Source organism: Lagopus leucura, unplaced genomic scaffold (assembly GCF_019238085.1).
Source record: "Lagopus leucura isolate 7727_CA_CO unplaced genomic scaffold, USGS_WTPT01 Super-Scaffold_100002, whole genome shotgun sequence".
Taxonomy (NCBI): Eukaryota; Metazoa; Chordata; class Aves; order Galliformes; family Phasianidae; genus Lagopus; species Lagopus leucura.
Genome location: NW_024962263.1, coordinates 73,851,480 through 73,995,658, shown reverse-complemented (window position 1 = coordinate 73,995,658; position 144,179 = coordinate 73,851,480). Strand labels below are relative to the sequence as shown.

Genomic DNA, 144,179 nt, shown 5'->3' with positions numbered 1-144,179 from the left:
CCCTGGGTGATCACAACTGCTGTCAGACACGAGAAGACAGATGGTCTGTTTTGCATGATGTATCTGCATGTACACACACACTTAGATGCCTTTTGTCCATGAGATAATTATATTCATGAAAAACTTGTACATTGTTCCTATAATAGTCCCACTGCTTATTCCGCTCATAACTCTCAGCCCACTTCATTCCTTACAGAGAGGTTATTCAGTTGGGTATAGTCTTACAGAAGCCTTGACTGCACAGAAACAGATAGTTCTCACATTAGTTTCTTCATGATGAACCTTCCTAAGATTACACTCACATATACCCTGAAAGAGTTTGTGTATTTTTACAGTGTTTTAAATATGTCTGTTCTTTTAAATAATTTCTTATTCTTAAATGTAATTTGACAGAATGTCATTTCTCTTGGAAGAACACTGCAGTGCATGCATCATTTATGTAAACTACTTGAAGTAACATAAGAAATCAGCATAACCAGAGATGTTTTTAATGCTAACTGTGAATTTATTCTCTCCTTTGAGTTTATTCACTTCCCCAAGTACATATACTCATTGCAAATCCAGTGAAAACAATTCAAGGAAAAAATATTTCACTCTTCAGTTTAAACACAAAGCAGAGGTAGAGAAAGAATCCCTAAAAACAAGAATAATAATTAGGATACAGGCAGCATGGTGGGTTTACCCACGGTCGCTTTGTTATCCACTGCGCCTCTGTCAAACTGCCACATGTGAAATGACATTCATCTTTCTACTTTTACTGGGAGACATTTGGCTAAAATCCAAAACTGACTCTGGAAGTTTTAACTGCTGACCACATTTATCGCCGCAGCAATAGCGTGCGCTGTTTATTTTATTAGAGAGCTTTTAAAAGAAAGATAACAGCATAATTAAACTTTCTTAAAGTTTTTTTTGCTAAGTGTAACAAGAAACAGATAACATGTTTATCAGCTGCTACTATTACTAAACCAAAAAAAAATACCACCTCAAATCCCAAAACACCAACTCGGTGACTATCCCATTTTATGAAGAGTTCCATGAAGCAGATCATTACCCTCGTTACCCCTGCCGTGGGGGAAGTGCTGCAGCAGCATTAAACTGTCCGCCCAGGGCTGGGATTACCCACAGCAGGAAACCCCAAAGAACAGGGAGTGGGATAACCGCATAGAAGGCAAAGGAGCACAGCCTGCAATAATGGCTTACAAAGACAGAAGGTTTTTTCCAGGTGACAGACTAGCTACTTTAAGATGTAACTTTTGGACTGAAAATTCAGTTGCTATTTTCAAAATTTTAGGGGAAAAAGGAGCCATCAAAAGACAGATAAAAAAATACACTGAGAACTGAAATAATCTGTTTAATATATAAAATCAATCAACGCATCTGACAGCTTCATTTGCAATGACAAATAGGAACACTCTACAAGTGAGCCATCTTCCTATTTCATTTCTAACGTAAATCCTTCAATTGCATGGAAAGGAAGTCCTCCAAATGTGCCTGCAAACAGATTCTCTCCATGGCTGTTTTATTTCTTAACCACAGTACTCCCAAATAACATAAATCACTGTAACAACAAGATGTTAATTAAGGACAAGCTACAACTATTCCTCATCAAAGATTTCAGCTGATGTTTACCTATAACAAAAATGTCATGTAATATAATCAAGCATCAAGGGTAAAGGGGTTAGACATAATGACCAAGTTCTGAAGGTAACATTTCAGAATAAGACAAATTATACATATTTTAAATGGAGTTTATTTGCTTCTAAACTGCACATAAAATTTCTTCAAAATAACACATTTTGTTTCATATTTAAAAAAGTAGTGCTTAGAACTTCCAATTTCAATCCCTTTATCAAAATTAAAACAGCTTCTGGGCTTGAAATCTGCAGTCTCCTCGCTCTCATGCACACCTTCAGAACAGCTGGGGTAATTTAGTTTATTTACAAGGAACTCTTCTTTGAGGAAGACGCACATTCAAACAGGTGCTAACATTCAAAGGAGAATCTGGGAACTGGAAGCACAGAGTGTTTCGAACTGGCTCAGAATTTTTATAAGTATTAAAAATAGCTGGGAATTAAAACACAAGGTTGTTCTTTTTTTTTTTTTTCCTTTTTTTTTTTTTTTAAGGAAATTCATATCACTTTTTAATCACAAATAAAAATGTAACAAAAACGTTCTGAACACGCAGCCAAGAGACATACATGTAAGGCAGGTGGTTCAGTAGAAGAGATCCAGATTGTTCAGATCTGTGATCCCAAGGAGTCTTAGGATTGATTGAAAGATAAAGACCTAGAAGCAAAACAGCATTGCTTTAGCTGTATTTACAGACTACTCTCCCATCACGCTTTCTAGCTCTTCTTTAAATATCATAAAACTCTCAGATTTTTTTTTTAATAATATAAATAAAGAATGAAATTCAGTATGACTTCAGGAGTGTCTGCTTTAAGAAAATCAAGTATGAGAAGGCCTGCACTAAAATCAGATGTGGGCGATTTTGTATGCTGTAAACTTCTAATTCTTCTTCTGATTTATGCTCTAAGTCCCTGTGTGCCACAGTTTCCTCCTCAGTGAGCAGGGCCTCACGTCCAGGCAGCTCCCTGAGCATCTTGAGGAGAGTAGGGTAAGTAAAGGCACACAGCGTGTCATCTTCTGTACTTCCATCAATTTAAACAAGCTGCTTTACTGTGCTGAACCACCACCAATGCTAACAGTCACTTTGCCAGACAAAAACTGGTTACTTTTCAGAGAAAAGGTAGATTCTCACCCATACTATAGATTTACCTGGCATATTTTATACATGCAATTCATTACCTGTTTTAACATCAGTAGAACTATTTTCAACAACCCAATTTGAGATCGTTTTGAAATTTACAGAGCATAGTGAGATAGTTGTAACAATTCTGTTAAAAAAGATAGAAAAATGACATTCACATCTTACTTCCCAGCTCTTTAAAAAAGTAAGATTTTTAAGAACCAGTCTGACGCAAAAACAAACTGAATCTATTTCCACCTTACCTAAAAAAAATGACAAAAATAAGGACAAAATGTTCTGTGTTGCAACAAGATACGCAGTGACTGCACAGAACATACGATATGATATTCGCCCGATCCATTTTCCAGGGTTTAAAACAAAATATCGGAATGGTTATTGACTGATTCTGTAAATCCAGCATTCTTAATGGAAAGACATATGCCATCTTAAAGAAACACTTATACCGTAATCAGTATCATCTGGACTGAGGTACTTTACTACGTCACATTTATTAAACCACAAACCCTTCTGAGCTATTTCTTTTAAAGACAAATAATCCCCAATCTGGCACAAGTACTAATCTCCCATTTGTCATGATTCCTTTTAATTGGCATTAAGTAGACTCAAAGTGCAGTGAAGATTTGAACATTTATCAACTTCTGCATTTGATTAGTAAACCATGCCATAAGTTGTCTTTTTTAATGATTTAACAACTTAGAAAAGGTGCATTAGTCTAAGAGTCTGACACATTAAAATACTTTCCTTCAAACTGCAAATTGCAAATCAAAACAAAGGTGTAAACAATTACAGTGGAGTTAAAGGAATTACACAGACATCAAAAAATACCACATAAACTGAATACAACCACAATAACAGATATGCTGTTACCAGACTTTTTTTTTTTTTTTTTTTTTTTAAGTGAACCATGGAAGAGAGTTGCAAGTTCCATGCAGGAAAGCGATTCTGACTTGAAGCAACTATGTTATGGATAGTGTCAAAGCATAAATAGCAATATTGAGCACAGGTTTTTCACAGAGTTCTAGAGGTAAATCTAAGAAACAGTAGCCCATCATGTCTGCAACCAGCACACAGCAAATTGGTGGAAGCCATAAAGGCCGAAAAGCTCAGGCCTAGAATTGGAAAACAGGAAAAATGTTATTTATTAAAGGAGAGTAAGAACAAAGTAAAGCTTCCCAGATCTACTGGAGCTCTTCAAAGTAGTCACTAATGGCTTGGATCAATAGAGATCCATTTAAAAGTGAGCTTTGATTTCAAAAAGAATTTCAACGGGATCTCTCACACAGTTGTAGAGGAATCTGCCCTGGACTAGTAAGGAAAGTTCTTCGTGTGGTACATAAGTAGCTAAAAGATATCAAAAATAGTAAAGTCAGTTCTCCTCACAGAGAATCCCAGGGTCGTATGCTCAGCATAATTTTAAGTGATCTAGCACAGACTGGCTCAAGTTGATTGATGATAATGAGTTACTCAAGTCTAAAGAATAAAAGTCAATTGCAAAGAATAACATTCACAAGAACAACTGCTAGCAGGAATAAACAGCCCTTGAAATTTAATCCAAATGAAGGGATGCATGCATAAAGGGTGAAACAATACTAATTTAATGAACTCAGCAAAGCTTTCTGAATTTGGCCAGTCAGGAACAATGCTGGAGTTGCAACAAGCAGTTCTATAAAATGACAGTCCAGTGTTCTGAAGATGTCTTAAAACAAAACAGAAAATCTTCCCTTAAAAACCAAACCCCGATAACGCTGGAATTATCAGAAAAGAATAGAGTGCATCACTTTTCTGTTGTAGAGTTCCACAATGCTCCTGCTTTTTAATACTAATTGCAGATGTGTGCTCTCCTTTCTCATCTAAACAATAAATACAAGTAAAAAGGACACTTGGAGAGAAGCAGGATTTCAGGATACAAAATGGTAAAAAGAACTGCTAGACAGAGTAGGACTTCTCAGTTTAGAGTAATGAAAACAGCAAAAGATCCACAAAATCATGAATAAGAATGAATCAAGTCAACAGAAAACAACTGATCACAGCAGACAAAGGTAAGAAGAAAAGAAAGAAATTTGCTTCATCAGTGAATAAATGATGAAGTTTCATTGCTAAATGATACTGTAGACACATGCACAGCAAACTTACTACAAATTTAAACAAGTTCAAAAGGCAGGTAAAAAAAATATCAATGCAAAAACTTCATGAAGAGCTATAAAATATATAGTTAACACTTCTGGCACAGGAAAACCATAACATGAAGATTAATAGAAACTGGCAGAGCAGACTAGAGCATAATGTATGACTACCCAGTTCCTATACACTTCTTCCAGTATCTGCTATTGGTCACTGTCAAAACAAGACAAGCTAAATGCACTTTTGGCATAAATTCAGGATAGCTGTTCTTATGTCTTCAAATACTTTATTTCAAGGAACAAAATCTCCACAAAGGTTTAAAAAAAGTGCTAACACCCACAAAAGGAAAACATGGGAAAAATGCTGGAATGTACTCCCCTATCTCAGTGCACTACGATTAAACAAGAAGGAAAACAAGTTTTACAAAGGCAGATGACGCTCCAACTGTCAGAAGATGAAAACTTTTCTTCAGGATCCCTGTTCTGCACCCCCAGTTTAATGACCAGACCTCCTTGGGGAACTATCCAAAGCAGCAGCTGCAGCTCTTCATATCTCTCACTAACTCCATCCTGAGTCAGGCACAGTGCCAAACTTTCTTCTTCAACTCCCCTTAAACCTACCACCATACAAACCTAAACCTGGGACTAGTTGCATCTTTCCCAGCAAGACCATCAACGTCTGTAATGAAGCATACGCGTCACTTCACAAAATTCCCTCTATTAGCAGGTATTTCATTTGGTAAGCAATTTTCCCTTTTGAAACTTAAAAGCCTCCAGTAGACAAACCTGCAAGAACTTCAATGGAGGCCTCTTCAAAATAAATGCATTGTTACTGCAGGAACTGTAAAGAATTATCACTGATCACACTATAAATAAGTATTGATGTTCAGACAGAGCTCATTATTCTTACCTTGATCAATAAAGATAAGGAATTGGAAGAAAATAAGTTACCTGTATAGTCAAGGTGGTAGAAATACACAATGATTTAAAAAAAAAAAAAAATGCTAGGAAGCTATTTATGATGTCTAATTCCTGCCTTTTTACATGATACACAAAGCTAAGATTTTACTCATTTTTTTTCTAGTATCTGGACTCCAATATGTCTTCAGCCATCTCAAGATAGCTTATCTAGTAAAAGAATCTCAAAATACTACAGTGTATTAACTCATGTGATCCTATAAATATACTTGTTGATCATTCCTGGAAACAGCTGTTAGCACTCTGGGTGAAGTCATGGTCTTTCCAAGTTCTTAAGTAATTTACTGTCTCGTTCTTTAAACTCCATTTTTAATTCCTCATTCAGTGAATGTTATTTTACTAGACCATGAAGGTAACAAGATTATCCACATACCCTAAGCTAAGCAAGCATATACAGTGTCTTCTTGCATTAAAAGCTTAGTTGAAAAAGTGGCAAGAATCACTCCAATGAAGACATCAGATTTTCTGGGGATTAGAATTAAGGCAGAACTGTGTGTCTTATCTCACTTTCCCCTTTTCTTGACTAAGTGCTCTGCAATCTTATTGATGGTTGAGCTGAAGTATCAAGACAAACTACAGCTGTACTAGGATGACAGTGGAGTGGTTTAGATACCAGCACAAAACTTGGACATGTGATCTCAGTTTCATTTTCACAATTAGTCTTCTTTGCACTTCTGGACAGGTCATCTACAGAAGGGCTCAATTCATAAAAATACTTACCTATTTTATCAAAATAGATGGATGCTCATATGCAAATACTCTCCAAAAGCAGAAACCTTTGCCAGGGTACACTAATGCAAAAATGCAATCAACATAATTTGATACAGACATGTACACACGGTTTAAAAATTATATTATCATTTAAATTCCATTACAAAATTGAAATCAATGGCAAAATTGGAAAGTCATCTACTTTGAAACTGAGTCCTAAACAATTTTGCAGAGCTGTTTCCATCTGCTCTACGCATGTTAAATGGTAGTACTGTTTCCTTTCACGTGGATGCTGCAGACAAGCAAGAAATAGAAAACCACTCCAGATACTATTTTAATTTGTAAAATTCTTATGCAAAAAAAACTCATCTCAAGACATTAGGTCTTGAATATCATGTAGAAAAATATAGATATGTCAATTTTTGAGCAGATTTCCCATTACATTCTACAATAACTATCAAAAATTTAATTGCTACTGTAGTGTCAGGACCAGTAATGAAAGATGCTGAAAATACTGTGAAGACCACTGTACAGATTAAAAATAGCTAGGGATTAAATGTGCCATTAAATTTCATATTACAAAGTTATATGAAATTTTATCCTTCATTTTCTTAATCAATACAGCTCAATTGTACCTACTAACTGAAAATACTACTGGCCATTTTAAGAATTTGCATTTTCTGGCATTTTTAAGTAGCATACCTGAGCCTTCAGGTATATCCTCAGGAGATACGAAGTAAAGCTGTGTTCTCTTTAGTGAAATAACAGAACTGCAGAACTGTTTCCTTGGTATATGCCTTCATTATTACAGCCTAAACAGTTACTGACACAATTAGTACATACCAGGTACTACAGGCAATGAGACAACTTCCACCAGTAGGTCTCAAAGCTGTTTATTGACAGAAGAAAACAAGTGCTCCAAAGTAAAGTGTTACTTTTATTAAAAAAGAAAAAGAACAAAAAAGGAATAAAAAAAAAAAAAAAAAAAAAAAGAAGAAGGAAAAATCCCCAAGACTTAAGTGTTAATACAAATTGCTCTTTTCTGATCTCCCATTTACCCTTCAAACCACCTGTTGCACAATATCTGACATCTGTTAACTAACCACCTAACTTTCTTGTACCTGTCCTTCTCTCTGTGGCACTCAGGATTTCTGCTTTCTTCCCTTTTCACTCTTCCTTTGGGATGTTCTTTCTTTTCCCATACTCACCACCTGGGTGCAACTCAGAAAAGAAATGAACCTCCCTGCTTTCTGACCCTTTCCCACAACACTACAGTAATGAGGAACAATAGCTAGAAGTTGCTTTTTCTCTCCGTGGCCTGGGATAGATCATGCTCAATACATGTAGAAACTGTATTTAATAAAAAATTTCAGCAGTTTCTACTGATATCACAAAATGAACACATTCAAATACCTGTAATTTAGACAAATTTTGGTGTTTTTCCTCATAGAATAGTAAAAGTTGCATTCTACTAAGAGTTGTTTTCCTGTTAGTATCCAAGGCTTTACTCCAAAGTACAGCAGGATGAGGTCTCCCCAATAAAATAAATTAATGGCAAAAACAAACAACCAAGTCTTTTCTCCCAATCCTTATGAAAAACAACGTCCTCCTTATTTCGTTCTGAGAAACAGCGTAAGTATGCCGGTCTATAAATAACTTGGCCACTGTTTGGCATCAGTATAAAGACTTTCAATTGGATACTAAATTAAATTTTAATTAATAAAAAAAGACCTGTGATGGAAAATATTACGCAGCCTTAATGGCAGAATAATCTGCCAACTACAGCTCTAATATGCTTGTATTTCATCTGAAACGGGCAAGAAAGGAAAAGGTTGCACGGCTGATTGCATTAAAAGGCACACAAGTTGTGCTTTTCACAGAAGTCACATTTCATTCAAGGATACTAACCTCCTTAGAGAAGAGAGTGACTCCTACGCCTACAAGCTTTGGAAAATGAAACATGATTTCTGAAATGACAAAACTAACTTTGCTCCATTGTTACACAAATAAGATTTTTTAATACAGAGTGAAGTTTGATGGTTGAGAGATATTGAGAATTGAGATGGTTGAGAAATACTGAGAGATTATCATATTTTAAGAAAACTACTTTGAATTGTATTTTGAGAAATGAAATCTAACAATTAGTGTTAACTTCAATTTCAAAATTTGCAACAAAACCTCATCCAAAAGCACAAGTGCCCATTACATAATTTGATTTCAAGGCTCACTTATAATGGAGAAGCCTGTCAGGAATTTAAAATAAAGGATTTTTTCTTGAAAATGCTTCTCCCATTCTTCTCACCAGTTGAAACTGTCAGTTGATGCAATGTATGATTTTTGCATGATTTGTGTGAACAAATGTCTATGTTTCACTCACAGCACTTGCCAAACTGTTTAATATATATAACCAACTCCATGTGTCCACACATCAGAAGAAATTGTATAAAGTAAGGTGACTGCCAACACAAACTGAGCAACAGCTTCTTTTTAAAAATCTCGATTATTTTCCTACAGCAGTCACATGTGTGCATGGAAATAATTAACAGATAAAAGACACAAAGAAACTTACATATGTCAATTTCTCCAAACTTCATTTTTAATTTTCACTTTTCAAAGGCAAGACTGAGCCAACCTATCCAACAGTTATACAGCAAGAAACTTCTGCTCTGTATTTTAAACTGCTTGCTTCTAGTCTCAGATTTTCAGAAATCCAATAAGTGATGGAAGTGTAACAAAATTTACATCTTATGTTTCTAAGTATTAATGTTTTATGGATCTTAATGATTTTCTCACACAAAAAATCTAAATTAGGCATATTACTTAAACATACTACGTTGTTCTAGAAAACCATCCCACAAACACCCTACTCAGATGACATGAGCTATGTTGAGACAGCTGAAAAGCGAAACTGACAAAAATGCACTCTTCAAAGACCTGTGGTCTACAGATGTCACTGTAATATGGTGCTCCATTTTTCAAAGGCTTTAGCAGAAAGCCATAAAATGTGCACCTAAGTGACCTACTCTTGTGGCTTCACTGTAGATGGTTTCCTTCTCATTTTAACATTTGTGACTTTGAAGACTTAGTGTATTTTTGGGTTGCGCATTACTAAAATCTGTGAAAATACATGGCAATAATCTACTTATCTTATGTTCAAGCTTTTTGTCATAAACATCACAGACTTATTAAGATCACCTACATTTCTCTTGCAAACAAAGTTCAAGACAAACTAGTTTAGGGAAAGTGAAAACTAGGAGTGAAGAACTGAAATAGCTCTTTTTACCTACACATCAAAAAACTGTTCAGAATCAATGCTAAATGTCAGACTTTAGTCTATCAATGTTGTCTGAGAGATCAACTTGGTATTATTTCAAGATACATTGCCCTAAAAATAATTTGTCACCGTCCCTTTTTTGTTAATGGTTTACTTCACGTAAGTGCTTGCACTTTATATATGCCAATTAGGCTTGCTAACCCCGTAATCCATTTCAACTCCTGAATAACAGACCACATCAAATAAGACAAGTGCAGAAAGGCAGAGGTTTAAAACGTACCACTGAGAGTTTACAAGAGACTGTCAAATGTCTACAACAGCCAAAGTATTTTACCTGCACAGAAGTCTAACCAATACTGAGATCCAGTTCCTCAAAATCAAGTAACATAGACAAACATATCCTTCAAACAAGCAATTGATAACAATCATTGTTAACTGACATCAATCTAAGTCTCATTAAGGCTTACTGGAAAGGTTAACAGCTATAATCCTATGTCCTCTAAACTCAGTGTTTAAGCAAGTATTAAACCACATCATCTCTTCATCAAGAGAATCTTATTTGTTACAAAGGCAACAAGGTAACACACAGTTATAATACTAGGAAGCTAAAGGAAACAAATACAGTAATACATGACATGACAATACATGACAAACATTTTTCCACAGTGAAAACCACAAAATGTCAATTTCAAATAAACCACTGCAGTTTAGAAAAGCTTTTTAAACTTACTGTATTGGTTGCATCCTCTTGTAAAATTCTATCATATAATTGGATGGCATCATCGTATCTGTTTGAAGAAATCATTCACATTTGTTTTTGCTAAAACAGAATTCTGACTATATGACTGTTCTTGCAATAGCTAATAACACTCCTGTACTTTTTATACTGAATACAATTGTGCAAACAAAATTGTGCAGACAAAGTTAAATAAAATAAATGGCAATTCATTCATGGAATACTATTTCAGCAACTAATACATTTTACACAAACTTGTCATACTCCCTCTTTCTGTTCTTTTCTTCTGTACCCCATAGATCCAATCACCACAACCCAAATCTCTCTTCTTTCCCAAGAAGCAGAAATCCCAGAATTTGATAGGCCATTCAAAATAATGACTTTTCACTTAATTACTGCAATTTAAAACTTCTCATATATCTGTTTTGTTATGATTTTATAAATTTAAGCTGCAAACAGTAAACTACAAGGACTAGTAACACTAGAGCAACCCCAAGACTTTACCATAAGTCATGAAAGAAAACTGTTTTCCACCACCACTACATAGGTTTTATTAATTAATTCTGCTATTTCAAGTTTGCTCAAAATAAATTACTCCAGTTACTATAAACACAGTACGTCTTCTGGGAAACAGGTTCATGGTTTAGCCAGCCATGTGCAGAACCCAAACTGGACAAATTAAACGATTCAACTCAAAATACATTGGACTACACAGCTACCAGGCTATCAGCACACAACCAAGGTATGCTTTGACTCTTCACACATATTTTGACAAGCAGTTTTTCTGAGGTACTGCTGATTTTGTTGCTGCACATCCCCTTCTCACCTCAGACACCCATTACATACTCACACTGCTTTCTGAGCACTGCCACAACATTCACAGCCCAGCTTTCCAGTTACCATAAAGTAAAGCACAAACGTGAAAAGAAGCACAAAAGCAGTAACGAGTAGAAGGTGACTGCTACTGGCAAGTTGAGCAGAAATGCCATTAAACACCGTATTTACGTTTCCCATTAGCTGCTACTTTATCCTATGTATTTCACAAGGCTGAACTTAAAGCCATAACCCCCAGTTAACTAAGTCAAGTTCCAGAAGAGTATTCTCTTGATCAGCAAGTGTCTATGAGGATGTTCCTCATTATTTCCCCTTTCTGGTGAGGAATGCAGGATTTTAACAACTCTCGAAGGCACTTGGAATTTAATGAGAAGTGCACTTCTACAGAGCATGTGATCACCCCCAGACAAAGTCTCCTTAGGCTTCATTTATAGGCAGTGGAAAGAGGCAGGCCTTCCTAGGGCACAGTTCAGAACAATCATAGGTGGGCTCCTGTACACAGCGACCCACATCTGAAGCCCATTCTTCTCCTCCAGCTTCTAGAGAAAACCTGTTGACAAGTAATCTTGGTTTCTGTTATACTGCACACCTCATAGTCATGTCTCAAGGATTTAAACTGACCACAATACCACAACAATTTAAAAAAACACTATTGAAAAGCTGAAGCTCAGTCCCACTTCACTGCTGAAACAACATAGTGTTTGGGGGGTCATTAACTCCTATAGAGATCTGCCTCCATGCAGTAGCACCTTCAGTGTAGACAAAAATATCTGAACAGAATTATGATATTTTGCACTTTTGGACAGGTTTTGAGAAAAGGGGGGAAAACATGCTGCTAAGCTGCTAAGCTCTCAGTGTACTTCTACCCTACATCAAAAGGAGACTGCTAAGTTTAATGAAAATTTTTCAGGAATGTGTAGAGCATGAAATCTGGAACTTCTAGTTGCACTAAGACTGCTCCTGTGCTAATGAAATCCAGTTATCCTCCCTTTTTTTTTCAAGCAAAGGACTTTCACTCATGGATCATATCAAACTACATTTTCAGATTTAATTTTGCAAGGAAATGGATAAAAAACACCTGCTAAATATATTTTTAAAAAGTATTTAGGTATCCACTTCGAAATTCCAATTCCTTCATTAAAGATGGGCCAAAGGCTCGAAATCCCATTAACTCTGTATGGCATGAAATGAAGGTCACTCCTTTTGGAAAAGTTCTCAACTGTTCATTATTTTAATAATTCATATTAAATTTGGTATGTTATAAACATTTTATAGGATATTTTACAATGTTTCCTCTTTTACTTTCTGCCATTTTTGAACTGCTTCTATGAAGAACTCCATAGTGATTCATATTAAGTTCTACTGGACTTATAAAGACTTGGAAAACAAAGAAAAAGAGCTCCATTTTGAAGTGATCAGAAGCACAGAAGTACAATGAAGCAAAAAAAGTCTGTCAGCCATTTTCATATTCTGCTCTAGGTCTGCAAGATGAAATGTACACCTCACAGACCTTGCCAAAAAAGTGCCTCATGCTTTACTGCATGATAACTTAGACTGTCAAGTAATAGATCTTTCTTTCCAATCTATAAAGTCTGACAGAACATTGCAAAAATGTAACATTGTATAGTACAAGCAAAAACACAATAAAAAATGTCTAAACATAACATGATCATGCACACCATTATTTTCTTTGTAGAAACTGGATAGCATTGCTTTGCCACGCTTTCATTATGCCCAAATTCCTTTTTAAGAAATAGTATGCATCTTTCCACGTAGAAAATACTTTTTTTTTTTTTTTTTGAATCAAGGTTTTACCTTTCCATAGCTTCAAATCTCATTCCAGTTAATCGCTTAACTCTATGGCTCCCAGGAAACTGCCTCCTTAGTTCTTGAAGACAAAACTGTACAAATAAAATAAAAAATACTACAGTGAATACAAAAGTGGAGAAAAAAGAAGTCCTTGGCTGATGAATTCAACAGCCTGAAACGTGACCTTTGATTAAAAGTAAACACCTATTTTTGAAATAAGCAATAAAAGGTACTGATAAAGAGAAGTTCAGAAACTGAAACTTTGTCTGTCAGAAGACTAATTTTAAGAAATATTTTCCATATAGTTTTTTAGATCATTGAGGCTTCCTGGAAATAGTTATTTGCCCTGAAAAGTAAACTCATTTACTATAAGTAAACTCATTTACCGAAGTCTACTTAGTTTCCTCATAATAACACAAGACAGTTAAGAAAAATAAAGACAGTAAGAACTTACGTGATACTTCCTTAATAAATGGATACCTTATAATGGAACAAATGATGTTAATTCTGTGCTCTGTGTTTATTTTTTAAATAAAACTTTGAAATCCAAAGAAAATGTTTGTCAGTGGCTTGAACAGAGCCTGTTGGCAGAGGAGGTATAACTTCTAACTCCTGAAATCAGTGAGACATCCAGGCTGGATAAAAGGAATTCAACATAGACAGATTTCTTCAGATTAGCAAAAAAAAAAAAAAAAAAAAAAAGGCATGTTTGACAGAGGGACTGAGTCACAACTTCCCCAGAGCAAACTGACAAATCATATCATAGCTGTGGCTACACAGCAGTGCAAGGTTTGTAGCTGAATCCTTTGATGAGAAGCAGAATAGAGGTGAATCTCTTCAGAAGACAAACGGTTGAAGCTTTGTTAAAAGCTTCACATACAATGTTCCTTTTCAAAGCATTTATTTATACAAGTGAGCTTAAAAATCTGTTCTTCAAATCTAAGTTTCTGGCTAAGGTCAATCCACATAATCTGTTCCATTTCATCACATCCACTGGTCAAAGTAAGAAATACAAACAGATAAGTAAATCAGTAAAAATTAGCAAAATTAGCACAAGCGCTGTGTTGCTAGATGAAGAGCTGCTGGTGAAGTAGAAAAACCTTCACTGCTTTTCTCCTGCACTTGTTCAAAAACTGACAAAACTTGTTTGTGGTAATACTGGATCCCACAAGCTGCAGACAGACTTTCACCCAGAAAAAAAAAAGATTAACAATACAAGAAATACTGATGAAGAATGCAGAAGTACTGCGAGACTAGAACCACTCAACGTAGACCCAACTAGGTCACCATCCTGTTGAATTCAGGAGCTATGAGACGAAAATAAATTCCTTTTTTTTTTGTGAGACTGCTCTGAACAACCTGCTGTAGCACTTTTCAAAACAAACCAAAAGAAGTCCCCTGCATGATAAGCTAGGCTATGTATATCTTACATATTGCTCTCATCTCAGAAGTACAGAGAGTCATTCCCATCAAATTTAACCTGTACTCCCTATAATCATGTATTATATTTCAAATATATTTCAATCAAAGCCTTTGACACTGTTTCCCACAGTATTTTCCTACAGAATGGCTTGGACTAATGGCTATTCTCCTGTCCATGGCTTGGACGGGTACGCTCTTGGCTGGATAAAGAACTGGCTGGAAGGCTGGGCCAGAGAGTGGTGGTGAAAGGGCCAAATCCAGCTGGTGAGCTGCCACAAGTGATGTTCCCCAGGAGTTGGTGCTGGGGCCTGTCCTCTTCAATGTCTTCATTGATGACATGGATGAGGGCATTGAGTGCACCCTCAGTAAGTTTGCAGATGACACCAAGTTGGCTGGAAGTGTGGATCTGCCTGGGGGTAGCGAGGCCCCACAGAAGGATCTGGACAGGCTGGAGAGCTGGGCTGAAGCCAATGGGATGAGGTTCAATAAGACCAAATGCAGGGTTCTGCACTTTGGCCACAACAACCCCAGGCGATGCTGCAGGCTTGGGGCGCTGTGGCTGGAAGACTGCATAGAGGAAATGGACCTGGGGGTATTGACTGATGCTCGACTGAACATGAGCCAACAGTGTGCCCAGGTGGCCAAGGAGTCGAATGGCCTCCTGGCTTGCATCAGGAATGGTGTTGCCAGCAGGAGAAGGGCAGTGATTGTCCCCCTGTACTCAGCTCTGGTGAGGCCGCACCTCGAGTTCTGTGTCCAGTTTTGGGCCCCTCACTTCAAGAAAGACATTGAGGCCTTGGAGTGGGTTTAAAGAAGGGCAACAAAGCTGGTGAGGGGTCTGGAGCACAGGGCTTATGAGGAGCGGCTGAAAGAGCTGGGATTGTTCAGTCTGGAGAAGAGGAGGCTCAGGGCAGACCTCATTGCTCTCTATAACTTCCTGAAGGGAGGTTGTAGTGAGCTGGGGGTCAGCCTCTTCTCTCGTGTAACTGGTGATAGGACAAGAGGGAATGGCTTCAAGCTGCAGCAGGGGAGATTCAGGCTGGACGTTAGGAAATACTGCTTCTCTGAAAGAGTGGTCAGGAGCTGGAATGGGCTGCCCAGGGAGGTGGTGGAGTTACCAACCTTGGAGGTGTTCAAGGAACGTTTGGATTTTGTGTTGAGGGACATGGTTTAGTGAGAGCTGTTGGTAATGGGTGGATGGTTGGACTGGGTGATCTTGTAGGTCTTTTCCAACCTTGGTGATTCTGTGATTCTGAAATGCTGCATTTGTTAACAAGAGACTCTGTAAGTTCACACAGAGAGAACTGGTTCTACACAACATCAATAATCTACTTTTCAGTTTCTCCCAGAAACTCAGCAATTATATCGCAAATCTCAGTTATTTGTGAAACTTCAATTTGCAGTTAATCTGCTTTCTGATTTTTTCAGCAACATTGGCTTTTAATTTTAAAGCTATGACAAAAGGTAAAGAAATATACATCTGAACTTAAGCATTTAAACACTGGTAATGCAGGTGCTTACAGTAACAGGCACTTTCACCAAAGGAAAAAACAAACAACAAAAACACAAATCAAAAGCCAGATAAATCACAGAATGGCCTGGGTTGAAAAGGACCACAATGATCATCCAGTTTGGCTCTAACCCTTTAACCTCCTTTCTGAGCTGCATATAAAACATGCACTGCCTCACCCCGAGCAATACCTCTTAGAGGGCACAGAAACAAATTCAAAATCTTTGCCATGGTCAGTAAAAACAAATAGAGTTTCACAGCTGATATTTCAGCACTGGCTGCCTCAACAATTCCATTAAAGTCTTCCTGAAAATAAAGACCAAAATTGATTTAGATATAAATCAGAACACAGAAAGGCATTTATTTTTTTGTTTGAACAGAGAACTATACTATAGTGGCGTCTTCTTTTGAGTCACAAATAAAAGGGAAGTTCACCAGGTTCATACACAGTTCAGTGTGTTGTTCTCTATTTTCCAGTACTCCATTGTACCATATACATATGAATCTCAAGAAAAACTTGTCTGGTTCTGCCTACTTTCAAACTGCCCTTCTCCCATATACAGCCCCTAGTCTGATCCCTTGCATATCGCAGACCATTAGGTTTCACCCAAATGACACCACCTGAAGCTCAAAGATGTTACATGGTGTCTTTCTGACTGCCAGAGAACAAGGCACTGGGAAAGTAATTCCTGCGAATTACCTGAACCTTGGAAAGTGTTGTTTTTCAACTAGTGAGCAGCTGTTAGGAGTTCAAAACAGGCTCACTTAGTCTGAATTATTTTTATAATTCAAATAAATCTGCACACAAAGTTACTAAAACCAAATGACCATTAACAATATTTATATTAAGAATTATTGAATAATTTGGATCAGAAGGGGCCACCTGCATCAAATCCTCACTCATAACAAAGCCAGTTTCCAACTTAATGAGGGTGATTCAGGACCACACGGCAACATGTTTCTCAGAATCTCCAAGGAATACCACTTCTTTTCTGTACTGTGTGTCCCAAAGCGTTCACCACTGTTGCTATTAAAAACTTTTTTTCCTAATACTGGACAGTGGAATTTTCTTTGCTGCCACTTATACCTATCACACTTGTCCTTTGTTGCATCAACAAAAGTCTGTCTACACTTACTTTATAACTTTATAACACTCTACAAATCTGTATTTACAGATTTGAAGATAACAAAGATCTCTTCTTTGCCTCCTCAAGACTTAACAAACCTATATCTGAGTCTTTTAGTACACATTATGTAGCCCAGCTCCTTACTCACCTTGATGGACATCAACTGGACTTGCTCCAATGCGTCAAACACTGCCAGCAAAGACAGCATGATATACTGTATAGATATGACAGGGTACTGTATATACATGACAGGGCATTTTTACCTCAAAACATTAAAAAACCTATATATTTTGGGAATTTTTTAATAAGCAAACACTTACTGCACAATATGGCAACATCAGTATTTGTGAAATTTAGCCCATAGCAAAGTAGCTGTAAATATTTTAATGGCTCTTGGAAGAGACATGATCTACTTAAACACATTACTGAAGGTGGGTGGAGGCAGTTTCTTCACGGCAGTCTATTTCTTGATATCCTACAAGACCAAGTTATGGAGTTCAGAATATCCTACAAATGTCCAAGCAACTATCCAGAAGAGTTTCTCAGGAAGAAAACTTAAGGTTTGAGAGAAAAGTCAGCTTAAAAACTTACCAGTGCCAAATCATCTCGACTGCAGTCCAGGGCAGCAATCATCACCTGTTCGTATATTATCCAAACTGGACACAAAAGAGACATAAATTGAGGTAACTGATATCATTATTTTTATTTATTTATTTTTTTAACATAAAGGGAAACACCTACAATGAAAATAAGATCAATGAACTACATCCAGATATTTTTCCCCTGGTTCTTCTGTGGATCATTGTAATGATCCACAATGATCAATGTAGAACAACGGACATTTCACGAAACTGATGGAATCAATTAAAAATGCATTTAAGTAGTTTTATTGCTGTCAGTACTATAAAGTACTTTCTGACATTCCGAAAGGCAAAAAGCTCAAATCCTCTTGTATTCCTAACATTATAGCTGCAAACTTTTAAACAGATCCCCATTAGGACATGCCCTCTGATGAGACCTGGAGAACAGCCATAGGTTAGAATGAAAACAAATTTCCCTTAACTGTTTCCTGCCAGGAATTTACTATATTGTTTTCTTCCTGGAATGGAACAAATTTTCTAAATCAGTGACAGATTATAGTAGTTCTGTTCCAGGTCCATTAAGTTCTTGAATTTAAAGAACTTTAGAGAGCAACTATACAAGCTATAGAAAAATCATATAATGGCAGAAGAAAATATCAATACATGTATTGCAGGTACTCTAAACTTACCAGGTACACCTGATTTGATTTACATACGTTACAGAACAGAAACCGAAGCTAATGTCTTCCAAAATAGTATTCCAAAATAAAAAATGGTAAGATCTGAGAGGAACAAGCTCCTCAAGAACTCCTTACTAAAATGTAATTCTCATAAATTACCAACAACATTGTAACTTGAGAGTAAAATCAAGGTTAGTTTTCAAATGCTTTTTTTCTAAATAAGAGGGAAACACTGACAATTCTTTTGTAGGCAGCTGTACGAAGCCCATTTTTCAACCCAGGCCATTCTATGATTCTATGATTACCTTTTTCAATTTTTCAATGCTGCGGAAGAACAGAAAATCAGTCAAATGAAAACTAAATGAAATATATATATATGCTGTTTTCACATCATGGTCTAACTAATAATTAACTAATAACAAACCAACTCACTAAATTAAATATTTAGTGAATAATTTTTACATCTGTCTTCACTGAAGCCTGTATCTGGGAAAGAAATAGAGCCTGGGAATTTTGGCAACCCATTAAGACTTTAAAAAGTCCTATTTTCCCAATCAGATGCATGAAGGCAACAGAGAAATAGAAAATGTCAGAGAAGTCAAAAAGTGCAAACTAAAATCAGATAAATGAAATAAAATCTAAAAGCAATGGATATTCTGACAAACACTCCCTTACTGTCATCTCCAAGCTTAGATGCATATTCATTAATTAACTCTTCTCCAACATCCACTATCTGTTCACTGTTTCGGTAGTTTTCTTCCCTCCATTTTCTCATTTTATCACGCATATCTGAAGGGAAAAGAGAAAAGAATTGAAGAGAAAATATTCAGATTCCCAGATAGGAATGGAATTTGAACTTTATTTCTTAAAATATGCATATGAAGCAAGGTTTAGAAAGCAATAGATCTGAAAAAGTGATTTCCATTAATAGATGTGTGTATGTATGAGACCTCTGGAGCCTGAATCACTCAAGCCTTGCTCACACTGTAATATAAATAATTCAACTCCTAGCTTTGCAGGGTGCTGGTTACTCAGTAAACAATAAAATTTAATGGATGTTGCCCAGTTTTAAGAAAAACAGGCTTCAAGAGTTTTCTTTCAAGTAGTTTTACATTTGTATTTACAAAACAACATCAAAACTATTTCTGCTCCACGTGAATACATTTTCAAGTAAAGAAAGCATTAGAATAACTATGAGAACTCAACAGCAGTTCACTTTCACCAGTGTAAGAAATGGCATAAAATTCCATTCCAAAAAGGATCTGCATGCTCCTAGCAAAACAAACTACAAGACAGTCATGGAAGCAAAAGCTTTCTACCTACACCACAGAAGTGCTCAGAGGTAAAAGCAACCATTGCTTATTTAGGTAAGTCAGAATGGAAAAGGTGATTTTTTTTTTAACATTAGGATTTGTGTTTGCTTCCAATTTCAAGAGTACATTTACTACAAATGTCCAAGAGTGTAGGCAGACACAAAGTCATCTAGAAAGCACTACTCAGCACTACCTAGCTGAGGTTTTCCTCATTCTTTGGAACAGAAAACTGCTAAGAATGACTTTGTGTACATATTTACATCTGGACACATGTATGTGTCCCGTACACAAGAACACATTTTGAGGAACTAAAGGAAAATAGCTTTCACTATTAGATAGTGGTTTTACTGAAAATGAACATATCATGAAAATTGTTGCCAGTTTCTTTTTTTATTTACTTTACAGCAACTGGGAAAACAAATGCAATGGTAGATCTAATCACTGGCAGCTTCTTTTGCACTTCCAAACACACAGTTAACATGACTGACAGCTAAAAACTAAGCACCGAACTTTGTTCTATCTACCTGAAGTGATCTTGGATCACCCACAAGACTGCTTTTGTGCTACATTTTGCTTTTTGAATTTCAACCAAAACCATCACACGGTTATGTTTCATGTGCACAAGTAAAGTTAAATGGTTCTAGACACATGATGCTCCCTGGAAATTCAAAGTTAGACAGCAAGAATGTGAGAGAACACAAACATTCACAGAAACTGACAAGCTAAATGCATGCAAATAAATAAGCCAACTGACTCCCAACTATGCATTTACTTGGAAATTCTCAGTGTCTTCATTCCAGCACACTTCCAAACAGAATAGCATTTAAATTACTTGCCACAGTGTTTGTTGTTCCCTAAAGATACGCAGCAGCCTACAGGAAGCCAAAGGAAATAGTGCCTATTTTGTTTTTGTTCTTGTTAAGGTGTCAGGTAATACGGGCTGAGCAACCAGATACTATGCAATCCTTTTATAATGACTCGTATGTATTCAGCTGAACCACAGGTCTTCAGCATCTAAAAGCACCTCATGAAATGAAGGTAGTTAGCCCTGTTAGCAGAGACATACGAAGAGAAACAAACAAGACATACAAGGGAAAATGTGACACCGACACACAAAAACCAGTGCCCTAGTCAATCCCTAGCTGTTACATTCCTGGAGCTCATGTTTATATCGCCGTTCTGTTAGAGATACCAGATCTCCCACCACACCTCAGCTCAACTCTCTCCTCTTAAAATACCAAGCAAACAAACCCCCTCAGCCACATCACCGCTGGCAGAATGGGCTCACCTCCACCCGCACTGTCTGTACGGCCCTGGCTCCTGCTCCAGGCAGGTCTCCAGCCCCAGTCCTTGCTCCAGCCTGACCGGCACTCTGCACTTGCAGGAAGAGGCAAAGGAAATTCAACTGGCAGTGCTGATGCTGCCTTTGGCTGCACCAACTTTGCTTTCAAAGTGGCCTCAAATCTCAGGATCTCACCTTTGCCTGCTTTAATCACATCAATTCGTACATAAAATCCAGAGTAAACTGGTCTGTCCTTTAGTATTGGCAGAAAATAGGAATACAAAGAAGCAAACACAGAATGGAACACAACAAAAACATTTCATCACCATTTAATTGCAAACAGATGAAAATGTGAGATTGTTTTCTATTTTTGAGTCTTCCCATACATAGTAAATGTGAATTCAGCATCTAAGTCAGAGGAAGGAAGCAATTTTGTCATCTAAAGTGGATGTTCTTAATGAGTAGAGATGCTGAAGTCAGTGTTCAGCTTTACAATCCATTTGGGATTTTCTCTTTGTTGTATATAATGTTCACCAACACACATACTTGCAAAAAAAAAAAAAAAAAAAAAAAAAAAAAAAAGGCTTCATATGCACAGCCTGTTATATAAGTCTTGTTGGTAATTTCAGTAATTATACAGAATTCCTTGAAAAACTTCTCACATGAAAACATCAAACTCCTTAGTGCACAACCATGTAAGCCAAGCAGCTTAAACAACAGACAACACAAGAGCTCACTGGGCAGCCTGTTCCAAAACCTCATCACACTTCCGGAGAAGAAATGTTTATTAATATCCAACCTGAACCACTCCTGGGGCAACTTAAGGCTGTCACTTATCATTACATTATTGTTACCTGGGAGAAAAGGCTGACCTCCACTTTCCCGCAGCCTTCTTTCAGGGAGTTGCAGAGAGCAATAAGGTCTGCCCTAAGCCTTCTCTTCTCTAGACTGGACAATCCCAGTTCCTTCAACTGCTCCTCATGAGATTTGTGTTTCAGATTACTCGCATTTCTTTGCTCTGCCCTGGATACACTCCCAGACCTCAATGTCTTTTTTGTAGTGATAGGCCCAAAACTGAACACAGCGCTCAAGGCGAGACCAGTGCTGAGCACAGAGGGACAATCACCCCCCTGCTCCTGCTCACTGCACTATTTTTGATACGAGCCAGGATGTCACTGGCCTTTTCAGCTGCCTGTCAATTAACGCTCTTTTCCTCTCTGCAACTTTCCAGCCACACCTTTACAACTGTTACAGTAACTTCTCACAACATACATAAAAAGAACTTGTAAAAATAACACAACTTTACTGAACCAAATAGATAATGGCATGAGAAACAGTATAAAGCATGATAGGGAAAGATGCTTTTTCTAGCGTTTACCCAAATTTTGAATGAAAACAGCATGGAGAAGCCCACTCTAGAAGATGGCAGAAGGAGGCAGCTGGGCACAGATATCTCCAGAGACTGCTGTGCCTTCAGCAAGGACCCATCAAACTACCAACAATCTGACATCCAAGCTGTGATCTTTAGGGACTCTGGGAGAAGGACAGAGCCACGATGTGCTGCAGGCCCCGCTGAGGAGTTCCTTCCTTTACGGTTGGACTTGATAACCTTGAAGGTCTTTTCTAACGTGAGCAGTTCTGTGATTCCGTGATTCCCGGCAGGACACAGGAATGCGATATACCCACTGAATGCCACGATACTTGGCTCAGCTCATTCCGCGGGGAAACCCACCCCACGCCAGGCCGGCAGCGCGGCGGGCACGGCACGCGGCTCGCCCCTTCCCTCCGTGTTTCTGCTCTGCGGGCAGGCGGGGCCCAGCCGCGTACCGACTGGCTGCGGCAGGCCGCCGAGACGGGCCCTCCGGCGGCACAGCCCGAGCATCCGGCAAGAGCCGCCGTCACCTCGCCTCACCGCCCGGCCTGAGCACACCGGCTCCGGCCCGCTCGGGCCCGGAGCGCAGCGGAACTCCGAGCCGACCGCTTGGGCCGCACCGAGGCGCAAGGCCCTCCCGGTCCGTCCCTAGCCGGGCCGGCGGCTGTTCGCGGCGTTACCTTCCCAGGTCACGTCGTACATCTCCGAAACCTTCGCCATCTTGGCGGCCGCCCGCGTGACGCGGCGCCGTGACGGCACCGGCCGTCATTGGCCTCTGGCCGCGGGGCACCGCCTACAGTCCGCACCGCTCCGCTCCGCCCCGGCGCGGGGCTGTCGCCGGACGGCCCGAACGCGCGGGTCGCCAGCAAATGTCAGCCGTCATGTGTGCTGAACAGTCGGGATGCGAGGCAGCTGCGTTGAGTAGACTGAAGGCCAGTCTAGCCCAAATCCTGTTTCCTGCAATGTCCAAAGCTGGCGCTAAGGAAAAATACGAGACAGGGCAAACATTCACATCCTTGTCTCTAAATTGGAGAGATACAAGTGCAAAGGGTAGACTGTACAGTGGATGTGGAGTTAGTTGGAAGGTTGCAACCGAAGGGTTGTGGTAAATGGCTCTGCATCCAGATGAAGATTGGACACCAAAAGTGTAGCCCAGGAGTCTGACTTGGGAGTGCTGCCCTGTAACATCTTCACCAGTGACACAGGTGGTGGAATTGAGTGCACCCTCATCAAGCTTGTGGACAACGCCAAGCAGTGCAGTTGGTAGGACAGAAGGAAGGGAAGCCATCCAGGGAGACCTGGACGGGCTTGAAAAGTGGGCCAGTGTGAACCATGTGAGGTTCAACAAGGCCAAATGCAGATGCTATAACTGGGTTAGGGAAATTGCAAATATATTTAAAGAGTGGGAGAAGAACTCCTTGAGAGTAGCTCTGCAGAGAAGGACTTCAGTGTCCTGGTGGATGAAAGACTTAACATGAACCAGCAGTGTGCACTTGCAGCCCAGAAGACCAACAGCATCCTGAGCTGCATCACAAGAGGACAAGGAAGGAACTGTCCCCCTCTGCTCTGCCCCAGTAAGGCCTAATCTGGAATGCTGCACCCAGGTCTGGGGCCCCCAGCACAAGTGAGATGTGGAGCTGTTGAAGAGAGTACAGAGGAGGGCCACAAAGATGATCGGAGGGCTGGAGCACCTCTACTGTGAAGACAGACTGAGGCAACTGGGCTTGTTCAGTCTGGAGAGGAGAAGGCTCCAAGGAGCCTGATTGTGGCCTTCCGGTACTTAAAGGGATCTTATAAAAAGGAGGGAAATCAACTTTTCACACAGGTGGATAGTGATAGGACAAAGGAGAAGAGTTTTAAACTAAAGGAGGGAAGATATAGATGTCAGGGAGATGTTTCACAGAGTTTGTGAGGCACTGCAGCAGGTTGCATAGGTAGGTTGTTGATGCTCCATCCATAGAGCTATTCAAGGTCAGGTTGGATGGGGCAACCTGATCTACTGTCAGATTTAGTGGTTTGCAACCCTGCCCATGGCAGAGTGTTTGGAACTAGATGATCTTTGAAGTGTGGCACAAAGGTGCCTGCTTTTATATGTTCGAAGCTTACTAACCACTCTTTTGTTCTTCCAGGGCTTGTTTTGGAAAAGATGAGGAGTGGTTGATTTCTGTTAGTTTTCTCAAACCAATGGTTGTTTAATAAACTGTGAAGATGACAAATTTTGGGCACTGAGTCAAGGAGCCCTGAGTTAGGCTGAAGTGAGAGCTCTGTGGGTGACCATAGAGTCAGGCCACTTTTGTCTCCTCTGGGTCTCCTAACACCATGACTTGTTCTTGCCACAGGCATGTAGGTGGAGGGATTCATAGTAAAGAAAGCTCTCTATTTCAGTGTAAGAAATAATTGTAGCTTTCCTTACAGGGTAATATGAACTTTAAAGGTGCTCAGAAGAATGGTTACATGTTTTTAACCTCAGATACATTAAAAGAACAATTTTTTAGAAAATATCACTAGGAACTTATCTCACATTCACCTTCAGTTCTGAGAAGAGCTGTTCTGGACAGGTATCAGACTCCTTAATCAAAGTCCATTCCCATCTCCATTGATAAATGTCCTCTATATTAAATAATAATGTTTCTATATTTGTGTTGTTTACTCTGAATTAGAAAAAAAATAATAATTCTTAATAAAATCTATAGTGTAATTAAGTGTAATGCCTTTGACAGCTGAAAGATTTTAACTGGAATTCAAATGGTGGTCTAGAAAGACTGCACTTACCTTATTTCTCTTTTCTCAAATATCATTTTTAATATTCTTCTAAGTCACTTGTTTGGAAGAACTACCATTTAGTCTTTGTGCAGCAACACTCAACTTCCAGCTAATTCTACAATGCTAGCATCTGTATTACCTGAACATTTCAGAAAACCTTTATGTATTTTTTCTCATAGTATTCCTATGGAGTAGGTAAATCTTGCTCCTGCTTTATAGATAAAGGAATGAATGCAAAATGGTTAATGGTCCATAAAGGATTTAGTACACACCTGCTCCATACATTACAGTATAACACACGTATAAATGAGGTAAAATGAGAAATTTGCTTGCAGAGTGCAACGCTGCTGGATTGCTGAGCTAGCGGAGACAGACAAAACTTTATAGCACAGAAACCCCAAATTTGGATCCTTCGAAAAGCCTTGTCAGCTGTCACCTGATGCTGAATATACGGAAATTTGAGAAATGTGTGTTTGAAGTGTTTGGGAGGGGTACTGACTTTCAGTTCCCTGGACGCTGAGCTTTGTGCTTCTGTACCTGCCCAAAACTTTCTGTCTCAGCAGGACTTAGGAAATCATGCCTCACAAGCATGTGGTCCAGTTACTGTTCTCAGAGATAATTCTGATCTCTCTGTTAGTTAGATTTAGGCAGCTCTCCAGTTACTTTTGATTGCTTCCTAAGACATGCAGCACTCCACCTGCGCTATAAGAGTCTGGATCCTGAAGTGAAGCACTGTAAGTGTTGCCTACTGCCTTTTTGGATCTAGTTGTGAGCGACTTGCCTAAAATCACATATGTTGCATTCTGCTGAGCTCAAAACTGACCCTTCCATTGCATTCCTCTCTTTGTACTGTGGAAGAGAAAACCTTCCACACTCACTAAGCGCAGGGAATTATTGTTACAAATCCATTTATGCCAGATAACTGTTATAGTTGGACACAGAAATGTTTTTGGTATTAAGCTTTTTCTTCTTGGAAATGAAAGCAGTGGTTTTGAAAACTGTTTTGTAGTGCCAGTGAGCTCCATCATTTAATTCAAAGTTGAAAGTGTTTTGCTAATAAAACTTATAAGGCTCTAAAAAGGCAATAGTCATGTGAAATCTGTTTTCTGAATCTGTCATGTTTTGCTCTTGTGCCGCTTCTGCAGGAACCAACAGGAAAGGTAGCGATCCAGATTCTACTTAATAGTGTCAACTGCAAAGTTTTTTGAGGGGAATGTTTAAAAAATGTAGAAAAATCACTCTAAGCCTTTTGTAGATGTCACGGCTGATTTTACATATGAAAATTAAAAAAAAAATCAACAAATACATTTTTTTGCTCAGTTTCTAATGAAAAAAAAAATCTTTCTGTTTTATTATGAAACCTATCACCCAATTCAATGATAATTCATTAAGAATTACAGTTCAGAGAAGTGATACAGATTGAGGAGAAAGAAGATGGTAATTTAATATACAGCTTATAAATAGAATAAAAAGCATGGAAATCTTTGTCGAGTGTATATATCCAGAGATACAAGGCATACAGAGATACTTGGGCTCATCATCTAATACAGTCTAGAAGCTATTTTAGTTTAGTAATGTTGAGGGTACTTAGTAATGTAAGAAGGGTGGCATCCCTGAGGCAGATGCCAGGCAAGCAAAATCAACTCTGAGATATCTGTGTTGCAAGAATGAATGTAACATGTGTAGGATCTATTGCAAGCTGGGAATTAATACAATACATATTCTGCTTTCTCTTTTGTGTCAACCAAATTATTCATGTGCTTGTTCAGATGCATTTCTTGAAAAGTAATTTGAGATTATTGACACATTTCTCAAACAGAGAATTTGTAGATATTATTAACTTGTGTAGTGATGGTAAATATGAGTCCCAGAAGATAAATTAGTGAATGAAAAATACAAGAAATTCAAGATACTTGAATTATATGAATTAAGGACTCAGTATTTTAATGTAGCTGCCTTTGAACTCAACCCTACCGGACACTCATGTGTTAAATTTGAAACTTTACAAACTGCCATACATCTAGTTATGAATGTTCTAACGCAAAAGGAAAATAAGTAAGAAAATAAATTAGTAAACTTCACAGAATCACAGAATGGCCAGGGTTGGAAGGGACCTCAAGGATCATGAATCTCCAACCCCCCTGCCACATGCAGGGCCACCAACCTCCATGTTAAATGGTAAACCAGGCTGCCCAGAGCCCCATCCAACCTGGCCTTGAATACCTCCAAGGACGGGGCATCCACAATCTCTCTGGGCAGCCTGTTCCAGCACCCCACCACTCTCTGGGTAAAGAATTTCTCCCTGATGTCCGACCTAAATCTCCCTCAACTCAAAACCATTTCCCCTCGTCCTACACATATCAACCCTTTCAAAGAGTTGATTCCCCTCCCCTCTGTAGGATCCCTTTAGGTATTGCAAGGCTGCAATGATGTCACCCTGCATCCTTCTTTTCTCTAGGCTGAACAAGCCCAGCTCCCTCAGCCTGTCCTCATAGGGGAGGTGCTCCAGTCCCCTGATCATTCTAGTGGCCCTCCTCTGTAGCCTCTCCAACAGCTCCCTGTCTTTTTTGTACTGCAGTCTCCACACCTGGACGCAGTACTCCAGATGGGGCCTCACAAGAGCAGAGTAGAGGGGGACAATCACCTCCCTGTCCCTGCTGGCCACCCCTCTTTTGATGGACCCCAGGATACCATCTGCTACCACTTGCAGCAAGTTTACTAGGGCAATGTAGAGAGAAGAGCATTTTAACTTGCTTTTGTGTTTTACCACAGCATCACCACAAATGAGAAGTTTGAGTAAAATTTATGTAAGTCATCTTGGAAAATTTTGCATCCTTTTCTTGTTTTGACCAGCGTAAACAATTCTATATTTGGAAAACAGCAAAACTGTAACATTTTGACTTTCTATTCAGCACTTGTATTTATAGTCAATTTGAAATTAGTTCTTTCTAACTCCTAAGGTAAAAGACAGGAGGAGGTAATAGCCGCAGGAGGTTTTATACAGAAGGGATAAATCTTCCTAGCTATTGACACTCACAAATAGAGAACACTCCCAGAATTACATCATTCAGCATGCCAGGAAAAAAGGCAAAGAGGAGGCAGCTTAGGAACACTAGGGAAAACAAGAAATATATATCAACTTGATGAATTGACAGCACTAACAATTCTAAGCATGCCAAACAGCATTTCCTCCACAATGTGATACTCTAAAAGATATTCTGAAAGCCTCCTGAGACCAATTTTAAAATGGCAGTGGATGTTACAGATCCAAGTTTCTGTGTTGAGATGATAAGGCAGTACATGTTTAAATCTTAGCATTTGCTAGCTCAATGTACACAAGCTTAAATAGCTGTCCTGAAGACTGCTCTCTCCATGCTTAATTAAAAATTTTTGTACAGTCTTAACTAGATCCTGTGGGCATTAATTAAGTATAAGAATCCATTAATAATAATAAGTTGAGGAAGTTTAAATTAGATTGGGCAGTGTTGGGAGCTGTGATTTCCTCTAACTAGAATTAACAAAGTTTTGCAGCAATGAATGGCTGCTGGAGGGGAGCTCTCTGGAAGGCAGGCCTGGTGCCCACACCCCATGGGGCAGCTGCCCTAGTTTTGGTCCTAACAAACACATGGAATGGGGCCAGCCCAACTGGGAGATGGCAGAGCCACCCTGAGCTTCCCTATGAAAGATGCTGGGAGGAGTGGTGCACTGCAGTTACAAGAGGACCTAATGCCATCATAGTGGCAAAAGACACATGTTAGACTTTCCTTATCTGCTTCAGGAGAGTGCTCCTCCTGGGACAGGGAATATTTCAGCTCTCCAGGGCTGCTGGCTGTGGTTGAAGCAGGTGGGGAAGAACCCAGAGGTGCTTGTTTTGGGGATCTGCAGCTGCGTGGGTCCCAGGGACATTGTCCAGCCCGGTGGGGCCTTCAGCAGCTGTATGCCTGTAGGCCTGTGGCTGCAGAGAGTCATTTGGTCCCTCCCGCATTCGTCTCTCCAGCTCCCAGCCCAGTTACTCATCTCCTCATAGCTGCAATAGTGTGTCATGTACATTTGGAGTTTTCTGTGTCTGACTTGAAATAAATTGTACTGAAGTTAAGGGAATTACAGCGCTCTCCCCATGCTGAAGTATGCTTCAGAATGTTTTTTTAACACCCTCCTGACATCCTGACCGTTTAAAACATCGTCTCATTTCTGAACCTTGTGTCTGTCTAACAAGGAATTCTCCTGTGCTTTTCCCCCAATCCTTAGTTATTAATTCTATTCCTTCTTCCAAGTTTTCTCCTTGTGTTCAGCTATGTCTCATTATTTCTGCAATGTTTCTGAGACACTGTTGTCAGGACAATCATTGGCCTTGGAGGGGAAATGATCTCTTTGTAGGGCAGCATGTTTTATTCATGGATACACTGGTTTCTATTTCTACCCTTAAAAAGAGAAGTAACACAGAGTGGAAAGAAGGTCTGGCTATCACGTGCCTAGACAAATGATGGTGAGAACTAATCTAGTCTGACTTCAGCAGAAGGAGTAATGACACCCATGCCATGCCATAAGAAAGGTACCTCCTCACACTGAGAAATTAAATTTCTCTGTGTGTTTCAGAACACCCCAGAAAGGTGTATTATGTACAGAGATGAGAAAATCAAAACACAGGGAATTGCTGTCGTTTGCCTAAAATCATAAAGTGTAATGAAGAACGCACGTCTCGTTCATGCACAAACCATCTAGCTGTCCCATTTGGGAACTCTAATTTCTGTTTCTAGCCACACCACTATAAAGGCTGTTCAGTATTCAGACACATCTGTGTTAAGTTCAGCTCAGTGTCAGGTGCTGCTGCTAGTAGTGTAGGTTTGTGAGGTGAAAAATGTCAATGTTATTTTTTCTAGATGCTCCAACCTTTCTCCTCCCTTTACTTCTTAGAAGTTTAGTGGCACCATGTATCTTGTTATCCATCTTTTAACTTCTCATTTTCCTAACAAACCATTCTGGCCTGCTTGGCCCAATTTATGAATTTCTATACCACCACTGCTTTACCAGCACATCTACTTGCTGTCACACTGAGTCGGTAGTTAGAAGTATGGGGTACCTGAAGCACAGGGAGTGCTGGAGGAGTATGTTGACCACCAGCGTTGCAGTCAAAACAGCAGTAACACACTGTAGTATTTGCAGCAGCCTCCCCTGCTGCGTTTTTATTCTACCAAGCTGAAGAGCCATGACTGCACCAAACACATGAAATAACTCCACAGGAAATTAAAGGGAATTCATTCAAGGGCCAAGAACGCCTTGACTACATACTCTGCTACAAAGAGCTGTGTTAGATACTTGCCAGTCCTCTGAATGCTAACCTGCTGATTGCTTCATCCAGTCCTTCTTCAGCTTAAGGCTTCTTTTTGGAGATGGAAACAGTGTTGAAGAACAATATTAGAACATGGAGACTGCACTGGCAGAGCACCGTGGCTCTCATGTGCACGGAGTGCCTGCTCTGCAACAGCTGCATTAGTTGGTTCTGTACAAATCCTTCCAGCACTGCAGCCTCAGCTGCATCCTTGGCTACAGAGCCAGCTCATTTTCTGCCCTCTTTGATTTTGGAAGAAAAATATCTGGAAGTTTTCTCATGAACTGATAATGAAAAAAAAAAAAAAAAAGTTAAGGAGGATTCTGGTTTTCATGGGGTGTCACTAGCTTTGATTTGGGATAGAAACTTCCATAAATGATTTACACATCTTTCCCACTGCCCTAACATCTCCCCCGCTTTGCCACATCCTTGGCAGTATGGCAGCCAAATGAGAGAAATAGCAGTTTAAAAGCACAAGCCAGGCAGAAAATGTCTCGTAATAATGAAAACTGTGATTCTCATTACCATGACATTGTTACACACTGGAGCTGTTATATAAGATTTTAAAAAGAATATACAATACATCATTACAATCTGCATGAGTGAGTGTTAATAGACTGCAGCTTCAGAAAAAAATAATCAAAACAGGGCTGTAATTTTGCCTGCAAATTAAGTGCGTTCTTTTATGGAAAAAATTCACATTAAAAGTCAGCAGCAGTAGAATTCATCTCACTTCACTTTATATACATACAATGTAGGTGTCTATATGTAAGCTATTTATCTTAGGGTCCACCTAACCACTAGCGGAGCAAATTACGCATTTGTGGGGAGCATCTCATCCTAAAGTACGTATGCAAAGCCTAAGCTAAATCAGCCTAAAATAAACTTTCTTTCCATTAACTATAAAGGGAATAGAGAGGCCTAGCGAAATGCAGATGTCTTCATTGTAAATGCCTATCCTTAGTTAGATGAATTCTCTCTAGAGGAGTATCTCTTTTCCTTGCTTGAGCCTTGCTACAGCCATTGAAAATAAGAAAGACAAAACAGTGCTATTAGCATCTCTCTCTCTCAGGGAATGAGTCATTAAAGTTCTTAACACAAAGTTCCTGTGAGTTTTCTCTCTTCTCCATTGGTGATGGTCTTCCTTTCTTTCACCACTGTTAAGAGGTGACATTTGCAAGCTTTTATATAATAAAATATATCTAATTTGTGAGTTACAGCAATAATTATAGAATCAGAGTATGATTTGGATTGGAAGGGATTATCTAATATCAACCCTCCTGCCACGGGCATGGACTCCTCCCACTAGGCCAGGTTGCTCAGAGCCCCTACAATTCTTCCAGGGTTGGGAAATCTGCAGTTTCTCTGGGCAGAACAATCCGATCATTCCCCATTCTTCATGTATATATTTTGCAGTCACTGGAATTGCAAAAGGATGTCTTTGAATGAAGTTCTTCACTGGCATAAAGTGGCACTGTGCTTTTTCAGCCAGAATGTCCATGAAATATTTACATTCCTAGCAAGGGAATCAGCTTGAAAGGGAGCAGTGAAGCTCTGTCTACTCAAACAGACCTTTCATGTCAAACATTACCACGTCCCATTTACAGAAAAACTACTTTCCACCAAGATGGGACACTGAGTTACTGGTAATGATAATTAAGTGCAGCAATAGACTGCTTGGGAGGACTGTTGAGTGTGCCACTGAAGAGGATGAAGAACAGACAAAATAGGAATGATTACTTTAGGAGTTGGATTTTGTTTCTGAGAGTTTGGATTCTGTCTGTATGAAAAACAAGAATCTGATCTAATTGCAGTTGCTTTGCCTTCCAGTGTTCATCCCTGAAATCATCTGTCACAGATATGTGTAGACATGATAAAACTATAAAACGCAAGCAGTGGATTTGTAATGTTAAAGATGGGATGTAAGAGAAAAGGAGGAGAAATATATGCAATAATTATAAAAATAAAATCAAAACATGGGATGGGGTATTTTTCTTTTCCACAGAAGCATCTGGTGTTTTGTGGAGTGAGCCACCTGCTGATCAACATGAACATGCCATTGCTGCTGCAGATGACCAGAGGATTAATCTTGGTGCTCATTGCTTGGGACTTGAATCTCAGCAGCTATAAGACTAAGGCTGTCTTTTCTTCTTCTGCAATTGTTTGCTGCAGAAATTTTGGGAAGGGAAAGTAGAAAGCAAAGGGGAACTACAGTACAGGGCATCATTTCAAGGGGAGCATATTCATGCCATGTGCAAGACTAGGCTGCAAGGCTGATGTAGGTAGTTGCCTGTCTACATCCAGATCTGTTGACTCATCCCTGAGAACACAGCCTCACTTCAGTTATGCTGGCGCAACTGTCTGCTGGTTCTCAAGCAGTTACTGCAGTCAGATGAAAAATAACCCAACAAGTGCTTTAAAAGAGAAGGATCTTTTGGTCTGGTTCAGGACAAAGTGTTCTGATCTATCTGATATATCAAACACATTGAAAGAGCAACGCACTGTGGACAAAGATAGGAAAAAATGACTAAGGATCTCCTTAATCGTGAAATGATGAATCCATTCTGTTTTGGAAATATAGTCTGATGGTGTGACCATTCTCCCCTTGAGCTTTAATTTTATACACACTTTAGTTTTGGAATTATTCTGCGTTTTAGCTGTGCTGAATCTCATTTGCACATTATTTTAGCATTTAAAAGCAAACACTTGTTTGCTTTTGGCACAGCTGACTATGGGCTTGTTCAGCTTTCTTTATCGTGCGTATTTGCCAGTTTAATAAAATTCAGTGTTTGTTGAACTATTTATTGCTGCAAATGCATTTGCAATGAAACAGAAAGCCTCAAGACATTACTGAAATATTACAAACCACCAAGCAATACATACAAGCCTCAGAAATCATGTTTCGTGATCTCAAAATTGCAGGCAGAAAGCTGCAATTAAATGAATATTCAATTCAGCAGAAGAATCAATGTTTTATGTACTTAGAGACTTAGAACTTCTCTGAGATAACATCTGCCCTGCAGATCAGTATCTTTTTCAGTACAGCACTGCCATGGTAGGAGTACTTAGAATCTGTGGAATAGCACTGAAGTTACCAGGTGACTTCTTGAAAGCATAACTATGTGTGGCATGAATGTGAACACATACATACTCAGAATGCCATATGGGCTATATTTATTTGGTGTATATATGCAGAAGAGAAAGAACTGCATGTGTTACATTTCATGTAATAAAGCAGGTGTTGCTTTTTGTACAACACTTTTTGTCCTTCTCATGCTTTTCTGTGAAGGCAGAAAAAGTAAGCAGAAAAAAAAAAAAAAAAGAAAAAAAGTAAAGAATTTCAATAACAAACGTGCTATAAAAATGCTATTGACCATGAAGTGATCCTGAAAAGTTTGTAATCATTATACACTAATAAATTTCTAGCGTGACTTTCCTAATTTCCCTAGTCTGCTGAACTTGGACCTGCATTACTTTGGGGAGCCCTTTCCAGATTTTCAGATCGGCTAATGAGTTCATCAGTATCCAGGTATTATTCCAATAAAAAATTACCTCCACTTTCCCATATGTTGCAACAGATAAAGCAAGTCACCATTGTATAGAGTGTTTGTAAAACTGGCATCCAAATGACTCCGGAGACCATGCCTTCTTGCCTCCAGACTTCCCCATAAATAATCCACCACCATCCAGCAGCTGTTACAGGCTGCAATGCTATGCAGCGGGTAGATGCACTTCGTGTATATTTGGATTCTTAAGTCCTGGCAGGGGAAACTTGATGAAAATCCTCAAAATAACAGGAGGCACCTGTACCCTACTGTGAATGTTATCAGGGGGAGAGAAAAAAGATCTCAGCTTGCCCAAAGGTCTGTGTGTCTTATCTTTAAACACATATGTGTATCTTGCCAGTGCTCATAAGCTTGATCCATGCTCCTCAGGGCTCTTAGGGAACCTCTTACATTCACTTATTCACTGCTTACTTTGTTCAGCTTCTCTGACCATCTGCCTGCCTCACAGACATTTGGTCCACACTGGGAGTTTCTTCTGATGGATCTATGGATGTTTGCTTCATACCACATGACTGTTTTTTTTTCTTTTGATTTACAGCACTTCTGTGAACTTTTTATTTAAGGTGATAAGAGTCATTTAACATCTATTCTAGCAGGAACTGTGCCATGGCACTTAACCACAAGTGAAGAATGGATTTCGGACTCCTTCTGGTCCCATGGAAATACTATTGCTTGCTGACCTATTTTTTCCAGGCTTGAAATTAACACTATGTTTACATGTTAATCATACTCCTCTGTTCTTTTCCATTGCACATATCATTATCTACAACAAACAAGGGCTACTCTGTAAAACAGTCCTGCTTTTCCTCAATGTGGATCTTAAGTTGCATTTTTTCTATTCTCCCAGCTTTCTGATATCATACTACCTTTTGTTCTTTTGGTGATCTCCTAAATATCATCATCATTCCCCATTAAGCTGTTGCCATTGACTATCTCCACCATAGTTATTCTCTTTTTCTTAAGCCAGATTCTGCTTTCTGTTTCATCTTTTGTCTCACCTTTTCAAACTATCATAAGGCAAACATGCTAATAATTCTTTTCTTCTCTGTTGTCCCCATGGCTATATGATGCATAACTGTTCCCATTCAGATACCAGTTTTTCGTTTCTTCTTATCACTATGTGTCTGCAAGTCTTATTTTTTTCTTCTCCTCTTTTCTGTTACTTCCCTCCCTGAACTTCACAGTACACTGCAGACATTTCTGGACCCTCTCTTCCCTGGGGCCTAGCGCATGTCCCAAGGCAGCACAGACTCCTGGTGAATATTCAAGGATAACATTCAACCCACAACTGCTGCATGCAGATGTTATTATTATCTGCCATCTTTCAGATTCCCTCCATGTTTTTAGCAGTTGTTGTCTTCTTTTCCCTGTCTTACTTTTCCCAGAAAAACAATAGCAAAAACAGAGCCCTTCACCTTTCCTTCTTTCTGCTATCTAACTGTTGTTCTCCCAGTCGAAGGATTCTCACCAAATTTAAGTTTCTTGTGAAACTTTCAAAATAAATGCGTTATTTTGGAAATTAAACATTTGACATTTGGCAGCTCTAAAGTCTCAGAACTTTTATTCCCAGGAGAACACAGACAGTGGTAATCATACCATTGATTATGAAAATGGATCGCAAAATCTGAATTCCCTGCCTCTTCTACAAGGAGGCCCTGCCATTACAATGAAGCAATTTCCTGTCATTTCCAATGAAGCATTTTCTAATTTCTACCAAGGTCCATTCAAGTATCCAATAGAGTTTCCCTGCATTAATCCCAAGTGCAGCTGATGAATTACCTATGCGCTTGTGGAGGAGATCATATATGCTTCCCATATGTGGAGTGATTAACCTCTGCACAGCTTACCTTGTGTGCACAGTCAGAAACTAGGGGGGCATCTGCCCTTTGCACCTTTCTCACGAGGCTATAAGTGGCCCCAGCTTTGTAACAGCTTACTTGCAAATATTAGCAAATTGTGTGGGCTGCTGATACAGTGCACTTTAGTATATGCTTCTTTGCAATCCACTGTACAAATGGATGTACGCCTCTTTCATTTTCCATTTAGAAACTGATAAGAATGAGGAAGTATTTCCCAGGTTCCCTAATAAGCTACTTTTTATTTTGAAATGTATCTGAAGAGGCTTCTTGTGTTCTCTGTCTCTTGCTAGCTTCCTGGCAAAGGCCAGTAGCACAAAGTTAAAGGGAATTTTGTGCCGCTCAAAAACTGTATACACTTGCAATCAAGTTTCTCAGAAATTCAAGGGCATATATTTTCACACACTTTTTTTTGTTGTTGTTTGTTTGTTTGTTTGATTTTTAATCCTAAATTAAAAAAAAAAATTAGGTTAATACTACTGGGAGAAGATCATGCAAGTACACAATCAAAACATCCTTCTGCTTTAATGACATAGTGCTGTAAGTATAAATTAAAAATGCATTTATTTTCCTTTAAGTTCAGTGATAAATTCTGTTGTCTTTTTTTAATTAAATAGTTCCTCTTTACTTATTTTTTATCACTCATTTGCTGTTCCTTGAAACTGCAAGTTTTGGAAAAGGCAACAGTGAATGTAAAAATGCATGGTGTGTCCTTAGAGGTGGATAATAAATACAACTCTCGTGTAAGATCTGTAAAAATTAACATATTTGAGGGACGCAAATATGAATTGCATATGGTCACTTTTTTAGTTTCTCATTTTCTCATATTCAGATCTTGAAGCTTAAAATCTCCAGATGATTGTCAGTGGCTACCAGCTTAATAGAGAATCCAAACACTTCTACAGCCACATAAATGATCAACTGTCTTTTTTTCTAACTACAACTTTTCTCAAAGGACCAAAGTATAAGGGAAGTTATAATCTCAAGCTGCACACCAGACCTGCCTCAGACACAGCTTTGACGTCAACAGCCCTTCCTTGCAACACAACTGCTTGTCTTCCAGCTCCTGAAAGTAAGTTGCAGATGGAAACTTTGACCAGAGAGGAACACGGATTACGTGCTGAAATTGCTTACTGTGGAAACTGAAGGAAACTGTGCATATGTCTTTAGCATAGTTTTGCAGGCAAGAAAAAAATCACTGAATATACACATTCTAACAGTCCCTGTCAAGTGGAAGAAACTACTCTGTATTGACATTTCCTGTGTTTCTCACAGCATCCTTCTTGACAAAATGTCCGGCAATAGCTAGACAAAAACATAACAACATGAGTGAAAAATTGGCCAGTAGTTGGACTCACAGGGTTATAGCAAATGGGGTTACATCAAACTGGCAGCCAGTCACTAGCAGAGTTCCATTTTAGGGCCAGTTCTCTTCAATATTTTCATCAATGACTCAGACACAGAACTTGAAGGTATACTAAGGTTGTGGGCGACACTGAATTGGGAGATGTTACTTCTCTTGAGGATAGAGAGGCCTTGCAGAGAAATCTTGACAAAACACCAAGTGATGTGTTAGTGTTCAACAAGACTTCATGAAGTTGAACAAGAACAAGAGCTGAATTCTGCCCCAGAATGGGACAAACTTGGATAAATGCACAGGTAGGGGGATGAGAGGCTGGGAGTAGCCTTGTGGAAAGGAATTGGTTGACAGCAAGTTAAACATGAGTCAAAAGCATCTGACAAAAGAGCCAGCCGAAGTCTGGGGAGCATCAGGCCTAGCACTGCCACTGGGTGAGGGAGGGGATTGTCCCACCCTGCTCTGTGCTGGTATGGCCTCACCTTGAGTATTGTGCAAAGTTTTGGACACCACAATATAGAAAGGACATAAAACTATTAGAGAGCATTCAAAGGAGGGCTACAAAGAAGGGGAAGGGTCTAGAGGGCAAGATGCATGAGGAGCAGCTGAAGTCATTTGGTTTGTTTGTGAAGTCCAGAGGAGCTGAGGGGAGGCCTGATAGTGGCTGCAGCTCCTCGTAGGGAGCGGAGGGGCAGCACTGAACTCTGCTCTCTGGTGACAGCAACACGATCCAATGGAACGGCATGGAATTGCATCAAGGTAGGGTTGGGTTTGGTGTTAGGAAGATTTTCTTCAACAGGGGGTTGTCAGGCACTGGAACTGGCTCCTCAGGGCAGTGGTTGCAGCACCAAGCCTGACAGAGTTCAAGAAGCATCTGAATAGTGCTCTCAGAAATACTGAGTGTTGGGTGGTCCTGTGTGTAGAGCTGGACTGAATGATCCTCGTTAGTTCCTTCTACATCAAGATATTCTGTGATTCTATTATTTACGATCTGAATACCTTTTAAAGAAATGGCATCACAGTGACTGAAGTGAGAGGTAATGTCTGCATAACCCCCAGATATAATACCAACCATCAGGACACCGGGAGAGAAAAATCTTCATTATACTTCTGGAGTGGAGTTTCTGCTAGTGAATGAATACTGAGTAACTCAAACCCATTTGTGATGGCGTGAAAGCTTCTTGGTTGAAGACTCCTTGTAGTGAGAACTTAGAGGGTTATATGTACATCCTTGGTAATGTAAAACAAGCTCATGCATGTGGGTACTGCCGTTCAGATGCTCACTTTCTTAGAATAGATTTTTACTCTGTGACAATCCTACGTATTATTGCCAGAGTGATTACATGTATACTCAATGGGTAGGAAAGTACTCATTTCTAGAAAAACAGAAAAACTTGGCCTTCAGTGTTTGGGGAATGAATTGGCTATGCTTGTAGTCTCAGTTGAAGAGGTATCAAGGAGAGCTTTGATTGCAAAAGACAAGCAGAATCTGGATCAGTACATGTGCAACAAATTATTTAGTCATCAGCACTTTCCTTTGCAAATAGATGACTGCTAAAATAATAGTTGTTACTGTCTTTCCCTCAATTGCACAGTAGTTCTACAATGAGTACCAGAGATGGATTAGTAAAGCAACTGCAAATTTCAACCACAACATTCCTCTCAAAGGTATCACTGGTAAAAACCCAAGGGTCATTATGTGGAAAAGAACAAAAGCTTATTCCATTATTTCTGAAATAAAGATGTGCAAAAGTTGTCAAAAAAGTAGCTACTGAGAACCTCACCATATATAAAGCATCGTAACGGGATCACTTCTTTTCTGAGTAGTTCATAATTTACTAATATTTTACTTCTGAAAATCAGAATGAAGGAAAAAGTTTCTACTGAAGAACAGAATTTATCATTAGCTTCAGTATCGTCTTTCATTTTAGTCAGCTTAGTATTTATTTTGGTTTATACTTACTGACAGCTCAGTTAAAATATTTTGCTATCAAATGACAAACAAGAAAGTATGACCTCATGAAATAGTTGATATTCACTGCTGTAGTGAAGAAATCACAACTTCCTGCTAGTAGGCAAGAAACTTTTCAGAACTTTAAAATGAAGGAATCTTTAAATTCCTTAAAAATTTACAGCTTAGGCTGCTTGAGGTGGTAAATGAAACATATGTAGCTCTTGTTTTGCAATGCTTCTGGATTTCCTGCTTGTGTTTTCATGTATGGTTAATGGTAGGAACTCTTAGCAACTTAACTGAAACTTAACATTTTGTACTAAAAGTTTAGTAATCTAGATTGTATGCGTCATATCCCATTAATATCTTCTTACTCTTCTCATTTTTCATCTTTTTTCAGTAGTATGAATGCCTTTTGTTTCTGAACGAGAGGAATCTGCGATGCCAAAAGAAGTTATATACCTAAATTCCTGCGGTAATTCTAGGCAAAGATCTTAGGATCTATGCTGTACTCAAATATGAATGTTATCTTCATCTTACATTCTTCAGACTATCAAAACTTCTCGAGTTTTTTTCCTTCTCATGTGGCAACGTAGCTTTTGCATTTTCTGAAGGCAAAAAAAAAAAAATTGCGTTGGAGTAATTCTAAGCAGAGAAAAAGAGCTGTTATGTCCCTTCATGCAGTTCTAACTGAACTTGTTTAGTCACAGCTATGGGGAAACTTGGCTGAAGTTTGAAAACTGAGATGCCACTGCTAAATTGACTAGACAGCTGTAACGGCTACATTTGACTGAAAAATCCCTTCTGAAAATACTTGCTGGACATCTGTCAAAAAGCACCTCCTCACTCATCATCTCACATAGGAAACGGGAAGGGCATACATTATTTATCTGCTGAGATGGATAAAGCTGAAACTGAAAAAGCAATTGTATCAAAAATAATGCGAAAGTCTTATTACAATGCTCAAAACAAGTTGATCTGAAAAATTGGCTACTTTTTCTTATGGGAGAGGGTCTAAGTGCACACAGGGAGCGTTTTGAGAGGTGGTTCTGTGCAGCCAAGGCACAGCATGGTTACAGCATCACCCTATCCTCTTCATTCTGCACGTGCATTCCAGGAGAGCAACACGTTCGAAATCTATGACGCTGCACGGGAAGTGTGTGGCAGGTGGTTTAATGTTGTTTTCCACATGTACAATGCACTTTTGCAATATTTCACTTTTAGGGAAATAATGGGAAACTCACGATTTTTCATTGTGTGACATTTCTCTGTGACAGCCGTTTTGGTTGGGTTTTGCCTTTACTTCACTGCTTATACATCTTTGAACTCTATGAGCCAGTAATTCACTACAGAAATTAATCATGGCAATTACTCTATACATTTAGGAATCCTTGTTTCCAAAATTAACTTGCCAGCAATACAACCATTAAGACCCAGTCAAAGAAGCCACTGTCACAGTTACAATCCAACTAGGTGCTGTAAGCTTTAGATTCCTAGGTTTGAAAATCTCTACCAATCTGTTTTATAAAGATGGGGTTTGTAAAACCACGTGGTCCAAAAGCTAAAATTGCAGGCACATCTTGTTTTCAGTGGGAATTGTTCTGAACTTGTGATTGCAATGTATGTGCTGTGCGTGTACTTGGCTGAACACTGTGTGCTACCAAAGGAAAGAAATCACTTGTAGCCACCGATAGCTTTTACCATCATCTAGAAATAGGCTAAGCTCTGTTGTGGGAAAACCTTAAGGGTAATCCTCCCTGCCTTCCATAGCTGCTGTTCTGAAGGAAATGAGTGCATCTTGTGGGTACTACGAATTATAAAGATAAACTTGGAAAACCACCAAAAATCATTAAAAATTAAATGCAGCCTGACTCCTGTTTCATTTTCCTCTTGGAGGTGCACAGCTCATTGTCTGTGTTGGTGTTACCTAACCACAAGCAGCTTTCTCATCTTCTGCGAGCTCCATTTCTGTCAAATGATAGTGATGACCCAGACCCTCTGTCTAAAGATGTCAGGAGAGGAGAAAAACCAGACTGCTGTAAGTGACACAGTGAATACTCCTTTCCTGTTACAAATTCCATATTAAATCTAAGTAATTACTTGGCTGCAGTGATACTCAGTCTACAGGACAATACGTTTACAGACATTTAGAAACAGCAGTTTACAATAATGCTTGCATATGGGTTTGATATCTCATGTTGTTAAAACAAATCAGCAAGTCTAGACTGTAATTTGCTGAAGCAATTTATGGTTATTTCATGCTTCTTTTCTCTAAGCAGAGGTGAATACATTTGACTGTCTTAAGAGGAAGGATGGCACATTCTTTTCATTTTAACTGGCAGGCTGATTTGAAGCAGAAGCATTAACATGCTCGTTTTCATACCACAGGAAAACTGCCCCAGACTATTAGTGCTTTATTCCACTATGATGTTTGAATATTTTACCAACTGCTGCTTAATCCTGCAAACAGCAGTGCAAGGTGGTCAACACAGCTGCAGCCATTTCTTCATAAATTAATAAATTGAGAATGTCAGTACTCATTGACAATACTCAAACTCAGTAGCAGAGCAGGGGAAAAGGCCCATCTGGGAACCTCAGCTGCCTTATATTTGTGCTGAAATCACAGAAGCAGAGCAGCCTGCAGGAGTTGAGGATTCTTCTTAGTCCCTCTCTTGTAGGCTCCTGTTTCAGTAGCAAGGTGAAACAAATGCTGTTGTATTTAGGGGAACGTTGTTTTCCAGCAAACTTGCTGATACTTTCCTTCTGGGTGAACATTTGCAGATAATTGTGTCACCTTATTTTTCCAATCCATCCCACACAGCATCAAGGTCTGCAAAACCCCGAAAGAGACCATTCTAATTCTGCTTATATGTGATTGTATTTCTGAAGAATGTACACGATATACAACTATACAAAAACAGAGCCCTCAGAACTATGGAATACTTTCCCAGTGAGGGTTTCCTTCGCGCCATTCAGCCAGGAAGATGCTCCCATTCCCATGGCTGGTACCCAGCACCCCAGTGCTGAGCCCTCACATGGGTGAAGCTACAGATGCAGAGGGCCCTGGGATTTGCAGCACACCTTCATAGGGACTTTTCCCATGTAGGAGCTGCCTGTCCTCCACAGAGCAGCCTTCTAGAATAAGGTTGGCTGTAGCTTCAGGGTACTCCCCAGCAAAGGAGTATACAGGTAGAATAGAAATTGGCTTTATACGAACTAGTCTATTAATCAGAAGAATATTCAGGCTGTATGTTTCTATTAAAATTTTACAACAAAAAATGCAAAAACTTAGCCTATGGAGACCTCCACATCTGCATGGACTGCAGTGTTTTCTGGAGCTGATCACTTATTATAATGAAGATCCTCCTGGATTTCATGGAGCTTTGTACTCTTCCACATTCCTTTTTTCTTTATTTCCCTATTTCCCATGGAGATACATATGCATTACATTCTCAGTAATAACCTGATCAAGTGCTTTGTGTACTGTGGTTGTCATGCTACTGACAGAAAGACTTTGGAAAAACAAATCACAGAATGCATTTATTATTCCTGGCAGTGGTCAGATTTAGAATTCACAAGGAAGTGTGTCATTTTAGTAAAAAGATCAAATGGGCATCCTCCTCTATTGTCAAGGGGAAGCTCTTTACAGAGAGAGTGGTGAGTTGCTGGAACAGGCTGCCCAAAGAGGTTGTGGATGCCCCGTCCCTGGATTTGTTCAATGCCAGGTTGGATGGGGCCCTGGGCAGCCTGGTCTAGTATTAAATGGGGAGGTTGATGGCCCTGCATGTGGAGGAGGAGTTGGATCTTCATGAACCTTGAGGTCCTTTCCAACCCAGGCCATTCTGTGATTCTGTGGTATTGGTACAAAGTGGTGCAACTCTGCTAACGGTGCAGTACTTTCTTTTCATTGAAAATCAAAATCTTTATGAAATACACAACTATATACTCATTGCAACTTATACGCAAGCTCGTAAGTGGCCATCTTAGGTTTGACACTGGTTACTCATTTTCATTTTCAGATATATCATTTTGTGATGACAAATGAGATAATCCTGCCACTTTCAGAGCACTATGTGAGGAACTCACAGCACTGTACAAACTGTAACCAATTGAGCCTTTGAACTTCCAGGGCTGAGGAAAAGGAGTTCTTTTCCAAACAGACTGCAGTTTGTAACAAGCCACCTCATTTCAAATTATTGCTCTTCTGATATTATTACAGTTTGGGCTGTGTTTGGCTTCGCTTACTTTGCATAGCACATATGGACGGCAGTTTTTCTGTAACTTAATCCTAATAACATCAGTTCTGAGAAATGATCCTCCTTCAGGTAAAGAGACGAGTGTGTTTATCAAGGTATCAAGAAACAGTCTAGCACTCAGAATTGTCTGACCAGGTCAAAAAAAGCCTGCTTTGGTGGCCTAAGAAAGCTGTAGTAAGACATGAAACTACACGATAGTATTGGCGTGATCTACAAGTAATAGCTGAGTACTTATCTCTAATAGCTCCAAGAGGTGTGCCAGGTTATTAAATCAGTGATCGGAAGAGAGAAATGTCCGAGAGCTCACAGTGGTGTCTGTAGAGAGCTTCAGTCCATGTCTGATGTTTTTGCAATTTCAGTGTGACATTCCAGGATATGTGTCATGGCCTCTTCTGAGAAGAGTGAAGTCACTTGGCCTTTGGCCTTGTGACTTCCAGCACACCCCAGGAAAGGAATAACTCCATCAGCATCCACAGTCTAATTGTCCTCGTCTGCAGTTACCGCCTTGGCTGCGCCAAATTGCATTAACCCTTATGTAGTGGCACGTGTTGCTGCACTCCCTGAGATGCCTGCGCTTAGGCAGCTCTTAAAAAGGCGTCCTGCAATGCCTTTACCTGTTACAAGAGCTGATTCCAGCATGAGTGAATGAAGTCTGTCCAGTTCCATAGGGTCTGATTTATTCTTTTACTTTTCAACATCCTTCAACTCACACATAGTTTTCAGTCTGCTATGACTTCTGTGAATAGTTCACTGTTGTGTGCAAGATGATGACACTGAATGTGACCGTGACACCACAACGACCAGAAGTGTCATCAGACCAGAGCCATCACAGGCAAGGTCACTCTGAGTATGGCACAGACATACACTTAATCTTTCTGTCACCTGTGCCACTTGGTAGACGTACTTGTTCTGTGCCATCTTCCCAGCATCCTCTAAGCAAGCAGCCATGTTTGTGTGTATGTGACAGTCACCGTATCAGGCAAGAACATTGCGATTAATTGTTTCTAACTGGACTCATGTCACCTACTGCTTTATAAAGGAGCTAAAACTTTAAGATAAGTAGCTAAAATTTATTTTTGTGTTCAAGCTAATCCTCTACCTGGTGTTTTTCCATAGCTCTGAAGAACGTTTCTGACAGCACCTTTCACGATCTCAAGTCCAAATGTTGTTTCACACTGCCTGCCAGCAAGAAAGAGAGAAGAGGTCCAGGTGTTATCCTTTGTCATTTCCCTGCAGTCCATGTAGAAGATCAGATGGAATTTATTTTCTAAACATTAGAAAAGCTTGCTAGCATGAAAACAGAAATATTGATTAATGAAATGTCCCCCACGGGCTTCCCTTATTTCACGTTAGCTAATTAGCATGCAAAATTAATTTTGTCCTGATTATCAATGACACAAAAACATGACTGGTTTGGCCTTTTCACCAGAATCCTCACCTTTCATCTGGCAATTCAGCCATTGTTCTGGATGAAATGAAGTTTGACTAATAACAGGAAACAAGTGTTAGAAAATGGCATGTAACATACCATGTACAATATACATAGCAGTCAATCAAGACTAAGGCATTATGGCAACTGAGCCATTTATCACTGTTTAAAATATATGTAAAGCTCTTCTCAGGGGAAAAAAAAAGGATAAAGAAGTGCAAATTTTTCACAGTAGGCCTATCTAAGAAAACAGTTCATTACAGAATTGTATGCAATGTGCAGAAACATACACATTACAGAAAGTGTTTTAAAGCACTTTTCTCAGTGTATGCTCATTTTGTCTGCTGCTACTCCCCATTCTTATTCTGATTTTTAGGGAATAAAGCATTTTTTGGCCCATGGCCTGAAATGGCCCTCCCTCTGTTCTCAGGAACTCTGTCAAAAATCCATCAGCTGCAGCAGAACTATCTTAGGCATTCATCTTCTTAAGATATTTTTTCAAAGTGAATACAACCAGCAATCATAAAATAACAACTCCCACTGGCAGCTATAACAGAGCATTTTTATATATTGGATCCTAAAATAAAGTATTTGATGGGATAGAATCAGACTGTGTTGGGCAATGCAGCCACGTCGGGTTATATTGGGCCATAAACTTGTCTATCCTGTTCAAAAATTATATTAAAGAATGTTGGAAACTGGTCAGTAGATTATTCTGAACCTGTTGCTGCTTCCTTCAGGAGAATATTGCTGGAGAAGGGTACATCTAGTAAGAAAGCTGGCAATTGCCATACAGGACATCTTCAACACTTGTTTATGAGTATGCTTTTCTAGCCATTCTTAAAGTTGTCTTGAATCCCCTCGTAAGGACGCACTTGATCCCTCTATTGAGAATAGCATTTTTCTTGTTTCTAAGTGTTTCACTGGGAAGCAATTCTTCAAACTCTCTGCTCTCTGTGGCCACAGTGAACACGTCAGAACCATAAGCAGATTTTGCACCTCTGGTGTGAGGCTTGGCTCTCTGTACAGTGATCTCAAGAGCTCTCATAGATAGCTTTGCCAAAATGCAGATCCTGGCCTCAGTTTCTGCCTCCCAGAGCATTCAGCCTAAGGAAAGTACATTGAAATGGTGTTGCACAGAACCATGCAAACTTTACCTGTTATGCTGTGCACATAGAGAAGATTCAACAGGGGTAAGCCACCGAAGAGGTGTGGTAGGCTGTGCCATGTCTTACAGGCTTTGTAGATAAGAAGTATCAACTCTAGTACATGAAGGAGAAGATTTTTTTCTATTGCTTTCTGTGGCTGTAAAATAAGTCTTTGAATTCTTAAGCAGAATTAAGACCAGAAAAAGGGAGCCCCTTGGCCTCTTGCATAACCATGTTACTCTGCTACCTGCCAAAGTAACCAATCTGAAGGAGAATGGGGCAGCTGACTGGCTTCTGATTGCCATTGAAAGAGCAGTGAGGGGGAGAGGAACAATAGACTGAAACCAGACTACCCACAGCACGTAAGAAGTACAAAGCAGGAGACTAATACCAAGGAGAGCTGTATGAGTGGCTGCTCTCTGCAGGACTTCAAGCGCCATCACGTTCATCACCAGACATTTGGTTCATGTTTCCACAACCTGAGCCTACAAAATAATTTTCAATTCACACGGCACAGGACTTGCAGGATATTCAGCAAGGCATCAGAGGACCCCTCTATATAGGTGAGACATAACCTATACAGACAAAACAAAACAAAAACTGTCTAGGAAGAAAGCTTGGCACATCCACTCTGTTTTGGACAAGAAAGTCAATACCCATATGCCTAACAGAAATGAATTTTAGTACGAGGACAGACTCTGCTCTTGAGGAACTACACAAAGAATGAACACAGGAACACAGCAAATGCACCCCAAAGGAGCTCCTTAAGTAACCTCACTGAAGGTAACTCCTGCTCAGCAGCAAGGCATTTTGTAGACCTGATACAGTTGTTTGTTTCTACTTCGGCTGGAAGGATGTTCTGGAACTGCACACCTTGGGTGGTAAATGTCTCCATCCTGCTGTGTAACAACTGAGCTAGGTTATCTCAGTGTGACTATTCTAAACAACGTGGTAGGTTTCTGGGAAGGCAGAAAGAAGCTGATTTCAGTAGATGATTGAAGAAATAACTCCACCCTGGATACAATTTCTGCAAGTGGAATTGAAAGAATAAACATAATCTGATACCAGACCTGAGAGGAAAGTATTCTATAACAATGCCAAAATTATGAGAGGGGGGAAATACATTTGTGGGGGGAGACAATACTGCACGTAAGTACTTCAGTTGAGTTGGTAAATAGAAAAGAGTGCCACTCAAGATGCCTGTGATCTGGTTTATTCTTCCACCAATCCACCAGATATTTTTGGAGCACTGTCTGCCATTATCCCTTCGATTTGATGTTGCCACTTGTATGTCATGTGAAATACAATTTCCATGCCAGGGCATGAAGATTCTCGCACACGCTGCTGACAGCTGTTTTGAAACTAAGAATCTGACGGATGCTACATCTGGTGGTGCTGGAGTACAGACAGTGGAAAAGTACAAATTCTCTGTTGGGATGGCTGGGAAGGGCTTACAGTATCTAAGTCCCTTATTCAGGATAAGGTACCACGTAATGACCTGCCCTGAGAGATAACCTTGTGAAATCAGAGCCAAAGACTGAGCTGAGTATGTCTGCCATGCTGGTTCACTCTTTGTAATCAGGGAAAATGACACAGCACATGAAAGATGAAAGGAGTTTAAATGTGTGAATAAGTTAAGTAAGTGAATCAATAAATGATCTAAAAATACTTTTTCATTAATTTTCATGACACAGATGTGACTACACCAAGCCAGGCATCACGTGTACTCAAACTTAATAAAGCCTAATGCCAATGACTCAGTGGCAGAAATGGCAGCTGGCTCCCTGGAAGCTACAGTGAAGGGATTAATTAGGGGATTGTTAGTTTTGGGTCTACACTGTAGACAGTATCGAGTAAAAGAGAGTAAAACCAACAGTGCTTTAAAATGTTTGGAGTGGAACAGCCAGGTGAACAGCTTTCTCTCTGCTAGCTCCAGTTGTATTTCTTACAACTGATTTTGGTGTGTGTAAGTTTGTAAATACTGGTGATCTGAGCGTCTGTACTGATCCGCTCTCCTTCTACCCACTGTTTTTACAAAAGAAAAGTTATCACCAGACAGAAAGACTCAAGCAGCATCAGGAGAGAGTCTAAGAGAGGATAAGTTTCCTTTTTCTTTTTTTTACAGAGACAGAGGTGTTACGCTGTGGTGTACGAACGTCAGGCATAGTGGAGGCATTCTTGGTTCCTGAACTGATTCAGGATGATCAGTCAAGTATGGGAACTTCAAAACAGGTGATTGCTCAGCACTTGCAAGACAGCGCCTTCAGTACTAAAGTGAGTCTGAGTTGACTGACAAATCATGATGTTATCTGTTCAATCTGACATAAATTTTCCTTTAAATTAACGTTAAAATGGTAGATGTTTGACAAGCTTTGTAACCGCTTGACTTAATTTTGGTAAGGGCCATTACAGCTTCTGAGAGAGGTGAATATACTTCAAACAAGAGAACTAAGGAATTTTCTTTTCAATTGTGCTCCAGTTATTTGGTTTCATGAGTAAAGGGAAAGGAGCATATCCACACAGAAAAGAATTATCCAAGTAACACAAAATACAAAAAATTTAGTTACTTTGTGGGTATGTAGGAGGTTTATGATGAATAGTTCTGAAAGAATAGAATTGATAGAAAGAATAGGTAGATAGAAAGAATAGTTCTGAAGCTGTCTGATTGCCACAAATAAGTGTACATGTGAGCGCACAAAGTATAAATGATTAAAAATGTACAGAACTATATATTAAATGACAAGGAAATTATAATTCAGGCTTTCATCATATTATTTTATCATACTAAAGATAACTCTTTTGATTCCTGAATAATATATAATAATGATTTAGCATTCAGAATAAAAAGATGAGATTCAAATCCAACCACAGAGGCTCTAGAAACAATCTATCGTCTGGGTGCTGAATAGACTTCAGGCCACCCAACTGTCACTTGGCCATCGGTTCTTCAAGTAAAACCTCTCTGGCTTCTAGAAGTCTGAAGGGCTCTTAGTCTTTCTATCATGAGAGAAAGCAGAAAATGAACATTTCATAAGGGTAAAACAGTAGTTAGGAAACTTCCATGACATTTCTGATTTTAAGAAGCAACAGTTCTTAAAAATAACATGCCAGGAATACAGTGGGTTCCCATATAATGCATAATATCAAATTTATGATAAACAAGGTTTTTCTACTTAAGATGTGCTGTGAGTGAAGCTGACTGAGCAGCTTTGAGATTTTCTCGATTTTCTTTTCCTACCAGCAGCTCCACTAAATGTAAAATCACTCTGTGGCTGATACTCAAATCCTTTAAATATGCAATTTTAAAATACACAAAACTAAACTCAAGTTCTTCCTTTGCCATTTCTTTAATATGGATTGATTAGACGGAGTGTCAGAACCCAATTAAAACCATATGAAGATGGAGCTTGCCTGGGGAAAGTGAGTACATCGACAGCAATCCTAGTATTTCATTTCAAATGGAGAAAGTCTTTCTGTTGAGGTTGCACGTTCCTCTGGACTGGAACGATTTGGATAGAATTTTGCCCAGAAAATACAAACACATTTTGTACTTCTATGAGTTATAGGGTCTTCAACAAAGGGCTGCAGTGTTGTAAGATTGTCTTAGGTTCTGAATGTTTTGAAACACAACCAGAGTGGAAGTTTATGTGGATGACTACCTTATTCTCAGTTGACTGATTTTGGGAAAGATTTCTGAATCTCCAATGCCAGTGACATCAAATGAAAATATAGACTTGAAACTGGAAGTGAACAACAAGCATGAGGCAATGCTTGAACTGGAATCTGATCAGGTACAGCTACAGAATGAAGCAGTTAGTAGCAATCATCATTTGAAGTACCGGACTTAAGACAAGTCTGGGTTTCTATATTAACCATCACCATAGCATCCAAGAGCATCCCAAGAAGGTCTGCAATTGGCTTTGCCAAGTCATAAAGTCGTTAAGGTTGGAAAAACCCTTCCATATCACCAAGTCACCAAGAGGGGTGGCCAGCAGGAATACTGAGGTGATTGCCCCTCTCTACTTTGCCCTTGTGAGGCCCCATCTGGAGTACTGCACCCAGGTCTGGGGCCCCCAGTTTCTTGTACAGGGAGTTGTTGGAGAGAGTCCAGAGGAGAGCCACAAAGATGATCAGAGGGCTGGGCTCCTACCCTACGAACACAGGCTGAGGGAGCTGGGCTTGTTCAGCCTGGAGAAGAGAAGACTGCGGGGTGACCTCATTGCAGCCTTGCAGTGCCTAAAGGGAGCCTACAAACAGGAGGCAAATCAACTCTTTGAAAGGATAGATAATAGCAGGACAAGGGGAAATGGTTTTAGGTTGAAGGAGGTAAGATTTAGGTTGGATATTGGGGGGAAGTTCTTTACCAAGAGAATGGTGAGGTGCTGGAACAGGCTGCCCAGAGAAGTTATGGATGCCTCCCTGGAGGTGTCCAAGGCAAGGTTGGATGGGGCCCTGGGCAGCCTGGTCTAGTATTAAATGGGGAGGTTGGTGGCCCTGTCTGCAGTGGGGGGTTGAGGTTGATGATCCTCGAGGACCAGGTTCCAACCTGGGCCATTCTGTGATTCTATGATTCTCTGAAGTCCAACCACCAACCTGACCTGCTGACTCTCACCACAATGCTGAGTCCTTTCACAAACGTTCTGATCTCACTTCCAGAACCTTCACTGTTTCAGGCACTGATGCTTGGGTGTTGGAGAGAAACAGCACATCTCAGTGCCTTGCCAGCTCCTTCACAGCAAAAGAGAGTGGAACTGGGCTGAGGTTGGGAATGCTCCTTCCAGCCCCAAGTAACACTTTTAAGTCAAGCTTCTGTTAAGTGATACAACACATCCTTGGAGAGGGATAAGTGTGGAAAGAGGAGATCCTGTGCTGCTCACTGGCTGCAGCCTTTCTTCAGCGATGTGTTCAGGACTCCTAGCTGGTGCTCAGTTCACTGGAAACACCATCCAGAAGGATGAAAATACTTGCAGAGCCTTAGAAAAAAATCAAGAAAATTCCAGTGATCAAGCTAGTGATCTTTCCAGCCAGTGAAATAAAGCAAAAACAACTGTATTTTTGTATGGCACTTCATTATAAAGAATTGGTAAGTCCATAAAATTAAAGCTTTCTTGTAACTATAAGGACATACTGGTTTTAGGTGATACGAATGTTTGAAGTAATAGCGTTTAACTGGAGAGGACAGTAAATCATTAATAAAGGATCATCATTATCCCAGATGAAAAATCTTAATGGATCAAGTTTAAAAAAAAACCAACTCTTCACTTCCATGTTCCTTCTTTAAGACAGACCTCATCTTAATTAAGGAGGCTTGAATTTATTGAGATTAATGTTATTACAATTTTAGCAAATCTCCAGACATCCATAAAGTCTGCTATGAATTTGGGATCCAATTTCACAAAGAAATACAGTAATTAAACAAAAACATATTTTAAAAATCAGAAGAAAAATTGAACAGGAAATGTGTACCTTTTGGCTCCCATTTGAGAATAGCATAGGCAATTTCCATGAGTCCTCTAACTGAATATTTAGCTTGTTTTTACTTAACTTATTTTGTAGTATCCCAAAATGTGCCATAGAATGTTTGGCTTTGATTTTGCAAAGGCATCTGCCTGAGTAGATCCTTATGGAGTCCCCTTCCTGAATAGTATAGCTTAGATATAGTAAATCTATCCCAGTCATCCCAAAAGAGAAATTGGACTTTTCCACTGTCTGAACTCAAACCTCAGCACCTCCAGATGCAGCACGCATCAAGTCTTCGCTTCAGAACAGCTGTCAAGTTTGTGCTGCAGACTTTCAACTGTCATGCCATAGAGACAGGATTCCATACGACATAGAAATGGCAAAATAAAGTGAAATAATTGTACATGATATGAGAAGAAAAATCCAAAATGGTAGCAGTCATTCTCTTAAAAAATTCAGAGTTTCTCTGGAGTGAGTATAATCTGATACAGCCCTGAAAATGATGATGCTAAGTTGTAGCATGATTTACTGGGAGAATAACTCTACCTGCCTAACATATATGAAAAGAGGTCTTCTGGAATTTATCCGGTCTATTAACTTCTTTAAAATTGTTAAACTTGGAACAGATCCAGAGGAGGGCCACTAAGATGATTAGAGGGCTGGAGCACCTCTCCTATGAGGAAAGGCTGAGGGAGCTGGGCTTGTTTAGCTTGAAGAAGAGAAGGCTCCAGGGAGACCTAAATTGTGGTCTTCCAGTAGTTGAAGAGAGCTTATAAACAGGAGGGGGAACGGCTGTTTACAAGGGTGGATAGTGATAGGACAAGGGGGGATGGTTTTAAACTGAAACAGGGAGGTTTAGGCTAGGCATTAGGAGGAAATTTTTCCACACAGAGGGTGGTGACACACTGGAACAGGTTGCCCAAGGAGGTTGTGGATGCCCCATCCCTGGAGGCATTCAAGGCCAGGCTGGATGTGGCTCTGGGCAGCCTGGTCTGGTGGTTGGCGACCCTGCACACAGCAGGGGGTTGAAACTGGGTGATCATTGTGACCCTTTTCAACCCAGGCCATTCTATGATTCTATGACTCTATGAAAATACCCACTATTTTTAACTTAGCTATTATTTGCAGTATATAAAGTTCTACGCATGAGCAATGAAGCAGAGTTTGTAACTTGCAACCTTCACATCATGGTGTAAAAAAAATCCCTGAAACTGTTTTTATATATAATTTGGAATGATTTTGCCAATTACCAACACGCTTCCTACATATAAGTAGAATTTTAGTAAGTAATGTATTTGATGAGGCAGACTAAGCTGACAACTTTAATTAGTCAGACATACAACCATTGTAAAAATTTTCCAAACCAGAAGGTTAGTCTTCAGAAATTAGACACTGATGTTGGCAGGTTCTGAGATACTTTTTCAGCTTTATAAAACAGTACATCTGTGCCATTACAAATGACTCAGAAAGTAATATACTGGAGCATATACTGATGGCCTGACGCTGAAAGATGCCAAAAAAATAAGGGAAATTTAGATGGCCCTGTTCAAGTGGTTTTATTCCTATATATGTCAGATGTTACAACAACAGCAGCAGACAACTTGAGCTGAAATTCAGATAAATACTAGGAATTAAGTTTTTAATTGGTCTTTCAAATAAACGTCATCAAAAAGGCTATTCAAGAGGTATATTCTGAAAATTGTTTAATACTCTGTTTGACAAATTATTTCATTTTGTGTAATAGCATTGTAGTTTATTAGTTATACAGTATCAAATAAATTGAGGAAGAGCCCTCTCAGAGGACTCACTATACATTGCTTTTATACAAGATCAAGTCAGGCCAGATGATCTAATAGTCTCTTGTGACAATAACACTTATAAATCTATGAAAAAGTTTAATAAAATGTTTAGACCAAAGATGCTCTTGTGTTTCTCAGTCCTTTGAGCTTTAGCTATTTTTTCCCCTTTTGTGTTTATCTTAAACCAATTCAGTTTTTTATTTCAGATTTTCTTGTGTATTTAAGCACACTGGTTACACGGCTTTTCCACTTTTCTCTTTTTATTCTTGAATTCAGAACCTACCAGTCACAATTTCTATGTTTTTATCTAAGCATTTAAGCTTCTTGTACACTGTTTGCATATTCAAATAGAAAGTTGAGAACAAAAATATATTTGATAACCCAAATTCATCAAAATTGTGTTACAAATGAATCCTCTACAGACTTTTACTACATCCTTATTGTAAAACCTGTTATTTATCTTAAAAAATTATTCATTGTTCTTAAATAAGAACCTGTCAGACATAAATCTTCATTGCCATAATGCTCTGTAAGGTTAGCTCTAAGTAATGACATAATCTGATTATTGTAGCATTTTAGGAAAGTTAAAGAACCACAGAATGGCTTGGGTTGGATGAGACTTTAAAGATCATCCATTTCCAACCCCCCTGCCACGGGCAGCATCGCCACCACCAGATCAGATTCAACCTGGCCTTGATTTCCTCCAGTAATGGAGCATCCACAGCTTCCCTGGGTAATTTAGGTCAGTGCCTCACCACTCTCTGAGTAAAGAATTTTCTCCTAATATCTAACTTAAATCTACCTTCTTTAATCTGAAACCTGAAAGATATAGAAGATGTGTTTCAGCCTTCTGAGCATTACTGTGCCCTTGTCTGGACACACTCCACAGCTCAGTATTCATCCTCTGCTTGGATGACCTGGATGCAGTACTCCAGATTGCACCTTACAAGGACAGAGCAGAGGGGCACAATCACCTCTCTTGACCACTCTTTTGGAGCAGCCCAAGATACTTTTGGGCTTCTGGGCTGCAAGTGCAGATTGCTGACACATGGTCCAGCTTTTTGTCTACCAGAAACCCCAAATCCTTCTCCATATGGCTGCTCTCAAGAGTTCTCCCAGTCTGTACACATATTTGGGATTGCCCCAACCCAGATGCAACACCTTACACTTGGCCTTGTTGAACCTCATTAAGTTCACATGGGCCAACTTCTCAAGCTCACCCAGGTCCCTTTGGATGGCTTCTCTTCCTTTTGTCGTATCAACTGCACCATTCAGCTTGATATTGTCTGCAAACTTGCTGAGAGTGCACTTGATTCCACTGCCTATGTTATTGCTAAAGATATTGGAGAGCACACATCCCAAGATGGACCCCTGACGGACACCACTCATCACCTTCAATGAGTATAAATTTTGAGACCACAACTCATTAGTTGTTAACAGTTCATATAGCCTGTCCTTTTGTTTCTGTCCAACAGCACTTACCTAGTTGTTTAGTGAGAACTTCCCACGTGCTAGCTATTTTGCAAGTGTTACTCAAGAAATACTGCAGTATTTCAACTTTTCTTGAGCATCAATCATGTTGGTCAAAGAGTATTGCTATATCATAACGACTTTTTTATAGAATGTCATCTACAACATCATACAGAATCATACAGAATCATACAGAATCATACAGAATGGCTGAGGTTGGAAGAGACCTCTGGAGGTCGTCTGATCCAAGTCCTGCTCAAGCAGAGCCATCATTGAGATCATCATGTAGGATAAGTTACGTGCAATGATTTTGCAATACTGATTTTATAAAAATGGGTATTTATTTCATTAGTAGTATTAATTCAGAAAATATTTTGCAATAATAAGAATCAAGTACTACTAATGAATATCTGCTTAAGAATCTGAGTAAAAAGATGGACTAAATTAGTTCTTATTTGATTTTTACTCATTAAAGAAGCATCGGAAAGCATTCAAAATCCCTTGTACTTGCTTCAATTTTTTTGTATACCAGCTTCACAGACCCAAAGAATTATGTTTAAGTGAGCTACCAAACCTGGGTTTCTCAGTCAGCCTGAGTGCTCTCAGCTTATCAACAGCTTATGCACTGCTGCTATTCTAATATCCACATCCTTGCTGTACAAGTGCTTTTCCTTAAGAAGCAGATTTCAGAGTCACTGAAGCATATCCACACTTACCAAGGTGTGAGGTGTGAGCCTTGGTTAAAATACCCGGAAAAGCCTGTAGCCTACAGCACACTCTGGTAGTTACCTGAGCTTCTACCTGTGTTTATGATTTCCAGGATGTGTTGGAATCACTAACTTTTTACAGGCATTTGTATCCAAGCTGACAGCATGCACTGCAGCCTAACACTATCCCAATTGTTTTCCAGCAGAATTCGTGGCAGTGGGCACAGGCTGGACCTGATTTGGAGGATGGAGATGGAAATAGGGATTGTAAAAAACACCCCATTATCATACGGTCTGGTAGTTGGCTACAGTGCTGGTTTCCTGACATGATTTGGTACAGATGTTTCATTTAAACTCTAGGTTTATAAAGGTACACGTTTTTTTGGTTTACTCTGATTATAACCACAGTCTACTCCTCCCCAGTAATCAACTGCAAGAATTTGTCAAATGTTGTCATTTAATATGTGGGTCACTTCCAGTGCTGTGTTTGTTGCATGGAATGCTCCACTTCCATAGAAACAGATGTTTCAACTTAACAGCAAAAAGAGCTAAACAAGTGCATGTGAAGGCACTGTGCAAATAATGTGTTTCATTTCTGTTATTTATAGCTGTCCACAGCTATCATAATTTTTTTATTTGAAAATTATTAAATCAATTACAAGAAGTTTATCTGCAGATGCTGCCAACAATAATGCACGTTAGGAAACTGCTTCTGGGGGAAAAAGTGGCTTCTTTTTGACTGTTACAGGAGCATTTAAGTGAGGTCAATGCATATCTGAAAGACTACAGAATGAGTCTACGCACCAAGTCTCAGAGTACATGCAGAATAAAATAATTTTTTTTAGATCTCCAAATTCCACTGGCAGATACGCCTGGTGGCAAGGGCAGTGGAGCCAGGCTATAATTTCTCAGCATATTTGAACAGGTGAAGGCCAGCAGAAATGATGGAGAAAAAGAAGATGCTCAGGAGAGAGGAAAAAGGCAATTTCACTGGAATACTTCCCAACTAAACTGGGAATTATGGTTCTATGAAAAACCAGTTCTTATTTTATCTACAATGCAAGCAGAAAATGGCAAGTTTCAGGTCACTGCAGGAGTCACAATTTTATAACAAAAGTGATGTTTGAAAATGAGCCATACCACAGGTTTATGAAAACACACAGCCAGAGTCATTTTCAACAGTTCTGTAATAATGCATATAGATGGACTGACGACATAAAGAAAGAGCTGTGTGCAACCAAGGTAAGGGCTGACATTTCATGCTGCCTAATCTTTTTTCCAAACTAATCCCAGAATTTCTACACTTGAGCTGGGCTGAAAGTACAGCCCAGGCTATTCCAAAAGTTCAGTGTGTTCCTTGACGGCCCACCCAAACACCCCGGACGTGTACTCCACCCACCTAAACTGGGCTTTCTGTGCAGAAGACAGAGCCAGGCCAGATGAAAGAAGTATCTGTAGTTGGAAAGCCTCTGCAAATGTAGGACACAAAAGCAGTAAACAAATCAAACGGGATGCCAGACCAAATGTGTTCCACATTTGTGAAAATAACAAAGTTCAGTCAGGAAGAAAGGTTTATGTGTCTTCTCCTCATATAATCCTTCCCAAGGTACTTTCCTTCAATCCCTCCCAATATTAAACCCAGCACAGACAGCAGCAGTATCTGTGAAATGAGCATGAACACACGGCATCACCAAATGCCTCACAAAGCCACCATCAGCTCCACATGGCTTGGCACTGACCGGTGAGCAGATGTTTCCTTCCAGGCCTTCCCCTGGGCCTGCCCTGAGCAGCAGCACACTTGGCAGGGCTAGGAAGAATAAACGTGCATACTTCCCTCACCTGCCACCTGTAGCAAGTAGTTGCTCAGGATCCAGGCTGGCAACCCCCTCCTACAGAACTGTCAGATCTATCCCCAGGCCTATGAATTCCTGCATGGGAAAATCTTACCATTCTCCCTAGCTGTGAGAAGGAGCTAAAGAAGCCTGCCTCCATTGGTGGCAGTTCCTGAAGGCTTTTTCATACTTCCTTCTAAGGAAATCATGAAGTGATGTGATCCAGCACAGCTCTCCTGAACAGATCCCTCAGCATCAGACATCTCCACTGTTTAGTGTCCAGTAGCTAAACTACTGCTACAGAACTGCTGTTCAATATCAAATTTACATTAAATGTTAAATATAAAAAGCATAAATTACTGAAAAGTTTGTCAGAAGGTTCCTATTAATCCATTTTTCCGTATAAATCTTGATGTGACAGAAAAATCATTTGGAGCCATTCATTAAAGATGTGCCTTTGCTTATCCATCATGAAAGATTGATTCAGGTTGGATATTGAGTAAAATTTATTCTCCAAAAGAGTGGTCAGGCTCTGCAACAGGCTACCCAGGAAGGTGGTGGAATCACCATCCCTGGAGGTGTTCAAGAAACGTTTAGATGTGGTACCGAGGGACACAATTTAGTGGGGAAATATTGGTGGTATGGGATTGGTGGATGGTTGGATCTTGGAGGTGTTTTCCAACCTTGGTGATTCAATGTTTCCATGGGAATTTTGGAAGGTTGGGAAATCCGGGAAGCACTTACAGATCTCTTTAGTGCATTTAAACTGAATATTTCATGACCCTATATAGTAAATAAGCATAGTCCCACCCAAGTCCACAATAAATAAAATTAATTTTTGTTGAAATTTTAAAATCCTACTGTTTATTCAAAAGTAAGTCTATATTAATTTATTGAATATTAAGGTATAAGGTTATATTATTTATTCAATAAACTCAGACTTCTCACTGATTGCAAGTTTTCTACAGAATAAGTGCCATAAGTTTGTTTCAAATTCATTTTTGTCTAAAAAAAGTTAATATTTCAGTACAATTTACATGCATGAGACTATGCATTCATTATTTCAAATGCAGAATTTAATTGTTCATAGGATTCAACTCTCATTTTCAATTTTTGCTGAATGGACTTAACCTTTATAGAGTGGGCAGAAGGGCTTCATGAATTAACTGGGACCTTCATTCATGTAGAAGTGTGAGTAAAGAAGGAATGTGTATTAGAACTGGATAACCAGATACTAGGACATCACATATTTTTCTCAATTTCTTTACTAATAAAATCAATATTTGCCTATGTGCACGGTCATATAGATTTAATACATGCTCTCTGGCCAAATGAACCAGAAAAACATTACAGTAAGACACAACTGATTTAGCAGACCTCAAAATTCCAAATTCTTTTTACGCATCAGATACGCACAGCTTTGCCTGTGTATTATAGTCACATCCATCTTTCTTCTCTTTATACTTACTTGTCATAGAGCCAAAATCTGGAACAAAGATTTGGGAATCCACCTTCACATTTCAATGAGAAAAGAAGTCTTACTCTGAACATTAGGTGCGGCCTTTTCTTGCTTTTTCTTCTGTTTTCTGTTCACTAGCTAAATTACATTCTCAACTCTGTTCTACCAGCTACTCACAGCATTGTAGTGAATACATGCTTCGTGCAGGTTTTCTTCAAGATTTCCCCTCATATGTACATTAAGATGCATTACTAATGCACGATGCATTGTCACAGCTCACAACCAACAACTTCTAAACTTCAGTTCAATGGTTTTTCCAGTATGTATGATCTCCTCTGGTCATATACTTCTGTCCGCTGTCAGGAGGGCTACGTTGACCTGCAGCCACAGGAATCATCTGGTGTATGGTCAGCCTCTGATTGCAAAAGTCAAGCAAACAATGAACAACTTCTCATATATGTAGGTAAAGCTGAGGCAAAGCTAAATCCAGGAAGGCAAATATCTCTCTACCCTGTTCTGTCTCCAACGAGCATCATTGAGCTTTGGTACTCTTCTTTGAAATCAATTCCCTGAACAAATGGCTCCTGTCCCATAGATCTTCTGTATTTTTCCTCCCTGAGAAAAGAATTTATTTGTACCAGGAGCTTGCATATTCTCTGAGCTTCCTTTGCAACTGCACTCATGGGGGCATGAACATTACCTAGCAAACAGTTTCTTCACAAGAAGTTTGCTATCAATCTCCTGTTTGACTACTCCAAACATTCTCTGGAATTAAATAACTGAAGGAACTAACATGAAAACTGGATAGTACTGAATTTCTCAGACTGTTTTCTAGCTGTTCATTTATGCCATGATTCAGTTTTAATTAAAATCTTGCAAAGTTCTTGGACTCTTTATTTTTCCCCCTGGGTAATGCGCAATTTCATACCATACCATACCCAACATTTTATACCAAAAAGAGTAATTTCAACAAAGATAAGTAGTTTATTTTATCAACACATCACACCATACTGAGAAACAAAGGCTTAAATAAAAATGGATGAAAGATGAAAAGAGATGAAGTGCCCAGGGATGCAGCATGCACCACGAACAATTGTTCTGAAATAAAGCTAAAAGGAAACCAGTCAAATTCTTCTGAGCTTAATAAACTTTAGATTAGATCAAATTAGGTATGAGTCAGAACTTCTCCATGCTTACTGTGTAACTGATTTCTACTTTCCTTTTTCCCAGGATGAAAAACATTGGAATTGATTTATCTTTGCAGACTCACAAGATATCTACTTGAATTGAGTTTTCTGAGTGCAAGGAGACAGTCAGTCTGCAAGACAAGAGGACTGCAGCACACCTGACAACAGCAGAGGCAAAGGGAATGGTGAAAAAAAATCATGATGATGGAAGCAGAAAGACTTGCCACAATCTCACCTCGTTGATACTCAAAAAACTCCACCTTCTCTACCTCTGAAAAATAAAAGGATGGACCAGCAGTTTCCGCAGTTATAGTGATCTGTAAACTTGGAATTTGGGCTGGTTAGGCATACCAACTTCATAATTTTTCTCAATTCCTGTGCAAAAATAAAGCATGTGTGCTTGAAATAACTGTGAAGCTGCAGACAAAGGCAATTCTGAACAAGTTTGTTCAAACGTTTCATTCTCTTTTTTACCTGCTTTGGGGGACTCAGTCTATTGGTCAGTGGCCCCTGCTCCTGTGCAGTGTTTTGTTTCCCTTAGTAGTTTGTGGTGCACAGAGCTTTGTTCAGTTCTGTGGCAGCTTTGGACCTCTCAGAGAACTCAGCTGGGGAAAGTCATTTTTCCTGCCAGCAGGCCAATGCCAGCTGTGCACTACATTTAATGGCCTTTTATAAAATTTGGTAGCTGTCTCAAGAGTTCAGAAGAAATATAAGGATTTCATTTAATGAAGTAATTTTATTACATAGAAATCAATCTCTTGCTAGGATTTTCTAACTGCAACAAGATTTTCTACTACATTTTACAGAACCTCTACCTAAATCAATCCATTAACTTAGGTAGAAGAAGACAGCATCTATGGGATCTTCATTAAAACACCAATATGAAACATTTCAAACTGTGTTTGCAGCCCCTTCCTTGTTTAATATGGAGCCCTAAATCATAATTATCATCAGCAGGAAAAGAAAAAGCAGAAACTTCTCATGCTGGCAACTGCTCCTGAGTCATATTTTTCTTGAAGAGTACTCTAAATCTGTATATTACAACTACATTAAAGCTTATATGTTTGAGGTCTTAACGAATCTGAATGTTGACATGGGATGGTTTTAATCTCCAATTTGTTTATTGCAAGTGTGCTTCCTGAATATTTTGCTTTTGCTTCTTGCATGCTGGAATCCATGTTTTTTGTTTGTGTCTATGTTATAAAGGAAAAATCCTTGTACGTTTATAAGTTCTCTTTCTTTAAGATGTTGTTATTTGGTAGGGAAGAGGATAATTTTAAAAATGAGACAATGAAGACAATACAAAAGCACAATTTCCTTTCATGATACTTGTCTTTCTCCTTCTATTCCTAATTCTGCATCTAAATTCCCTCTTCTCTTTCACATCTCAGAACAAATATTTGCAAGGGTTTCCCTTGGATGCAGAGTCAGCCCAAGACCTGGAATCTGTACATAGATTTTATGCACAGATGGATCAGTTTCATGGGAAGTAAATGGCAAGAGGAAACTTGACTGCGTGTACTCATATGTACACCAGTGACTTGTCTCAGTCAAGTAGATGGAAGCACATATTTTTAGATTCTGATCTGTAGTTCAGCCATAAATAAAAAATTTGCAAAATACGCCTTCTATGTAATACTTGCTTTGTTCATTCTTTTCCATTTAAGCTAAATAAAAACCTGTTCTATAACACACTGATGGGGGAAAGGTGCATTCTCAATGAGAAATAGTATTTCTCAGTAAGATCTTACATTCCAATATTTTTTGTGGTCTAAGCACAAAATGTTAATTTCCCTGGAGAGTCAAAGGTTATCATATTCAGGCCCAGGCTCATGAGTTGAATTTCAGTGGTGTTTTCTTCAGTCTTGCCATGAATAATGAGCCTCCCATGCAAGGGCTGAGAAGGCACAACATGCTGAACTGCTGCAAGCTGGGCATCAACAGAGAGCAGCTTGCAGCAGTGCTGCTGGGGAGCTGATCACATGTTCTTTTGAGCATGGTGCATAATTACGTTGTTTTTTGTAAAATTATGAACTATTAAATCTGCGTGACATGTAGATGAGAGAAGAAAAGTTCAAAATCCCACTGTAATTTATGAACATGTGGTGAACAGATGTTCTGTGAGATTTTTCTTCCCCTCACTTTAAAAAATTTGGATTATGTTTTCTCTGTTTTCTCTCCTTTTCTCTCACTCATGTTCAGACTCTGTACTTGATGCTTTATTACATGTCTCAGCAGGGTAAATGCATGATTAATAATTGTCGATGACAGAAATTTGGTTTCTATAAGCTATGGAATGAAAGATAAATATGACGGGAACAGTTCTACCTAAGTATATATGTTTATGACAACTAAGCCTCTTTAAGACTGTCTGTGTTAGGGTTACTCATGATTTATGGGGATGTCACCACTGACCCTAGATCTGGAAAATCTCTTGCAATTTCTCTTATTGTAATCATCACTTTTTCTTCAGATACCTGGGGAAAAAAAACATCCCCCAAAGAAAGAAAGGAAAGTTAACATTTTCAGGGTCAGAAAATATTCTATAAGCCCTTCAACTTCTAATACTAAGGCAGTACAAACTTTCTTTATAACAATGCACTGTTGTGTGCTACCATCTCTCAATTTACCTGTGACAACAGATGGTCAGAATGAGAGCATTCTTCACGTGTGCTGGCATTCTGAACTGAAGCACCAGTCCAAGGCAGACTCTAGTCACAACTTCACTGTTTTACTGTGAAGAAATAAAGAACATTTTGACCCCCTCCTGAACGGAGATGATCTTGATCTTGTAGTGCTATCCACCAAGACAGGGTTTCTCTTCAAGACCATTTATTTTCTAATGAGAAGTAGCAGGTCACAACAAATTAAATCAAATTTTCAGGCTGTTAAATTAAAGGAAAATGTATGATAAGATAGGTAGATAGGCAGTAGTAAGTCAAGCAATTGACAAGCTAATACAATAGTCTTTCTTAATTTTGAAGTCTATCACACTTGAAAATACAACGTTGTAATTTGATTCTTTCTGTTTCTTCAGTTTATTGGAGAAATACCAAAAACAAACAAACAAAAAAATTTTCTTGGCCATATTTTCCATCTTCTTTAGGCCTAGACAGTATAAGTTTCCTAAAAACAGTTAAAAAAATGTTGCCACTGTGATATTAAATTACTTCTCATATCAGCTACTGATAATTGGAGACTCCTGAAAGGAATCACAACACGTATGTGCAAGGAAGTGTACCGTCTAGGAGCAGAGATGAAGGAGAAGAATATTTGAAACATTATCAAGGAAAGTCAACTGTAACAGCTGGGGGGGAGGACAGGACTGTGTTATGAGCACTTCACAACTATACTAGCAATTCCCATGAGCTAAACAAAACTATAGGCCATTTACTTATCATTATTTAAAAAGACAAAGCTCCCTTTTGATACGTAAGCAACTACTGAAGATACTTTTCTCACTCAAAGTTTCTGTTCTGCAGAAAAAGATGTTTTCTGGGAAAAAAAAAACCTACTGCAGATATGGAGAGCTGAGCAGTCAACAGCCACATGAAATTCAACAAGAACAAGTGCTGGATTCTGCACCTGGAATGGGGCAAACCTGCAAAAAGGTACGGAATACAGGACAAGAGGCTGCAGAGCAGCCAAATGGAAAGGGAGCTGGGGGTTCTGGATGACAGCAAGTTGAATGTGAGTCAGCAGCAGGCTCTGGCAGCCAAAATGGCCAAGTGTGGGGAACATCAGGCCCAGCACTGCCACTGGGCGAGGGAAGGGGTTGTTCTGCTCTGCTCTGCGCTGTGCAGCCTCACCTCAAGCACTGGGTGCAGTCTGGGGCACCACAGTATAAAAAGGGTATGGATTAATATTAGAGAGCGTTATAGATCACTGTCAGAGAGCATCTACAAGAGCACAACCAAGAAGGGGCAGGGTCTGGAGGGCGAGATGTGCGGGCAGCGCTGAGGCCCCTGGCTGTGCTCAGCTCAGAGCACAGGAGCTGAGGGGAGGCCCGATGGCGGCTGCAGCTGCTCACTGGGAGCGGAGGGGCAGCGCTGAGCTCTGCTCCGTGTGACAGCGACAGGGCCCGAGGGAACGGCATGGAGCTGCGTCAGGGGAGGGGGGTCAGGGACAGGGGCTGCACCAGGGGGCGGTGGGCACGGAACGGGCTGCACGGGGCTGTGGTCCGAGCCTGTCGGAGCCGAAGAAGCATTTGTGCAACGCTCTCAGACCTAGGGTTTGATTTTTGTGTGGTCCAGCCAGGAGCTGGACTCCATGATCCCTGTGGGTCCCTCCCAGTTTGATATACGATTTTGTGAAATTAGTCAGACGCTTGCTGTTACAGCATTGTGTTCCACTGGGTCGGCAGGAGGATGGAAACTCTCTGCTTTTCTGCATCTCTTCTCTCTCGTCTCCATGACATTTCACCAGGTAAGTTCGCATCTAAAAATGAGAAATACACCTTCAGGCAATATGTAACAGGCTTGGGAAATGTACCATCTGTTTTGGGATAGAACATTATGCATGTATATAATGCATACATAAAGACTTTCCTGCTTGAGAACCATTGTTGAACAAATTATATAAATTATTCTTTCTTATTACCAATAATGCATACTGATAGAAACCTTACCTAATTTACGTTCCAAGAGAGTATGAAGACTGGTGAAGAGTTTTCAAATATGATACAAAGCCCGCTTTCTGTCATGCTAAGGTTTGGACTCTATCTTTGCTTTGAGTTCAAACCCACATATATCTAAAAGTGTAAAACAAAAATAACTGACATAAGTTATTCTGAAAAGACAGGAAGGGTCTGTACTGTATTCTGCACTGGCTGCCTCCTCCTCTGAGGCTCTTAGAAAAAAAAAGAAAAAAAAAAAAGAAAGCAGATTTATTTTCTCCTATCTGCAGCTTTGATCTGAGCTGCTGGCAAAACGTTCCTCCTCAATATGAATTACCAAAACCAATGGAAGACTCCCAGTAATTTATTTGGCTCTGGAACAGCTTGTTCTAAACATTGCTTGTCCCATAGCTTTGAATTGGACCACAATTTTACCATGGACAGAAGAGGTAGAAAAGTCAGAAATAAGGAACCTGTGCCAAATGTTCCTATCAACCTCCAGAATTGGTTTCATTGTGAAACTTCATTACATAATGCTGAAGCAAAGCAATAGTTCTTAATTGCTTTAGAGGACAGAATTGTCTGAAGTGCAGCTCCACTCCACTCCACTCCACTGGCTCCATGTTTGCCAGGCAGCATTTCAGGGTTACCGAAAACTGTGGGTTCTCAGTAGAAACTGAGAAAAACAAATAAGAAAACAGAATAACATTGCTTGTTTTAAAACATGATTTCACTTAATGCTAAGGCTCCTAAAAGCCCTCAGTTCCCATGGCTGTGAAACCCAATGTGCAGCCCTTGTAAATCACACGTGGCAGTGGAGGGTCCTGTCCTGTCCCTTTCCACCAGCTGGAGCAGCTCCTTCTCAGCCTCTCCTAAAAGTTCATTCATCATGCTGAAGCCACCATCTAAGAGTCAAGGGTGAACCAGGGTCTCCAGAGCTAAAACCACCATTTCATCCATGCAGGATATTTTGTTCACCTCTCGGCATTTTAGAACAAGTTCCATTATATAAACTATTTATCTTTGTGAGTGAGAATTACTGTGTTTTAATTCAGAGATTTTTCTCTTCAGGGCAAAGCTTTCATTTGACAGTACAAAGCAGAATGCTTCACTACATGCTTCCATGCCAAAGGACTGGCTCACCCAGATGGTTCTCCAGGGGTTTCAAGCTGTTAGAGCACTTGGTTTTAGCTTGAACAGTCTGGGTGGGGCTGCAGCTGGTAAAATTTCATGCCACCCGCAAGTCTAGGCTGAGATGGACATTCACATTAATTCTAGGTCAGTGAGGTTAATGATAATGAATAAGTAGATTGGGTAGGTTGGGAGTCTTAGCAACTGTGGAGGCTCCACTGACAGGCTTGAATTGCACTATCTTACAGTCTGGTGTTGTCTAGAGGTTGATCATTGTGGTCCTTCTCAACCCAGTCCATTCTATGATTCTGTGATCTTTTTTATTTATTTACTTATCTAATTTATTTTTTATGGAAATAAATAGGAAGCATTAGTGTTGGAGTGACATTCATTACTTTTGGAGTGACCTTATGCATATATATATATGCAGGAACACATTTCTTCTGTTTCATGCCTTTCATCTGTAAAACCCATCTCTGAGAGTTGACTGATGTCAGTCCATATTTAAGTGCCACATGCCAGTATTACAAATACTGATATCTTACATAAAAACAAAACTAATTTTTCTCCCTGGTCATCTCACTTATTCATTTCTGAGACAGTGTACTTCTTCCAGATGGACTGACTATAGGTAGATTTTTTCAGAGATGGAAAGATAGACAGAGACAAAGATGGTTAGCATAAAACTGTAATATATGTTAATTTCACCCATTTTTGACAATTAATGATAAAGACTGCTGATCCTTTCAGATATTTCTGACAATCTCACAGTTCCCACCAATGATGCAGAAGAAACCCTAAGAAGAATGGATAAAAGAAAAGTTAGCAACATTGGGTATGTTAGTACTTTGGAATCTGGTATAGCATGATGCTGCAGACAGAAGGTCTGTCCAGCTGCAGAATAACATGTGTTCTTATGTTTGATATCCTGGACAGAGATATTCAGGAAGGTCTGAAGTATTGTCAAACTTAGGTGCAAATCCCACTCTCAGCTTCTGCTTTAGATTGCCTCCAGAATCCTCATGTTAGCAACTAAGCAAAGAGTGTAAAAGAAAGGAAAACATGCATTTTATTAGTGTTGAGAATAAACTCAGAATTTATTTCTATCTTCGAAGGGCTCTTACATAAATTTCAAATATTTTTGCTGTTTGATATATTTCAGACATGCTGCCCTGTACTAATGAGAAGGAAAAAGAGGATATGCTTCCTCTTTTTCCTGCTCTCCAGTTGGTCTGAGCTTAGTGCAAACATAAGGCTTTGAAAACTCTAACTGGTTCCAGCTGAATCCTACAGAGCCTACAAAGACCAAGTTCCTCTTAGGCAGATTGAGGAAACATAAACTCCTCTTCTGACATAGCGGTGTGAAGCACTAAAAGCCCCAGCCACTGGGAGAAGTTCTGCACAGCTACGCAAAAGCTTGTCGGAGACAGAACTGAGTATGCTCTTAAGTAAAAGTAATAATAATAAAAAAATTAAAACACATGAACATGAGACTGCAATAACCAGATATACACAAGAATGGACCTCATCAAGAAAGTATAGAGAATTATATCCCATGAGTTATTTAAAACTGGACTGGGCAAAATAATGCAAAATACACTGTACTGAACGATCTTTCATTAGGAGAAAGAAAGATACAGTGAACTATCAGGTCATTTTTCTTATTAGTAATGTCTTCTATTGCTTTTGAAAATAAACTTGCTTGCCAGACAGATCCTTGCTGAGGGACAGAAAAGCCTCACATTTATAATGACAGGATACAAAGAATGAGTCAATGGGGAACCCGTTGCAAAATGCATTTTTGACAACATTTTGCAAGTTGAAACATTGCTCTTTAGGTTATTGTTCATAAGGAAGTACAAATCCAAAAGGTAAATTTTAATGGCAGGCATTGTGCATAACTGGAACAGTTTTCTTGTAAATTTGTCAACGTATTCAAACAAATGAACCAAGGCAGAATTAGGGCAGTGAAAGACAAAGATGAAAATCAATATAATTCTGAGTAAAGCTGGTGCTCTTGCAGTATACTCCTACTGGGATTTAGTTTAAAAGTTTTTTCCAATACCCTAGTATTTATTTCTTTCCCAGCTGTTGATAGCAGATATCATATGCTTGCGCTGATGTCAAAAATGGCAAATATTTGTTTTTATGGAATGTCTCATTTTAGCTGTATGCAAACAAACACTATATTGTAATGCTGAACTGGAAGCCTTTCACTGACATGAAAACATGGAAGAAATTTAATTGCTTCCGTAATTCTTCATTTGAGTTAAATAAATCTACTCAGATATGTAACCTGAAAAGACTGCAGACGCTATGAAGTGAAACCTTTTGTGCTTCCTTCAATAGAAAATGTGAACTGAGAGTGTTTATACAAACATACAAGATAGAAAATAGCACACTTCTAATTTAACTCTAATAACAGCTTCCAAATATCATCTGTAAATATTTAAGCAGGGACAAAAGGTACTCCTTTTTTACAGCATTTCATTAAAGACAAAAGCAATGATCTAGTATATTCAATTACAATATCGTGCTGGCAATTGACTGCTGCTCCATCCAGTATTTTCTCATAATGTCTGCTATTTGCTCCCATTTTGTGATTGCTCTCAATTTCTCCTTTTATCAGAAACAGGCCTGAGTAAGTTCATTTTATTTCTTTCTGTAGATCAAGAAAGAAAAGGTAGTATAATTTCCATTAGACCTTGGAATACGCTTTCCTTTGTACCAGCAAGTGTTTTCTTTTTCTAAAAATACAACATTTATCCATCACTGAAGCCTGTTATAAAATAGAAACTGAATTGGCAACACTGAGTAAAACCACATATCCAAACCAATTCTTTTACATCTGCTTTTATTTTTTGGACTTCTTTAACCTTGCTCAGATTTCAGCTCCATGTATCAACTAAGCAAGAATTTTGCATGGGATAAAGCCATCAACCTGGAGGAAAATGCAGAGCTCACAGGGAAGGTTCTGAGGATTCCGAGGGGTCAGCATGGATGGTGTGAGACTCCCTGAGTACATGGGTGTGCCAGGCATTGCAATGAGAAATGTGGGCTCATGCTAGCAGAACACATACATCGTGCCACTCTGTGAACACAATTACAGAGTAATACAAATTGTTTACTTCTAGAGTTACTTGATTAGTTCTGCTATTAGCTAGGGTCTTGCAAACATTGTCACAATATCACAGAGAAATAAATGGCATTAAGGATGGTCCCCAGATGAACTTTTCTCATGTCTGAGTAAAGAGCTATTGTTAGAAAAGTGTCTTAGTTTCATTCGGGACAGAATTGTTTTCTTCAGAGTGTCTGGTATGATGTGGGAAAGCGTTGGAGGTAGAAGGCTGTTGTATGGATTTCTGCATGACGAGTTGCAGAAGCTACTGAAGGAAAGGATGAATTGAGCCAGTTTGCAGAAGTAAAGGCCATCCAGCTGGCTTTAGGCATTGCTGAACAAGAGATGTAGCCAGTGCTCTACCTCTACACTGACCCCTGGATGGTGGCAAATGCCCTCTGGGGTGGTTACAGCAATGGAAGCACAGCTGGCAGTGCAGGGGCAAACTCATCTGGGCTGCTGGATGTGGAAAGATACTGCTGCTGATAGAGAACATGGGTGTAAACATACTTCACATACCCAAGAGTTGTGCCACTGAAGAACACCGAAACAACCAGCAGGTGGATCAGTCCTCTAGGATTGAAGTGGCTCAGATAGATCTGGACTGGCAAGAGAAGGATGAACTATTTCTAGGTCGATGTGGCCATGACACTTCAGGCCATCAAGGAAGAGACGCAACCGATAGATGAGCTCAGGACCGGGGGGTGGACTTGACTGTGGATGCTATTGCACAGGTTGTCCATGACTGTGAAATGTACCATAATTAAGCAAGCCAAGCGAATAAAGCCCCTTTGGTATGGAAGACAGTGGCTGAAATACATATATATAGGGAGAGCTGGCAAGTAGATCATATCACATTCCCACAGACTCACCATGGCAAATGCCATGTGCTTACAGTGGTGGAAGTAAACACTGAAAGGATGGAAATATATCCTGTGTGCCATGCCACCACTCAAAATGCTATCTTGGGTCTTCAAAAGCAAGTCTTGTGGCAACATGTCACCCCAGAGAGACTTGAGTCGGACAATGGGATTCATTTCTGAAACAATCTCATAATCACCTGGGCAGAACAGCATGGCACTGAATGGGTCCAGCACATCCCCTATCATGTACCAGCCTCTGGGAAAATGGAACGATACAGTTAAAGACTGCGTGGAGAGCAATGGGTGCTGTGATATTCAAACACTGGGACACAGGCTAAAGCCACCTGGTTAGTCAACACTCAGGGATGTGCAAATGGAACTGGTCCTCCCCAGTCAAACCTCCTGCATATAGTAGAAGAGAATAAAGTCCTGGTGGTGCATATAAAGAACGTTATGAGCATGACAGCCTGAATTATTCCTGCCTCAGGTAAAGGCAAGTCTATTGGTCAGACTGCTTTTACTCAAGGACCTGAGTGGTGGGTAATGCGGAAGGATCGGGATGTCCACTGTGTACTTCAGGGTGATTTGATGCTGGGTGAGAACAGCATAATTTAAACTACATGTAGCTAAACTGTTACATAATACCAAATAATCATTATTATGATTATTATGTGTCAAAAGTAGTACAGTAAGAATTACTCAAGTTAAAAAAGAACAATCTCTGAAGGAACCAGAACTAGCTTCTGCATGCAGTAACCCAACACTGAATCATCCCTCCCTGAATGATTGCTAATGACAGATAGAGTCCAAAGTTATGAACTAAATTAATAACATGGACAATTTACATGGATGGCCCATAGACTATAGGAATAATATGTGTGCGTGTATCTACCAAAAAGCAAGATAGATGATGGTGATTAGCTGCGACATGTAGAAATGGTAGGACCAGAGCATGATGTAAATGGTATGGAATAAGGGGTGGATATTGTCTTAGTTTCAGCTGGGATAGAGCTGTTTTCTTTGGAGTGTCTGATACCATGCTGTGTTTTGGTTTTAGGAGAAAAACAGTGTTGATAACACACCAATGTTTATAGTTGCTTGCTAAGCAGTGCTGTACAGAGGCAAGGTCATTTTCAGTAAAGGGCCCAAGTAGCTGGGAGGGAGCAGAATTAAGACAGCTGACTTAAACTGTCCAAAGGGATATTCTGTATTGTATGACATCACATAGGAGGAGTTTTGAATAGAGTGGGAATTCATCTTTCTCTCTTCTGCTGCTCAAGGCATGGGATGGTGAACAATCATTTGTGCATTTGTTATATACATTAACGTATATATTATAATTAGTGTCGTAACTATTATCTTTTTCCTTTTCTGTATCTTACTAAATTGTTTTATCTCAATCCGTGAGTTCTACTTTGTTTTTTCCTGATTCTTTCCCCAGTCCCTTTGGGAAGGCAAAGGAGTGGGTGAATGACTGTGTGGTGCTCAGCCACCTGCTGGGTTAAACCACAAGAGAGAAAATTTAATTAAAAAAATGACTTAGTAACCTGAAGCCACCAGAACAAGGTGCCCCATCTTCAGAGGTAGCTGTGACTCACCTTCATTGAAGTTGACATTGAAGTGGTGGGAATATTTAGTTCTGATATAATTCCTCCTTAAGCCAGTAATGCATATACTCATCACACCTGACATATCTCAATATAGCCTTTAGCCATCTAATTGGAAATGAGAAAATAATTTTCAAAGTAACTGCATTTCAGTTATTAACTTTAGAGTCTTGCTATTCTGCTTTGTGTTCCAGTAGTCAGTTAGCCAAGGAGATACAGAAGAGCCAGAGAAAAATATGAGTTGTTGAAAAAGAAAGCACTGTCATGATTTAAAAGAGGTTGCTGGCATTTACAAATTTCTGTGTATTCAGATTCAGTATTTTCAAATATGAAGATCATCATTTAATATTAATATTGAAACTCTGTGCTGGTTAGGGCCCTTCTTCCAAATCTGGAGATACAAAGACACATTCAGTCCCTGCCCAGAGGTGCTTGGAAATAATATCCTGTCTGTATAACTTGAAATAGAAAGGTGTTTATTTTTACAACAGCAAGTGCTTAATAAGCAGTATCTAAACCAAAACTATTATTTCAAAAGTATTTAGAATAATATTTTAATTATCCCAATGTTTATAGAATTGAAAAAGCAGGAACTTTTAGCTACTAATAATGGCAGTCTCCAATACTTGTAATTTTTTTAAAAATCCGGAGACCAGTATAATGGTTGAGGCTTGTTAAAAAAGAAAACAGTTGGACAGAGCAGCTCTTCCACTGCAGAATTTAGCTTAGAGAACTGTAAACAAACCAACATTCTCTTCAGGGCAATTTACACCTATCAGCCTTCAGAAATTTGTACTGTTAAAGAATTTTGGGGAGTTTTACTATGCCAAGTCAGAAAACACTGGAAGTTATTTATACGACCAGCAAAAAGACAGTAACCACATGAAAGAGAATGCAATACTTCGTTCAGGTTATGTGGGAATACAGAACGTCAAAAGTAGCAAGGATAAAAGGTAAGTGTCTGGACCCAGGAAATAAAACGGCCTCTTCAGATAATTCTTATCACCACAAACACTGAGAAGCATCCAGCCTTTATCATCAGTCAACCTCACTGTCATCTGATTCTTGAGAAATGCATCATTCAAGGAGTATCTGTGATACTCACAGCATGCCTGTGAATGAAGACCTAACGATTCTTTGACTACTGCACAGCTCTTCTGGGCTCCGCATTTTAAAAAGAAAGTTAAGATCTGCAAAAGCATTCAGCATTGGCAACAAACTGCTAACTGGGCAGGAAGGTGTGCCCTGTGAGGAGAGGCTGAGGACACTGGGCTGTCAGCCTGGATAAGGCCGAGACGTGACCTCACTGCTCTCTGCAACTTCGTGGGAAGGGGAAGCAGAGGGAGATGTGGGGCTGTGCTCGACAGGATGTGTGGGAAGGGCACAAAGCTGTGCCAGGAGAGGATCAGACTTGACATCAGGAAAAATTTCTTTACCACAAAGGTGGCCAAACCCTGGGACAGGCCTCCCTGAGAGGCATTGCTGCCCCGTGCTGTCAGCCTTCTAGAGGATTAGGGCAATGCCCTCATTAATCTGCTTTATCTTGTGGTTAGCCTTGAAGAGGTAATTGGACTAAATGCTCTTCGAAGACTCCTTCCAACTGAACTCTTCTATTCTACTGTGTAACCAACACGTATGTGAGACACCAAAGAAGAGATTCACAAGTAGCGCAAGTGAAAAATAAAAAAGCCCTGTTAGGATAATGCTACAATATGGACAGCAGAGAACAGCTAGCGTGACACCAGCACTGAGTGGAGACAGGACTCGGCATTGTACTGCCATCCACGCTCCACGCACAGTGCTGCTGCACAGCCAGCAGCTGTCCCCAGGCGCTCCCTCTCCTTGCTGTGCTCCTTGGCTGCTGAGTGGAACAGGAGTCTCATGTGCAGGGAATCTACTCCCCTGTTTGTCGTCTGGGCCCTTGCACGATCCAGTCCCACAGAGCAGCTCCCGCACAGCCAGTATGAAAAAGCTAAAAGACGAAAATACGCAAGAGAGTACAGAGAGGAGAGGAAATCCCTGTTTTAATATACACCACATGCACAACATGTCTGTGCTGCAGCCCTTGGGAGTCATAATTTTGAATGTCCTGACTTTTGTGTGTTTAAAATCTCAACTGCAGCATTACGACTTTTTTTTCATTTATTTTTTTTTCTTAAGGAAAGAAGAAAGTATGCTTTACTATAAAGTCAAAAAGACTAACAGATTAACAGTCAAATAAATATCATCCACACATTTATGTGCATGATTAAGCCATTGGACACTCAAGAAAATAGAACTGAGTGCATTTATTTGAATAACCTCAAAGGTATTAGGTGGTACATAAAGAAAAAAGTGACAGCAAGACATAGACCTTTTCATTGTTTAAAACAGTGCAACTCTAGTAACTCCTCTGAAACGAATAAAAAATGAATGAAAGAACAAGTGACACACATCTGAAACACTTTCTGCTTTCCCCATTCTCTCTCTACACAAAAAAGCTGCTGATTTTAATTCTTGGTGATGTACAAGATACATTACAAATATGTGTCTAGACAAAGTTCAGTGCCTTAGTGGTTTGCTAGATATCCAACACAAGATGGCACAGTGCCCACACATCCTTGTTCCATTAGGAGATCATGAAGCAAAACTACTTTTCAAATAGATAAAGAAGAAACAAAGACAAATGGTTCTTCTGTTGTGTTGTTCTTTTCCTTAAAAGCATTTAGTATTGCACTGTGCACTGTGGCTTCCACATTAACAAAAGAGCAAGAGGACAGAATTGGTAGAGCAGATCATTTCGTATGGAAGGGTTTTGTTGTTTGTCTTGTTTTTGAAAGGACTTCTGGAGGAGCTCTGGACAAGCCCCATATGCTGAATGCCCTACTTGTAGCTGGCAAGTATTAGGTATGTTCTAGGAGTCCATCCTCCAGTTTAGTTTAACCCAAATGAATGTAGTCCATATACTCCAAGACAATGAGAAACAGAGCACAGTCAAGATGGACAGCTGGAAGTTTTGTTTCAAAAGTGCACTCCTAATTTGCCCTACAGTGTTAACATGGGCATGCAGTGTGAAGGGTGGAAAGATGACTTGGGTTGATGAATGATGCCTTCTACATTTTTCTCAGTGAAAAAGAATAAACTGTAGAAAAAGCACCTAATTTTTACTTCTTCCGTGTGTGGACACATTAATGAACCTATTATTAGAAAAGCTTCATGAAATGATTGTGATGATTCTTCCAAGGAAGCACGTATGAATTCAGACATTAGTCCTCTGTGACTCAGAGCCGGTATGATGCTTAGTCATTACTCCTGTGCTAGTGATGACAGAAAACAGTATCCAGAAGCATCCAAATACCCAATGGATCTTATTTTCACTATCTGAAACAATAGTTTCATTTAGCAATGGTGAGAGAACTGAAATGAGTTAAGGCCTTTCTGTACAATATTACAAAATCACAGAAATGGCAAAAGGGGTTCTAAAATGATGATCATAAACAAAGAGATGATTAAAAAAGAAAAAAAAAAAAGTTCTGTCAAGATAAAGAAAATGTCTTAAGCCATGCAGTATTTTCCTTATGGTTAGACTCATGACCAAGACCATAAAAATAGTAAAGGCTGTAACTTCCAGACGTGCTGAAATTTGATAATTTATAAATGGAAGCAATAACCACTCCTGAAAACTGCCCCGGGAGCTGGGAGCTGGGTATTGTCCTTTTTGTCATGCAGTACCATAGTATGACATCATATCATCCAGTAGATTGTATCACATGGGAACTGGTCCATACAGCTCTCCCAGGTCACCTGATGATCAACAATGAATAAATGATAACTTACTCTCCAGCCTTCATTTGGACAAAAACAGTTTGTTAACCTCAAATCAAAACATGTGTCCCTCTGTGCATAAATGCACTGTTCATTGCTCCTAGAGGACTGCATGGACACTCATGGGGTTTGCTTAATGCAGTCTTTCACCCCTATTCCACATTGCTCTCTGTCATATCCCAGAGCCTGCATCCATGCCTTAAGATTTATTTAATGAAACCACCATTCTTGTGGACTGCTGTTCAACCTGCACACTGCACTTAATGAGAAAAACTACAGAAAATCCAGCAACGTATAGGACAGCCAGAGCACCATATGAGGCACCATACAAAGCTCAGAAAAATCAAACACTAGATATAACTAGTCTGTTTCAGAGTGCAGCAGTCCTGAGAATCCTGGGTAAGTCTACTCTTCACTTGATAGTCTGTGAGCTAGACATTATGTCTACAGTGCATACAGCTAACAGCATAAATGTATTAAGAACATCTTAGTTTCTTTAAAGGGAACTCTTCCATGTTCTCTTAATAGGAAACTCCTGGGTATCTGAGAAGAAAGACAAAGCCATTCTTGGATCTGTAATTGCAAAGGAAAATAGTGAAGGGAATTCCATGATTGTGTCACCTGGCACACCAGTGCAAAGAAGGAACACTTGAACCAGTTCTGTTCAGCTGTTCTTTGGGAAGAAGCAATAGGTGAGTGTGCAGTGGGCTACTTACGTAGCCTCTAGAACCTGAGCTACACATTCAGCACAAACTTGGAAAACTTAGGAGAGAGCAGTGTCTTGAGACACAGTTTGACCTTCCAGGAAGGTAGGCAGAGTGCAAACAGCTTCTTCCACCTCTTCATGCTCATTATCCCCATGGCATCTTTATCTGCATTGCCCGTTCCAGCCAACACAGGTAGCTCCAGACCTCCTATATAGGGGAGTATGAGCTGCATGATGAAGTGTCAAGTTCTAGGAAATCAAGCTACAAGGCCAGTGTAGTGCCAGATGGCTGTAAATTGTTTTCTCTGGCAACAAAGTACTGGTCTGAAAGCCTGTGAATACGTTATTATGAATTCTGCTTTCCTACAGCAGGTTGGGAACACATATCAGTCAGGTTTATTGGCACCATTCAGGTGACTGCTAGTCACAGAGCAAATGGTTTAATAAGGAGATTTGTTCAAACATTTATGTCCCCATTCCCTGAGGACTAATTGAGATTAAAAGCTGTTATTAGTCATAATAAATATTAACTGCCTGAATAAAGATGGACTCCAAGCTACACTACAATGCTCTTTTACAGATAAAACCAGTCGATGCTATGAAAATAAGAGCACTCTTTGGCAAGAAATGAAATTAAAGCATGTTGAAAATATTTAAAGCAATATAAATTACAATAATAGAAATCCTTAATTATCCTAACATATTACTGGGAGGGATTTCATTAACTCCTTCTGAAACAAATCATTTCAGTTATCCAATAAAAATTTTAATGAGCAATCTAAACTGGAAGTGAACTAAACCATAACTTCTGCAGATTTTTCATAACTAATCACAGAATGTGACCTGCCAGTTATCTCTGAACTGCAAGCTTAACATATAGGATACTGCTTCGAAAGCATCTGAAATTCATCAGCCACCTATTTCGGTGCAGTTTTAGAACTCCAGCTTTAGAATTTCCAGCTCCAGTTTTAGAAATTCCAGCTTCTTGCTGAAAATGCAAGAAATTCAGTTGCCACAAAGCCAAATGGGAGTCGAATACAAGAATATAAAAATCCTTTCTGCAAAAACTTTAAAAAGAAAGAACGGCAAATGATAACAACAAATACCACACCAAACACCACTGTTCACTGAAAGATTGAGATAGCCAGTACTTAAGTTTAACTTTACAATTGAGAACTTGCAATCAGTTATGCAGATTTCCCCTGGCAAGCCATAACTGAACTTCACTCACTGGGGCACTAACTTGAGTCTCTCTCCTTTAGCATCAATTTTCATGAAATGCATAAGACCTTAATAGTTCTGAGACCTCTAATCCTCAGTCAAATTTAGTTAAAATTGACTACCAGGTTCAGAAATTACTTATAAGACTGTTAAACAAGCAGATGGAGGAACAAAAGAGCAGTGCAATCAATAATTTGCTTTTCCTTATAAAAACAGTTTAAAAAAAAAACAGGCAGATAGAAAGTAGGACATGAGTCAAGGAAAAAGTTCTACCTGATGTTCCTATTTGATTATCAGGAGTCTTCAGAAGAAGGTGCTGGAAATGGCATCCCTTGAAACATTTCAGACTTTACTTAACAAAGCATCTGTGAATATATTATAATAAATAACCCTTCAGTCATCGTATTCTTATAGTGAATAATAAAGCACTTTCAGTAGAATTGGTCAGCTTTAAACAGAGATGATTCCTTGCCATTTCTCTCAGGAGAGCAAATGTATATGCATACATATAAAATTTTATTGAGATATGAAACAATTCCTAAATGAAAATCTCCTTCAATAATTTTTTTAGGAGATGAAAAAATACATCACTATATCAGAATGGTAATATATAAGGCTTAAAAAGAAAATTTCTATGTTAAACAAAAATTTGTCCATGTTGGATGCCATACTCTATCACCAATGCAAATAATTGGTTTTAGTTAACATTTATAACCAAATGAGTCATCCTGTTTATATGTCCTTTGTCATTAACCATGCTCAAAACAATCTTAATCATCTCCAAAAGGTACGTATACATACATCTTTATTGACAAGAATGCACCATGTCAGTTAATAGAAACCTCTTGGTTTGTATGGCTGCTACCTGCTAACGCTGTGTTCCTCTAAAAAAAAAGGGAAATTTTCTTTGCTTAGTCTGTTACTGTAAAACAAACTAATTTTTTAGTTCAAATCATATTCTCCTTAGGAACTTTATCCTTAAATATCACCTTTGCAGAAATTCCTTAACACTTGGAGCTGTGTTTCATTTTCTTTTGCTGATCCAACTACAGCAGTCTGCAATTGCTCTGAATCCTGCAGTGTACACAATGGCAATAACATTTGGTCCTGTAAATGCAACACGCATTGCAGGTCATCACCTAGCAGGTGGTGTGAAGCTTCTGAAATCACAGAACCTAAATGCATGGTCACGTGGTACGTTACAAAAAGCCCCAAAAACATTCATTGGCACATGCAGCCTGGCAGTTGTAATATCATAGAATGGCTTGGGTTGGAAGTCATAATAATACAGGTTGCATCAAACAAGTACTGTCTCCCTTTAAAAACAAAACTCTCCGATGTCACATTTGTACATTGATTCTGATTTTTCGCTAAGTTCTATTTTTGTATTAATCTTTTGCTTATCAGCAATGGCAAAGAGAGAAAGCAGGCAATAATACAGCACACAAAAGAAAATCCCAGCTGGTTCTGGTAAGCAACAGAAAACATGCCCTTTCAGGACATTTTTAGATGACTCTACAATGCTTTTGAATTTTGATGTGCTCACCTTGAGAACAGTAGGGGTTATAAGGCACCTCCAGAGATCACCGAGTCCAACCCCCTGCAAAGCAGGCTCCCTACAACAGGCTGCACAGGTAGGCATCCAGGTGGGTCTTGAACATCTCCAGAGGAGAATCCACAGCCTCCCTGGGCAGCCTGTTCCAGTGCTCTGTCACCCTCACTGTGAAGAAGTTCCTTTGTATATTGGTGCAGAACTTCCTATGCTCATGTTTATAGCCATTTCCCCCTGTCCTGTCGTCACAGCTAGCTGAAAAGAAGTTGGCCGTGTCCCTTTCACTCTCACACTTAAGGTATTTATAAACATTAACAAGATCACCTCTGAGTCTTCTTTTCTCAAGGCTGAACAGACCCAGTTTGCTCAGCCTTTCCTCATAAGGGAGATGCTCCAGGCTGTTTATCATCTTTGTGGCCCACCACTGGACTCTCTCTATGAGATCCCTGTCTGTTTTGTACCAGGGAGCCCAGAACTGGGTACAGTACTCCAGGTGATGCCTGACCAGCTCAGAGTAGAGGGGGAAAGATCATCGCCCTTGACTTGCTGGCCACACTCCTCTGAATGCATCCCAGGATCCCCTTGGCCTTCTTGGCCACCAGGGCACACTGCTGGCTCATGGCCAACCTGTCACCCACCAGGACTCCCAGGTGCTTCACAGAGCTCCTCTCCAGCAGGTCACATCCCAATCTGTACTCATACTTGTGTTTTTTCCTTCCCAGGTGCAAGACTCTACACTTGCTTTTATTAAACCCCATTTGGTTTCCTACTGCCCAGCTCTCCTGCCTGTCCAGGTCTTGTGGAATGGCAGCACAGCTTTCAGCCACTCCTCTCAGCTTTTTGTTGTCGGCACACTTGCTGAGGGTGGACACTATCCCCTCATCAAGGTTGTTGATGAAGATATTGAACAAGACCAGACCCAGTACTGACTCCTTGGGAGCACTGCTAGTCACAGGTCTCCAATCAGACTCCGCACCACTAATCACCTCCCTCTGAGCTCAACCAGTCAGCCAGTTCTCAATCCACCTCACTGTCCACTCATCTGTCCCACACTTTCTCAGCTTCGTTCTCAGGATGTTATGGGAGACAGTATTAAAAGCTTTGCTGAAGTCAAGGTAGAAAGCATCCACTGCCCACCTACCCAGCCGGTAATGCCATCACAGAAGGCTATGACTCTTGTCAAGCATGAGTTTCCCTCGGTGAATCCATGCTGACTACTCCTGATAGCCTTCTTTTCTACCAATTGCTTGGAGATGGCATCCAGAAAAAGCTTTTCCATCACCTTTTCAGAGTCAGAAGTGAGGCTGACTGGCCTGGTAGTTTCCCAGATCCTGCTTCTTGCCCTTTTTGAACACTGGAGTGACACTGGCTATGTTCCAGTCTTCAGGCACCTCTTCTGTTCTCCAAGACCTGTCGAAGATGATAGAAAGTGGTTCAGCAATCACCTCTGCCAGCTTCCTCAGCACACGTGGATGCATCCCATCAGGGCCCATGAATTTGGGCACATTGATGCCATCTAGATGCTCCTGGACCACCCCTTCCTCAACCAAGTCTATTACATACTGTAAACCAAAGTCTTAAAAGGGGAAACTCCACTCCTGCTCAAGTCTCTGGTGTCTTCCTGCCTTCAAACCTTTCCATCAACTCCAACAGAAGCAAGGTTTTATCAGCAGATTTTACAAAAGAGGTTGCACATATTACTGGAGCTGTGTCAGTACCAGCTGAGTCAGTTCTTGCTTCAAGTATCAGTTTAATTTCAAGGCCTGACAGAAAGCTGTGTGGAAATGCAGAGCCACAAGAGGAGGCACAAGGAAGCTCCCCATCTCAACCTACTGAGTGACAGCCCTGTGCCAGGGCCAGTGCACTTTCACACGACTGCAAACAATTTCCTCCACTCCTGGCATTAGATCATAAGGGCCAGCAACTGCTGAGCAGATAACAGAAAGAATCCTGCCTGTGAACTACACCAGAGTTCTGACAACAACATTGAACCACCTATGCAAAGGAGAGGAACAGCTCAGAAAACACAAAGTTAGTTGTGTATTTCTATGAATCTTCCAGCCCATCATGCCTACAGGAACAATATTATATTTTTCTTTCAGTGCAGCTGATGAAAATTGACTGATATTTGGCAGCCAAATAACTGTTTTGTGAAACTTGCAGACTGAAAGTCCAGAACGCTGCTTGGTTTTGCCAATACCTCTTCATGACAGCCCTCAGCACAATCACAGCCTTTTCTCTTTCTGATCAGAATGCTGCACCAACACCAGGAACTTGTCAAATAACCAGGACATGCAGCCCCAACCCACAGAGAACACAAGACAGCAGAATAACTGAAAACCATAGTGACGCCTCCTTGGAATGGTACAGTGTGAGATGAAATGTCATTTAAAACAAAGTGGAAAATGATGTTATTTCAATGCAAAGTGAACTGAAAGGTGCCACTTTGTCCAGCTATCCTATATGTCTGTCAATTGCCTCTAACTTACTGAATAACAATGACAAAAAAAAGTTTCCTCCATTCCCTGCACTTCAGTAAATTAAATCACTCAAGCAACTGTTTACCAGATAAGCAGAACCTACAACTGCCTCTCATAAACTCAGTGTAACTAATGTAAATAGGAAAATATACAGTGTTATCAGTGAAATCTGAAATACAAAGACATTGAATTGGATTCCAAGGTAAATTATACTCTATAAAAGGAAATAAATGGAGAAGTGAATTTTATTTCAATGAGCTGAAGTGGTTGTTTCCAAGGCAGTGTGTTGAATCATCCCTTACTTTCAAGCCTTCAGCTTTAGGAGTAGCCCAACCATGCATTTACTAACCATTGATGTTAATTCAATTTAATTTCTGGTAGCAAAGTATGCTTACAAGTATGCTAAAATAAGAAGGAATGAGACAGCTAGTAATATGCATGCAAACATGAAAATATTCTATCAGAGAGTCTACTATTGCTCTGAAACTTTTGCAAATTAAGTTGTACTGTAAACTCTGGGGAGCTAGTATCTGCAAGAAGTTCTGCTTTTGGCTATTTCATACCAGCTTCTGGTATCAAGACAAGCAGATCATCACCCTAATGGCTTCATTACAAAAAACAGATAGTGCCTTTATTCATGCCAACATTGTTTAAATTATCTTTAACATTTTCATAAAGGGATATCATTAAAATTTGCACCTTCATACCTGAACTGAAAAGGGCAAAGCCCTCAGGGTTTTCAGACAGCTCTGCACTCACCTTTCCCTTCAATCACAGCACTTACTCAACACCATTGTTAAAGTATTAGATCTTTACTTCATCACTGTGGGAAAAGAAATATGAACAAGTTCATTTCTACTTTTGTATTTCTCAGGATTTCAGCAATTCCTAAAGTCTGATACACAGAAAGGTCTTGTTAGAGACTGCTTGTAGGCTGGTTGCCAAAGGGATCAAATGAAATTTCTTCAAGCTTCATCGATCACATGGATGCACCTTTTCTTTTTTAGAGGATGTATTTTTTCTTGATGGGTTTCCAGTGTTTTAAAACTCTCCTATATTAAGGCAAATTTGTAATCATTTCAGACAAAATTAGGATAACTACAAGACTCAGCACAGAAGCCCACAAAACACACAGCAACTGCCCAGAAGCGCTTTGATGATGAATTTCTTTACCTTGTATGATGGTATTTTCAACTGCAGATATACGAGGTAACATTTTATTAATGGAGTTCATAGTACTAGAGTTTAAGGTTTGTTGCACACAATCAGGTGCAATGAAATACCTATTCTTAAAGCTGAGTTTCTGTTTTTTCACTTGTCATAGCTGAACTGTAGCATCAACAGATCCTTGCGCACTCACACTGTAGCAACAGTCAGACCCACACACTCTTTTTGCTATTATATCTTCCAGTTCTCCTTATCTATGAGGGCTGCTCTGAAAGTAATGCCTCCTGTTTCATTATGTCAGCCACAACATCAGAGGGGGATGTTGGTGGTATGGCAGTAGAGGTTGTACCTTCCCACCAGTATTCCTTTACGTTTTCTTGTTATGTAACAGATGGCAGCAGAGGGGCACACTGACAAAATGGCATCTGATATGGAAGTGCCTATGAAGCAAAGGTGTGGAATTGAATTCACCCATACACAAAATATTGCACCCACTGACATTCATCAACACTTGCTGAATGCTGATAAAGACCAACCAGTGGATTTGAGCACAGTGAGGTGGTAGGTGATGCATGTCAGGAGTGGTGACAGTGACAGTGGGTCACCTCTGCTGCTGCAGGTATTTACAAGCATGGCATGCAGGCTCTTGTTCAACACTGGCAAAAATGCCAGGCTAATTGTGGTGACTACATTGAAAAATAGCATTTTGTAGCTAAGAACTTACTCTATCATAGTGCTATTGTGATCTTTGTACCTGATGTTGTTTCCATGGAAATCAATAGGAGGCACTGCTTCGAGAGTCACCTGCATACTTTTATTTGGTTTCTGTAGAAAAAGAGATATTCAATACCCTTCAGGCAGACACATACCTGATGGGCTGCCTAACATGTAAATGTTGATCTACTTGACTTTCAGCTGCATTTCCTGGCATCTAGCTTTCTCATTGTCTGGTAGATGAACAAACACTTTTATGGGCAGCATTCAGTCCCAGGAACCACTGTGGAAGTTTTTCCTTCTGATATTTCTACTCTACTTTCCAGGTTGCCTGAACTGGCCTGCAGGTTGAGCTATTACAGAGAGACTAACAGAACTACCTGCATGCCTGCAAACACCTTACTTCTCAGCAAGCTTAAGCTAACTAAGTCTGATCTCAGGAGTAAACTACACGTGAAGCAATGGCTGTTGAATATAAGAATAACTATTCACAGGAACAATTTAACTAAGGCTTTGCAGGATCACTCATAGGCAAATGGTTAACACAATCTTTTGCTTCTTAACTAGCTATCTCCCAGCTTCCTCTATTTTCAACTCGTTTAAAGCCACTGAAGCCTAATGTAAAGGTATGTGGGACTTCAAATCTTTGGCAAAGAAGAACCTCATACACTTGAAAATCTTCCTTGAAGTGTTCCCTATCGATACCTGAAGGAAGAATGAGAGGGAGAGAAAAGAAGGTTTATCCAATTATGTAGCATTACTGAAATTTTAAAGTCAACATTTTCTCCTAAAATAGGAAATCATGTATGGAAAATGTTTCAAGTTTCAGGCAGAAAAGTAGCAAACTAAAAATCAACAATATAATGCATATCAAACAATAAGAAGCTCTTAAAAGAAGACTTAGAGGCATTATAATATTCACCAAAATTAATTTTTCAAATTGTGTGGGTTTATGAATGTAAAAAAGTGGAAACAGAAGATACCAGTGCTACAGAATCTAGAGTATAATCTCCCAGAAGTCTGCAATGTAAGCAGCAATTTCTTGTGAAACCCATGTTGTACTTAAGCTTACGTGCCTTGAAATTTGGTCTGTAATTTCAGACCTGCAGCTTCTATTATTTCACAGCAATCTCATTCCCAGTCTTCTTATCCCTTAACAATGCTGTCATTATCTCAAAGGCACCAATCCCTGAAATGTCTCCCTGTGATTTCCAAGAAAGCTGGATATAGTTCCATATGAACTATATTTCTCTTGTACACTGCCATGCATTTTATGCCCAAGTTAAATACCAAAATCCCTAACAGACACCAAAATTCCTAGAAACCACTTTTTGCTCTGACTTTATTCCTGAAAAGCAATCCTGAATAGAAGCAAGCAAATCTAATAAAACAGTTTTTGGCAAATTTTGCCCATTAATAAAAGATAATAAACGTTTAACTAAAGTAGAACAAGTGTGCTCAGTGAAAACTGAAGCTTGGAAAACCAGATGGGAAGCTAGATACTAAACGGTATGCTACAGAAACAGGACCAGAAAAAGCAAATCCATATCAAATGGGAAAGAGAAAATGTCCTGTTAATATTCACAATTAATGTGGACAAGTCTAAACAGCTGCTATATCATAAAAACTGCTGATTTATCTGCAAACTTTTCTTGGAGGAACACAGGGGACAGAATGTTATGCTTTAGTAGAAGTGTGAGCAAGACATAGGGCTAACTCCCTAGGGCCTCAGCAGTGCAGTCTCCCCCCATTAGCAAGATGTGATGCAGCACATGCACTTCAGGAATTGCCATACGTTCACACAGCCTCCCCCATCCCGCCTGCTGCTGCATTTGGCAGCTAGACAAACCAGAAGGTGTTGGCAAAAGCAGAAAAGTTCAAGAGGAAACCACAGTTTCTCCAAAGAGCAGAGATAGCAGCCCCACAAAACAAGTGCATGTGCACAGGGCACCCAGAACAATAAATGTATGGTGTACAGCATGTACATATCCAGCGGGTGCAAACCTCCCGCGTATCAATGTGATTTACAGAAAATCTTCCCAATGCTTGTGCCACTTGTACTGTTTTGTTCAGGAAGCTCATCTTTCTCTTAGCAAAGCAACTTCAATTTAAAGTGCTAATTTCATGTGATCGTAAGAGTTTATTGTTAAGCATAATTCTTGTACACAGGGAAAAAAACACAACCTAGATTAATTACAAGAAAACTGTGAACATAATTTGCTCAAGCTTTGCATGCATGCATAAGAAGATCTTTAACATATACACACCTGTGACAATTACATTGTATTTGAAGCATATGAAATTATCTTCAGATTTAGATGGGATCACAGTATTAGAAATATTATGTAAATATATTATTGCTAAAGTCATGCTGTGCCTCCTGACCAAATTTCTTTAAGGTTTGATGCAAAGATTGAGAAGACTTCACCACACCCAGGAACACTCTGAACTGTCTTGGGAATGCACTGCCCCAAGCAATAGCTCTTTTCAATACCTACGTGCAAGAATATGTTTGAGTTTTCACTATCCTCTGGATTTGTTCCCAGAATAATTTCAGAAAATTTCCAGACCTTTCTGCATAATTAAGCTTTTCTAAAATGCCCTTTAGGAATATACTGTAGAAGCAGAGGGATCACAAACACTGGACCACAGCACGAAACAGATTATTAGCTAAGTCAGCAATTAAACACACACTTGTACTTCCCCAGAACTTTTCTTTTTTGTTAGGAAGCAATGAGTGAATGGATGAAGAACTAACATCACTTGTTTTGGTCTTCTGAATAGTTTTAGTTCCTTCTATTGCATCTAACTGTATTTGTCTGATATCTCCGTCCTGCTTTCATCCATGATGTTTGCCAAGTCCATGCTAGCGATACAATGGTCTGCCTTACTTGATTAAGTAATTAATTAGTTTTCACAGCACCTTCTTTTTGATGCACAAACAGAAGTATGCTTCCTAAAACAGCTCTTTGGCCTTTTTTAAAGGAGCAGCCATTAGGGATTTAGTGAGCAAATGGGCTATTCCGAACAATAAGGTGACAAAAGAGAGAAGTCAGTGTTCAAATCAACGCCTATTAATTCTATTTCCCTTAGGAATTCTACTAGTTCTGTTTTCCTTGACATTACAGAAGATAGATAAGTGTGAATTATACTCTACCCAAGCTGAATATGGAAATATGTTAAAAAGCAATACCTCTGCAATTGGATTTCCCAGGTCCTGCTCTCTCAATCAGCTTCTCTTCTATCTCACATATAATTTTAATCAAAACTTTTCAGCACTGAAAAGGGTGAAATATATTTATGAATCAAAGACCTGTTCCCAGTATTGGCCACTTGATTTTCCTGTGAGTTTCTAAAATGCTGTAACAGAAATTGATTTTTAGAAGTATTTAATGTAAAAAAGTACTTATTTACTGTATTGAACTAATTTTCTCACTACAGTAATTTTATATTTGTATCTGCATAACTATGGATCAAAATTTACTTAGAATATTTTCATATGAAAGTTTAAATATTGATAGAGGAGAATGTTTGTAAGTAAGTGCAGTTATATTCAAGCAAATGTTTCTAAGACAGAACATTGATGTGCAGTTAAATAGCTTGGCAGTCAAGAGAGACAGTATTTCAACAATTCTTCAACTTATTGTTATCTCAGCACAAAAAGGCTGATACTCCCTTTATGGAAAACACTTCTTAAGTCCCCAGTGTATATCAAACATACAGCAGCATTTTTGGCTCGTTAAAAATCTCATGAGATTAATGTCTGTTTTTGACGTTAAAGACAGTTAACTCTACTAAGACTTCTAGGTAAGTTTCTGATCTACCCAAGAACTCCATAAAAAGTTATCTTTCAGTGAAATGCACATATGATGGGAAAAATACACATAGTACATAACAATTATGTAATACAGACTAGTTTTTGCTAATTTTATTCATGATTTCATTCTAAATGAGCACTCTTAATAAACAGATTTTATTTTAGGATACAATCATCTAGCTTAATTCAATATTAGAAGGAGATAAAGCATTAATAAACACATGCATTTTTTACTGTTTTGTAAATGAATATTGAATAGAATACTGCCACCTTTTGGCTATGATCTGGACTTAAAATATGACTTCTTTGTAGAACTTTTAAAAACATTTGACATAACAATTATTCTAAAGCATTCAGTATGTCAACAGGCTAATGTTATGCTCATCATTAGCATATTGTTGATGTAAGCATGAAAAGTCTTATTCTTAACTGCTCCGTATTATCCCATTATTTCTCGATAATGAGCAAGCACTTTCACAAGAGCTTTTGTCTTTAACAGAAAAGAAGCAGGCAGAGTTTTGACATCAAACTAATGGAACTACTACTTTATAGTCATGGCAGTTCCCTTCTGCTTAGAGTAACAGGACAATGCCTTCATGTAACTCTAAGAGCTTTATTGACACTGATTGACTGATTCTCAGGAAATTCTTATTGGAGAATTCTTCAGTATAATATTAACGTAAAAGCACTTAAAAACACAGGTGAAAGATGCATAAGTCTTTCAGTAGCCCTCCAAAAGAAAGGCTCTAAGGTTTCTTACTGTGAACAAATGATGCCACTAGAAAAGGCAGTGCAGAAGAATATGGGGCCTGGGATTTGGGGATAATCTCCAGCAAGTGTCCCAAGTCATTGCAGAGAGATTCTCCCAACTGTGAGCTAATCAGGTTTCAATTTAATTCATTTATGTTGAATAAATTAAAAAAGAGGATTTGATCCATCTTTTGGGATGAGATTCCTGATTAAAAAGTTTAGGAAAACAAGCACTCCCCTTTTTTGTTTCGGTATTTGTTTTACTAATTGGTGTAACTGCCTATAAAGCTATGTGGAAGGGCTATTGCCTAACTAAAGGGTATTTTAATTAAATCAAACCCTGTAAGCCTACAGCATTCTTACTGCAAACTCAGCTACCTAAACTCTGTAAATAAAAAATGTAACTTGATGAAAAATACAAAGAAAACTCTGAATTCTTCAAAAGAAGAAAGGTTGTTACACAACTCCCTACAGATTGCCAATGCTGCAGTTAAGTGGAATATGCTTTTCAATAATAAGCATTTTCATACAATTATGCAACCCCTACAATTCTGTGATTCTGTGATAAAGTATGTTAAAAAGCAATAACCACAAATCCTTTTGCTACTGCAAAGACACAGTTAATGTATCAGTCCTTTATCTTAGCATTCCAAATAGCTTCTGTAACTGTGATATAGTTTATTAAAGTTTTTAAGCAGGGGGAATTTGCTAGACTGGAAACTTCCATTTCCATCTACAAGTATAACCATTTGAAATGCATACTGAGGACATTTTGGAATTGCAAACCATCATTCGCATTTACAGGAGATCAAATGGCAGAATACACAATTCATTTTAACTAATAATACATTAGGTTTCCTTCTTACACAGATCCTATTTAAAACATCTTCACTGTTTTGAGTATTGGCGATTGGCATACGGAGTTTCTCTTTCAATACAGAATGGCCATCCTATTTTTCTTAAACTGTGCGGTCTTCTCTGTGCTGGCTCTGTTTTCTGTATTTACACAGAAAACCATTTCTTCATAATTAAGCAAACGAGTAAACAATTTCAGCTTAGACACTTTTTTCCATCTGCCCTATCCAAAACCATTTAAAAAAAAAAAGCAACTAAATAATCTGAAAACAACAACTAATAGTATTTTCAAGCTACTCATTTTAGAAACAACAGCTGAATTATTTAACTTTGACAAATAGCCTTCACTAACCTTTACAAATTTGCCTCTGGGGTTAAAATGACAAATGACTCTCACAATGGGACTTATTAAGCTCCTAGAATATTGTTCCAACATGGCCCTTCAGGAAATACTATTTCAAATTATATCAGCACTTCCATTTTTCAAGGGCTAACAACTCAGCTTAGAAAAAAAAAGGAAATAATAAGTTCCCACACCTTTCTTGTGGGCTTAAAGATAATGTAACATCACAAACGAAGGCTGTTTCCACGACTTAAAACACCGGACTTCCACAGTTTCATAACCGCCCTATGCCCATATGCATCAAGTGCTGCATGAATTTTCTCAAATGCAATATTGTAAAAGATCAGCATGAGTAATTGATATGTTTTCAGTATTTTGGGAAGGGAAAGGAAAAATGGACTTCTTTTATTTCCTTAGACATCTTAAGGTAATTAAACACAGCATGGGAAATGCTATGCTGTTGCAGGCAATAATGTTATCTGTCAGGCTAATTCTCTGGTCAAAATCTCCTTTCTGTTTCTGATCTTTCAAAATCCAGTGAAATCAACAGATTCATTCCACCACCTTCAACAGCCTTTGCATAAAACTCCCTAATATTGTATCATGACACAGAGACTTTTCCACAGGATTTCCAGACGTTCAGATGTAGCAGCCTTGTTAGGACAGGATAGAATTATTATTGCAACCAAAGACATTGCATTTCATTGACTGGAAAGTTCTGTAGATCAGTAACATACTATGTATACAGCAGTGAGAAAGGAAAGACAGCTCTCCCTTCTCCCTGCTTTCTGAGGCTGCATTTAGAATGGTGATTCTGAGACAGTTCGTCCCACCGGAGGCACTTACAACACTGCAGTCAGCAGCTAATCTCCCTTTATTTTCAAAGGAGAGAGAAGTCCACAACCACAGGGTGATTTCATTAATCTGAACATTAATCTGAACAGGAACACTGCTTGTTCCTGTTGCAAAGCATCCAACTGGGTCTTCATTTCTTACAGCATCTGCTAAAACACCAAGTGGTGTTCTTGGTAGGTGCCTGTTAACAAAAAGTATCTTGACCTTATTGAATCCTTTAATTATAACAACAGTTTATCTGGTTCCATCTTCACTTTTTTATCCATTTCTCTGTTGTTTTTTTTTTTGTTACAAAATCTTCCAAAGTGTTCTTGAAGCTAAATTCAAACTGCCAAGAAGAACAGCACAACTGACTCACAGTAAGAAAAGAAGAGCTGGGAAATGTGAGAATACTCGGCTCTCAAAATACCTTAGTAAAAAGCTGGGAACTGATTTTACTAAGGCTAAAAGAAAAAAGAAGGAAAATTCTTTGCCTGCTTGTTACCATACACATATCCCATACCCTTTAGGAATGACCTCCTATCTACCTGTGCTCTGCTTCCCATGCTCTGAATGAATCTAACTCAAGAAAGCAGAGGTCTCTCCTGCATTGTATCTCAGCACCTCTGCAGCTGCATCCAGGCTGTTCTGCAAGCTCTGCTGCATGCCTGCTGGTCCCAACCTCTCCAACAGCCAAACCCTGCCCACACATCTGGACTTCTCAGCCAAGGGAAAACAGTGCACTTAGTTCTTGTTTTAGTATGAAAGAAAGAGATGAGGTGCACAAGGAGTGCAGGACTTTTCATAACCATGAAGAATTGGTTTCCTTTTCTGTCTGTCACCCATTTTCTGTACTTTTTCTGCCTTACCTGTCTGTAACAATTCATGCCCTGTTATGTGATCTGTTGGAGGGACAGCTGTATTTCGTTTCCCACCCATTTTTAGCCTGGTTTGGATCTGCTGTCCCCATTCCATTTTTGCACCCCACTAAATTTGTCCTTAGCTTATTTCTTTGAGCTGTCTTTGCATAATTTATTATCTCCATATGATCTTCTAGTAATAGTCTTACACAACTTTATCTCATGTATCAATCATCCATCCTACATATTGTCCCATAATTATCACAATGAATGTAGGCTACTGCAGCTGTGGAGGAACAATGCCTTCAAAGACAACTCTTGAACAAAAGAAAAGGAATGAACATCTTCACCACAACCCCCCGCGCCGTGAGAAACTCTGCCTTTCCACTGTCTTAGACTCATTACCGACTGGAGGCCCCTACAACAATTAAGTACTGCTAGAGACCAGACTGAGGTCAGATCTTTCCCTCTTTCCTAGCTTCTGCTACCAGTCTATTGTGTTAGCTCTGAGTAAGTCTTTATCATCACCCTGCTTCAATTTTCCTCCTCATCAACTGTGCAGACAATATTATCCCTCCTGGAGAAGCTGATTTGAGATGAGTACAGGGAGAACTTTAAGGCTGGACTGTTTTTGTCACAGTCAGCATGGTGACTCAGCCCACTTCTCATGGACAAAAAACGAGAGCAGCCAGCTTCATTTTGTATTTTCAGGCATCTCTGGTGCATTAATTATCGTAAACAAAATAAAAAGGTAAGTACAAAAAAAATATTTACTGAGCAACTGATAACTGTGTCTACACATGTGTTCAAAACTGAAGTTTTAAACTCTTGGAGAACTGCTACTGATAAACAGGGTCTGCAGAATGGCACCTACCAAATCCTCCAGTTCATAGCCAAACCCTCTGTGAGAAGGCTCATCACTTAGGTTGGGAAAATTAGAGGTGAAGCACCTCAGAGAAGGGTTCCCCCAAAAGATAAGGCTTTGGAAAGAAGAAAGGGACATGAAAAGGTGATGGTGAAAATCCCAGCTGAAGTAGAAATCCTGGAAGTTGGGAGATTCTGGGGATCAAGGATCAATATGTGGAAACAACTGCCAAGGGTGATCAGGGACCGTTTGCTCATTTTTAGTTTAGATTGAGAAACATTTACAACTTATCTGCCACACTTGCCCTGTCCACGTACACAGCAGACAACAGGAGACCACAGTTCCTGGTCTCCTTGACCCCATCTTTCTCGCAGGAAAAACGAGCTATTTGGCAGCACAGTGGATGGGCTTATGAAAAACATTATAGGTGGTAAAGTGAGAAGCGGAGGAGCTCCAGCTCCCTTCCACTCAGTTCTGACTCTGAACTGTTTTGCTGATGACTTTAAGTTTCTGTCTGGGCCGCTACTACTGATAGTAGTTGTATAGCAATGGACTTTAAATCTAAAAAAGAAGGAATATATGTCGAGCATCTTCCCCCATCCTATGATTTTCCCCTTAAGCTTGCTTGACCATTAATTTACTGAGTTGTTCTTTCTGTTTTTGCTCTAGTTAGGAGGGCTTAACACAGTTGTTCACACGGAGCTTCAGACCTCTGAATCAGAGCTTACTGGCTCCTAATGAACATGTGGAGCAAGCATGGTAAGCACAGCATTTATATCAGTACTGCTTCTTTCAGTTATTTTAAAACTCTGTATTTAAGAGTCACTCAGAGGTTGTGAGTGTTACTCATTTGCAGCCCTTATTACAGCAATATGGTACCTACAACATGCCACAATTACTGAAAGGAAGATGACCAGTTCCTTCACAATCTTACTTAATTAGTGCAGTAACTAAAAAAGCGGGAACAAAGTATTTGCACTATTCTAAAATAAAAAAATGCAACAAAAATGAACTCCTCACAAGTTGGGAAACTTCTACAGGTATTACTCCTGACCTACATGAATGTGATTTTACCTTTTTTTTCTTTTTAATTAGAAAAAAAAAAAAGAAGTCTAGTCAATCTTCATTTTTAAGCAATATGCCTATGTGCTACATAATGCTTGAAGTCTGCAGCCTCTATGCTGAAGTCCTTGAGAAAATTAAGCATTCTCTCCATTAAGAAGTTTTAAAAAACACTTTAAAATACTACGAAAACCTTAAGATAAAATAGTTTCAAGTCCTGTTTGCTTTAAAGCTACAAAGAGAAAATATATCTGAGACTATATAACAGTGGTCATTAAACTCCTGGCTGAAAGCAGATTCATATCAAATTCAGATATTTTTCAACTCAAGAAGCATGGTCCTATAAATATTTGCAACACCTTCAACTCAGATTTTCATGTACTATCATTCTACAATTGTTTATTTTTTTTACCTGAATCTAAAACTGAAATAAAAGATAGAAAAGCAAAACAGTAAGAGTCTGTCAGCATGAAGAGTTGGGGAACGTTTCTATATTAACCTATTATTCTATCCCCAATGCTTCCAGAAGATAAAATGATTCAAAATAATTGCCCTTTGCAATTTTATTTTCCCTCTCTCCTTGATAAAAGGAATAAATTTTCCTAATGATCTTTTAGCTACTCAACAAAAGATTCATTAATTTACATATGATATTGACTTATAATGTTATACTGTTATTTTGAAAAATAATTTTACCACATGAATATTTTGAAAAACCTCATTTCTTCCTCTGATCCTGAGTTGGAGTACCTTGAACTTTGTTTTCTCTCCAAATCTGCCTGCTAACAACTTGGGACTAGAAAACAAAACTGGTTTCTTTCAAGCTTACCCATCATCACCAATAATAAAGCTTTGAGACTGAATTATGCCCTTACTCACTGATTCCAGAATGTTGGGATAAAAAGCTTTACTTACAATTTCCTTTGTCTTGTTTTGTATATTTAAAGCATATTATGTCATACTTACAGAGCCAAATTCACTTATTTTTAAGCAATCCAACTAAGCTCAGTGAAGTGTTCTGTAAATTCCAGTTCTAGTTCTGCCTTCTAACAGGCCTTTCAAATGTCTTGAAAGCAGAAAATTGGACAAAGCAGAAACAGCTAAATTTGTTATTTTCAAATTAAATAATGCTTTCTCTTGCCTTTTCTCGCTAGCTTTGAAAACAAAATCAAAACGGTAGCAAAAGATTGGAGGGACAGAAACTACCTGCAGATGACACCAAGCTGTGTGGTGCAGTTGCCACACGAGAGGGACAGGATGCCATTCAGAGACACCCAGACAGGCTCGAGCAGTGGGCCCAAAAGAACCTCATGAGTGCAAGGTCTTGCACCTGCGTTAGGGCAACTCTTGCTAACAGTACAAGCTGGGGGACAAGACAGACTACAGCCTTGCCAAAAAGGACTTGAGGGCAGTGATGGTTGGTAAGCTGGACATGAGCTAGCAACAGAATCAAAGAATCCTTAGTGTTGGAAGGGAACTCTGAAGGCCATCTAGTCCAGGCCCCCTGCAATGAACAGGGACACCACAGCTAGATCAAATTGCCAGGGCCTCATCCAGCCTCACCCTGAAATTCTCCAGGGACAGTGCACCAACCACATCACTAGACAACCTGTTCCAGTGCCTCATCATCCTCACTCTAAAAGATTTTTTTCCTTATATCAAACCTAAATCTACCTTCTTTAAGCTTGAAGACATTTCCCCTTGTTCTATCACCACATACCCTGCTAAAGAGTCTGTCCCCTTCTTTCCCATAGCTCCCCTTTAGATACTAAAAGGCTGCTATCAGGTCACCCTGCAGCCTTCTTTATTCCAAGCTGAAAAGCCCCAGCTCTCTCTGCCTGTCCTTGCAGGAGAGGTGGTCCATTTCATGGATCACGATCAATGTGCCCTTGCAGCCCAGAAAGCCAACCATATCCTGGGCTGCATCAAAGGAAGCATGAACAGAATGTCAAGGGAGGTGATCCTGCCTTCTTCTCTGAACTGAATCTTACCTGGAGTACTGTGTGCAGACATGGAGCCCTCAGAACAGAAGAGACTTGAATCTGTTAGAGTGTATCTAGAGGAAGGCCACAAAAATGATCCAAGGAATGGAACGCTTATCCTATACAGACAGGCTGTGAGAACTGTGGGGACCAAATAGTGATCTTTCAGTATCTAAGTAGGGGTTATAAGAAAGAAGGGGACACTGTTTCACAGGGTCTGCTGCAAGAGGACAAGGGGAAAGAAGTGTGTGGAAGTGTGCAGAAGATAACTTCCTTACACAGCTGGTAAGAGAGCCTACTGAGAAGGCGCCCCACTAAAACTGCTGTTCACAAATAGAGGACTGGTGGGAGAAGTGGAGGCCAGGAGCTGACTTGGGCAGCATGACTATACAATGGTAGAGTTCTTGATTCTTGGTGAAGTTTGGAGGGGGATCAGCAAAATCACTACCTTAGACTTCCAGAGGGTGGACTTTGAACTGTTGAGGACACTGGTAGGGAAGGTCCCTTGGAATTCAGTCCTGCACAATAAAGGAGTCCAGGAAGGCTAGTTTTGCAAGAAGGAAGTCTTAAAGACACAGGAATAGGCTGTCCCCCTGTGCTGTAAGATGAGCTGGCAGGATAGACTGGCATGGATGAATAGGAAACTTTTTCTGATTCCAGGAGAAAAAAAGACAACCTGCCTTCTGTGGAAGAAGGGAAGGACAACTAAGGGAGAGTACGAAGAAGTTGTTAAGATATGCAGGGAGAAAATTGGAAATGAAAAAGCCAAGCTTGAACTCAACTTGGCCACTATAGTACAAAAGAACGAGAAACTTTGTTACAATTATATTAACAAAAAGAGGGCTAAGGAGAATCTCCAGTCTTTACTGGATGTAGCAGGGAACGGACCACTGAGGATAACTAAACAGCCAAGGTTCTCAATGCCTTCTTTACATCCGTTTTTATAAGTCAGATCAATTATTGTCAGGACAATCAACTCCCTGACCTGGAAGTCTGGGATGGGGAGCAGAATAAATACCCCACAATTCAGGTGGAAATAGACTGTTTCTTGAACATGAAGAGACAGACCTTATAGCTCTCTACTACTTGAAAGGAGGTTGTGTCAAGGTGGAGATTGGCCTCTTCTCTCATGTTACTATCAACAGGACTAGAAGGAATGGCCTCCAGTTGCATCAGGGGAAGTTTGGGTTGGATATCAGCAAAAATTTCTTCTCCAAAAGAAACGGGCTGCACAAACGGGCTGAGTCATTGCCACTGGAAGTGTTCAAGATGTGGTACTAAAAGATGTGGTTTAGTGGAGAAATTGGTGGTAGGACAGGTTGCCCAGAGAGGTGGTAGATGCCGCATCCTTGGAGACTTTCAAGATCAGGTGGACTGGGCTCTGAGCAACCTGCTCTAGCTGTAGGTGTCCCTGTTCACTGCAGGGGAGTTGGACTAGATGAACTTTGAAGGTCCATTTCAATTCAAACAATTCTGTGACTATGAAGTGAATTCTTGTACATGTCCCATTCTTGACTTCAGGAATATTTTTGTTTCAATAAAGATAAATAAATAAAAGTAATGGAATGCAGACATTTTTTATTTTTTTTTTCAAATATTAAAAAATGCTAAAAGGCATCTTATTTCCAAATTGTAAGTACTGAAATGAAGAAATAAACAAGTTACATAAGATTTGAATCACACAATCTATCATTTGTTTCAAAGGATGTGCAAAAGGTTAAGCATCCCCTTGACAATACAAGAGGAAAAATATTTTACTATGATAATTTAATTCTAGCAACCTGAAGAATGCTGGATTTCACTGTTATGGTAACAATGAGATAAAGAAAACCAATTATGTACTTGGTATCCTTTAGACAAAAATTCTTCACTAATTAAGAACTACGGAATCACAGCCACAGTAAAAGAAACCATTATCTTGAGATATTTTCCTAGGTAATTCTAGCCAAGTGACTTTTATTTCATAAAGAAAAACAGAGATTTTAAGCACAGTAGTAAATATCTTAAGTACAGTAAAATGAATTTCCAGAAAGGAAGTGGTCTACAAGGTTAAAGCACTTTGGCTTCACGTCTGGTCTATGTCAAACGTGAAAGCTTGCCCAGTGGTTAGTAACACCTCATACTAATTCTCAGTCAGGTGTTTGTACAAGAGCTCTAAACAAATCCAAATTTCCAGTTACGCAGTTAAAACTGACTAAAACTGCTTTGCCATGAAAGTGTATTTTAGAATAATTTTCATCAAGGGCAGTGTAGCTATTTCAGTAAGTGATATTTATTCTTTTCTTCAAGCAATATTCCTCAACATAGTATATTTCACTTTGGGAATTTACAACAGATAAAAAGTTGTCCAGACAGCTTCTCTTGGCACAGCACTGTCAGAACTGTTTCCTAAAAGGCCATTCCCAGCTAGTTCTTCACACCTTTTCACTCATTACTGTACTTACTTCTCCAGATAGTCATGCATAAAATAGAAAGCAGCATTGCACAATGCCTTGGATTCTTTAGAATTTTGAATGGCTACAGGCCCTCCATCTGTGCCTTCACAGCCTGTTTTCCACTGGCAGCTCTGCAGCCTCCCACCAAAGCTACCATGGCAGTATTTTTCACCAGTAGTTCTAATACTCTTGTTCACTGTTCTTCTTGTATTCTACTGCCTTTACGTCTCTCTAGCAAAACAGGAAGCACATCACTAATGGTGACAGAATGGCTTAGTGTTATTAAATCCTTATTTCCAATTTCTCAAATACTTTTAAAATAAACCAACTCTAAAACTACTCTGTAATACAACTATATTAACTCGCTATTCAACACAAACAGCAGCTGTAGCTGCCATAGGCATAGTTTGCACCTATGATTCACTAAGCAAATTATTTATGCCTTCTCAAGGATGGAATGGGCCTTATATTCTTGTGACAAACACTGGAGTCATGCATAATTTCAAAGGATGACACAACTCATTTGGATAAATTCAACTCTATGCCATGATAAAAAGTCAGAGAACACTCTCAAGCAGTACATTCATATATCTGTTACGCACAATTTACATAAGCTAATTCATGCAGCTTATTCCAAGCTTCCAATGAGGCTGAACCTTAAAGCAGGCTGCCATGAACAAAAGTGTACTCATAGTTAATGTCTTTTTCTTCCTTTGACCTGCTAATAGTAACATGTAGATGTTTCCCATGTATTGTCAGAAACAACATGACATTTTTAAAAAACAAACAAAAGACAACAAAACTATAAACAAAGGAAATGCTTTAAAAAATTTTGTGCAACTGAAACCAACTGTATTATTAATACATAGTAACTGAGAAAGTAGTGATACATTTCCGTTCTTCAAGCAGAAACTTGCATTCTAGGTGTCCAGTGGCACTTCACCTCAGTTTGAGAAAGTTCTGATTTTGCAGGCTGCTTACCCAGTGGGTGATTCTTCTGTTAAACTCCTTTTAAAAAAGAAAACTAAAAAATGTGGTTTAATGTCAGTCACCAGCAGAAGTAAAAAAGCTGAAAGATTTGAAAATCAGATGATCCTGTTAATACAACAGGACCATTCCCTGTTCTATTAAAACCCACAGTAGGCTCACAGTAGCCAAGACCTCATGCTCAGTATCCCATTTGGCATGACTGAATTCCTTATACCTCAACAACTGAATAGGGGAGCAGGAATGTGAAGAAACAAAGCCCTGCATGCCTCTTGGCATGTTCTGGTGACATCCACTTGAAAGAGTTGTCCATCTTGTTCTTCATAGCTATCTTCCCTTACCTAACAGAAATAAAAAGCCAGCAGAACTCACAACCCCCAACTCAGACGAGAACCCTAGCCACAAAGTTACAGTTATACATCATATTTTAGATCCTTTCCACCCAAATTACTGCATACCTTTTTGACCACTGACCACTTGGAAATATGGTGCTTTTCTTTTCTTTTTTTTCTTTTTCTTTTTTTTTTTTTTTTTAAATAACACTCCACATAAATGCTTTATACACTATATTTATTTCATTCCTTATCTACATGTCTCCATTTCATTAGTACGTCAAAGAAAAAGGTTCAGCATCATATCTGGTGCTCCAGTAAATCCTAGTTTATTGTTCACAGTGTAAGAGAACAAACAAAATATAGGCTCTTCTATTATGAACACACGTTACAGATGCACATGTCGTCTTTTTCTTAAATGAAAAGATTATAACATGAGGTATGTCACACACAGCTTATAGAATAAAAAATAGTTCACTTGAAATTACAAATGCAAAAGAAAAGTTCTTTGGTGTTAAGGGCTGGAAGGTTCCCCATGATGCACCAGACTCTAGACCAGGCAGAAAAACGATCATGGAACACAGGAACAAAGGAGGCCAATTATGGAAAAATCTGAGAAAAGAGCTTGTGAAAAATCTCACTTACCTGCTTTAGCCGTTTACTACAGATTCAGCATGACCTGATAAAAGATACCAGCTTCACACTTCAGTGTGCAGTACAGCTGTGGTAGATGTCTTTACATACCCCAAGTATCTGACAGCAGCGTAGGCCACACGCATCAGAAACATATCCAGGACCAAAGTCTTAGTAAAGAAAAACTACATTTGTCATAGCAACTAACTGTACAACATCATCTCCACCACCACCACAAGTCCTTTCTGTCTCCACGTCAAAGTTATAATGAATGAATCTAAAAAGCCCACAATCAGGTAAACAAAACAAATGAACACTAAAGTAAGTACTTCTGGCAAGCTTGTTCAATGCTTGGATATAATGCATGTTAACATAGTAATAAAAGATTAGCAGAAAATATGAAGAAGGGAGTCACAAGCCAATCAAAGAACAAGCAGATAAGTTACAAAGCCAGCAGATATACTGAGTTTAATTTCTGATTGTTGGAAAATACTCATTTCTAGACAATTTAAGCCTGAAAACATTACAAGCACAAAGCACTTTCTACACCATTTAGAGTGAGTGACTTTACATCTTAGAAAATATGCTGCTCTCCTGACTCAGGCTACATGCTGTATCCACGCTGTGATGTATCCATAACATCATTGACTCCTCTGTTTCTACGGCCAAACTTAAGAAAGTATTTCCACGTTTGCCTGGATCTCTGCCACTTGCTAGCTTCTTCAGGAAGCTCACAGGCCCCACAGTCACCACTTACACTGGGGTCCTACAGCCAGCGCCCACACGGACCCCAAGCTACCTCAAGTTTGGGACTGGAAGCTCCCGGACACCAGCCCACTCATTCCTTCCACACAGAAAGCCCAAAGATCCCACCGCCCCTCGCCTGCCTCACACCAGCGAACGCTCAAACCTCCTGCGCATGCGCCCTGCAGACCATTTCCCCTCAGTCAGAGCGCAGTCGCAATCCCGCGCAGGCGCACAGCCCTTAAGAGAGGCCGTCACCGCCCGCTTCCTCGCGTGCCGGCGTTCGCCCCGCCTCTTTCTTTCCCGCACCAAGATGGCGGAGTACGACCTGACCACGAAGATCGCGCACTTCTTGGACCGACACCTGGTCTTCCCGCTGCTGGAGTTCCTCTCTGTCAAGGAGGTACGTGCGTGCTCTAAGTGCGAGGGAGCCGGCTCTGGAGCGGACGAGCGGCGAGGAACGGTGTATCGGCGCCGGTGACGGTGCCGGGTGCCGCCGGTGCCTCTGCCTCGCCGGGGCCCTGTGGGCGCGGCCCGGCCCTGCGCCGGCTCGGGGAGTGCGCTGCGTGGGGAGGAAGCGGGAGGGCGGGAGCTGTGCCTCGCGTGGCCACTCGCTCTCCGTCGCTCTGTGATGGTGCGGGCCGCCCCCCAGGTACGGCTGTCAGCGGCGCTGGGCCGTGGGGCCCTCGGTGCGGGCGGCGTTACTTACCGGCCTCTGCGATAAAACGTTGCCGCTCTGGTTTTATTTCTGCGCTCAGACCAAGCGCAGGACCCGCCGTGTCCCATCCCTCGTTGTTTTTGTGGGTGTGAAGCTGGATCCCCGTGTGAAACCTGGTTGTGCCAGAGGTGCTTCACGCTGGACTTGTGTCAATCAAAATGACTTAAAGTACTTAGTTCCAATGTCTTAAGAAGGAGACAAAACGTGCAAGGCTGCCCAAGTTTGGATATTGAAGTGCGTACTATTTTAGGTGCCATAAAAATAAGCTAGCCCAACATGCATGCATGGGACAACCTGACCTGCCGAGTTCTTCTGTCTGAGGTGTGGGTTTAGGTTGGTAACAGTCATCTCCGGGGTGTTTTTTGTGTTTTGGCATTTGTGGACCACTACAGGTTAAGCAGAGATATTATTGCAGTGTGTTATCTTGACTACTCTTCAGTTCAAAGCTGAACTTAACCTTTCAAGTTTTGTGTCTGAGAGATCATGATGCAGTGAAGTGTAACACAGCCTTCATACATGTGCATGTTTGAGTTTTTTGGTAGTTCACATCCTCACCTGAATCTTAAAGACCTAATATTCGTAATGCATAGCTCAGTTATTACCAAGACCTTTAAGAAGTAGTTAAACAAACTTAAAGAAAATGACCCAACTACAGAAGCTCAATGCAGCTTGCCTGAGGTGTAGACATATTTTAAATTAAGCTGTGCTACAACTCAAGTTTCATCTTGAGCATCTTTTGAGATTAAACTTGAGTAACTTGAGTCTACACTAGTCAGAATGCACTGTGCAAAGCATTCACTGAACTTTCCCTCAGAGCTGTGCTTCCTTAAGTTCTGGGGCCAGAACAGGTGTGTCTTTTATTTGTTGGTTGGTTTGTTTTAAGTCTTGGTCAGATTTTTCACGTTGGATTCTCTCCCCTTTCTCCATGAAGAATTCATAATTTGCTTTGGCCCACAAAGTAACTCATTTACTTTCATTAGGAATGATCATCTAAAAAGATGACTTGTCTCCTAACTATTCTTTTGAAGTTTCTGCTATTCATAAATAGCAGGAAATTAGCATTGTCTTACTGGTACTGGAAAAACAGAGACACTTTATGGTAACCCTGCCACTTGACAGAGGTATCAGACCTTGAAAAGTTGAGAGGTTGATGTTTAAAATAACTTCGTTGGACAAAATTCATAAATTGAACGGTAACAATAAAGGTAATTAGATAATTTGAATTGGTAAATGTTTAGCAGTATTCAAAGAAATCTGTTGATGATTTTTGTTTCAGATATATAATGAAAAAGAACTACTTCAAGGAAAACTGGATCTCCTTAGTGATACCAACATGGTGGATTTTGCTATGGATGTGTACAAAAATCTTTATTCTGATGAAATTCCACATGGTAAGTTGCTCAGTTGATAAAGAAATATTTTTATATTTATTTAGCTTGTAAATTAATAGCTGGTAGTACTTCTAATGTGGCACTCAAGCTTCAGTACTGTTTTCTTTTGATGTTAAGGAAAGAATGCATAATACTAGAACACTGCGTACTCCTGGTCTTAATCACTTGTATCTACAGATAAATGCTGCTTCTCTAGAAGGAGAAAGTCCAAAGTAAATCATTATAGACATACGAAAACTAATGCTTAATGTTCTATCATTAGGAAAAATATCTCCTTCTGCAAGATTTTTAAAAATTTAAGAAAATATCCATCTTCCCACATGGTAGCTTAGGGGGGAGAAAAATAAGATAACTAGCTTTTAGCTTACATTATTCGTGTTTGTTTTTCCTTTATTTCTTTCATTGTATCTTTATTGTGAGTTTTCTTATTCCTGATGCTGTTCTCTGAATAGGCATTTCACCCTGTTTATACACTTCTAGTTCATCTTATGGAGTTGTTCAATTTTTTCTAAACTGCAGTGGGTTTACAGCTTGCCTAGTCTGCAGCTTAGGAGGAAGAAATTCAGGTGTTTTTGCTTATCTGGGTACAGGTTCCAGCTGTTTTGCCTGAGTCTTGCTCATTCCAGGTTCTTTAAATTAAAGACTCACAGCCCCTTTTGAAATATGTAGAACTGTTAAGACTTACAGATGTTGGATTGAACATTTTGATCAAATATGTCATATGTTAGCATTGTCTGTTCTTTATAGGTGTATATGCAGTGCTCCATTGGGCTGATAGTGCCAGTTATGAGAAGGTTATGACAGGTTTTCACTTTTGTCATTCAAGGAGCAGTTACAATGATAGCTTCACCTTTCAGTTCCATCAGGTGATCTCAGGGCTGTTAAATTCTCAAAGCTGCAAAGTTTATTTTTCTTCTCTTGCTCCAGACTTTCTAAACTACTAGAGAAGAATGTTACAGTATCAGTAGCATGCCTTCAAAAGTAATTAGTCTCATATTTTTCATCTGATTACAGTGAAGTATTTAAGCAGGTTGTTAAGCTCTTTAGGTTTGAAAGCTCATAGCTGCACCTGAGTTGGATGAACTTGGCCATTGGGAAAACTGCCTTCATAGTGGCCAACAACTTTAATCTTGCTAATGATGTTTGGCTCTGCATGCATTTTGGAAGTATAGGACTTATCTTAGTATGATGACTTATTTTATATTGGCCTTTTTTTCTAAGAACAGGAAGTAGCAGAGCTAATGCTTTCACAAGCAATCTGAACAAATGACTCTTACGTGGAACTTTCTATGCAAAGATAGGTTACATTTAACAGAATGTATGTATGTGCCATTTCTTTTTACTTGCAGGCTTACTGACTTTGTTCAATTTTGCAGTAACTTTTTGCTAAGACCTTACTGTAGTAGAAGTTTTCTAAAGTTAGTGTACTTAGATGTCTTGCCTTCCACAATCACCTTATGATTATGCAGCCAGTCACAGGGAAAGGGAAAAACATTTGTTAGTAAGTTAACTGAATGTTTTTGTTTTTCATCTGTTTCCCATTTTAAAATCTCAAGATTCTTCTGAAGCTGGAGATAATTTCTCCTTACTGGAATACTTCCTGTCAGGCAAGTCACTTCTGGATTTAGGTTGGGTCACTATAATGGTGTTATCCACTTTGGATATCCTCTACAAAAGAAATCATGAAAGAAAAGTCTGATAGACTCACTGTAATGCTCTGTGCCCTGGTGTGTGACCCTCTCCAGTGGCTTCTGGGTTCTATTATCTCCTAAGATTTGGCCTTGGTTTGTCTTTCTTGGATCCCATATGTTTCTTGGCATGTATTTCCAGTCCTAAGGTGCTACTGTCTTTTTTTTTTTTTTTTTTTTTTTTAAGCACATGGGCTGAACTTTTAAGTATTCATTTTATTGCACATGGAAGTCTTGGATGGCCACTTTTTCTTACTAATTTCTCATAAAGAGTTCTGAGTTAGCATGTGTAATGTTGTGAAATAGTTTAAAAGTGTACTTTTAGAACCTGGTTGGTTAGAGGAAAATCTAATTAGTATCATAGCTTAGGTTTTTTACTTTTTCCCCAGGTTTATTTGGAATGAGCAAAGTTACTTAAAAAGGTGCTTCTCCTTTAGTGGAAGCCTGAACATACCTTAGCTTGAGCCAAGGCTATTTTAGGTATCTGCTCTTGGGTGGTTTGATTAGAACTGTGCACGCTATGAGAAACCATATGGTAGAGACTACTTGTTAAGCCAACGAGTTCATAGGTATCTCTGGTTTTGTGACTTCCTTGGAAGATCAAGCTAGGTAGCAATTGGAAGAAAACCTATTTAAATGTGCTGTCAGCACCATGTGATTACAGGTTAGTTTCTGCAAAGACTCAATCTGTATGTGGAATTCTTTTTTTTTTTTTTTTTTTAAGCTTTGCGTGAGAAGAGAACAACTGTTGTTGCACAGCTGAAACAGCTTCAAGCTGAAACTGAGCCTATTGTCAAGATGTTTGAGGATCCAGAAACAACAAGGCAAATGCAGTCTACTAGGTAACTTTTAATGTATTTTCCTCATGAGGGCTTGTTGGTATCTTCTTAGGTGTTGATGGTAGGGGTGCTGTCTGTATACTAATTGCAAGGAAAGGTGTTTTTACTTCAACCATTGCAAACAGTGTTTGTGATGAGGTGATTGAAGTTGCCTTAAGCAGCTTCTTGTTGCTTTTACCTGTTGTACAAAAATCTCCTCAGCTAATGTTTAGATGAATCAAGTGTGGACAAATGCCAGGTATTATTCAGTACAGCCTGGATTTTTTTGGAGTTGAAATAAGGTTTGAAAAAAATGAAATTACTTTTTCATAGCAGATCATTTATCATCTTTCCTTTATCTGCCTTCCACAGGAGGCTGTAGAATGCTGTCTTTCCATTTTGAGAGGCTTTATAGATGAACATCGTTCTGGTGTTGTAGCATATGTTTCTTTCAGGCGTGTTCTCTTACTCTCTCCATTCCCTGCCTTGGACAGGCCAACTGGATGTGAGGTTGTGCTAGGAATTGCTCTTTTTTTTAAAAGATGTGTCCGATTTCTTAATTGATTTGGAGAATAATTAAAGTAGGACGAGAGTCTACATACTGCCTGTACGGACTGTGAGTTTTATGGTTGAAGCTTAATTAATCCCTGTGAGAAAGGATTCAGCTATCACAGTTAAGAAAGTTAACTGCATGACTTTAACAGAAAGGTGGGTGGTATTTACTCAGTGGAAGTTACTGCTGGTTGTCTTTATGTTAGAGCCGTTGTTATTATGTTGTGTGTCTAACCCTTGTATGGAAAGCTCATCAGATCCTTTGTTCAGCTTTCCTACTCTAAGATTCAAGTAGCGTGCCACATTAGATGGAACATTTAAGGCTCAACTTCAATTTGTAGGTGAAGCCAGTGCTTAGATCTGTTGTCAGTGAGCTCTATGCATCTCCTGGCATGGAAGATTGTATTAATTCTGGAATTTTCTTAGGTGAATGTGAAATGCACAACCTGAAATCCTTCTGAGAAGTCTTCCCAAAGGGAACAGTTACCTGAAATAACTGAGGGAAGAACTTAACTAAGTGCAGATTACCATCCTTTTTCTCCTATTCCCATCCTCACCCAACTTGCTGAGAAGCTTAGTCACCCCTTTTGGCCCATGCAAATGAACAATGTGCATTTTCTCTACTCAGCATGTTGTTTCCAGGATTTTTAATCCGATGTAGTCTTTATCAGTGCAGAAATGGTGAGATACAATGCATTGGGTCTCAGTGCACACATGAAACAGGATTTCATTAGAAATTGGTTAGTTTTCCAGCACTTCAGGGAAAAGCTTTATTTTCTCTTCTGATAGTCAGAAAGTACTTAAGCTTTTGCTGGCAAAAGCATGTCGGGATAAGGAAACTCTTGCTGATTTCTGTGAATATGCATGTCAGAATGGTTTCTGCTACTCAGAAATACTATTTTTTTGCTGGAGGTTCTGGTCCCCATCATTGGACATCATTGATTGAAATGGGTTTGATTGGACTGAAAAGAAGTATCTGTCTAAAGAACACTATAAAATTCTGTAAAGATCAATAAGAGACATGTTTGGATTCCTTGATGTATAATCAATGAATATTAAGATGTTTCTAGAGAAATAGTCAACATCCCTTATCCTTGCAGAATCTTCCACTGGAAGAAACTGGTGATGCTCTTCCAAATGTTCTGCAAGTCATACTGAGAACTGCAATTCTTAGCTTATAAAAAAAGGACTTAGTTTTATAAAGCAAGATATGATTTAACTGTGTTCATCAAATGCCAGTTAAGAGGTTATTCAGAACTAGGCTTGAGTCCTTGTGTCTGTCCCACCCCACTGAAACGTGAGTTCTCAGAAGAAATGAAGTAGAGGGTACCTGCAGGTATGGGAGAACTAGAAGAGAGAAAATGCAACATTCTTACAGTACTTTGATAATATGAACCACCTTGTTGCAATACAGAGGATTGTTGAATACATTTCCAAATAGAAACTATGTGTATGGATTCAGTGTTGGTGCTTGTTGCCAGATAATTGCAGTACATCACCAGGTGAAAAACTGGCGTGCTAAAATTTTGTTCTAAGAGCTGATCAGGAACCTTTGCAATTACTAGACAAAAAAAAAGCTATTAATAAAATGAACTGCTCAATAATATCACATGTCTAAAATCCAGGGGTCATTAATGGAAGACTGGCTGTAGATAAACCTGTTTTTGTATAGAGGACACTTGAATTTCTCTATTGTCATAATAAGAGTGGTTGTTTTTATTATGCATGCTAAATAAAAAGAAATTCAGAAATATGGTTGTATGTAAACGTTTAGAACCTAACAAATGCACTGGTATAAACAACTGTGTCCTGCAGATGCCTCTGTCTGTGGTAGAGGTTTGCTTACTTATTTCCAAGTGTTGACATTGGGTGGAGAATTCCTTTCTAGCTGTTTGACTTGCTTTTTTCCCTCTTGTCTCTTATTAAACTCCCGACTGCTTGGGTAGAGTAATTGCTATGGAATTAGAACAGGACTGAGAAGAGCTCTAAATCAGATTTAAATTTTCATACTGAAAGCTGAGAATGCTGTCAAATAGAAAATTTACTTTTTCTTGATGGTAGTGTTTGCTGGTAGCACTCATTTTAAACTCTGTTAATTTTACCACATAAAACTTTCATAATGCTAGGAATGGTTGCTTCACTACTGTTGCAGTTACTTTTGTACAGTCTCTGGAGAAGTATTCTGAATTAACACTAGGTGATTCTAATGGTTGAAGGCTGGTGTGCAGGGTGTTGCACGGTGGCAATCAGTTTGTTTTGTGAAAACATCAGTTTTTATCTTTTTGTTTTAGGGATGGTCGTATGCTGTTTGACTACTTAGCTGAGAAGCATGGTGTAAGTGTTCTATTGCTGTATCTTTTGGAATTCAGTTCTAAACATCTCCACTCTATTTCCCCCACAGCCAACAACTGAACAGCAAAGTGCTGCTGATTTGGCTTGTCTCAATTGATTGTAGCTAGTAGAATACTTCAGTAATAGAAATTCTGCCTATTTGAATGTCTTTGAGTGCATACATTTTATACAAACAAAATACATCCTTGTAACTAGCATGTGTCTTACTTTGTAAAGCAGAACTTCAGCTGTTTTTCCCCCAGCATGATCACTAATTCAGTGATGTGGATTAAAGTAGTTTTGCATAGTACTCACTGTTCACAATAACTTTCAAAGATAGTAATGGTTGCTATTAAAGGTTTTCCAAAGCTTCTATTAAAAGGGGTGTGTAAAAACATTTTTTTTTCTTTCTAGTGAGGAAAACACTTTATTTATGTTTCTTTTCAGTTTAGACAGGAGTACCTAGATACACTCTACAGGTATGCAAAATTCCAGTATGAATGTGGCAATTACTCTGGAGCTGCAGAATACCTGTACTTCTTCAGGGTTCTGGTAAGTTCTGAATTGTTTACTCTGAGAGCGGTGAGGTACTGGAACTGTTTGCCCTGAGGATGCTCCATCCTTGGAGGCATTAAAGGCCAGTTTGGATTTGGCCCTGGGCAGCCTGGTCTGGTGGGTGGTAACCTTGCCTATGGCAGCAGAGATGGAACTGGATGGGCTTTAAGGTTGCTTTGAACCCATGTTGTTCTCATTTTGAACCCATGTGATTCCATGGAACTTATCCTAAGCTTTGTGAAATGTTGCTAGAATAAATAACAATAACTTTTAAAATTGATTGTAAACCATAAAGTAACTTTGAGATTAGATCTTAATGAAAATGGAGTTGAGAGTGACAGTGAATTGAATTATCTATCTAAATGTTGATAATAAGGCTGAACTTCTCTGTGTGATTTTGTGTTGTGTGTGTGATTCATGGGCTGAGGGAGGAAGTAAGTTAGTTACTAACGATTTGTGGGCAGATGTCCTTAATTCTCAGTGCTTTATTTCTAGGTTTAGCATTATTCTCTTATGTCAAATAATTTCAAAACAAGTACTGTTTTTATGCTGGTAATAGTTTTAATGAATATATTTTTTACTAAGTCTGAAAAGCTTTTCTTCTAAATTCTGTGTGATGACAATCTATGAAGAAGCTATTGTAACTGATCTGTGAATAGAATTGGACACAGTGACCTAGCAAAACCCAGTCCTGTATAAATCTAACACAGATTAGTCTAACACAGGACTAGCACCTCAGAACTACCCTTCTAGGACACAGGCTTGTTACTGCAAAGCTAGAGTTGGTTAAGTATGCTTTTGTTGCAGCATTAGCAGAAAGAGCTTTAGAGTAATCACATCATAAGAACTAATACCTGCTATCACAAGTTCTTTAGAAGCCTGCTTTCTAAGAGGCTTGTGCTAATGGTTTGGAAACATTTCTGCATAGTATGAAAAATCTGGAACTAGAGGCTGAGCATTAGATGACGTTTAATTATTATTTCTTAAGTTGAACTGCAGCAGCAGGGAGTCTTTCAGGATTTTCTAGTTTCTACTTCAGAAGTTTTAGTGCTGTCTTTATGTATGTAAATTGCTTTAAGAAATATATCTAAAGAGAGAATCGTGCATGTTTGACATTCTATAAGTTAAAAATATTACCAGAAGATATTTTTCTTCTCTTTTTCAGAAGTTAATAATTTAAAAAAATGAATATAACTCTGCTGTTGTTAAAATAGGTTCCAGCAACAGACAGAAATGCTCTGAGTTCACTGTGGGGGAAACTGGCATCTGAAATTCTCATGCAGAATTGGGATGCAGCCATGGAAGACCTCACAAGATTGAAGGAGACGATAGATAACAATGTAAGTACGATCTTGGTCATGTTAGTGAGGTGAGAGGTTAGAATTTATTAGTTCTCAAATTTTGATATGAATTGCTTGAAATCTCATTAAGAGCCATTTACTGTGCTTCATTAGAGACAGTTGTGCATTCCTTTGGTGGTGAGAAAGCAAAAGGATGCTGGAAAAGAAAAGGCGAAGGAATAGGGAAGCTTTCTTTTTAAATGACCTTTTCTTTTCTTTTATTGCTTTGGCAAAAAAAAAATAAAAAAGGCGAGAGCTTTTAAGGTATTTCCAGGAAACCAAACCTGCTTCAAGGATGTATATGAGAGCATTTGAGAGCATGGTTTCATTATGAGAAGCTGCTACTTAAATTTCAGGGAGTTATACTGTTCCTTTAATATAAGGAAGTAGATGTATGCATCTAAACTATACTCTGTCCTAAGGAAAACGGTATTCTTAAAAAATGAAAGTTTTTTTTTTTTATCAGAAACAGGTTTCAGTCAATTTAGCTTCCTTACCATGTGACAGTGAGAGGTGGGCACCAGGAACATGAATTGGAAGAATTGGACTGCAGTACTAATTCATAGCAGCTAACACGATTAAGAACTTATCTTCCTGTCTGCTTGTTGGGCTTCAATGGCCGTATATGAAATAACTTGATGTTCTACTATTCTAAACCAGAATCTTAATAGGAGCTTTGATATTTTTCTTCTCCTCCCAGAATTGTTCTTTATTTTGTGTGGCAGATAAGTAATGTTAATGAGTTTTTTGAAATTTTCTGATCTTTATGAACCTGTATGGCTGTTATAAACTCCAAAATTTGATTTAGTTGTTAAACTCCCATGGCTTTTTGGGTAGAATCGTAGTAGTTAGCTGTCATGATCCCATGAGTGATTATTACTTGTTATATCCATTCATTCACAACGTGTTGCTTTCCAGCTCTTTGATTTGCTGTTAACTTTGGAGCAAATCCAGCAATGTATAGACTTGAATTCTTATTTGTGCCATGTCAATTGGTTTAAATGAAGGTTATATTCCTATTCTGTGGTGCTTCATCACTGGGAAAAGTCTATGGCAAATGTTGTGATGCTTTAGAAAAGAGGATAAGCTAAAAAGGTAGAGAAGCCAAGCAGTGTTCCTTCTTCAGCTGTGGCCTGAAGAACTACAAACAATTCAGGATCAAAAAGGGATGTAGTAACTTCAAATTAGCATGGTGATCTTTTAAGAATTGAAGTCTTAGTACCTTTGTTTAAATCATTGCTGTATTTTTTTTTCTTTCAGTCAGTCAGCTCTCCACTGCAGTCTCTTCAGCAAAGAACATGGCTCATCCATTGGTCTTTATTTGTGTTTTTTAACCACCCTAAAGGGAGAGACAATATCATTGACCTCTTTCTCTATCAACCACAGTAAGTTGTGTTGTGCTGTATTGCTGGGGTTTTTGAATCACTAAAGAAAGATGATTTATGCAGTCTTGTCCAACACCTTGAGTCCACACCCTGAAGCTGTCTCAGAAGTTGTAATTATGCTTGTTTTTTATTTTCCAAGCGTGTTTTGGGGGGGGGGGGAGGAGGAGAGGGGGAAAGGGAAGGGTTGTATAACTTGTCCTTTTTCAGGGAGGCAGGTAGTAGAACAGTAAGATCTGGCACTATTTTTTTTTTTTTCTGGTGTTCTGGGGAATTGAAAAAATATTTGTTATATACCGAACTACTACTGCATGTTTTAGGGTGGTAGGGGAAGATGATGCCCTTTAGACTTACCTAGTTGGATTTGTTAAGATGTATTTGAAAAGGATTTTTGAGGAAAATCTGAGAAGAATAAAAATGCAAACTGAAATGCTACTGTTGTTTGTGAGAACTAAATTGTTGTGCCTGTATGATACCTACAACAGATTAATGCTGAGAAGTTATCAGCAGTATATGGACTGTTCTTCTGCAGTGCTAACTGCCCTTTCTTTACTACCTGGTGCACTGCTGTCTTCTCTCCCTTCCCCTGTCCCCAGCTAGAGATCATCAGAGTGTTAACAAATACAAATCATCCTTCTTTATTTGATTAAATGCACACTGCTGGCATATAGTATAAAAGATTTATGAGCTGTCTATCATAAGTGATGTTTTGATGGAGAACTGTTATCTGAACTTTTTTTTTTCTTTAGGTATCTCAATGCAATTCAGACAATGTGCCCTCATATCCTCCGATATCTCACTACTGCAGTCATAACAAATAAGGATGTTCGAAAGCGTAGACAAGTGCTGAAGGACCTTGTCAAGGTTATTCAGCAGGTAAGAACTGAAATCTCTAGTAGTTTCTGTTCCTTTTCACTGAAATCGTATAACTTGCTTCTAATGTGCTTGTTCTGGGACTGCTTACACATTCAGTGCTGTTTTTTTTCTCTTACTGAAGTCATTCCTTAAGGAGTGAAATGTGCATCAAGTTGTACTTTCCCTCTCCCTTGTAAGTGCAGAACATTCTGCAAGACACTTGAAATGGTTTTGAATCGTAGTCTATTTTTTTCAGCCATCACTGCAAGGAGTTTTTTTTATACAAAAGATACATTTCAAAAGTAGTCTTTGTATGCTGATTTACATTCAAATTTGCATGCCCTTCTTAAATGCTTCTGTTCTCACAGTTATGAGTAGTCTTAGGATCTTACTGGAGTAACAAAAGGAACAAGATGCTTGGTAGAGATCAAGGGGTTTATTGCAAAGGCTTTTGTCTGAAATCAGCATGCAGTTTGTATACAAGCAGTTAACCTTTAAACACTAATTATACCATACTAGTTGATGTGTTTAATAAAGTGATATTACTTAATATGAACCATACAGAGTAGATGAATAATATCAAATTCTGTAATGTTAAATTTTATGGATCTGAAAGTTGTTCATGCAGGATGACTTGTAACTTGTTGGGAGGGGGGGAATGAAGCATTGAATAAAGTGGCTTGTCCGGTGTTAATGGCAGGCTGGTACTAAGAGGCATGTCTGTCCATTCTCTAAACACTAAGACATGAAGATTCTGCAAGTATTGAACTGATAGTAGGCAGTTACATGTTCATCTTCATTAAACTGAAAATATTATCCAAGCTCTTTCACATAATGAGCAGTAATTACTTAAAGTACAGTGGTGTGTAAAAACTAAATGTTGAACCTAAATAATGAGGTTTATAAATACAGTTCTGGTAAGGAAAAATATTTCATCTACTACTGAAAGAGCCTTTTTAGTAACTTACTGAATCGCTGGTGGTCTTATAAGTACCAAAGCTGGTAGTAACAGATTGAATTTAGCTGTCATAAAGTGTTTGTTAGAGATATGCCAGAAGGTGTTGTATTTGCATCTTAATTTACACTCACAGGTGTGTGTATAATGTTGTTTCTGCCTTGTGATTGAGAAACTTACGTAATATCAAAATGGAGTACTTTGTATAGAAGTAGCATTATATGTGTAAGCCTTATCTTGTTGAGTATAACAAATGATGCAGGTATTTGGACTTGAAATTGAAATTTAGGAAGCATATCTGTTCTTACCATATGTTAATAAACTGAAGTGCTTGGTAGAAGATAAGTAAAAGTCATGGATGCTTTCTTAACCTGAAGGTTGCAGTCCTAAATGCTAGGACTGAAATGGCACTTGTGGTTATTTAATGAGACTATTAAAAACATTTATGTGGCTCTTATAAGAGATGTTTTTCCAGTATCTAATTGTTTGAGTAATGTACATAATATTCAAGTGAACTTGTTGCAGTGATTCCTAATAGAGCTGTGTTTTTTATTTTGACAGGAGTCCTACACATATAGGGACCCCATCACAGAATTTGTGGAATGCCTGTATGTTAACTTTGATTTTGATGGTGCACAGAAGAAGTTGAGGGAGTGTGAAACAGTAAGCTCTATAATTCTATTTTTTTCTTTGACTACAGGTCTGTATGAAATTCTCAAAAGCCAGCTAATTTACTTGAAATTTGAACTCAAATTCCATTGCCAGTGTTTTTTTTGTTAGCTTGAAGATTATATTTAGTCAGCTCCTAGAACAAAAAGTAAGTGATTGTACTTCTGGCTGAGCTTTCAGCTTCTCAGTGTTAGTTTGAAGAAAAGGTTGGCTTTACCTTCTGTTCCAAGAAGTGTTGTGCTCTGGGATGGTGACATTGAAAAACACTGTAAAATCAGGGTAGGTAAGTGTATATTCATGTAAAATGAGTATAGTTAAAGATAAGCAGTGCTTGGGTTGACTAGTGTAAAAGTTAATGCTTCTCACAGCTGAAAACTATTGTCAGTTCTTAATCTTTTTTTGACTCTTTTCACTGATATTGGTTACCTTAGTAGATAAGAAGGTTAGTAATTCACTGCTATAATAAAAGTAATAAAGGTTAGTATTCACTGCTAAGGGCTGGTGATCCTTTTATCTGAACTTAACATGCACAGTTTTACTGCTAATGAGCCTGGCTTGTGTGATAAGACAGAATGAGAAGAATCTCTTGAAGTAAGAGGAGAGTAGTTAAGTTTTGTGTGTTACTGCAGGGGTCTTCAGGTTTGAGAGACCCTGTTCTTTTTGGTAACCTCAGTTATCAGATTAGTGTGTAATGTTAATTTAGCAATCTGCAGATTCATGGGAAGTCATTTTAAATGCAGACTTTTTTTGTCCATCATGGATTATGGAGCACTGGAACAGGCTGCCCAGGGAGGTGGTGGAGTCTCCTTCTCTGGAGATGTTCAAGACCTGCCTGGATGCCTACCTGTGCGACCTGCTGTAGGGAACCTGCTTTGGCAGGGGGGTTGGACTCGATGATCTCTGGAGGTCCCTTCCAACCCCTACAATTCTGTGATTCTGTGATTATGCTGAGAACAGTTTCTAATACATTGTTCCATCAATAAATAAGATGAGTGACCAAAAAAAAATTACTCTTTCCATGTTTCCACATTTGTTTTCAGTGTTCCTCTTCTCCTTACGCTTGCAGGTGCTTGTGAATGATTTCTTCCTAGTTGCCTGCCTTGAGGACTTCATTGAGAATGCCCGTCTCTTTATATTTGAGACTTTCTGTCGCATCCATCAGTGTATCAGCATTGGGTAAGAGAGCTCTTTTATACAGCCATACAGATAAATCAGTTGCAAGTGAGATTGACAAACAGCATAAACTTTTGTACTAAAGATGTTCAATCATCAAATGTAATGATTTTTTTCATTAACTAAAACCTAATTAGGGAGTTGTCTTTCTAGATGCATAGCTCTAAAGGGATTTGTTTTAATTATAGCAGTCATATTTTAAAGCTATGTGATTTTAATGAAATTTAACACAAATTGTCTTTTCTTCTCCCTTCTCCACCCAGGCAAGCATTCATTTCTGCACACACTGATAAGGAATGATAGTATTAAGTAAATAATAGCAAATACAATAATTGTTTACCTAACCATAAGTCTGTCAATCAATTATGTCTTAACTGCACATCCCTTGAAAATGATTGTACTACTTTTTTCAATTATATCTTCATTCCTGTGCATTACTGGAATGATCCAGCCATAAGGCAATGATATTCCCATAGGCAAAGATGTCTGCTACTTCCTCAAACTAATATTCTAAAAGCAGACTTTTCCAATACCTTTGTTGTAAAAACTACGCAAAAAAAAAGGTGTTATGCATGTTTGAGATCTTGCTGCAGTTGGTGTATGCCTCCATTCTCTGTATGTCCATGTTACTCTAAAATTTTCCTGGAGAATATTGGAGAGATCCCCCGAACAGCAGAAATCAGAGCTGGTAAATCAATCAAATTCAGTGGAGTCTTGTTTTGGAGACCTACTAGACCTCTGAGGAAGCTGTTTAATGCTTCTTGATTTAAAAAAAAAAAATAGAAGAATTTGATTGAAAATTCTTCCAGAACTTTGTAAGCTTATTGAAAGGATGACTTTTTATTAACTTTTTTAGTAGGATAAGCCCCAGAAATTACTTTCATAATGTATCTGGAAAATGATTGTATTTTGTTAGGTGCTTAAAGTAAGCAAAATGCAATGCAAAGGTTGGTAGAAGGTGATTTTATTTTTTTTTTTTTTTTTGAGAACTTAACTCTGCTGCAGTGTGTTTTAAGCATGCTTAAAAGGTAGTAAACTGAACTAAACAACGTGAGCAGAGCTTTTTTTGTACTTACATCCATGTTTGTAAGGTGACTAATACTTGAATCAAAGTATTACACAAAGGGACTTTGAAATAAGAATTTTGGAATAATGTCTTTGTAAACTAAGCTCTGTAAGGGTGGAGTTTCTGGAATACACGAAACTACGTAGGGTCTTGCTATCTCCTGCAAGTGATTCTTCTGTGAAGAAGATTCTTCTGTGAAGGCGCACGTTCTTAATGAAGTTAGATGGTTAGATAGTTCTTCTTAAACTAAGGGCTAAATGTCATTCTTAGAAGTTTATTAGACCTCAGATCATAGAAGTGATAAGTAGAGAGCCTAGAAGATGCATTTTAATGCATTGCAGGTGTCTCTGCTGAAAGAAATGATTAATGATAGCAAAAATAGTGAGCTTTGTTTGATGTTTCAAGGTATGTGGCATATTATCCTCTATGGAGCATTTATTGCTTTATGGTTCATACAGTTTTGTACCACAAATGATAAAAATATTTTAGTTTGTTCTCATTGTGTGGTTTGGAAGTAGAGATAGCAGTGTCTTTATTCCATAATTGCAATGATGTGTTCTGAGGAAAGTAATTGAGTTAGGTGTGGATATTGCTGGCATAGTATCATTTCTGGTGACTTCATGTGGAATCAGTCATCGCTAAGGAGATAGTTTGCACTAGGTCATAGTGTTCCAAATGACGGACTCAAGCCTTAAACTTCTGCACAAGTTGTGACAAGCATTAGATTTGGGCTTCCATGGGGTACGTAAGTATTTCTTGGTGCATTCTAGGCTTCATTTGAAGGAACTGGCACATCAGAATGCTCTTATTGAAGTTTGGCTGAGCAGAGTTCTTGCATTTCTCTCTCCATGAGCAATTTCAACTGCTATTTCTGTATATTAAATATATTAAATTACTTATATTAATGTCCTTATTAAATACTAAATAGGAGGCTTATTTGATTTCTCTAACTACATCTGTTAGGCAGCTGATACTTTTTTCCAAAGGATGTAGTTTCCTTATCAGTTGTAATTTTAAATTTATCAGTGCTAAATCATCCTGTAATTAGTTTACTGTTTAAAATACCATGTTTAGCATGGGGTAATAGATTAAATTATTTCAGAATGTGATTTGATTAGTTTTGATATGCCTGTATTTAATTGAAGAGCTCAGTATGCTTTATTTCTCTTCTGTATCTTATCTTTCAGTGCACAGAACACAACAGGTCTATTTATATATGAGGCTGTGTGGAAGTTCAGTAACCATTCTGTTTATGCAGAGGAAAACTTTAAATAGCATTTCTTCCAGCATGAACCAAATAAGTGAGCGTCCTGTTAAGACAAAAGGGTGGAAATAATCTGGAGAGCTTTTTTTTTTTTTTTTTTTTGAACAGCATGTAACATGATACAGTAGACAGGAGTACTGAATACATGCATATTTAATAGTGCAGTAGAAGAATGGTGTTTGTAACATAGTTATAATTAGGATAAGTCTTTAGTGCATTCAGTTTGGAAGGATTGAAAATGCTTTCTGGCTGTGTTACTTTGCCAGAGGATTATCTCCTCACACTGTGCATCCAGGCACTTTAAGGTGGTGCTGGCTGCTTCAGTGTGGCCTGTGAGGGGACTCTGAGCTGGAGCCTAATTGTAGCAAATGCTGAAATTGGGTTGTTTTTTGCCTTAAAAGTTTGATTGAAGTCTTAGTATTACTACCAGCATTAAAAAGCCCTTTGTTTTACTGAAAGGTGACTGTTCTACTGCCTGTTATTTTATATTTAGAATCTTAAGTCAATTTGAATTTCAAAGTTAGAAGTTCAGGTAAGTTTCCTTATATCCTTCTCTGCCCTCTGTTACTTTCATTATGTAACTTTGAAGATTTTTAAGTGCATGTTGGAGGAAGAAAATACCTGTACAGAAGTTGTACAGAGGTGTGCTGTATGCTTGTCCATATAACTATTTTAACATACTTGCTCAGCTTCTTCAGAGGTAGGCTTATTTTGTAAAATACAGACATGGATAAAGCAATTCATAGCTCTTATTTGTCCCTTCAAGACTAATAGTACATGAGTGTAGAGAATATATATTCCTTCTCATAAGACATCTTGAGGTTTGAAGAACTTCCTAGGGCTGTGCTTATGTTGGTAAATAGTGGGTGTAAGAGGATTGGATCTACAGAGAAAAATGTGTTCCTCAGGAATTTGCTGGCATCCGTACTCCATGTGTTCTGCTTAAAACAAGTTATAATTGGAGTAAACTAGGCTTAAACCCATCATAGTAGTTAAAGTGCATCTTAACTTTCTATCTAATTAGAAGAATCTAGTTTTCAGTCTGGTTTTGATCATAGTTGGCACTGCAGTCTCCCACGATAGGAAGTAGGAATGATTGATCTAATTTCTTGTGCAAACATACATGTGATGAAGACTACTCGGTTAACAAACCTTATCTTCAGTGGCTCTTGAGAAAGGTACAACTTATCTACTGGATGATGTGAAGCAATTAATTGTTTCTGCTCTGCAGTAGCTCTTCCCTATAAGCCTATGTTGCACCTACACCCACTGCAGTGCAGAGGGGCTGTAAGTTAAGGAAAAAGTAAAATGTGGGTGCTATGGCTTAGAAGTGACCACTGGAAGTCACTTGATTCAAGTCTGTGCACCCAATTACAACTTGGTGCAGGAGCCACCTCATGTTGTGCTACCCAAATCCTTGGCTACTTGATTCTTGATTGTCTCCATAGCCAAATCACAAAGGTAGGTAACTTAATCCATGAAGTTGTGGCAGTGGCCACTTCGTGTGGTCATCAGGAAGAGTTATCAGTAGGATTCTAATAAAATATCTCAAACAGAAAAGTAGGAGAATTCCCCTAGCTTGCTCTCCCCTACTATTCTTTCAGTTTAGAGTTTCTTTGTTTAGAGTCAAGTACTTAATATCACAAATTCAAAGACTTGGGGGAAAAAAAATTGTAGTTTCTTCCTGCTGAGATTTCAGTACCCCTTGCTGCTTATATGCTGATAATTCCACAAAAATTTTACATCTGTGTCTTCTGTTCTTTTGCTTTGTCTGCCATAACTGTAGTTTTGAAGTGCTCTACTGATTAAAAGTTCAGATGAAATAGTAGCAACTATTTTTGGGTTTTAGTTACCTTTTCTTTGTAAGATTCCAGGTACCTTGTTGTGTATTTGTTGTTATTTCACTGACTGAGGTCAGTATTAAAGTTACTTTGATTTTTCTCCTTGCTTCATTTCATATTCATCTGTGACAGAAATGAAATTGGAAGAAAGTTAAGAGATAAGAGTGTGTAAAAGGAGAGACCATATAAAGAATCAATAGGCAGTCTAGCTATGTGGACTGGCTAATAATTGATAGAACAGTAATTAGTATAAAATAAAATTGCTTTTGGGTTCAGAAAAATGTTTTAGCAAGACCCTGTAAATTGGTGAGAAGTGGACCTCTTGTGCAACTCCAGCGTAACCAGCTGGGTTTTGGTGATGTCTGCAGCCCTTACCTCATGTTTGTCAACGCAGTCTGGAAGCTGATGGAAGAATGAGTGTTGCAAATAAACTCTGGGAGCCAAATGCCAGCAGGAAGCTGGAGGAGTTGGCTGCGAAGCCACAGGGAACACCATCAGAGGGAATTATTTCTGGATAAGAGTGCCTATTTCATTAAGCATTTTTCTTTCTCTGTTCTCCTCCTCTGCTAATCACCCTTGAAATTGCAGAATACTGTAGTGTATCTACATTGAATGCATGATGAATACTCAGCATATTGTGTACCAAGCTATGTACTCTTGTGGCCCTTGTTTCTGGAAGTTTAAAGTTCATTGGTAGTTGTGTGACAGTCAAACAGCTTTACTGGTCTAATTACTCTTAAAATGTGTCTGCTGTCTGGGTTTAAAGAAGAGTAAAAGGAATTCAGTTTTTTCCCTTGTCGTAACAGTTGCTGTTTTATGGAGTCTCACCACAACGTAATAGACAATTTTTCAAGGAATTCTTATGTAGGCATGCTTTAATAGGAATATAAATAAATATATAAGTTAAAGATAAGATATGCAGTAAGCACGTACTTCAAGGAATGAATTCCTTATTCAGAATATTCCAAGCAGTTACAGGATTTTTCCTTTTTAAGGAGGTGAAAAAATACAAGGGGAGGGAAACAAGGATTTTATGTTTTAAAGTTATTTCAATTGAAGGAAAGTAGGTTTCCTAATTATATAAAAACAGTGAAGAAAAGCCTTGTGCTGTGCAAAGTTTCGTGTATTGGTTTAATGCGTATTTCACAGGCTCTGAGTATATTTATCAACATGAGAGAGGCCATATTTGATCTGATAAGCCTGTTATCTTCTAGTATGTTGGCAGATAAATTAAATATGACACCTGAGGAAGCAGAAAGATGGATCGTCAATCTAATTCGAAATGCACGATTAGATGCCAAACTGGATTCAAAGCTGGTAAGACTCATGCATGGATCGAAGTGATTTCTTACCTAGAAGTAGTGTGTTCCACTTCATTTTTCTTTGCCCACAAACTATAGTAAGCTTCACTACTGTGTTTTGGCTCTGCGTGAGAGAGAACTTTTGTAGAAGCTCTGAAGGCAGAGCATTAAAATAAAGGCTTATGTACTACTGTTAAATTTCCTTATTTTTATTGCATTTTAGGGCCATGTAGTTATGGGCAACAATGCAGTGTCACCTTATCAGCAAGTGATTGAGAAGACCAAAAGCCTGTCTTTTCGTAGCCAAATGTTGGCTATGAACATTGAGAAGAAATTGAATCAGAGTGGTAGATCAGAGGTCAGTATGAGTTGTATTTTTCAGAATCTGTGTTTGTTTTTTTTTTTTTTTTTTTCTTGAACATGAATGATGTTAAAAGTGTAATTCTAGCCTGTTCCTTAGTTCCTCAGGCATGCTCAATTCTAGTTCTGGTGCCAAAAGTTAACCAACTGACCAAATTGACAAATGTTTATTTTTTTACAGCAGTTCTTGTTTTCTTCTCTTGTTTCCTCTCACTACAAAACAGAAAAAAAGAATGCCTAATTACTTGTTTCAGTCATTTGATTGTGCTTCCTTTAAATGGTCCCTTTCACCATCCAAAAACACCTTTTAAGGAGGTGACATGTATGAAAGTAGCTAATGTCTTTTCGGAGTGAATTATACTTGAATTACTCTGAATATTGAACACTGAGTTAAATCGCCCTCTCCATCACACATTGGTGCTCTTTGACAATACTGGGTTGTAAGTCAGTGTTCCTCTGACAGTGTCATTTGTGATACAAGTATTTGTGGGTAAGTATTATTGGAAGAAAAATGAACAGCGTTGCAGACTCAGGAGTAGAAAATATGTTGGTCAGCCACCAGTGGAAAAAGGGGAAGTTGGCAAGTTGATTCTGTTAGATGGAAGTTGTATGAAACTTAATAGGAGAAGAAATGAGTATTGCATATTTTTGACTGATGCTTATTTTGTTTGTTTTTAGGCACCTAACTGGGCTACTCAAGACTCTGGATTCTATTGATACAGTTCTGTAGCAGGAAAATTATCAGTTTTCATTTGAATAAAAAGCGTATGATAAGTATGTCTAACTTGGAGAAGACAATTGTTTCATCTTAAAATCATTTGAATAAAATTGGCTACTTTTAACTACCTGTGTTATCTCCAATTTGTATGGATTAGTACTATAATTATATTGTACTGGGGCTTGTTAGTATAATGGTATTCTGGAACGTTCTAGATCAGTTTGCAGGATTTTAAATGTCACTTCTATTTTTATTTGCCTCGTACCAGGGGACGTTATGGCTTTTAGAGCCATCTGAGTTTATAAGCAGGGAATTTTATATGCAGCTATTTTCTTCTGCAAAAGTTGCATTTCAAGAAAATGGAAAGCATACAGTATGAACAAATGCATCCCTAATAGCCAGATCAGAATCTTTTTTTCTGTACTTCCACTTTTGTCATAGAAGCTTGTCATTAGTAATGCATTTCTAACATACATCTCTTGGAAAAACCTAGCATAGTCCATATGTAAGCAGTTTGGATGGGCATTGTGCTTCAGAATTATAGATTGTTCCTGTTCTCTTACCTGGTTTTGGAGATTCTTTCTAGAGTGGCACTTTTTCAGCAGAAAAGCCTTTCTAAAGGTGTGGATAACGAGCTTGGTAGGTTGAAAACTTTTATTTTTGGCAGACAAAATTCTGAAGATTCATAAAGCAACCAATAAACTAAATTCTGTATTGTTTGACTATTGTAACTTTTAAAATCTGTTTTAACATGGTTTTCTTCAGCCATCATTTCAATGATTTTTGTTTTGTTTTTCTTCCTTAGCATCTCTTTTTCTGCAGAATACAGCATAACACCTCCCAGGTCAGATCCCTAGAAAGTGTCCTGGGTTTTCTGTGAAGTACAGACTGATTGGTCAGTGCAAGCATTGGAAAGGAAAAGATGGCATCTGCACAATTTTGCTTTTAAGATCAGGGGTGGGGATGTAACTCCCTTTTACTGTATCCCAGTCACATACTAACTTCTTAGCTCTTTTTGTGAAGTTCTGTGAAGTGATGTACTGACATACATGTAGCAAGTTGTTTTAACTCGCCCACTCTCTTCCTACAGTATTTTTCCAGCTAGTTTTTTTCATCTTTATTTAAACTGAAGGACTTACTAGATAGTTAGTATGATGCCAGAGCTGGCAAAAGGTGAGCTGTAGAACTATTTCATGTAAAGAAGGACCTTTGTACCTTGTGACTTGATCATAACTTCTTAGAAAATATTTAGTTCTGACTTGGAGTGTTTCTGTTGTGTTGCTCTTTGTTACAACATGTTCATCTCCTTGCATAAGAATAACTTATGAAGAGTATTAAATACCTAATTTGGCATAAAGTATCAAATAATGTGAAAGATACTGCAATAGACTAGGAGTATAGTGCTTTTAAATCAGCTTGAAGTCTAAGTTGGCTCACTTGTTTTGTTGTTTTTTTTTTTGTTTTTTTTTTTTTAAACTACTCATGCTATCAGTGATGGCTTTCTCGTTGCTTGAAGTTCTGTTTCTCAGTGCTGCTTCTAAGGAAGGATTGGCTAGTACAGCTTTTCTTGTGCAAAAAAATTTGTTTTCAAGGCGATTTTTATCTTACTTGAACACTAGTATTTTGGCACTGATAGCATACTGAGGGCATGTCTACAGAAGTGTTGAATGCTCAGTAATGTGCAAGTTTAGCCTTCATGTGACTGATTCATCAAAAATGGCATCCAGGCTGCCTCATTAATCAATTTCTATATTGCATTATGCAATGAAAAGGGAATCTGAATTGTTAGTAACAGTGAAAAGAAATTCCTTTTCTTTCCCAAACTTCTACAAATGTAATATTAACTTCTATAAGACACTTAATGTCTGTCATCTGTTATCCAAGAAACAAAGTCGTAGGAGCAGATTTTTCCATGAAAATAGCAGGTATCTCTTTAAATGTGGTTAAAGTTCAAGGCAGACATTTCTTTCCCTCTGTCTAATCACATACAGTTTGCAGTACCAACCTTGGAGGTAGGGAGCAATCCACTTGCTGGAGTGCAAGGTTGTAATTCAGAATAAGAATAGAGTGAAAGAGTGAAAGTGATAGAGAGAAATTCAGAATAAGGCTAGAGGAATTGACTGATGGGAATTGTCTGAGTTTTGGCAAAGCAAAGTGTGAAGTCCTGTGTCTGGGATGGAACAACCCTAGTATAAGGCAGATACTGATCTTGTACAAGTCCAGTGGGGGTTACCACCAAAAGAGTGAGGAGTCAAGAGCACATGATATAAAACCTCCATCTGAGGGAACTGCATGTTCCTTAAGTAAAGCAGGCAAAGAACAGATTTCATTGCTGTCTTCGTTGGTACATAATTGGAGACTTCAAGCTAGAACTTCTTTGAAAGTCCATTGATGTAGAGTGAGAAGAAACGGTTGGAAGTAAATTGTAATTGGAAAATTCCAATTAGATTTTAAAAGTAATTTTTTTTTTTTTAACTTCAAGCACAGGAACCAGTCGTCCAGAGAGACTGAGGAATGTTTACCCTTAGAAATGCTCAACTGAGTATGTGAGCATTGTGATAAAGTTACAACTTTGAGCAAGGAATTGAACTCAGTGAATCCCAGGGGTTCTTTTCACTCTAAATCATTTTGTTGTAATATGTCAGATGTATTAATATGCGTACTAATAACTCTAAAACATACTTCATCTTTAATTCAGCAGAGTATTTGTAATAGTTTCCAGTAGATGCTTAAATCTGACTTATCAGTGTATTACAGTCTCTAATCCTGTAATGTTTTGTGCTTTTTTATTAAGTATAAAGGAATAATACTGACAAATTGTCTTTCTTGATATGGTACAAGGGATGGAACACCTTCCCTATGAGAGCAGGCTGATAGAGCTGGGGCTGGTCAGCCTGGAGAAGAGAGAGCTTCAGGGAGACCTGATAGCAGATCTTCAACATGTAAAAGGGCGCTGTAAGAGGGAAGGTGACAGATTCTGTGGCAGGGCCTGTTGTTTCAGAACAAGGGGAAGTGACTTCAAACTAAAAAAGGGCAGATTTTCTGTAGATATAAGGAAAGTTTTCTACAATAATGGTGATGAGGCACTGGAAAAGGTTTTCTAGGGAGGTGGTTTGTGGATGCCCTGTCCTTAGAGACATTTAGTATGGACCAAACTCTGAGCAACCTAATCTCTGTAGATGTCCCTGTTCATTGCAAGGGAGTTAAACTAGGTGACCTTTAAAGGTCCTTTCCAACTCAAGTGATTCAATCATTCTATAATTTTGCTTTAATAAATACTGCTTATTGTTCTTACTGATGCCTCTCATCTCATGACTGTCAAAACAATTTTGCTGCCCTGATGGAAGTTAGCAGTTAATGGTGAGTTGTTTTGGTCTGTACACATGAATACAGAAAGCTGTTCTAATGCACAAGGATTTGCTTTGCTAATATATGGGATTAGTTCCCAGGATGAGAATGGGGAGGGAGGAGGGTGGGCAGAATCAGAGCTGGAGATAGTATTTGGTATTGTAGTTTCCTAGAGCTGAGCACATTCATCTATGCTGAGCTTCTTGCTGTTTCTGAAGTTTTCTCTTGAGAGTGAAACTGCAAAGTGTGAATTTGTTCCAAATTATTACAGTGCCAAGCTACTAAGTGAAGTAGCTTTAGAACAATCCAAATAGTGTAATAGCCATGTTCTGTTTGATAATGCAGTCACAGTATTGTTGTGTAATAATTAAAGAATTTTAAATGAGATAAAATTTGAATGATTTTTTTTTTTTTTTTGTGAACTGAGGGGAAATGACCCAGGTACCTCTTCACTTTTTGGCAGTAAGAATTTCTTTGAGTATAGTCATTCAGTTTTAAAATCATTGTCATGTTACAGCTTTCAATTCTTCAGGTTTTTCTGACCTTTCATCTTTCAGATATGCGTATACAAGGAGGTGTGTGCAGACTGTAGCACTGCTTAAATTCCAGAAGTATGAGCCTTTATGGGATCAACTGCTTGCTGCAGTGAGTTTCAGTAACATGTCAAACTCAGATCTTCACAAAATAGAGTTGTGACTGAAACAAACAAAACTGGGAAGCAAAACATGTTCTCAGCCGAAGGATGAAGCTGTCTGGAGCATGTGTTGCAAGAGGCTGGCAGTAGATGAAACTCATTTTAAGCATGACAATTGCAAATTCCATCATAACTTTCTTTCCATTGACTAATCTTTATAAATATTAGTAGTGATGTTTTATAAGCATCCAAGAATAGTTGCTCTCATCCTTGAGTTACATGATAATATCAACTTTGTGCATCTTTTGACTGTTTCACAAAAATATTTGTTGCAACTGTCTGAAGGAGTCCTTGAAAGGGGAAGAGATGAAGAACTTTAAAGACTTTTTTGGAAAGAGAATCGAAAGAAAAAACAGGAGGGAAGAGGGAGGAAGAATGAGGATGGAGAAGTCTTCTAGTTTTACTCCTGCAATGGCATTTTGAACAAAGTTTTTTTTTTTTTTTTTTTTACAGTAAACTTGAGCATTTGCAATGTTATGTTAAGTTCTCTGTTAGTAGAAAAGATTAAAAGATCACAGTCTTTTTAAAGATAGAAAAGTGCAAATCTGTAAAGCTGTGATTTATTTTTTTTTGAGGGCTAGGTTGTTGGTCATTTCTTAATTTTATGACCGTTTCGCAACGTGTTCTGATGGCAGATGAACACAGAAATAACTCCTACAGCATCCATTCAAGAATTCTTAAACAAATAGGGTTCTGCCTCAAATAACAAGCTCCCTGTAGCATGTGGAAGTGTAAGAATGGTATGAGGATCTCCCAGTGTACAAGTTATGTTCTTTCCCTGTCCACTAATTATCTTACTGCTAATGAGCTTTAACAAGCAAAATCAGGTGGCTATGAGCTGTGTCAGCAGCTTGGAAAGGCAGGTGTGTAGAAACATCACGAGGCTGTAGCTTTCCTGTGAATGGGAAAGGCAATTCTTCTATTTGTTGGAATAGGCAAATGGAGGGAGTTGGAAATCGTGGTTGACACACTGCTGGAAATCTGACTATGTTTACCTTGTGCCTTCTGTGGATGCCTTGCTGTACTATCTTTGTAAGTAAACACGGCAGCAGTGAAGAAATACCTGCCTCCTCATAGCAAAATGATGCAGACAGTGGGTATTGTTATGGCATGTTGCTCAGTACTGAGAACAAGTTGTGGAAAACATGCATAGGAATTGCATGTGAGCTCCCTGTGGACACATTCGTAAATCCTGTATCCTATGAAAAGAAGACAACTGGCATCAGGAGCACAGTTACAAAATATTTGTTACCAGATCTTAGCAGCAAGCTAGCAGGCTATAAAATAACTTTTTTTCTTGTGTAATGCAGTCCTGAGTGAATAAACTATACTTTTAAATAGATGGAGATGCTTCTCTGCAAGCCTCCTAATGCATATTTTCACTTCAGGAATGAGTGGTACTTCACAAAGAGCAAAAGCATCATTGAATTATAGCTGTCCAAGGATATATTAAGTTACTGAAGTAGAGGTTGGTTATGGTACTTTTGCGGTCTGAGCTAAACATTAAGCTACACCTCAGCACCTTTCTTGGTTCTACTCCACAAGCACCACCTTGGAGATAGGATGTTTGTTTCTTGTTCCGTGTCCTCAGTGTTATGGAGGCATTTTAAATTCAAATGGTATACAATTCCTTTTTCCCCTCTGTAAAAGAGTAGGTTTCATGGTGGCAGTTGAACTGGAAACAGCAAGTCCACACATCTACACTGTGCTAATGATGTGGACTAAAGTTCTTTATCCTGTGTTCCTAGACATCGTTTATGAGAGTTTGCATTCTTAAGTCACGGACTTCAGACACATTTGATCTTTAGTAGCCAGTAAAATCATGATGTGGTATAAACATGTTCTATAGCTCAAGAAGCATGAAAATATGCATTAGGTTTTAATGTTGGAGCTTGTTTTCCTGGAGATAATTAAGTACCAGCTATGGACATACTAAGACAGCTATGAAGAGAAATCTAGTGCTAACTATATGAATGTTTAAGCCTATTTAACTAAGTTGAGGTTTTAATACACTGAACATCCAGTGTCCGTAGGAGACTGGCACAAGGAAACACATGGGTGCTGGTGAGAAGGCTAGCAGTACAGGGCTAGCTGTACATGTGCGAAGAGGAGCTAGCCCTGCTGCTCAGCTCCTGCAGACTGGATCCCATGCTACAAGACTCGAGGTTTTATTCCTCTGATAATAACCATTGGCAGCATATGCAGAAGTCACTAGGTCAGAAACCTTTTTATGTCCAAGTTGGGAACATTTATTTGTTAACCCTAGTGAGCACAAGGCATGGTATTTATCTCATGCTGTACCTAAGGGCTCTTTATTGAATGCATAAGCAGGTTTTGATGTCATGGTTAATACAAGACTGGATGTAATGCGTGGCTTGTGTACCTGGCTTCAACATGGAACTTTTGTGCCTGCAATAAGGAGTTAAAGCACCTTCTTAGAGTATTGTGATGTTAACCAACTATTTCAGTGTTTTCATATCCTAGTACTCTAAAAAGGGTACAGAAATGCATGATATTATTTCTTCAGATGATACTTAATTTTTTTTGCCTATTTTCACTGCTTTAATGAGCATGTTTCAAGGATCCTTGTTTCCTCCCTTTATTACTAGATGGATATGTTTTGAGTAAATAAGAAGGTAATAATATTTACATAGTACAAGTTTATCCTACATAAAAACATAGTTCATCCTTCCATCCTACCAGAGTGTTGTGATGAGTAATTTCTTTGATGTGAAAACACTTTTCCTAAGATTTTTTTTTGGAGGAAAAAAGCTTGTTCTTAATGGAGGAAATTTTGACTGTTAAGCATACATAAAATAGAGAGTTATTTTCAAGTTATTTTCCTCTCTGTTCCATGCTTCCTGGTGCCTGAAGGATCTGAAACTTGCTGAAAGCAGTCAGCCTCCAAAGTTTGCAAAGCATTTGTTAGGAGGTATTAGTACAAAAGTTATAGTTTGTATGTTGCACAATTTGAATATAAAGACCGACCAAGAGTGGGAAATTACATAATTTCTCGTGGACTACAGGGGGTTCAAATTAAGTTAGAGGGAAAAAAAAAAAAAAGACACAACTATTTTAGCTTTCAGTGTGTTTAGGTGTTAGTTTCTTGCACAAATTCAACTGGGATTACTGTGTGGTAACTGTTGAGTCATGGCCTGAATCACTGATTGATCACCTGGGGAAAGGACCCAGTTAGTCCTGGGAGCACAGATGAAGGCAATTCAGCTGTGTGACTGAAAGGGATGGAGTCTGGCTGCACCTCTCTTAGGCATCATTTAAGGGCTGACTGCCACTGGGGAAGAATCTCTAGTTGCAGAGCCTATGCTTGTAGAGTTTCCCTTGTGAGCCTTGATCTTCAGAGATGGGTGAGCACTTTTCCTTTTGCAATACCTTCCCACTGTGCTAGTCCCTTTGTCATTACACCTCTTGAATCACCATTCCATCGCGTTGATCTCTGATCATTACAAATACATCATAGCCTTAGTTCTGAAGGCTAAAAAATTATTTGCACCATTCAAAGGTGCCAATAATTTGTGAAGCCCCCTCCCACACAGTAAACAGGATTTGCGAGACATCAAGCATTTGTGATTATCAACTTATTAACGATATGTCCAAATAAAGACCAAGAGAAACCTGATTTGGGTAGCCGTGATAATTCAAGTCTTGGTTACAGCGCTTAAAGTGCCATTGGAGTTCTTTGGATAAAGGTGCTTCCTTTAATAGTATGTTGAGGAAATACCCTTGATGTGAAGTGAGCTTTTCATTTTGACTTCATTCAATCCTAATCCTCCCAAAAAACTATCAGACAGCATCTTGTTATATAATTTGTCAGCTCTGTTTTTTTTTTTTTTTTTTAAAAAAAAAAAAAAGAGCTTGTGTTACTTAGAGGGCCTTCATGCCAGTTTCAAAATAAAAAGCACTGCACACTGCCAGTGCAGCAATTGCCTTCGGGCTTATTGGATTTCTGTCTTCACTCCCACTCACCACCAAATTCAACTCAGAAGAAAAAAATCCTCAGAAAGTCTTGTTAGAAGGCAGCAGAACTGAAAGCTGATAAAATGCGAAAACCAGAATTTCCTTGGGGGGGGGGGGGCGGGAATTGCACATTGTTTATAGCTTATCATATAAGTGCTTTACTAAAGTGTAGCACTAGAGTCAGTAGGGCTGTTTAACATGTGGGCCAAAGCTACAAAGAAGTTAATTGTGTGAGTTTATGAACACAGGTTTCAGTAGCCTAAAAGTTCTCTTTACCTTTGCTTTGTCTGCTAGATCCTGGATTTGTTTGGAGGGGATCATCACAGGACCCTCTTTTTACCCCCTTTATATGTTGACTCTGTGTTATGTGAGGAAAGCAAATAGGATATAAAAGTATATCTACCACCTGGTGTTATCCTTCCATAACAGCGTCCATCAATTTGTGCAGACTGCAGCAGGGAATCTGAGATGCACTGCATGCCTCACACGAGTTCTTTACAGCTCTGTGATATGCTTGAACTGAGGATTTTTTTATAGACTGTCACAAGGGAGTGCAAAGGGTGCAAGGGGAAGCCATGGAGGAAAGTCTGTGCTCTAGAGGAGAGTTTGAAAGAGATATCTAAAGAAATGGGATGCAGAAGTGGAAGAGAAGACTGAGGGGGGAAAGCACAAACATTGCTGAGTGTGTTGTGGAGAAGATAGAAGAAGCTGTTAGAAATGAATCAGTAAGTACTGAGCAAAGGTAGGAGGAAATGAGAGCTGAGGTGTGGAGAAAATAAAAGTGTTAATGGCCATGTATATGTGGAAGAAGTGCTAAATTTGCATCAGTGTAAGGGGTTGTTGGCCAATAACCTGGCAACTTTTTCTCTGAATATCTTTCTACTTTAGTTAATGGCAATGGTGGGGCTGGAGAGCCAGGCAAAGCGTTTGGGGAAAAGAAAGAGGATAAAATAGCCTGGTATTTTTCTCTTAATTTTATCTGGTCTTTTTTTTGTTGTTGGCTCATTAAGAATCCCACCCATCTTCCAAGAGAGAAAGCAGTTTGGTTTCTCCTTGATAAGATATTTCAGGCACACCATGCTGTTTGCATGGAAATATTACAATTGAGGAGTTAAATGGCAGAAACAGAAATGGAATAATAAGCTTGGGGAAAGTAGTCTCTGGCAGCTGGTTGGAGGTTTTGGTTAGTACTTATAACAATCCAAAGGCTTCTAGTACCACAGGCTTCTTCCTTTCCTCTTTGGTTTACTTGTGATGAGAGAAGAATGACAGAAAAGATCCAATTCTAAATTTCCAACATACTTTATTTTTTTTCTCTTGTGTTGGAACTCTGATTTATTAAGTGACGCCGAAGCAAGCTCTCTGCTGGGGGAACAGCTCTTGCTATCAGTCTGATGAAGGCTCCAAACTAGAATTTTCATGGGAGCTGCAAGTAAATAATACAGCGTGAGGACGGCTGAGAGCAAGGAGTCAGCACAGTCCAAACCTCCCAGAGTTAGAGGAGCAGTCTGGCTGGGAGATCGTTGGCTTGAACAAGGGGGAGAATGCTTCTCATACTGAGGTGGCCTGCCAGGAACTGTAAGAATCAGTTTATTATTACGAGATTGATCTAAAGTGAGGGCAGAAATTTATGGAGTGTGATTGTTCCAGGTGGCTTGTGCATCCTGGTGCTGTCAAATCACAAAATTGTTAGGATTAGAAGGGATTTCTGGAGATCATCTAGTCCAACCCCACTGCTACAGCAGTTCTCTACAGCAGGTCACAAAGGCAGGCATCCAGATGGACCTTGGATATCTCCAGAGAAGGAGCTCTAGAGCTTCTCTGGCAGCCTGTTCCGGTGTTCTGTCACCCTTGCAGTAAAGAAGTTTTTCTTTGTGTACATAAGGAACATTCAGTGTTCCAGTTTGTGCCCTTTGCCCTTTGTCTTACCCACTGAAAAGAATCTGATCCCATCCACTTAACTCCTGCACTTTTTGTATTTATCAACAGTGATGAGAGATCCTGCCTCAGCCTTCTCCAGGCTCAGCGGTCCCAGGTGTATGAGGAAAGGCTGAGACAGGAGATGCTCCAGGCCCATCATCATCCTTGTGGCCTCACCACAGCAGAATGGAGGGGGAAGATCACCTCCCTTGATCTTCTGGCCATGCTCTTTTTAATGCACTCCAGAATATCATTGGCACTCTTGGACACAGGGGCACACTGCTGGCTCATGGCCAACCTGTTGTCCACCAGGACACCCACCCAGGTTCTCTGCAGAGCTCCTCTCCAGCAGATCAGCCCCTAACTGGACTGGTGTATTCCTGCTGCCTGCCTGCCTGCTAGGTGATGCTCACAGTGCAGATGTAGTGTGTTTAAAAACACCTACCTCAATCTGCAAAGCCATAGCAAAGTCATAGCAAAGCTAGGATCACCCAGTGAACATCAAAGAGTCAGGTTATGCCAGGGCTTCTGCAGCAATACTGTCCTAGCCACACTGTACATCCCTAAAATTTTCTGCCTAACTTTCTAGTGAGCAGTGTGCTAACTGTACTTTTACATCCAGTGTCAAGTAGGTGGGGGATTTACTGCAAATATTACTTGGATCCTTAAAGACTTACAGTATGGTGTTTTCTTCGTGTTTCATTTTTAAACATAACTTCATCGACAGAGAAGGAAGAAACGTGCTGCTTAGCACACTAGGCTGCATGTGTTAGTTCAGCAGACAGAAACATGTAAAAGCAGTCTGTATTCAACTATCTTTCTTCAATCAGCCAGTGGGATCAGAGCAGTTTGGGCATCTAGCTGATAACCATTGCAGCTTTTGTCAACAGCAGTGTCCCTGTGTGACCCCACAGGATGAATTAGTGGAAATCGCTCCTTTCACCCCCAGGTGCTTAAATCCACAATTTAAATCTGTGCTGCCTTTCCCAGCTGCAATCCAACCTCTGGGGCTGCTGAGCTCCCTGCGTGGCTGAGATCCTGAGGCCATGCACACAGGCACAGCTTTCCAAGCACTCCTGGTGTGATGTGTGTGCACGCAGTGCCCAGCCTGTGTGGTTCACACCCCAAGTGCAGCTCTCAGACCTGGCCAAGAAGGAAAACAGAGAAAATACGAAGGAGGGAGGTTGTGTGATGCGTTGTCTCAGCATGTGTCTCAGCTGCGGGCGTAGTCTGTCTTTTGCTGATTTGGAACTTAAATATCACACCTTTCAGGAAAGCATTGGAGTGGCTTTTTGTCTTTCTGTTTTTGCACTTCTTTAATGGTTTCTTGGAGCAGTTCTACTCCAGCAAGTGTTAGTTATTCCCTTATAATCAGTGTTTGCGTGCTTTTTTGAAAGCCAAAGAGCTGTCTCAAGGAAAAATAAACAGGCTATTAACCTAGAAGCCAGTAACACAAACACACGTGCTTTTTATACCTCACATACAAAACAGCACAATTTAGGGAAAGGTTTGAGCAAAACTCCCCAGTAGCTTGTCAGTAGTGACAGCTTTTTTGGTTGACGCATCAGCTAATGATATCAGAGTTAACTGAGACAGACACAAAGAAAATCATTCTGAGTGTAGCCGTGCTAATTGCTAACTTCAAGTGGTTAACTCAAGTTGACTTTCTTCCAGTGTTTGTTCAAAAAAATTTTGTAATACTGCAGGATTTTTCCTATACATCCTCAGTCTTAACCTGGGCGCGTATAACATATAAGGATGCATATTTTATCTGTTAAGATACTGTTTGCTTTTACGAAAGCTCTCTGCTTCCCAAGGAAGACTGAAAAACCAAATCATAATCATGAATCAACTCCTTGGTCAATATTATAAGTGTTACAGTGGAAAAGCAAGAGCAAAACCGGGTGCAGACCACTGGAGGTATAATTAAGCGTGCTGGAGCTGCCTCAGCCAGATTTGCTGACTTGGTGGTACAAAAAGACTACCAAGTGCTGAGATCATACTTGTCACATAATGTTTGTGACCTCTATTCTGATGAATCTGGGACTGTATGTTTTGGTGGCTTATCAGCTTGTCTGATGAGGTTCTCCACAATAAGACTCAGACCTGTTGTCCTTGTGCTACCCGAACAGAGTCAGGACTGTGTCCATCTCAGCTGGCATTTCTGTGCCACCATTCATTTATCCCATTTGAGAGAGAAATGGACGTACTCAAGTGATCCCAAGAGAATCGTGGACTTCCTGGAGTGAGCCCAGAGAATGGCCACAAAGATAGTGAAAGGACTGGAGCATCTTCTATTGAAGAAGGGGCTGAGAGAGCAGGGACTATTAAGTCTGGAGAGTGGAATGCTCAGGGGATTCTTATCAATGCGTATAAATACTTGGTGGAGGAGAATGAATAAGAGGGATACAGGCTTTCTCGGTGCTGTGTGACAAGGTAAGACAAATTAAAAAGCATTCCATTAAATCTGAGCACAAGAAAACATATTTGTACTGTAAAAGTGATCAAACTCTGGCACAGCTTGCCCGGAGAGGTCATAGAGTATCCATAGAGTTATTCAAAATCTGACTGCTCTAGTTCTGGGCCCCCAACTCTGGGTGAGACTGCTTGAGCAGGGTTAGACCTGATGGTTCCAGAGGTCTCTGCCATCCTCAGCCTTTCTGTGGCTGTATTCATCTCTGTACTTGAGATAGCTGAATGGAAATGTGCAAGTACCAAGCAGTGCAAGGCACCCGTACTTAAAAAGAATGTCACAGCCATGCTAGGGCTAAAGTCAGGCTCCAGGATGGGACCACAGAACTTGTTAGGAATGCTTTCCCCAAGGCTGGAAGTATGTGCTCCCTCTTGCCTTGAATGGAAATTCAAGCTCTCCACGAGTGCAATCTGTCCACACAAGGGTGATGTCTGAGATAAATTGGTTCCTACCCAGCAATTGCAATATGGGTGCAGCCAGGATCTGGCACAGGACTGGACAAGGCTGACTTCTGGTGGAGGTCTGGAAAAATGTTTTAAGGGTACTGATGGGGTCTTTGAAGACAGAAGGATGTCCTGCTCCTTTTCCAAACATCTGAGTCATACTCTGGGCATGAATGTAGATGGAGAGCATTCTGGAGGAGCCATCTTCCTTTAAAATTAGTTTGCATTTCTCAAGAGGGAAGCTCAATATAAGAATAACATATAGCCTGAGTGAGTAAGAATACTGTTGTTGGATAATGGCATGGAGAGGGCTGCCCTCTTGCCAGCAGTATTTTGTGCTGCAACAATATTACCAGTGCAATGATAAAAAAGGTGATTTACAGCCCTATCTAAGAAGTGTAGAATTAGCTCCTCAGAAATTTTCCTCTCTTTCCACATCCCTCTAATTATGGCTGATTTTACAGTTGTGTGTAATGGGTTTGCTGTCTTTCAGCATATCATGCTGCTGCTGGCTGGCCCTGGCTCCTACTTGTGTCCTCCTGGGGACAGCACTGTTTGCCTTTTTCCAGGCATCTTCCAAACAGTAATGAGCAATTTGGTTGGGCAGTGAGCAGGACGGTCTTTATTGACAAAGCTATATGTTGTGACCCAACCAACTTGGTCTCTTCTATGCTCACCGCTTTTGTTCTGTGTTGGTCACATTCCAGCACATTGTGACAATCTTGAGAATCCAAATGAATGTACAGAAACAGCAAATATAGCTTGTTACAGAAGGAACAACATGGAAAAAACTTTTCTAGCTTTGGAGGTGTATGTGCTGCTCCCTGCCTTCCTGTACCATCCATTCCCTGCAGACAATGATCATTTAAGCATCAAACGTCTGACAAGATATCTTGGTGATAAATGTGAATTTTAACCTGAAGTAGCAAACCAGTGCCATTTATTACACGTCTTGTCTAACCTGGCAGGCAGCTACTTTGCCATATCTGCACATTGGATGATAGCAGACATGCAAATACTGATCTGGACTTCCTGTAGCTCGGATGAAGAGGTGTTTCTATGCTCTGGATTATCACATTCTGCAGTTTTGAGGACTACAAGATATGTGCCAAAGCAAATGAGCGAGGTTCAGCAAACACTATTAGTGCTGGTTCTCTTTTTGACAATTTTCCCACTCTTGACTCGTGATAGGTATTTTTTAAGACTTGAAATAGTAGATGGATGCAAGCCAGTGAACCACAGAATTCTGCGCCCTTCACCAGTACCCCAAAACCTTCCCTGATCTGTTGCATGGAGAACTGCTGAGGAAGTCCAGGTGTAGATGAGAGTTCTCTATGAGCAGCACCATGATTCAGGGTGGTGGGGAGGCAAAACAGCGTACTGAAGCCTGGCGGGAGATGTGTTACTTCCTTTACTCACTGCAACTTCATCATTATTGACCACAGTGTGTTTGCTTTCTGACTGCTCTAAAGGATACACAAAGGAGGCTCCCTTCTGAAATGGTTTTGAATTAAAGAATCATAAGGGTTGAAAAGACTACTAGGAACATCTTGTCCAACTGTCCACCTATCACCAATATTTCCCACTAAACCATGTCCTTAAGTACAACATCTAAGTGTTTCTTGAACACTTCCAGGGATGGTGACTCCACCATCTCCCTGGGCAGCATGTTCCAGCACCTAGCCACATTCAGAGAAAAAATTTTTCCTAATATCCAACTTGAATCTCCACTGGTGGAATTTGAGGCTGTCACCTCTAGTCCCATTACTAGTTACATGGGAGAAGAGGCTGACCATCACCTTGCCACCACCTCCCTTAAGGTAGTTGTAGGTCTCCCTGAGCCTCCTTTTCTCCAGACTAAATAATTCCAGTTCCCTCAGCCACTCCTCATAAGACCTGTACTCCTCACAGCTTTATTACCCTTCTCTGGACATATTCCAAAGCCTCAATGTCTTTCCTGTAGTGAGGGGGCCCCAAACCAGCCAGCTTCTCTAAAAGAATACTGTGGGAGACAGTGTCAAATGTTTTGTTGGACAGTAGGTAGACTACATCAACAGCCTTTCTCTCATCCACCAGACTGGATCATCACCAGACTCAATCATAGGAGATCAGGCTGGTCAAGCAGGACCTGCCCTTCATGAATTCATACTGGCTGGGCCTCACTACCTTGTCTATACCTCTTGAGTACCTCCAGGGTCATGACTCCACCACCTATCGGGGCAGCTGGTGCCAATACCTCACCAGTTCTTCTGAGAAGTAATCTTTCCTAATATCCAGCCTGACCCCCACCCGGTGCAACTTGAGGCCATTACCTTTCATCATATCACTGTTACCTGGGAGACGAGGCCAATCCCCACCTTGCTACAACGTCTTTTCAGGTTGCTGTAGAGATCGATGATGTCTTAACCCAAATAAAATTTTCTTAGTGACTGATGATGGACATCTTTTGGGGCATAGAAACTGAAAGCTCAAGGACGTGTCTTTTTGATGCTACAGACTGGTTTTTCTTGTGTCCCTCTAATTTAATAAATCCTGGTTCAGTGCAACGTAGGGACCCAGCAGCAAGAAGGAAGATATAGATTGCATCCACCTGCCTGCCCTACCTTCTCCTCTTGAATTCTTTGGAGACATTCAGAATTGGAGATTTGGGTATTATCAGGCAAATGAGGGAAAACAGTTACATAGTTAGATACAGTTTTAGTAAACATATGTTAAAAAAAACTATACATACGTATATATATAAACTGTATCTATAGTTGGATATAGTTTTTTCACCCTGACGGTGGTGACACATTGGAACAGGGTGCACAAGTTGGTTGTGAGTGCCCCATCCCTGGAGGCATTCAAGGCCAGGCTGAATGTGGCTCTGGGCAGCCTGGTCTGATGGTTGGTGACTGCACATAGCAGGGAGGTTGAAACTGGATGATCATTGTGGTCCTTTTCAACCCAGGCCATTCTATGATTTTATGATACTGACTGAGTCTTCAGGCAAAACATTTTGCAAGTGGGCCATTGTGAGAGATTTTTTCAAAATGTATGTGGTAGAACACTCCAACAGGATGAGGGTGATAGACTGAAAATAGCAATACACATTTTGTGCCTGTTCTACATTTGGAGTTTGAGAATGATGCTGTCAGAGAAAAGCTCTGCCTTTCACATTTGCTGGTTTGAGGTAGACACTAAACTCCTCTCCTAAAGGGTATTTGAAATCAGACTAAAAGTTGCTATGGAGGTAACAGACTGCAGGATGAGGAGCAAGCTGGGAGAGGATTTAGTTTTATCATTTCAATTTTGGATTTAGGTGCAATAATTCAGGTGAAATTTAGGTGCAGATATTCAGATACTTGATCCATCCTTAAAGCTCTTCAGGGATTCAGCCCCCAGTTTCTATTCCACACATATGTAGCACAAGATTTATGGTGTCTCACCTTTTCCAAATACTTAAAAAGCATCTTAACATTTCTAATCTTAAGAACAGTGGCACTGCAAAGGGGACAGCAATAGCACAAGATGAATTCACTTTCAAAATCAGTTGCTTGAAGCTTTCCCAGCCACGTCCCATGATGATAAAATGTGGATTTTGATACTGCAACAACTGCTTACTGTGCAAGATGCTGTTCCACAGCAGAACTAAGCAGCAGGGGATGGGTTGGGGCCCAATGTTATTACTGGTTGTATTCACCAACCCAGATATCAATCCAAAAATATTCAGCTTTCAGTGATGGGCCAAACCAGGGTTGGGGTGAAGGAAGGTTTGAGAATGTCATGAGGGCACTGCAGCTGATCAATAGCTGTTTTTAGACTGTGCCATGTGCTTTGTTATATTCTCTTTGTTAATTGTCATGCTGTCTGAAAACCCAAACCTTGTGTTTTACCCAGGGAGAAAAGCTGATATTAAGCAACAAAATCATCACGAAGTTCCATCTCCAGTCCCCAGATATTCATTTAAGTGGTAATGAAAACTTCAGTGTTGATTTCAGGGAAAGCAAAGTGAAATATCTCTGGCATGGCCTCACTAATTCCGTTTAAAAAGGCCCTATGGAGAAAAAAAAAAAGAATGGTCCAATAGGTGAACGGTTGGACTGGATGATCTCTTAGGTCTTTTCCAACCTTGGTGATTCTATGATTCTATGAAAAGGAAGCAGTAATTAAAGGTGGATATCATTTACTCGATTACTGTTTGTATTATTCTGCCGGTGCAGGACTGAGTCCTTTAATACTTGTTTAAGCCTTTTAGTCCCTTAAGAGTGAAATTTATGGGCTCTCTGCAGAAGATTAGCAGCACAGAGCCATAGAATCACTAAAGCTGGAAAGACCAATAAGGTCATCCAGGGCAACTATCACCCCATGCCTGTGACTGCTCTAGACCATGTTACTCTACTAAAGGCATGGTTAAAGCCTAACTCTTCTTATGTGCTGTGGTTATGCTTTTGTCTCTACCAGTCTTATTCTGACCTCGCAGTTCTTCTGTTCTATTTTATAACTTCATTTCACACTGAAGAAAGATAACCTTAAGATTGCACTTTTCCCCCCTCACTGTTTAGCTTTATCCTACTGTAAGGACAGTTAAGGTTACATGTTTGTTCCAGAAGCTGTATGATTTATCTTTCCAAAATGTAATAAAGCAAAAAGCCATTCAGTTTTGGGCCCATCACTACCAGAAAGACATTGCAGCCCTGGAGCGTGTTCAGAGAAGGGCAGTGGAGCTGTGAAGGGTCTGGAGCACAGGTTTTATGGGGAGTGGCTGAGGAAACTGGGATTGTTCAGTCTGGAGAAGAGGAGGCTCAGGGGAGACCTTATTGCTCTCTGTAACTACCTGAAGGGAGGTTGTAGTGAGCTGGGGGTCGGCCTCTTCTCCCAGGGAGCTTCAGGTTTTGTATTAGGAAAAAATTCTTCACCAGAAGAGTGGTTGCATTTGCACAGGCTGCCAGGGAGGTGGTGGAGTCACCGTCCCTGGAGGTGTTCAAGAAATAAGGAGATGTGGCACTGAGTGACATGGGTTAATGAGCATGGTGGTGATGGGTTGATGATTGAAATAGATGATCTTACTTGTCTTCACCAACCTTTATGATTCTATGAAAAACTGGCATTCAGCTCCCATCATTATTAGCCGAGTATAGAGCCAAAACAAAACAAGATTCTACTGTGGTTTTTGCAGTTTTTAAATTAAAAAACTGTTGTGACTCTCAAGTTGTAAAAATATTTCCTTGGGGACATCAGTGGAATTCCTCTGGCAAAACTGAATGTAACTCCTTTTCTTGCTCTTTCACTGGAAACCTTCTTTTCAGTGTGTGGATATTTGTCCCAACACCATGCCAAGGGCTGGTATCCTGAGTAAAGTGATGTTTCACGTCTGTTTCCTATTAGCATCACCACTGGTGTGACCCTGGCTCCTCTCTTGTAGGGTTATCTGCCAATCCCAGCTTTCTTTGATGGGCTGAAGAAGGTAACAGTGTTTCAGAGAGAATAATAATGAATCCTCTCTTAATTTGTTTTCCTCAGCTTTGTTTGCCAGATAAATAAGACACGGGGTAATCAACGAGGTGACAGTGGAGAAGTGCAATATTCTACAGATTATGCAAGTATTTCAGACATATGTTTTTATATTAATGAAGGCAGTTTTACTTCTTAAACTCATTGCAGATTAACTACACAATTTGTTAGGATTTTATCTAGGGATTCTCAACTGTCCAAAATTCTTCTTTAAGTCTTTTCTTTACTATCACTTGGCAGAAATACTTCTTATATATTCCAACAAATATTGTAATCGCTTTATTGCTAAATATATATACTGGAGAAATCATGTGGTTAACATCACAACATTTAGAACTTTATTAACAACAGATATTAAAGATCTCTAAGTTATACTGGAACACTCCTCCAAAACCAGTTACAAAATTAGATTATTCAGACAAGTTGTTTTACACAAAATCTATCTATGCTGTACTGTGCCTGTTAGAAGTAAATACTCTGCAAGCTCTGATGTCACAGCCACTTTTTATTGCCAACGCTTATCCCTGCAACAACTCTCATGTTTGCTGCTTTTTTTCTTCTGTAATCAAGAAAAACAGAAAACATGAGGTAGATGTCATGTTGGCAAGTCTTGAAGATGTCAAAAAAACTTCAATATTGTATGATGTGTAGGTAGCAAAGAAATAGAGGAAGTTAAATGTAAAAGTAAAGGAAAAATATTTAAAACAGAATACGCCAGCAATATACAAATATTTATGTATAAATATGTAGACAAATACATTACAAATATACATGTAAAGGTGGATTAAAAGAAGATGAGGTGTACTGGGAAAGGCCGAGGGGTAAAATTCACAGTTTGCATCAGATATATGGCAGTAATTTGTGAGGGTGAACAAGTCTCAGAAGAGGTCTCCTGGAAAGGCTGTGGAATTTACATTTTCAAATATCTTCAAAACTCAGGTGGACAAAGCTCTCAGCAACCCACCCTAAATCTGAAGTTAGCTCTGCTTCAAGCAACAGGCCAGACTTGATGATCTTCAGGGTCTCTTCCAAACTCAGTTAGTCTGTGACCCTGTGTGGATTTCTTTGTATGAATAAGAGCAAGAAAGCAGTTGTTAAGTGAAGCTTGGGGCAAAAAATGGGGAATCTATGTAAAAGGAGGTAAAAAAATATGTAAAAAAAACAGTTCAATTTTCATCTTTGCATTCAAAAGAGTCCATTCTTGTGAAGTCAATTTTCTGAAGGTATACGAGAGCAAATTTAAACTCATATGTACATGTTGCAAACCACAACTCTGTAGTTTGAGTGTGATGAAAAGTATTCCAAAACACAAAGTCTGATAGGCATGGTATGCACTGATTTTTTTTTTTAGTCATTTTCTGATCTATACGCTGGCAAACTGATTCACCATTCTCCAAGAGAAAAGGATTGTCAACTGCCAAGCTGGCATTTGAGCTCTCTCACCTTAAAAATGTGCTATCCATGCACGAGCAAACTGTATTGTGCATTCTCCAAGAGAAATATGGTGTCCACAGCTGGCAGACAGGAACTGGTTGTCTTGTGCCAGTCTAAATTGGACGAGAATGACACACATCATTTAGAGCATATTTTTCTCATTATTTTTCCTGAGCTTTTTTTTTTTTTTAAAATTTTTCTTTTTCTTTTTTTTTTTTTTCTTTTTTTTTTTTTTCTTGAAAGAACTGGAAATTAAAGTCAAGAGAGCTACTAAAGTCATTTTAGGGATGTTATCCCTTCTTTCTATGTTTTGCCGTTATACCTCCTTTCCACTTATTTTGCTGAACCCTCAATGAAAACATTTATTTTTAGTGAATTTGTTCTCATTCAGACAATATCTTCATGGATATTCTTGGAAGATTTTCATGAGGAAAGCCTGAATAATTGGGTCAGAAACTGTGAAGTTTGATTGTTGCAGAGAAATCAGAGTCAAAATGGTGACAATCTTTGATCCCTCACTCAACTTGTAAGAGAATTTAGTTGGATTGCTTCTGATCTCAGACTCTTAATATTTACAGTCTTCTTCTATATGTCACTGGATATTTTTGCTGAGGCTAAACTTTTTTAAAATGAAAATAGCTTTCCACAGAGATTATTAACATTTCCATAACCTGACAAAAGAGTATGAGATAGTTTTGTTTCACTGACTTTATGCAGAAAATAATTTTTAAAGATCATTGTAGCTTAAAGCATAAAAGAATATGATTGGAATTCTTCCTGTTGCTTCAAAACCAAGAGACAGTTTTATGAAGATTTGTTTATGAAGATTTGCATACTGTGGATATTTCAGATTAACCAGGTGTGGCCAGTTAGAGCTTGATGTGAACCTAAGCTGGTGTCAGAAGGATACAGAACAGACTTCTCACCCTATTTTGGGAACTCGTGGTTGTATAGAGTTGGTAGGGATGCTGGGAGGTCCCCAGAGCAATTTCCTGCTAAGAGCTGGGTCACCAGAGTTGAGATGAGGTTGCTCGAGGCCTTGTCCAAGGAGGGTGAGTTTACAGCTTCTCTGGACAAACCTCTTCCTGAACTTATTCATTCCCATAGGGAAATTTCTTTTCTATGCTACCAGTGAAAACCCTCCTATTTCAGTACATAAACACTGTCTTCCGTTCTTCTGCTTGTAACTTCCATTAGCAGCCTAGCTTCACCTGCACAGTAACCCTCTTGTGGGTTCGGGAAGGGGCCTTTAGGGCCTCCCCAAATGTGCTCGGCTCCCTCAGCTTCCCCTCAAAGGGCCACACTCCAGCTCCCAGATGTGCTGGTGGTCTTCCCATGGCCTTGCTCTAGTTTAAGAAGGCTTAGAACTGGGCAGAATGTTCTTGTATTATTAATGTAGATCATATTTTGAAGAACTCATTAATTAAGTATATTTCAAGAACTTAAAGGATGTAAAATTTGACTCAGAAAAACAGTGTTGGTAGCAAGGTTGTATATAACTATTTCTTTCAGTTGTAAAGCTTATCAAGATAACTCATTTCTTTCTCTGAAAATAAAAGCTGTACCTCCTCTACTGCAGTACAAAACTACGTAGACTTTCATATTCTTGCTGATACTCTGATCTTGGGAAAGAGTGACTGAAGCATGGAGGAGTTGAGTCTCCCAGGTATAACAATTTGGAGTGATGTAGCAATTTCCTTTAAAATTAACTTTGGTATTGTTTATTTTAAATCTCTCTCTGCTACATGATGAAGTTTAGGATGGTTGCAGATCACATCCTATGGAAACCAATAAGGAATAGAAAGATTCAATTACTTCATACTGTAAAAGCAGCAGCATTTTGGATTTAATATAGCCGAAATGTAGAAGTCAGTGAAACCTCTGTGGAGCACCACACATAAAACTATTCATGGAACAGAGTTCTAATTCTACAAAATAATATGATTTCAGGACGGTGTGCAATGAATCATTTCAGCACTGTTCAAGTGCATTAAACTGGCTGCTGAGACTTCTGAATAAACTATCTAAAATGCACCCCTTCCTGGCTATCCACACAGCTGAAACTGATGCCCAGACTCATCTGGTATTTCAGTTATTGCCACATCATCTTTTTGGGCCTTCAGTAATGTATTCTTCCCATGAGCATGTCCATCAAGCAGTGCAGTTCAGATCATATTCCCAGTTTCTCACTTTGACAAAGCCTCCCTGGAAGGAACAAAGTGCTGATTAATGGCCTAATGCTGCGTGATGGTGCACACATAGTTTAATGCCTACAGTGAGTTCTTCTCTGATGAGACTCAATGAGACTCAAAACAGATGCAAAGTTTTATTGTGTCCAGCAGAATCCATCCTAGTACCTTTCCTTCCTCTGCTCATTAACCTCACAGATAACTTGACTTTTCCCTCTCCCTGTAATTAGGCTTCTGAACCACCACCATCATTCTTTTCAAAATCTTTAGTTATTTTTTCTTAATCAAATCTCAAAGTTACCTTCACTCTTCTTGATTTACCAACCATCATAGACAGCTGGCTATGTTTGAAGTTTTGTTCTCCATTAGCTCTGTGGTTCCACTTTTCAGCTTTCTTTCCTGTTACTGTTCCTTCTGAAGTTCACTCAGAGGTGATCCTCATCCACCTTCTAGATGCCAAACAGGTGCTGACTAGTCTCTTCAAGATATTTCTGCTTTCTCCCTCTGCCTTCTATTTTCTTCTCTTAAGAACACAAGTTCAGGTGTCACTCCCATAACAGTGACTAACAGCTGTCATTTTTTCTCTCTTTCACTGAATCCAGAATCTGTGCCTTTCTCGAATGCTTGTGTAGACAAAAAGTAGAGATTTAAGAGACTTTTCTGGTGCTTTGAACACATTTATTGTAAACAACACTGTCACATTTGATCAGTGTGAACTATCGTAGTCATCGCCTGTGACTTACCTTTCTGTTTGTTAACCAAGCTACACCAAGAAAGATTATTTCTATCCATCATCATGTCGCAATGATTATTCAGATACTTACGGCCAAATATCTTGCTTTTGGCAGCACGGCATTCTGTGAATTTAGATGTAATTGTAGTCTGACTTCTGTCTGGAACTCTGTTCTTGGACATTGGCTTTGACTATAATGTTCTTTTTCTTGCAAACTTCTACAGATTCTTCCTCATGATAGGAAGCATAAGATAGATGACTTTTCTTTGAAAGCACTTCCTGCCTACTATATCTCACGCAATACTGAGAGTTTATTTCCCATCTCCAGAATGCATCCATCACCCAAACACTGAATCTTTCTGACAATTACTTTCATACCATCCCTTTAACAGCCCTTCAAGCATGGAAAGAGCTATTGAAAAAATATTGATAAAATAAAAATAATATTTATTTAAAGTTGTCATAGCTATGATTCCTATAGCAGTCTTGAAAATGCCTCTTGTGTTGAGCTGTCTGCCTGTTACAAACCACTGGTGGTCTGCAGGTGTTCCCCATCATCTGTCTTGACAAAAGCCATGCCCTCTGTTTACAAGGTCAAGGTAACCTGGAGATACTTTCCAATAGGTATTTCTTTTCCAGATCTGGGAGACCATCAAAAGAGCCCAGAATAGAGAAGAGTGGCATGCTGTTCTGCCTAAGGAGCTGGAGAGATGCCTGAGTCCTGCATCCCCTAGAAGCCTGTGCTATCCTCGGGGAGACCTCAGTTGCCTTCAGTGGTAGCAGGCCACCTATCTGAAATTCCCCTTATACCCTTACATATTTCTGACATATCCAGGTCTGGAGCTGAACTAGCTGGAAAGTGCAGATATCAGCACTTACACAAAAGACTCCCAGGCTGATCTCTAGAGATGAGATTCATACTCAAAGCCCCAAGG

At 39.2% G+C, this 144,179-nt stretch overlaps 2 protein-coding genes and 1 long non-coding RNA gene across 5 annotated transcripts in view; 1 reads left to right on the top strand and 2 right to left on the bottom strand.

Moving 5' to 3' along the window:
* Positions 1–23,276, bottom strand: part of EMC2 (ER membrane protein complex subunit 2) — a 37,519-nt gene extending 14,243 nt beyond the window's left edge. The window contains exons 1-5 of one of the 2 annotated variants that reach the window (XM_042868841.1): positions 23,200–23,276; positions 19,228–19,341; positions 17,883–17,947; positions 13,239–13,324; positions 10,584–10,641 (exon numbers count right to left, since the gene is read on the bottom strand). In XM_042868841.1, the coding sequence (XP_042724775.1) occupies positions 10,584–10,641; positions 13,239–13,324; positions 17,883–17,947; positions 19,228–19,341; positions 23,200–23,239 (363 nt within the window). In that variant the 5' untranslated portion in view covers positions 23,240–23,276. The remainder of the gene's footprint in view (positions 1–10,583; positions 10,642–13,238; positions 13,325–17,882; positions 17,948–19,227; positions 19,342–23,199) is intronic. The other variant, XM_042868842.1, reaches the window with a different exon arrangement.
* Positions 23,277–64,192: 40,916 nt separating this feature from the next.
* On the bottom strand, positions 64,193–99,757 carry LOC122179065. The gene is made up of 5 exons (XR_006178524.1): positions 98,834–99,757; positions 79,847–80,115; positions 77,427–77,518; positions 64,716–64,838; positions 64,193–64,525 (listed from the first exon to the last, which is right to left on the bottom strand). It is a non-coding gene; the product is annotated as an uncharacterized LOC122179065 (long non-coding RNA).
* A 95-nt stretch (positions 99,758–99,852) lies between these two features.
* Positions 99,853–120,666, top strand: EIF3E (eukaryotic translation initiation factor 3 subunit E). 2 transcript variants are annotated; one of them, XM_042869703.1, is made up of 14 exons: positions 99,853–99,968; positions 101,560–101,674; positions 103,231–103,281; positions 104,087–104,204; positions 107,024–107,066; positions 107,511–107,615; positions 108,833–108,958; positions 110,219–110,343; positions 111,090–111,216; positions 112,712–112,813; positions 113,886–113,995; positions 119,378–119,480; positions 119,688–119,822; positions 120,503–120,666. In XM_042869703.1, the coding sequence occupies exons 1-14, from the start codon at positions 99,879–99,881 to the stop codon at positions 120,539–120,541; spliced, it is 1,389 nt and encodes a 462-aa protein (XP_042725637.1). In that variant the 5' UTR covers positions 99,853–99,878; the 3' UTR covers positions 120,542–120,666. The 2 variants fall into 2 exon arrangements, with proteins under 2 accessions (XP_042725637.1, XP_042725638.1); XM_042869704.1 differs by lacking the exon at positions 103,231–103,281.
* The last annotated feature ends 23,513 nt before the right edge of the window (positions 120,667–144,179 follow it).

Coding starts and splice junctions, on each gene's coding strand:
- EIF3E (XM_042869703.1), top strand. CDS start 99,879: ATGGCGGAGTACGACCTGACCACGAAGATCGCGCACTTCTTGGACCGA. Junction 103,282..104,086: donor ACTGGAATACTTCCTGTCAG/GCAAGTCACTTC, acceptor TTTTTTTTTAAG/CTTTGCGTGAGAAGAGAACA. Junction 112,814..113,885: donor AGTTGAGGGAGTGTGAAACA/GTAAGCTCTATA, acceptor TTACGCTTGCAG/GTGCTTGTGAATGATTTCTT.